This window comes from Mytilus californianus, unplaced genomic scaffold, assembly GCF_021869535.1.
Source record: "Mytilus californianus isolate M0D057914Y unplaced genomic scaffold, xbMytCali1.0.p SCAF_1, whole genome shotgun sequence".
Taxonomy (NCBI): Eukaryota; Metazoa; Mollusca; class Bivalvia; order Mytilida; family Mytilidae; genus Mytilus; species Mytilus californianus.
In genome coordinates, this window is record NW_026262581.1 from 22,803,154 (window position 1) to 22,947,332 (window position 144,179).

Sequence of the window (144,179 nt, forward strand, 5' to 3'; positions counted from 1 at the left end):
CTCAAAGCTGCAAAGACAACACTTGGACTTAACCATCTTAAGTCTTGGAAAGACAATGAACCTATATCTGGAAGCATCAATATAAACCAGAAAAAGAATGCCATAATAACTTTCCTATATAGACCACCAAATAGGCTTGATCAACTAACAGCAAACAACGCAATACAGGACATCCCTGATATACGCAGAAAAAACAAAAGAAGTATTTTCATCCTTGGTGGAGATTTCAACTTACCAGACATTGACTGGAAAGTTATACAACACAGGGTACTCAAACATCAGGAGACATTAATAACGCATTTCTCCAAATGGCAGCCAACATTAACATAAAACAGATGGTAGATAAACCAACCAGGGGGAACAACACCTTAGATGTGCTGTTAAACATGAGCAACACGATGGGTGCCACATGTGGAGCAGGATCTGCTTACCCTTCCGGAGCACCTGAGATCACCCCCAGTTTTTGGTGGGGTTCGTGTTGTTCAGTCTTTAGTTTTCTATGTTGTGTTTTGTGTACTAATGTTTGTCTGTTGGTCTTTTCTTTTTTAGCCATGGCGTTGTCAGTTTATTTTCGACTTATGAGTTTGAATGTCCCTTTGGTATCTTTCGTCTCTCTTTTACATCTCATCTAGGACAACTCAATAGATGTAAAACAATACCACCTCTTGGGAACAGTGACCATGATATAGTTCTTCTTGACTTTTCACACGGCTTACAAAAACCCAACCAGCAAAAAAGAAAAAAAAATATCTATGGAAAAAAGCTAACATCGCCATGATAGATTAACACCTTAAAGAAAAACACAACATCTATAAGAACACAGATTTTGACGATGTTAACAGCCTTTGGACCAACATAAAAAGCTTGATTTTAGATGCCATCAACCAACATGCACACCCTGCAAACAACTTATACCTTGCACGGACACCAACTAGAAGTAGTTGATAGCAGAAAATACCTTTAAGTTACAATTAGTCAAGACCTACAGTGGAATAAACACATTAACGACACCACCGGAAAAGCAACCAGGACCCTTGGTTTTCTCCGCAGGAACCTTGGCCGTTGCAAGCCATCTGTCAAAAACACAGTCTATTGTGCACTGATCACACCGTCGATCGAGTACGCTGCAACAGTGACGGACCCCATCAAACCAACTTGAACAAAGACCTCGAAAGGGTACAGAGCAAAGCGGCACGTTTTATATACAACCAGTACACCGACACTCCCTTAGGATGTGTCACTGGACTATAAGACCAACTACAGTGGGATACCCAAAGACGAATAAGCCAGCGACTCGTCCTAAGCTATAAGATCCAAAATCAACTAATGGAGATACAAACCAGCTATCTACTACACACCTGGGCACAGCAGAACAAGGGGTGGCCATATAATTTGACAGATCAGAGCAACAAAGGAAGTTTACTCGCGCTCTATACACTACAAACCAGTAAAAGTCTGAAATGGCCTCCATTTTTAGTCGACTGAACTGATTTTACTCGACCAGTCTGAATTGGTCTGATCAAATTTCTGGTTGGATTTTAAAAAAAATATCATGTAATAAATTATGTTTGTTAAATGAATTTTTATATACAAGAATACATGATATCATGTTCACATTGGTTTATACACATCAAAAATACTAGAACTTTCAACCATTATTCAAATATCTTAAATGTTATTCAAATTTTTTTTTTTATCAAAATATATATAAAATGGTATATAAAGCAACTTAATAAATGTTAAAATTGACACCTTTGTATTGTAAAACCAAAAATTTAATATAATAATAATAATAAAACTTTCATAGCAATCCTTGATAACCTTTTAAAAAAGGAAATGTATTTCAAAGTTGCAGTAGAAATTTATTTTAATTAAATTTAAATACGTTTTGTGAAAATTAAAGACATGGCATACAAGAAGCACTTTAATAAGGTTTAATGGTTTAATTACCTCAGAACAGGTGTGTTTTACAGGTAAAAAGAAAACCATATTTTTCTTAAACTCGTGTATTACTTATCTAGTGAATTCAAAAGGCCTTGTTATTTAAGTTTTACAGGATGTTTTAATTTTCAATGGATGTTATTTAAAATTTGTTACTCTCTGACCAGGTGTGAACTTTTTAATCAGTGTGCCCCAAGCAGGATGTATTACTTTATAGTTTACCCCTAATCAGAAGAAAAAAAATATTCATTTCTTTAATTTTTTATCTCTTTTTAAAATATATATATATCCCAAATTATAAATAGGAATAGATATATTTGTGATATAAGGTTAAACACTGTCAGTGATTTTTTCGGCTGTTGTTACCTCATTTAAAAGATAGTTATATAACTATTGTATGTAACCATGAAACCTAAGTACAGAAAGTCACAGGACAAAAAGTCACAGGACAGAAAGTCACAAATTTGATAGAACAAAAAGTCACAAATAATTTGTATACAATTGTTTGAATATTTATGAGAAAGATCTTGAAATTTTTACTTTTTATTACACATATTCATTTTACAGTTTAGGAAATTGTTCATAAGACTTGATAAATAAAGATTTATAAAATTTTAATCATGCAAAGGATATATTTCTTAGCAGCATGAAGCCATTTAAGTACCAAGACACTGCAACATTCTTTTTCTTAACAATTATTTGATCATTATTGATATTGTTTCAAGAAAAATACAAAAATGATTTTTAAAAATAAGTGTTTTATTGTTCAAAGAAAAATAATCTCAAAACTGAATTGTGACTTTTGTCCTGTGACTTTCTGTCCTACATTCGTTTTTATTTAGGAATTTAGGAAAATCAAGTTTAAAAAAAAAAAAAAAACGCATGCCAAACAAAAAGCACCTTATTTTTAATAAGGTTTTATTACCCTCGGTATAGGTGTGGTTTTCAGGTAAAAAAAGTCTTTTATTTAACAAGACTCAGAGTTTAAAATTAGATAATTAAACTATATCGATTTGACAAATCTAAGAGAATCATGTATTATTAAAGGATTTAAAAATCTGTTATATCTTTATTTAATTGTGGCTGTTGTCATGTCAGTTATAAAGAAAGTTATTTTAACAATCAAAATTATAAAGAAGATGTTATTTGGTCAAGTATGGTTCAGATTGGTCGAGTATTGTTCAGACCTTTGGTCGAGTATGGTTCAGACTGAAAAAAAAAGTTGAGAGCTGGTCAAGTATTGGTCGAGTACAGGTCGAGACTAGGTTAAGACTGTTTCAGACTGGTCGAGTAATAGTTGAGACTATTTTCAATAACAAAGATAAGGGTCAAGTACAAATCAGTACAGTCGAGTATGGTTAAGAATGGGTCGAGTAATATTAAGTAAAATTCAGACCAATTCAGACTGGTCGAGTAAAAATCAGTACAGTCGAGTACAGATATAGGCCATTTCAGACTTTTACTTGGTTGTAGTGATAAGAGACTGGAACCTACTGCCAGACACAGTAAGCAGCTGCACCAACACTTAAAGAGTTCAGGGAAAGATATCATTCAAGCTTAGAAATGTATGGACCAGAAAAAGAAATTCCAAAAAAACACGCCTTTCAGGGAAAACAGAAGGAAAAAGATAAAATCACTTGCATTGATTTACATAAAATGAATTATTTGGACAACATTGACATTACGATCATTACCTTAACATATAAATGATTTTATTTTACAATATATAGAGTACATTATTATTCTGTGTTTCAATACATCAAGCTGCTATGTTATCATTATAATTATTATAAAAATCATTACATTTATATTTGGTAAAGGCAACAGGCTTCAATATTATATTCAATACCAAAAATGAGAATACAATTTTCTTCGTTGTTACCAATTCAAAAAACATTTTATTACAGATTTATTATATCGATATATACAAATTGAAAAATGTACAATCTTAATTTGTATATACATGTAGCTACACCTTATTTTCTTAATGAAAAATTCAAACATTCGCCATTTCCGATTTTACTTATTTTATAACGAATATTTTATTCGTAATACAGAAATTCATTTGTTAGTCCTAAATGGGATTCCGTATACTTTGAATACACTTTGCGATATATTTATCACAATATTTTATATTTTCCGTTGTTCTATTAATGAAACATCGGTTTTCAGCATTTTACGGTGAACAAAATTATAATTTGATAAGATGGGCTGTCATGACCAATATCGATATCATCGCGGGTACTTGCAATTGGGACAAGCATCAGGCTTCAAACTTATATCTAATTCTACAAAGGAGAATACAATTCAACAAGTTTCACGAATACAAGTTTAAGTTTACTTATTTGTATTATAGATATTATTGCACAATTAAAAAATCTCAATTTGCTTAAAAATTATACTCAATAAAATTTAGAATGGTGATTTTAGCAATCAAAGTCCAGTTGTGATTTATTTCAACACATATTTTAGGTTTCATAACTGTCTATATTACTAAGCAACCTACTTTTTGGAAGACAAAAAAATCGCATGCATGTATTTGAATGAAATGTTTTTTTAATTTCTGATTTAAAAAAAAACAACAATAAATATAATGCATGCTGTTCTATGATTTTGTTTTTAACTAATTTTCATTTTACTAAAGTATTTTTATTATTCATTTACATCGGTATGATATTTTAAGTTGTTTTCAATGTCAAAATGCCCTTCAGAAGTGCCAACAATGGAAGTTGCAATATGACGGTGAGCGTTGCTATGGTGTAAATGCCGCACATTGTCCGTATGTCCTTCTGATGCCGCCTCAAATACAGGAGTTCTATTTACTGCAGTAGCTTGTTTTTGATCTGAACTATGGTCTATTAGTAATTTAACAATGTTAGTATACCCTTTACGATAGGCAACAGTAAGTTGACTTTTATGGTCTCCTGTTGGAATATTAAAGTCGGCGTTGTTTTGGAGTAAATACCTTACAACATCTCTATAAACCTCTGATGCCGCCACGAATACTAGTATAGGAGTTATGTTATCCTTAATATCTTGTTTTGGATCTGCTCCATGGTCTTCCATTAGTTTAACAATTTCAATAAGACCTTCACGAGTGGCAACAAAGAGTGGAGTATCATTTTCTATTGTATCAATATTAAAGTTGGCGTTGTTTTTTAGTAAATACCACACATTGTTCGTATGTCGTTCTGATACCGCCTCAAATATAGGAATTATGTTTGCGACAGTAGATTGTTTTTGGTCTGCTCCATGGTCTATTAGTAATCTAATAATTTCAAAATGCTGTTGACGAGAGACAACAACGAATTTAATTTTATGATCTAATGATGCATTATTGAAGTTGGTGTTTTTAAGATGTAGAAGCGGAACAATATTAGTTTGTTCTTTTAATGCCGACTCAAAAATAAGATTCATAGTTGCTACAGTAGCTTCACTTGGATCTTCTCCATTGTCTATAAGTAATTTAACAATGTCAGTATGCCCTTCACGAGAGGCAAAAAAGTAGTGGAGTTTCACGATCTACTGTTGCAATATTAACGTTGGCGTTTTTATTGAGTAAATAGTGTACAATGTTCGTATGTCCTTTAGAAGCCGCCACAAATATAGATCTGTTTGCCACAGTAGCTTGATTTATATCTGCTCCGTTGTCTATAAGTAATTTAACAATGTCAGTATGCCCTTCACGAGAGGCAACAAGTAGTGGAGTTTCACGATCTGCTGTTGCAATATTAACGTTGGCGTTCTTAAGGAGTAAATGCCTTACAATGTCGGTTTGTCCTTCTAATGTTGCAATAAATAAAGGAGTTCTGTTTACTACAGTTGCTTGATTTGGATCTGCTTTATGGTCTAACAGTAATTTAACAATGTATAAATGACCTTCACGAGATGCTACATAAAGTGGTGATCTGTTGTTTATATCTGAGAGCGATATATTTGCATGTTTATTTAACAAAATTTCCACTATTTCAGAATGACCTTTGATACAAGCTACATATAATGGACTTAATTTTTCGGATGTACAAATATTTGGATCAGCGTTGTTTCTTAAGAGTAGTTCCACAATTTTTGTATATCCCTTGAGCGATGAAACATAAATTGGTGTAAAACCACCATACATATACAAATTGGCATTTGCTTTTTTCTGAAGCAAGTATTTAGCAATTTCAAAATGACCCATCTCTAATGCTACATAAAGAGGGGACTTTTCAAGTAACGCACAACTGTCTGGATCAGCGCCAGAGTCTAACAATAGTTTTACTATTTCATAAAATCCTTCTCTTGCCGCAAAATATAAAGGATACATATATTCATAATTAACGTTTACAATACTTCGACTAGCCTTTAACAACATATCAACAACCACAACATGTCCCTTTGAAACTGCTAGATACAACGGCGATTCTCCATCTTGATTTGGTTTTTTAAGATCAGATTCATGATTTATAAGAAACTCAACTATAACTGTGTTACCTTTAGCTACAGCAGTGTGTAAAGGTGTGTTCATTTTCGTGTTAGGAATATTAGGATTAGCACCATTATCTAACAAATATTTTACTAAATTTTTGTCATCTTTTGTGGACGATATATGCAGTGCTGTCATTTGCATCACATTAAGTTGATCTATGTCGACATGATTTTCTATTAATAATTGAACAAATCGTAAATTACTTTTAAATGCGGCAATATGTAGTGGTGTTTCTCCTTCATGATATTTATCCTTTCGAGATATATTTAAATCACATTTTCCATTCAATAGCACTGTACCAGTGTGTATGTCGTTGAATTCTGCTGCTATATACAAAGCTGTACGACCTACTTTGTCAGTTATATTTACTATGCTAGTACCCGAGATCTTTAACAATGCGTAAACCACGTCAGAAAAACCTTGAAATGTACTTATAAGAAATGGGGAAATGTCATTTGCCAAGATTAATTTTGGTAAATACAAATTTTCAAGAACGATCAAGATGAATTTTTTTCTGTAAGATTTGAATTTGAGCTGCCTATTTTGGAAAGATAGATATGTTTTAAAACCACTGTATAAACGTTCAAAATATAACCCTTCCTTGTCGAATGGTATTTTGATACATCCATAATCAGGCCCAAGGCCAATAGATTCAAAGTGACTTCTTTCGCAAAGAAGATCTGCACATGCAAATTTCAGAATTTCGTTAAGGCGGCGTTGACTGACAGATGAAACCAGGACGTCAAATACCATGTCATGACATACAAAAAAGTTTGCATATTTTTTTTTAACAAACAAAAGATTATGTTGAATGGCATTGATAATTTCTTCCACAGAAATGTTGCTTTCTCCAATTTCGGCAATTATCCATTTGTTATCCTGCACGAATTTTTCGCTTAGATTATTGTTAGAAATAACGAAAAAGAAAAACATAGTGCTGCATGTTGGATTATTTGCAATGAAATCTATTTTATCCTTAAGTATTTTTTTGGCATTTGAGAAGAAATGCACGACGTCAGTTTCTTCATTTCTAAATATAGAATATAAATTACAAAGTAACGGAATACTTTTGTTTGTTTTAAAATCATCAGTGGTTTTCAACCTGTCTACATCATTTTCAGTCAAGAAATATTTTGCTATTTGGTTGTTGTCTTCACTTGTCATAGAAAATTCTGATGACTGCATATCACATGTATTCTCGGCAAGTATACTTACTGCTTGGTACATTTGTTCTTTCGAGATATTAGATCTACAGGAAAATATAAGCTTTGTCTTATTTTCTTTTAAAAGTTCTCGTATTCTAGCTGATAGCAAATTCCAACTGTCAGCAAGTGTTGGATCAAAGGTAAACTTCCCACATACATCATCGAATACAAACAACTGTTTTCGGTAGTCATTATTTTTTTCAAGAACTTCCGACGGTTTATTTGCAGTAACAATTTGATATCCTTCTTTGTTATACATTTCGTCAGCTATTTGATAAAGAATTACTGATTTTCCACTGCCTGATACACCAATAACACAAAAATAATCTTTTTCGACAATATGTTTTTTCAGAAGCTTCAAGGGTCGAGTTTCTACCAGTGTAGACACAGTTTTGTGTTTTCCAGACTTACTGAAAACATCTGAAATAAGAAAAAAGTGAAATCATTCTTATTGCATACAGGTACTTGAAAGCATACATGTGCATGCGTGCTAATGTATTTAATTTCAGAGAAACAGTTACTGACATGCTGAAATCAAGAGAAGAATGCTACATCTTCTTATTTTGTTTTATCTAATTAAGTTAACAACGGACATTTACAGCGTACAATCATTCTATTCACTGAATATTATTCACATATAATTGAAAGTAAGAAACGGACCAAAACACTAAAAAAGCTATGACTAAAGGATCCTGAAAATGAGATCAAGACAATACGAACCATGTCAGATTGACATCCTAAATGCATTCAATATACCGAATATTGTTGACCTATTTCTAATAGTATCACTATCTGATAAATGATCTCAATCATTCATAACAAATGAGTCACTAATGAACAAAGAACAATGAACAAAGAAATGAGGTAATGGTGAGACGAACCTAGTCAGATAGATATAGAATTGAGAATGGAAACAGGGAATGTGTCAAAGAGACAACAACCCGACCAACAAAGCTATGGCTTGCATGAATTATTTCTTAATTTTTATCAAAATACGAACACGGATGTTAAACGTAAAACAAGTCAATGCCAACTCATCAAAGATACTAGGCTTATATTTCATTATGACATATGCGTGTTTCTTCTAAACAAGACTGATCCGTGACACTCGAATGAAAATAGTTTTAATACGCAATCAATTAGGAAGTTAAAGAACATTGAAAACATTGAAAACCAAAACTACCAAAAATTGCTCCAAATCCGGATAAGTACATTTATGTTTTAGTATAGACAGCAAATTACGGAAGTACTGACAACTGGGCTGGTGACATCCTGGAGCCGAAAAGTTCATTAGTAGTGGCATTGTTCAATTGGTTGTAAAAAGCCTTCAAAGATACTAGTCTTTTAATTGTGTACGATAAACGCGTGATTCGTCAACAAAAGACTTATCTGTGGTGCTTGAATCGAAATAATTTGAAGGCCAAATCAATTATGGGTAACGGTGATCTAATGTTGCCTAGATGCTGACTTACAACATAGAACTGACATTAACACAAGTTTAAAAATTCAAATAATTACATCTACCGAGATATTAACTCAGATGTAAAACTTAAGCCAATTCACCGAAGAGTGAAATGTAGGTCATAATAACCAACTTTTGGCTGAAAACTACCCTACTCCCTAAACGGCTTCAATTTAGAGGATAATTTAACTAATATCTACATTTTTACACATCTAGAGATATAACGTAATTAACATCGACATTATCATCCTCATTGGTTTTAAATCCTAACCAAAGTCATTTAACCATTAGTAGTTGGACTTCTTTGAATGGTAAGGAGATCTGTCTACTGGTAACTGAGGTCTTGATGGGAATACAGACCCTTACGAAAATGCGAACTAGAACCTGTTTAATATGTAAAATAAAATTCTCCTTTTAAATTAGCTTTGATAAACGTACACTATCAATTTCCCGGAAAAAAACTGTTCGCCATTAAAATTCAATCAAATTAAAATACCAATTCTGTGTTCACGATTTGCTTACAAGGATCTGCCAACACTCCGTTCTACTTGAATTATTACATCACCCAATAAAATTTCTGCCTTCAAATTTTTGAAGGTTTGTATCATTACGACAAAACCAGAAGCCCGACAGGTCTTAAAACAGAAAGTAGAACAGTCCAGGAGCTTATTTATATCCTTGTCAGCGAAGTGTGGACACATGATCTGTATTCTTATCAGATTGAATGCTGATATAAATAAATTTTAAAAAAACCTGCAGACTTTGAAAATGGATAATGAGTATTTTAAGAATTTTACTCCAAATTCTGTATGTTAATCACGAGAAAACTTCTGTCCAAGTTTCAAAACATTACATGAAGGATTGACAAAGTTATATATCTTATCTGTAACCTCAGTCTGTATCTAAAAGTTTACTCCAAAATAATATATCCATTCATCAGTAAAATACCAAAAAATAAAAAGGAAATGTGTTCAATTATTTTCTCTTGACGCTGTCTCATAATCATGGGGAGGTTTTTGCCCAAGTTTCGTTAAAAATTCATGACGGTTTCAGAAAGTTATTCATGTCAAATAAACTTTTTTAACCATAAGTAAACCTAAACAAAACCATTCTTACGACGACGACGAAATGTTTGAATGTTATATCTCGCCATCAATTTTACAGGTACGAAATGTAAACTTTTGAAGCGTTTGGTTTTAAATTCATACATTAAATAACCGAAATGTTTTTAATGTCGGTGATCATCTCGTTTAATCCAAAATTTACAATTATGTCATAAAGACATCATTGTATAAACTTCAGGGGAAAATTTTAAATTATTGTATATCTTCTAAATATCCATTTCCTTTTTATTGTTTGGCGATTATCTGATAATTTAGTCCTTAACAAGACACATAGAAATCCCCTAGTTATGGCCTAAATATCGATTCTATTGATTAATGTATTCACTTCACATTTCTTTGAAAGTAAACACATGTAAGACAATTACTATTATTAATTGGCAAAGTGTTAGAAAGTAAAAAAGTTTCTAACATACGTAAGTTATGGTGGTAACAATTTTTAAAACGGTATTCTTGTGTTATTGAATCATACAAACTAGCGATTCTACTTGACGTTATCAGGATATGCTGTCTAAGTCAAATCTTAATCGGAAGTTGTGATAATATTAAAAAAACTGGCACAAATAACAAAAAAAAAGTTAATAAACAATGTCAAAATGTTCTGGCTTGAATTACATTGATTGATTGATTGTTGGTTGCTAAACGTCCAGTAACAAATATTCGAAGCATCCATTTAAAACCAAACGCTTTAAAAGCTTACAGTTTGTACCTGTAAAATCGAAGGCGAGATAGTTTCGTTTATGGTTAAAGTTTATTTTTCATGAATAAATTTTTATTCGGGTAAGTTGATGCAACCATAAGATTGGTATTGTTTCTTAGACAGCAAAAGGCAATAATATTTAAAAGAATATATTAAAGTAATGTGTTAACACGTTAATTATGAGCTATGAACAACAAGTAGTTCGTACATTTTTCTGAGTAGGTTTAAACAAATTTCAAACTCATATACTTTACTGTGGGTTAACAATCGTTAGCATTCATCATTCAATGGTTAAACGACTGTTGGTTATACTGATAATTTTGAATCTTCATAGCAGCTGGAGCTTGAATGCAGTATTAATCAGTTTTTTTATGTGCCAATTGAATGCAAGAGTGATATCCATTTATATTATTTTACAATTCAAACAAGTCCTGCAAATCGACGATTTAATTCTCTCCCTTGAATAGGTTCATTATTTCACTTTTACATATAGTTATTTGATTGCTTTCTAAATCATTACACAATTGATAAAATTTAAAAGATTTTAGTATCTATGATTTATGAAAGATCATTATTTATATTTATAAATTTTTTTATTTGTTTTCAAACGTTTACTAACCAGCAATATAAAGAACCATTAACAATTTAATAAATTTTATTAATCTTAATATTAATTTAAATTGTATGATGAGACAACCTACTCAAATCTTAAGAATTTTATCCGTTATTACGAATTAAAAACTAACAATATAAAAAACTGTTATAACTTATTTCATAAATTCGTGACAACGAATTTAGTTTGTGATAACGACTTTTACATTTCGTGATAACGATTTAAATTTGTGATATCGAATCTAAATTCAATTTCTGGGAAGTCCTAAACATGCTAAATGGGTTTCCGTAGTAACGTACCATGGAGAATTTGTTTTTATAGTTTTAATCCGTTCGTTATAACTTACTTAAATCGTAATAACGACTAATTATAAAAAAGAAGATGTGGTATGATTGCAAATGAAACAACTCTCCACACTAGACCAAATGACACAGAAATTAACAACTAAGCTTACTCGTTAAAACGCCTTAATAAATAGTTATAACGACTTTGATTACTCGTTATAACGACTTAATAAATAGTTATAACGACTTTGATTACTCGTTATAACGACTTAATAAATAGTTATAACGACTTTGACTACTCGGTATAACGACTTTGATTACTCGTTATAACGACTTAGTAACTCGTTTTAACGACTGACTAAGTAACTCTTTATAACGACTTAAATATCCCGCTAATATATTGGCCTTGATAGACAAACCGGTTAGTGTCAAGGGGAATGAGTTAATTCGTTAAAACGAGAAATTTAACTCGTTATAACGAGTTGGCTAAGTTGGTATAGCGAGTTATTAAATCGTTATAACAAGTTAACTAAGACATCAAAACTTGTTAGCTAAGTCGTTATAACGAGTTAAAATAAATTAAATAAAAGCAATTTCCTTTAACACTAACCGGCTTCCGTATAATGCCGTAGTTTTGTAGCGAATTAAATATTGTGTCATGTAGTGTTTTCATTTAATTTTATGCATATTAATAAGAGGTATTACATTTGTGATATTTTCCAATCTGTAGTCATGCTATTGGTTAGGAATAACATGTTCTAAGTTGTTGTCCGAATCCGCAAATCTCCAGCAGTATTGATCCTGCTACTTGTAAAAGTATCAGAATTCAAATGAAGCAAACATATTGTCTTGCTTCCATAAAGACATGTGCATGAATGCGTTTTAACCCCAACACACAAACACCGTGATATAAAAAGTATCACAGGCACAACTTTCTTCCAAATATTTGTACTGATTAAGTGAGAAATTATGAATGAAACCTACATTAAGTATTTTAACTTTAATATATATATATAAAATATATAAAATGTTTGAATAATAGCCAACGATCAATCTTACGGGCGATGGATCATATGATTATACAGTACACTACAAAATATAATATATAATAAGCAAATCTAAAAGGGTATAACATCACAAAAAAAAATAAAATCATGAACAAATGTTAAATATTTCGGATAACTAATATCTTTCATCAGTAAGATGTCAAATGGTTCTTATCTTGAGATGTGGTAGTCACACTGTAATAGTAATCTTGATCGTTATACAAATTATCACGAATCAATACGTTGGTAAATTTTTTCAATATTAAATATTCAGTCAAGATCACAGAGTAAAGCGGATTTGAGGAGGCTGTCACTAAACGGTTACAGGAACTTCGCGGATTTTTGACCAAACGAGGTTATAAGAAAAGGGACAAAGATAAGGGGTTTGCGCGTGCTAACAATAACGGCCGCAATGACCTATTACAATACAAACAGAAAAGGCGAAGCGAAAAAGTTCCGTTTGTTTTAGCATACAATCCTGCCTTTACTAACCTTTCCCGTTTGATCCGTGCCAATTGGCAGATTATTGTCAAGCATCCAAAATTATCCAAGATCTTTCCCAAACCTCCTATCTTAGCTTTTCGGAAACCAGCAAGTCTGAAAAAATTATTTGTGAGAGCTGATGTCTCCTCTAATAAAAGCTCTTCAACTGCAGGATGGTGCAAGTCGTGTGGTAACAGAAGATGTCTGACTTGCCAACAAATACTGAACACTCAAACATTTACTTGCCACTCCACTGGGTCTGTATACACTATATATTGCAATGTAACTTGCAAAACCCAGAAGGTTGTATACCTTCTTCTGTGTCGATGTAGCATGCAGTATGTTGGCGAGACAGAACAGCAATTCAACAAACGCATGAATGGTCATCGAAGAGACTACACCTGCAAGCCCGACCTCCCCGTAAGTCGTCATTTGAGATCACCTGGGCACACCCAAACCGGATCTCAAAAACCTTACGATCACTATCATAGACCACAACGAGGGTTGGTCAAGGGCCGACAGACTTGCTCGGGAAAATTTTTGGATAAGGAAGTTAAGGACAGTTTCCTCAGAGGGCATTAATGAAAAAAACATAGAATGAGTCCCTATCATCACTTATTTCCAGTAACTCAGGCTTCAATACAGGACTCTTACAGTTTTAAGGAATTTATTCCTCCTTAGTCATCCGAAATATTAAACATTTGTTCATGATTTTATTTTTCTTTGTGATGTACCATTTTAGACTTGCTTATTATATATGATAAGCCAAATTTTATTACCTCCCTATAGAGATAAAATGTTGATAAATGAACTAAGAGTTATCTTACATTAATCACAGAGAGCGTCTAGCACATAAGTTTTGAAGCGAAATTAACTTAAAAACAATTTTCCATTCAAAATGAATGTTACTTTATTTAATTTTAAGGTCTAAGTTACTAATTTTATTGAATATTGTGAATTTTTATGACAATAGATAAAAATGCTACGCGAACTGTTAAAATAACTTTTCTATTTCAGGAAAGGAGACCTAGTATCACCAAACCATATAAGTAAGAGGAGACAATGAATAATACGGAACTAGTGAACCAAACAACACACAATTCTTATTAACTACCTTTTGCGAGAGATAAGTGTTTTTTCATATTTTCTAAATTATTTTCAGTTTCTGAAATACTATTCTGTAATGTTGATTGTATCAACTCTTTCCCACTTTCTGCCAGTTCCTCTGAAATGAAATTCATTACATGTTAATTTGGTTACCGCAAGGGAATTATGTCTTGCTTGACAATATTAAAGTTCGTATCAAAAATAAAATTAGACAGGTGATTTTGATTTGTTTTCCCTCTCTTTTTGCATAAGTTTGCTTTAAGGGCATACGATACAGGTTGGATCCCTCGGTAATTTGTTTACGAAAATATTCATACAAGCTACTTTCCACTAAGTCAGTTCAAAGTTGTAATAAAAATATACCTTCCTGTGCTAAATCAAAAGATTATTGGTGGCTGAAATTTTAGACATTTACTTAAAATTTCAGTTTCTTGGACATTTTTATCCTTTGCACAGACATATGTTTTAAAAGATAAACGCATACGGATTTTTGTAAAAAGATAAGGAATATCTTCTTTACAGAAGTATGCTCCTAATTTGTGTGACAATTCTTTGTAAATAATTCATTTTTATTCAATTTTAATGATTTTAGAAAAACAAGGCGTTTTTGCTGCATATTTATCAAATTTTAAAAAAGATTCATCGATGATTTTTTCATGAAAATTGGAACACATAATCTTCATAAAATATCAGGTCAAATGTCATTTTAAAAGGAGGGGTCCGATTACTCGTTTTCAAGCTAATGAATAAAATCACTCGAAAAATGCATCTTTTCCCGATAAGTCGTTGTTTGACGTTGCCAAAAAATATATATATGACATTTTACGTTAGCAACGTTATTACCTCCCCTAAAAAGTAAAATCACAAAAATACCGAACTCCAAAGAACATTTAGAACTTTCAAATGGCAAAATCAAAAGCTCAAACACATCAAACGAAAGTAAAACAACGGTTATATTCCTGACTTGGTACAGGCATTTATTTATGTAGAAAATTCATAGTTTTCATCTCGGTTTAATTGGACATCCATTAAATCAACCTGTCCTTTACTGTTGAACTCTTTAGATAAAATGAGTTTCACTACTACTCCCTTCCCTACATACTTTTTCTTCTTGCAAAGATTCAAGAAATTTGTCTTCAGTTGACATGTCACTTAAATGCTAATAATATAGATTATGGATGTGTCTAAATGTTTAACCGTAATGTTTTACATATCCAATAAAATCAATTGGAAGATGATGTTAGAAAAAAATCATATCTACATTTGTCTTCTTTTGACCGGACCAAAACCTGCTTGACCAGTGAAGTGCGAATTTTCTTCAAATAATTCTAATTTTCAGATAGAATCATTAATCCCCCTCCCTTAGATACGATCATTTGTTTGAAACATATTAATTTTTGTAATACCACAAGTTAATCCTGTTTGAATATAAAAAAATCCTAAAATTTGAAGAACTGTTTATTTAATGTATATTAATATTTGGAATATAATATGAACAATAATAACATCAAGAATATTTCACCGAATGTACATTTACATGGAAGATAAAGCAAAAATCCCAAAATCAACTTATTGCCTGAAATGATGTTTGGCAATATGTTGAATATTCAATATCAGATTTCAGGAGATAAGCTTAATGCCTGAAAATTTCAGGCAATAACTTAATGCCTAGGCGTTAACTTATTGCGTACGTAGGATTTAAGCTTAATGCCTAATTTTACTTATTGCCGCTAACATATCTATAAGATCACAAAAACCCCGTTTGAGAGATTCCTTAAAACATAATTGCACTTATGATAATTAGATGAAGCTGGAATTATTCAAATGTAGGTTTTCGTTTACATGCAATGACATAATGTGAATAGAAGTAATCATGGTAATAGTATTTATGTAAACTTTACATTAATGTATATAGACAAATGATTAATCAACGGTACAATGACATAACATATCAAAACCAAACTTATCATCACCAGAGAAATAGATCTTATAAATTTAAATGAACACATATAATGTTAAATTTTCAAATCAAAAAGTCATTAATGTTTAATGCTTACCTTTTTTTAATGATGTTGAACCCTTTGAAATTTCACTATTTTCTGTATAGGTATCATGTTTTGTAGATAGCATTTCACTTTTTAACATTATTTCTGAAATGACATAATATGCAAAAATGAATATTGACATCAATATTTTTGGTCTACCTACTGACATGACAAATTATATGGACTTAAATCGTAGTTACTATGACCTGGCATGAATCAGATAAAGACATTTTATAATTGTAGACCACATTTCAACAGAAAAATATATATTAAAAGAGAGAGATTACGAAGGGGAAATCGAAAGTTTTGTGTCCAAATAATATAGACAATACAAGATAACTATCGATTGAGCAACACAAACCCCATTAAAACTAGGTGTGTCTGATGGATAAGCAGTTACTGCTCAACATGTGACATTCGTCGTGTTGCTCGTGCAAAAAAAAGAAACCTAACTTATAATTCAAATTTGAAAAACATCTTAATTTCAGGTTTTCTGTATATGTGCATTTTTTAGATCCAATTTCCGATTTTTTGGTGATTTTTTAGATAACATTATCTAAGAGCATATGAAATAATGACATTCAAATTCGTAGCACTTATTGGAAACTTTTCTTTTTTTTATTACATGTACAGGAGATAAAGTAGCATTTTGAAAATATGATTGATTTTCCAATATTGTTCGTGGTACATGTACTACTGTTGTTTTCTATCTGTAGTAAGTATTTCAGAATGTTGGCATTGGACTACGTAAGCTTTATATTGCGTTAGTTGTTACATACAGTCTTAACAATGTGTCAAGTTCTAATTCGTTCCGATACTATACAAATTGTTAATAAAAGAGAAGCGAAAAATACCAAAGGGACATCCAAACTCATAAGTCAAAAATAAACCGACAACGCAATGGCAAAAAAAAGAGAAAAAGACCAAAAGACAGACAACAGTTCGGAAAACATAACATAGAAAACTAAAGACTGCGCAATTCAGACCCCACCAAAAACTAGTGGTGATCTCAGGTACTTCGATAGGATAAAGTTAAGAAAATTAAGGTCAAGGAACAGTAAGTAAAGAGGCTATGTCACAGATTTTGGTAAAAATTTGCATAAAACTTAGGCTCATTGAACTATAACTGAAAATCGAAAATGATGCATGTATCTCTTTCTTTTTCTGAAAGACTATTGATTGAATTCTTTCAAAATTAGTGGAGATTTGTATAGAAAGCACATAGAATCGGCAAAAAACTTTCTTAAGGTAGCACAATACAAAGATTTTTTCACTCTAAATCAGACAACTTTAAACTGATGTAATTTCTTTCATCTAGCTTTAAAATTCATAAATGAGGAACCAAAAGAAAGACAAAAGATTAATCTTTCAAATGGTCATAATTTCATTATTACAAAATTATTACATAATTGCTTATTATGTCATTAGTTACTAGATTCGAATGTCCACATTTGAATGAAGTAAGCTTCTTTGTTAGACAAAAATGTATGTGTCACAACTGAGTAAATAAAGATTTTCCTATTTGAACCTCATTAACTTCCAATATCATTCACACATGTACCATGGGGATACTTCAGGATTGGCCTTTAATCATAAATCAAGGTTTTGACCAATAAGAAAGCATTCCATTTCAGCAATTCTAAATATATAAAGAAAATGCACACCCTATGCATAAAAATCCAGATCTGGCCGGAGAAGTTATATCATTATTGACCTTGCTGTAAGTCAGTTGCTACGGATATGGTAAAAACTCCGCCCACCTGGATAAACATCAACCATTAATGATCTCAGAAGTTTAATTACACATTGCATTTGCTTTTTTCAATATGGATTTTTTATGCAATTACTACATGAAACAATATATTTTGTTTTTAACACTTTCCCCCAAAGTTATGCATGTCTACATAAAATCATCAGTTGGTCATTCTAGAGGATTCTTATGGGGGATTTCTAGAATTATAATTGTATACAATGAAAATATGGTGTTTTACACAAAGTAGAATTTTCTTATTTTTGTGAAAAATATATTTAATTTGTGTTTTCTTTAAAAAGAATTCATATTTACACATTATCATCAAGAAAATCTGATATAACCATCAGCATTAACATCAGCAACATTAAATGTTGTACGATTATATTTATTTAATATCTGTACATTTATGTTTGATTCCCCCTATAGCTCTAAATTATTTTTTTTTTGTTTTTTCTCCTGGCAGCTCCAATATAGAAATGTACTTTTATTTGGATTTCATTATCTTCTTTTTTCTATAAACCCCTAATTCATCCTTTTTTCTATGACTTATTTTTATAGCTGGTCAGTAGTCATCAAACTATCAAGTGATTCTATTGAATAACCACAAAGTACTGCCCACGTGTTCTTATTTGTATCAGTCAGACGCGTGCATTTGTTTATAAAACTAATTATCATCAAAACTCATTAACAGTGCAAGATGTGGAAACTTATTTTTCTTCAGTGGTTTTGTAATATCAAGAAGTAACAATAAAATTGAGAATGGAAATGGGGAATATGTCAAAGAGACAACAACCCGACCAAAGAGCAGATAACAGCCGAAGGCCACCAATGGGTCTTCAACGCAGTGACAAAATCCCGCACCCGGAGGTGGTCCTCAGCTGGCCCCTAAATAAAATTTTGAACTGGTTCAGTGAAAATGGACGTCACACTACATTTAAACTCCAAAACATACAAAGGAACTAAAATTAAAAAAACATACAGAACTAACAAAGGCCAGAGGCTCCTGATTTGGACAGGCGCAAAAATGCGGCGGGGCTAAACCCTCCCCTAATACCTCTAGCCAATGTAGAATAAAGAAACACATAGCAATACGCAGAGTAAAAATCAGTTTAAAAGAATTCCGAGTCCGATGTCAGAATAGGTAACGAAAGAAACTAAGCAAAATGACAATGATACATAAATTAACAAAGGACTACTAGCAGTTATTGACATGTCTTCATCATATGAAAATCAGGTACAATCCCTCCCGTTAGGGGTTTAGTATCTTACCATCATAAAATATATGAGAAGAACATAGCCCGTATCATGCCAACAACTGGTTTTAGAATAAATGTGTTTATTTTCGATGAAATGACCCTATGAGTGAATCATTATTAATACCAAAATATGCAAATCCTTAATGACCTGACAACAGTATCGTAACTATATCCCTTCCGAATAAGTCTGTTTAAAGGTTTGGTTAGCTTTTGAGGTGAATGCCGACATTTTTGTGCTTTGTAAAGAATATTACCATAAAATATTGGATGTGAAATACCTGAACGTATTAGATGTCTGCATGTTGATTTATGTTTACGAATGATGTCCTTGTACTAATGATAAAATTTAGTAAATGTTTTGACTAGTTTGTGATATCGAAAACCCTGGTGTAATAATTTTTCAGTAATACAGAGATTTCTTTCGTTCAAATCAAATACGTTGTGACATACACGAGCGAACCGAACAAGTTGAGATATATAAACACCATAAGATGGTGACAAGGGAACGTCACCATCTAAAAATGGATAATTAACAATAGGAAATGAAAAATTATATTTTTATCATAAATTTTGGTATTACGATTCCCGTTAAAGATATAGATATCAAGATCCAGGAAAGGGCAGTGTTCATTGTTAGTATTAGCTTTATTTCAAGTCAGTTCGGCAGGATTAATCTCTTTAGTGTACATACTGAAGTCGTCATTAATGAAAGCCAATATATCATCTAAATATCTAAACGTGTTATTAAATTTTTGAATCAGATGTTGTTTCGGTGGGTCTTTGCTGATTTTAGTCATAAATTGTAACTCATAACAATACAGAAACAGGTCCGCCATAAGTGGTGCACAGTTAGTTCCCATGGGAATTCCGATAACCTGACGATATACGGAATCTCCATAGCGAACAACAAAGTTATCTAGTAAAAATTCAAGGGCAGTTAAAGTATCAAAGCAGTTCCAATTGACATAGTTCTTTTGTTTGTTGTTACTAAAAAATGACCTAAAAGAGTTCGAACATATATATTCGCATTCCGACTTTTTAAATCCCCATTTAATCAGGTGTGTGAATTTTTTCTTAATAAGATTATGAGCCAAAGTGGTATATAGCGTAGAAAAATCAAAACTTTGAACAGATTCAAAATTACCAATATAAGCATGCAATTTATCAAGTACTTCCAACGAATTTTTGACACTCCACTATTTTCAAAGGCCTTATTTGAACAATTCATTACCGGGTTTTTGATTGTACCAAGTGTACTAGTAAGTAGAATAGATAGTTTAGTAGTGGAACAATGGCTTGAAGACGAAATAAATCTATATTTGTAAGGAGTTTTGTGCAGCTTCGGAAGCCAGTACATAGTTGGAATTTTCATTGTATTTGGTTCTGCTTGTAAAGAGGTAGCTAAAAGTTTATGTTTGTTACAGATGTCATTTAACGAAAATGGAGTCAGTTAGAATGTTGATGAATTCGTGATTTCCTTTTTTAGAACCTCAATGTTTAATTTACGTGAAACAATAATGACATTGTTAGCAGCCTTATCAGCCGGGACAAAAACAAATTCCTTGGCGAGTTCTTTTAGCTTATGTTTGATACGAGAAATTGGGCTATTATGGTTCTTGTTAGGAGTAAAGTTTCTTTAAAATGTTGAATACGTATATCAACTATGTTCATTATCGAATTAAAAAAGAATCTAATGATTTCTTGTCAGCTCTTTCTCGTTTTATCCATTTAGAGCAGTAAGTACGGAGCGAGTCGTGGATGATGTTACGACACTCATTCCAATTGATAATTGACGGGGGACGATATTTAGGTCCTTTACTGAGAAATGATTTCAACTCTCGGTCACGAACGATGTTAAGGTCTCCTGTTATAACATGGGAACTGGGGCCATAAATGTATTCGGAATTACTGCAATTTCATGACGTAGGTGTATTGTCACTGATATTAACATCTTTACACAATTCGCTGTAATTAAACACATATTTTCGGGTAGAAGTTTGGTAAACATAACAAATAAGAGGGAGTTCAGTATTATCAAAATAGCCAGGAATTTGTTCCTTTACAGAATGATCATTACAAATACCGGCAATATTTACAAAATCAAAACCTTTATTGACATATTTAATTTTTTAATAAAATGTTTTTGTGATCTTCAGGGCGATCAATTTTTTGAAACAATTTAGAATAACAATATGCAATTATAATTTGGACGATTTTATACTTAGGACTGCAATATGGAATTGTGTTGCATTCCTCCAAAATTTGATGTAATATATTAACAGGTAAAGAACAGAGCTTGGTTAATAGATAATGTCTACCGTTGTTTTTGAAATAGAAATTAGGTCCGAAATATTTGTATTGTTATTACGAAATTTTCTTTGATTCCGATTTATTCTACGCCCATGAGAACGGTTTTTACGAACTGTTTTAGAAACTATATCCAAAATGTTAACAGAATTTGTTCTAGATATATTACCAATTCCCATGATATTGTCATTAAGACCGAGAGGATAGACTGTCTGTAATTTTTTAATCCAATTTAATTCAATTATTTTTCGTGATCGTACAAATTTTGATTGAGATTCCCCAGGCTGCTTATTAACTACTTCTAAAGGTTGAACTGTTAAATATCTAAAAGGATGATTGTGCTTCTTAAGGTGTTGATAAATGATACTTTTGAATGTATAGGGTCTTTTAAAACGATAAAAGTGTTCTTGCGTGCGTTTAGATAAATATCGTCCAGTTTCACCTACGTACTGAATACCGCATCCCGGTTTGTTTTATGTGATTAAATATATAATACTATTGTAAAAACAGCTGACAATGAAATTTTGATAAAACGTAGTTGCTTTTGTATTGTGCTACCTTAAATTTGTCTTAAAACCATGAAATCTTTAATTTTGAATCAATAATTATTTCTTAAAAAAATACATGTTGTTGATACATAAATTTCTGTTTTAATGATATAAAATAATAGTATGGTCACCGACTTCGTTTTCTGTGTTTTAACCAATTTGTTACCTAATTGGTAGAGAAATACGTAAAAAAAATCGGCGTTTAACGGCCTACAACGCGATGACGTTACAATATTATTTCGACGCTTTGCGGTATTTTTTCAAACAGTAGCATTTTTTTAATCGATCTAAATTTGAATCGATCTAAATAAAACGAGCGTTCATATTATCTTTAATCATAATGATCTCTTTCGGTCTAATCTGAACTACTGCCTTCACACTACAAGTAAAAATGCATTGTGTATAAATAGAAATAATTAATCAAATTAATGTGTTGATACATTGAAACACACACTTGAAACAAAAAATGGATGAAGTTATTGTTTCTCTTGAATCACAAGTAAAAATTTTCATACTGGTGTTCTTGCAGTTTTTATTAATTTTGAAACAAAAAATTGTAGCAAGGACGTTAAGAAATGCTGCGGTTACTGAAAAGAAAAAAATCAACAGAAGAAAAGAAGACACAGATTTCGCAAATTTATGCTACGGCGAAGACAATTTTTTCCGTTTGTATTTACTTGTATGTACACAAAGGTCTGTTAACAGAGGAATGTGGATTCAACAACGAACCACCGATATATAAAGGGATGTTATGTTATTACACGTGTAGTTTTGCCGCTAAACATGCGCATAAATTATTTTCGATTCAATCGTACTAGTTTAAACCGATATTTGCGTTCACATTTAAAGTTAGATCGGTTCACTTTAGATCGATTGAAACTAAACTACCTCTTTTGGTGTTTTAGTTTAGACCGATTAAAGATCGATTCAAAGCGTTCACTTAAATCGATCTAAATTGAACCGATATAGGTTAAATCGATCCTAATGTCCTAGTGTGAACGGGATCTTAGAACATCATTGTGAATGTTGTATATTTTGAAAACGAGGCCGGTGACCCTATTATTATTTTACATCATTAAAACGAAAATATATTTTTTTTTGAGAAAAATTATGGGATTTGAAATTGGAGATTTGAAGATTTATAACAAATTTAAATAACGTTTGCGCCGATTGTATGTGCTTTTTATACAAATCTTCACCTATATTTTTAAGAATTCAATAAGTTATATTTCAGAAAATAAAAGCGATAAAAGCATTATGTTTTCGATTTTTAATTATAGCTCAACGAGCCAAGGTTGTATGCGAAATTTTACCAAAACATGTGAAAAAAACAAATCAATACCGAACTTCAAGGAAAATTCAAAACGGAAAGTCCATTATCAAATGGCAAAATTAAAATTTCAAACACATCAAACGAATGGAAAACAATTGTCACATTCCTGGCTTGGTACAAGGATTTTCTTATGTAGAAAATGGTGGATAAAACCTGGGTTTAAAGCTAGCTAAACCTCTCACTTGTATGACAGTCGCATAGAATTCCATTATATTGACAACAATGTGTGAGCAAAACAAACAGACATAATATGTAAAAATGTCAAAAATTGGGGTACAGCACTCAACATTGTATTATAATCTTAATCACTGTAAAAACAAACAACTATGTCAACAAAGGAAAACAAAATGGCATATAAAAACTCTATTTACAAAGAACATAAACAGAAATAAAAGACAAAAATATAACCATAGCACACTATAACACAATAAAGCGATGTGTAAATACCGAGCCACGCAAAAAGGATTACACCAAAAATGGACTAAACAGTAAAGATTAAATATATAGAAAGACAAATAAAAAGAACGCTATAACACGTAATTAAGATGATAAACAACGTCAGTACCTAGAATCTATACTTCAAGGCCATCATATATTATTTGTGAAGTTGATACGGAATATTTATCAACATAGTCTTGGTATTTTTTTTAGAAAAAGGACTAGACGTTCTTTGACATAGCCTTGGTTCTTCAACTTTCTGCTCAGAAATGTAGGCTTTTTTAAAGTCGGAGTAGCAGCTGCAAGCTCTTGAATGCCGAATGAGTATGGAAATGTATATCCCATATACAGGTGAAGTTTGTATAATGCTGCTAATATAAATAAGAAGATGTGGTATGAGTGCCAATGAGACAACTCTCCATCCAAGTCATAATGTGTAAAAAGTAAACAATTATAGGTCAAAGTACAGCCTTCAACACGGAGCCTTGGCTCACACTGAACAGCAAGCTGTAAAGGACCTCAAAAAGACTAGTGTAAAACAATTCAAACAGGAAAACCAAAGGTCTAATCTATAAACTGGAGGCTCTAAAGAGCCTGTGTCGCTCACCTTGGTTTATGTGCATATCAAACAAAGGACACTCTCCAACATTGTAGACGAGAATAGACCATGAAGAAAATCTCCATTTTATTGATCTTGTACTACTTATCTTTTAGTCTGTTTAGTTTCTCTCTATCTTCTTTAGTTTTTGCTCAAAACACAAAAGAGGGTAAAAAAAATCCTCAATTAAGGGCAATCACTCATTTAAATCATATAAAGCATAACGGAAAAAAAAATTCTCTTAAAATATCACAGTTTTCATGATAATAGGCAAAAATGATAAAAAAAATGGTAAAATTTGTCATTTATGGGCAATAACTCCTAAAAGAATTTGTCTTACAGTTTAACTATATGGGCAATTGGTAGAGCTCATTATGCTGAACATTTTTGCTCCATTCAGATTTTCTCTATCTATAACGGTTCAAAAAATAATAGACAAAACTTGCATTTTACCCCTATGTTCGATTTTTAGCCATGACCGCCATGTTGGTCTCGGACACATTTTTAAAATTAAATAGCCTAATGATGATTGTGGTCAAGTTTAGTTAAATCAGTCTCAGTAGTTTCAGAGGAGAAATTTTTGTAAAAGATAACAAAAATTTACAAAAAATTGTTAAAAATTGACTATAAAGGGCAATAACTCCTTAAAGGGTCAATTGATCATTATTGTCATGTTTGACTTATTTATAGATCTTACTTTGCTGAACATTCTTGCTGTTTACGTTTTATCTCTATCTATAATGATATTCATGATAATAACAAAAAAAACGCAAAATTTCCTTAAAATTACCAATTCTGGGGTAGCAACCAAACTACGGCTTGTCTTATTTGTCTGAAAATTTCAGGGCAGATTGATCTTAACCTGATGAACATTTTTATCTTGTTAAATTTGCTCTAAATGCTTTAGCTTCGGAGATATAATCCAAAATCCAGGTCATCGGACACATTCTTTAAACTAGATACCCTAAGTTTGGTTAAATTTGGCCCAGTAGTTTCAGAGGAGAAGATTTTTGTAAAAATTAAAGGACGACGACGACGACGGACGACGACGACGACGGACGACGGACGCCAAGTGATGAGAAAAGCTCACTTGGCCCATTGGTTTGATCTATGACATAATATTAATACAATATTAATAAAAAAAAAAGACGTAGAACAATGTAAAAAGACAACTTTAACCTAGGAAAAAATGGCGTTAAATAAGGTAACGTACACAGGTAAATTTAAATATGATAATTTTGTTGTTTGGAGTACACAAAAGTTTTTTTTTTTACAAAATAAATAGATTTGTTGTTCACAGTACTAGTACAGAAGTGAAAATTATTAAGCCTATTTACTGTAACTTGACCTTTATCAAAGATTTTCGATCAAAAACACTATTTTTCAATAAAAATAAACAAACTAAAAACGAAAAACAAATATTAGATATGACAAACGAAAATCTGAACGTCTAATCTAAAACCCGTTTTAAAAAAAATTTAATTGCATTTTTGAGTGGTTTTTGGGGTAGATTTACACAACTATGGTAGTGTCTATTATATTTGTGAATTCAATTTCAATGATATATTTATCTGATAAGCTACAGTTTGGAAACAATCTTATTTCATTTATTGGCTCCTACAATGCTGTATTATTTACATAATAGCTTCGTAAACATGAATATTGTTCCAACTTAAGACTCTTGAATACAAAGACGGGGATCAAGATAAAGTAAATCACACGTGCATGTAGCATATGGAATATTTTAGTAATCATATCTTATAGAGATTCATTTCTAATGCTTTATTTATGAAATGATATTGATAATTTAAAATAAATAACACTTTCTGTTCAATTATAATTTTCCATTTACGACAAATGATCTTAAATGGAATATTTCAATATAATAATGATAAAGATCATGAAAACATCAACCAAACAAATACAATAGCTCTCTTTTGAATATAATCAATATGATAAGTCTGCACATTGTAATTCAAAATAATTTGTGAGCTTCCGTTTGAGCTGAAATATACGTTTGATGGTGAGTATTTTGCCATTTATCCATTCAATAGAAAATAAAATATATAATGTTATTGTCCAGAGTGAGACTGTAAAAAAATAAAAACAGGACTATCAAAATGACAGCAAACCGTGTTTTTCCTACATTTAATGGTACCATTGTTATAACGATCAAATACATCAATTCCTAAATAAGACCAACTGAAAACTAAAATTAATTAGTAGATTTTCATCCAACAAAAAATTGGGTTGGTGGGAGGATTTTATTTTTTAATTTTTATTTCCTCTGAAACCCTATTGAAATGTGTTCTTCATATGCAAGTGTAACAGTAAGCTTATATCATATATATATATAACAAACTATGCATACTTTTTCAAATTCTAAAATAAATATTTCTGATTGGCAACCTCTGTTCTAAATGCTTTCGTAACCTATTTTCAGTAAATAGCAAAAATGTGGAGAGATGCTCTCTTTTAGACCACCAACATCAAATGTCTTTCACTGTCCAAGTTATGGTCAAGCTATGGTTTATAGTGCCCATAAAATGAAGTGAATTGGTATGAAACACAAGTATTATGAGTACAGAGAAAAGCAAAAGCTCAAACTGTGTTTAAATGATCAGTAAAGACACGTCATTGTTACATTTAGTTGACACATTCAACAATACCTACCGTTATCTTGATAGTATTTTTTCATTAAATAATCCAGAATTCTCTAAGTATACTACCGAAATTTACCCAAAGGAACTTACTTTAAATAAATCTAACATACACAGCAGTAGTTGTCCTTTTCTAGATTTAGACATTTCAATTTCTAAAGAGAAACTCCATACAAAGGTTTACGACGATTTTTCATTCCCTATTGTTAATTATCCCTTTTTAGACGGCGATGTTCCTTTGGCTCCATCCTACGGTGTTTATACATCCCAACTCGTTCGTTATGTCCGTGTGTGTAGTGATGTCATAGATTGTAAGCAATGTATTACTGGTAAATTATTAAGTCAAGGATTTCGTTACCATAAATTACTTAAAACATTTACTAAATTCTTTTATAGATACAAAGATTTGATTAGTAAATTTGGCTGTACCTGTAGAAAATTTATTAAAAATGGTATTTCACATCCTTAATTTTACGGTAATATTGTACTAAAAGCGCTGAAATCACTATTTGATCCGTGTAAACTTATCGAACCTTTAAGCAAACTTATTAGTAAAGGTTATCTTATTAATGTTGTTATAAGATCTTTTTATGTTGTAATGTTATACCACTGTTTCAGGTTAGGGTGAAGGTTGGCGCCTGTTAAAACGTTTAAACCCGATGCCTTTTTTATGCACCTGTCCTAAGTCAAGAGCCTGTTGTTCAGTGGTTGTCGTTTGTTGGTGTGGTTCATAAGTGTTTCTCGTTTCTCGTTTTTTATAGAGATTAGACCGTTGGTTTTCATGTTTGAATTGTTTTACACTAGTCTTTTCGGGGCCCTTTATAGCTTGCTGTTCGGAGTGAGCCAAAGCTCCAGGTTGAAGGCCGTGCTTTGACCTATAACTGTTTACTTTTTACACATTGTGACTTGGATGGATAGTTGTCTCATTAGCACTCATACCACATCTTCTTATTTATATTGATGGTATGTAATTTTATTAATGTAGAACATGAACTTAACCAAACGAAAAAGTTGTTTAATTACTTTATAAACTGGATTGAGACAAAGGGTGTTTTATGTTTTTCAAAAAAGGACAGTGTTTGGTAAATCTTGCTATACGTTGGCCGACTTTTTGTATTCAATATTCGAGCATTGAGGCCAAAAATTTCGAAATATTTTGCCAAATAGAGCAACGGTATCCTTTATTGTAATACCGATTGCTGCAATTCACAAAACATTTCAAACAGCAAGGGTTTTTAACAGTAAAGTATGGAACGCCACAGCTGTCTTATGTGGTACTCTGATATTACGTTATGTTGTATAATTATTACTTGATGATATTTTGTCTTTACATAATATGGTTTTGACATTACGTAAGGATGTTTTGATATTACTCAATATAGAATAGTCATTACTTAATGATATTTCGATATAACATTATATGGTTTCGTATGGACTTGATATAGTTTTGTCATTACATAATATGGACTCGATGTGGTTTCATCATTATTTAATGTGGTTGTGTTATTAGGCAATGTGGTTTTAACATTACTTGATGTGTATGTGGCTTAACGTAGTGTAGTTGTTTCATTACATGATGTGGTTTTGTTATTTCGTAATGATGAATTGCCTATTCCTTATATGGCTTTAAAATTTTACACTACATGATGTGTTCGTTCCAGTATTTGATGTGGTCCTGTCATTCTTTGATGTGGTTATCACATTACATGATGAGGTAAAACCACGTGACTATTTGGGAAAAACTAGTTCTATTTTTAAAACCGATTTCCATGTTTTATTTGCCTCGGATGAGTTTGGCAATCCATCGAGTAAGACTTCAAATTAAAGTTCGGGTTACTGTTCGAATTAATCTTCGAGTTAGTCTTCGATTTAAAATTTGAGTAATTTTCGATTTCGAGTTAGAATTCAAGTCATAATTATAATTAAAGTTCGAGTTAGCATTGAGTTTCGAGTTGAACTTCGAGTTTGAGTTACCTTTTGAGGTAGAATTCGAGCTAGACTTCGAATTTGAGTCTCATTTAGATTAAGATTTCGAGTTGAAATTGGAGTTATCTAATATGAGTTCATATTTAAATTTTCTATCGCGAATCAAGGGCTTTTGCTAGGGCTTCCGAAAAAAGGGTTACTGGGTATGCGTACAAAAGACAAACAATGTTACAGTATACAAAACACCACATAGAAATCGAAATAAAGTTAGGTGTGTTTTGATTGCCAATGAGACAACTATCCACCAGAATTTAAATACAGTTGATGTTAGCAATTATAGGCACCCGTAACTAATACCTAAACAACTAACGAAAAACAAATATGACACACATGAAATAACGGCAACCATTGAATTACAGGCTCCTGACTTGGGACAAGCACATAAAGAATGTGCACGTGGCGGAGTTAAACATGTCTGTGGGTGCTAAACCCTAACCCTACCATGGGTGAATAGTGTAACAGCACAACACAAGAATAAACTGTAATAAACAGCTGCGCCATGAGCGCATGATACGCCCGTCTCTTTTTCAATAACTTCTCAATGTTCTATCATAAATTTATGAAAAACAAAAGGGAGGTCATCTTAATAGATATAAACCAGTCACCAAAGCACTTTGAAAATATTGTCTGATAACTGAAAAATCCCTCATTGTTTTATAAATAATATCCCATAACTCGGAAATGTAAAATCTAAAATTTATAAAAATTGAAAGGGAGCTTGTGTTAATAGATATAAACAATTCCACCAAAGTTTCATAAAAACTGCTGAAAGCATTTTTGAGTTATTGTCCGAAAACTGGAAAATCCCCTTTTTTTAATGAATAAAAACCCATAACTCGGAAACATAAAATCTAAAATTTATAAAAATTAAAAGAGAGCTCACGTCAATAGATATAAACAATTCGCCAAAATTTCTTGCAAATTGGTGAAAGTGTTTTTGAGTTATTGTGCGAAAACTGGAAAATCCCCCTTTTTTAATGAATAAAACCCCATAACTCGGAAACGTAGCATCTAAAATTTATAAAAAACGAAAGGGAGCTCATGTCAATAGATATAAACACTTCATCAAAGTTTCATGCAAATTGTTTAAAGCGTTTTTGAGTTATTGTCCGACATGTTGACGACGGACAGACAGACGGACAAACGGACAAACAGACGGACGGACGACGATATACCATAATACGTCCCGTAAACGGGCGTATAAAAGTCAGATGCAATTGGCTTAACTCTATAGATCGGTATGACTGGGCAATATAAATCCATCAAAATCCTAGGGTGATCTCGGGTGCTCCGGAAGAGTAAGCAGATCCTGCTGAACGTGTGGCGCCCGTCGTGTTATTCATGAAAGTACAAACCCAGTGATTTGGTCTAATTCGGTAGGTCACATTCGAGGAAAAGAGGACGGGATCGTGGTTACGACAACTGGAACATATCCGTCGTCACCTGTGAAACAGATATTCCAAAAAGTTTAGTTTTTTTTTCAATTTAGTGCGAGGTATATCAGAGAATGGAATTTATAAAAATATATATTAAAAGATTGATATTCGTATATGTTCAAATGATAATACACGCTTAAAAAATTCGGTCCTCCGAATTCTTATTTTATAGAATTGATGCTTTGTCGCTTAGTCCGATTCCCCCATTTCCCTGTAACTTTAGTGTGAGTTGATTTAAAGTGTCTCATTTGTTGACAATAAAGTACAAGTCATTTGATGTGTGTCCAGCCTGCGATATTAATGTCGCGGAAGTGAGACACAACAAACCTGTATTCCGTCGTCGGCGTCTTCATCATTTAGATCGTTAGGTTACTCGTTTGAATTGTTTTTACATTTGTCATTTCTGGACCTGTTATAGCTTATAATGCGTTATCGGTTTTGCTCATTGTTGAAGACCATACAGTGACATATAGTTGTTAACTGCTACGTTATTTGGTATGTGGTGGAGAGTTGCCTCATTGACAATCATACTTCTTATTTTTATATAAGTTTTATTTTCATTAAATATTACCAAATTAAACTATTTTGTCCTGATAATTTTTTAAACCTCCATGAATTGTTATAAAACTTGTACTATATCGAGATAAAACATGTACAGAAAAATATTTTTTTTTTTTTTTTTTACCGATAAATGTACGTTTTACAGTAAACATTGCACTTTTACAATGACAGAAGCAATCTCAGGCGAGACAACAGGGTTCCGTGGAATTCTTCACGAATTTATTTTGATAATAAGGGAAAAAACCGACAGGACCAAGTGGTTTGGGGATATCCCCCTTATGTCCGAAATATTGATATTTTTTTTGCACTTTTTTTCTTATTTTTCCTGCCGTTCCCCTTTTTCATACCAAATAGCTCTGAACAACAACTCTAACTTTTATTTGAACTTTCACTCAATGGATAGCGACACTCATCCGAAGCACATTAAACATACGACATATGGAAATCGGGCTAAAAATAAAACTATTTTTTTCCAAAATGGTCACGTGGCTTTACCTCATAAGCAATGTGATAACCACATTAAAGAATGACAGGACCACATCAAATACAGGAACAAACACATCATGTTGTGTAAAATCGTCAAATTTTGAACCATCATTATGTAATGTTAAAGCCATATGAAGAATTGCAAATCATCATTACGAAATAACAAAACCACATCATGTAATGAAACAAATACATAACGTTAAGCCACATACTCATCAAGTAATGTTAAAACCACATTGCCTAATGACACAACCACATTAAATAATGATGAAATCAAATCGAATTATGACAAAACCATATTAAGTAATGAAAAAACAATATGAAGTCAATACGAAACCATATCACGTAAAATCGAAATATCATTAAGTAAATTAATGACTATTCCATATTGAGTTATATCAAAACATCATTACGTAATGTCAAAACCATATTATGTTAAGACAAAATATCATCAAATAATAATAAAACAACATAACGTAATATCAGAGTACCACATAAGACAGTGTGGCTTTCCATAGTAAAGGAACCATGGTCTTTTATAATGCCAAAACAAATCTGTACACAATTTTAATGCAGAAAAAATTAATAAGTTTTCGATTTGACAAATTGTTCCGATATAAATACCAGACGCATTAATAGACAAACAGAATAGTTATACATTATCAATAAGTCAACTAAACTGACAAACAAAACAAGATATACATTATTATACAAACAAAGCAATCTGTAAGGCACTTGTAAATTAATCTTAATCTTCTACGGTCATGTTTATCTTTACTGCACCTGAAAAGTCTGAACATAAAAAGGTTTTGTCTTATCAAGAGTTTACGTTACTTTTCATATATTTTCTTGCTGTAAATTCGGTTTTGTACAGATATTTCGTATGCCTTCAATCCAGTATGGTCAGTAGCTTTTCAGACGATTCCGTATGTAGCTGATTTGAACAGATCAATAACAAGTACTGAACAGTCTGAACATACACTGAACGGATCTTAATTGACTGCAAGCGAACTCTCTAAACAGTACTTAATTTACCGCAGTGGATAAGTATAAACATTCACTTAAAGACTTTAAATGACTTTTAAGAGCTGTTCAGATCAAATAGGCAGTTTCAATTTAAAGTCGGTTAGCAAGTGAGGGTTTAAATTTTCATAAATTTTGACATCAGGAAAAATTTCAGGATTTATTCTAAGCAAAATTAATATCATGTTTCGTTAAAATTGGAACGTACTATGATCTGTTTTATTTCTTTTGGCAGTCATTTGAAAAATTATTGCAGACAGCTATTTTTTGTCTCTCCTTGACGGAGTCAAAAAGTGAGACATAGGTATGCTGTTTCCGGCGTCGGCGGCGGCAGCGTCAACAATGTATTAGTTTATAGTGAACCACTAGTGGCAGGTCAATGATATTTGGTATGCAGTTATATTAGCATTGGCACATCTCATTACCATGGAGATTATTTGGCCCCACCCCCTCAGTCATGGTCGATTGACTTTGAAACTTTGCTTTGTTTACATGTATTAGTTTGTGATTATGTCAATTTATGGGGAACCATTAGTGGTAGGTCAAAGACATTTGGTATGCAAATGTATTGGCATGTGCAAGTTTCATTTCCATGGAGATTATATTAGGCCTATCTCCTCATCATGGTATTGGATATGAATTTGAACTGTAGTGTTAGCAGGGTTTGCTGAGGAAACCGTGAAAAGAATTGACAAATAAATACAACAGGAGCGGTACAATAATTTAATATGGTAACGTTTCAATAAATTGTAATAAAGAGGTGTTGCAATTGCCAATACCAGAGGGGTACGCCCCAAATAAAGCAATGCGAAAGCTTTGTAAAGGAAAACCCTAACAATGATTCGGATCAACAACAAAAAGTAGTAGGTGCACAAAAGCATAAGATTGTTAAGATCGAGAAAAAGTTTCGATAAAATGTTATAAGGGGTTTAGTAGGTTGCGGATACAAAATATGTACCCCAATATAAAGGCATGGCAAAGTCCATGCTTTGGTTAGAGAAACCCCAGAACTGATTCAGATAAAAAAAACATAAGATGGACGATCGATTAATTGTGATAATGGGTTAACGTGACCTATAGTTGTAAACTTCTATGTCATTTGGTCTCTGATGGAGAGTTTTCTCATTGGCAATCATACCACATCTTCTTATTTTTATAATTAAGGGGAGTTGCAGATACAAAATAGTTACTCCCCAAATGTGTATTATAGTGCGCACATATGACTAAATCCATGCATCCCAAATATCATTTTAATGAATAAATCAAATTAAATGCAAAAGTATATTATAAGAATAATTGACGGAATTAAAAAGAAAATATGTTATGAATACTTTTGTATTCTGCATACTAGGATGTTTTGTAAGTTTTCCGTGGTGTATTATTGTTATCTTTACTTGCGCTGTTGAAAAAAAGTACGTTTCCGAATATTTGAATCAAAGTGCTTACGTATTATCACTCTACATCGAACAAAATTTTTAAAACTGCTTAGAATAACTTTAAATATATATAGTTAAAACAAATAATTTACAAAAATGACATTTCTGATCCATTCTAGTCTGCGTTTCGATCTTTTTATTTAAATTCAAGTTTTTTCTCTGAACTACTTTACTTACTTTCATTGGCAATTTCTTGTAATTTCCTGTATTTCTTATGAAAGATCAAAATTCCTAAAAGACACAATATGATTAATCAATTGTATAATTCGTGTTGCTCAGTCTTCATTTTTTTTATGTTGAGTTCTGTGTTCTATTGTTTGTCTATTTGTCTTTTTTCTTTTTTAGCCATGGCGTTGTCAGTTTATTTTCGACTTATGAGTTTGAATGTCCCTTTGGTATCTTTCGCCTATCTTGTCTAAGTATAACTACAATGTATGCTGAATTAAAAAATCATTAATAATGGTTCGTGAAACTGTAACTGTCCATCACCTTAGTTATAACATCAACAAGAAAAGTAACGAATGTTAATTTAGGTAACTATTACAGTTTTATTGTCGATTGTCCAATATGCATATTAACAGTCTTTTATGGTAATATTCTTTACAAAGCACAAAAATGTCAGTATTCACCTCAAAAGCTAACAAAACCTTTAAACAGACTTATTAAGTCTTTGTTAGTCTTGTATCATTTTTAATGTTAGTTTCTTGTGTATAATTGGAGTTTAGTATGACGTCCATTATCACTGAACTAGTATACATATTTGTTTAGGGGCCAGCTGAAGGACGCCTCCGGGTGCGGGAGTTTCTCGTTGCATTGAAGACCCATTGGTGGCCTTCGGCTGTTGTCTGCTCTACGGTCGGGTTGTTGTCTCTTTGACACATTCCCCATTCCCATTCTCAATTTTATCATCAAGGGGCGATACGAGAAAAATATTTTCCACCGCTTATCTTGTGATTTTCCACCATTAAATCTACTTTTGAAATTGGAAAAGTTATTATTGCAATAAAACTTTGAAAATCAAAACTTAAATACAAGAAAAAAAAACTGTTACTTTCCCATTACAATTTGAATTTTTGACGGCACTTTTCTCTCTTTCCGCATCATATGGCTTGTACATTTCACAACTAACGGTTTTCTATAATATCGTCAGATGAAGCTAACTTAAATATACGAAAGTTTGCATAAACACAAAAGCTGGGTTTATAGAGTCACGGATAGTACACAATCTTTATTACTTAGAGAAATCAGAACATGTACAGTCGATATCAGAATCTTCTTTGTTAATATAATGTTGGCCTGAAAACTAAATATTAGACAGTTCTTATTATCTCACTTCTTATTGTAATGTCGTTGATAGAACGATAAAACTGGAATATTATATAATCAAACTCGGGAAGTGTTTTTTCTTAATCTATTCAACAGTAAGGGACATAGGCGTGATAGACTCGCTAGTTCAATAAAAAAAAATCGAAATTCTGTCGATTTGAAAAATTAGGGGTACCTCTCACAAATACTGACGATTTCAATAAAACAGTATATGTTCCTGTTCAGACTAACGGTCAGCTGTCGCTTGGCCTTCTTGGTTAATGATAGTACGGTTGGGTTGGATGTAAGTAATCGTTAAATATCTTGAAGAATGATATAAATAGCGAAAATAGAACATGAACATAAATGTTCAGATTTTACTTACTGTTCTTTTTAATAAAACCTGTCATACAACTTAAGTTATTGTCTGTAATTAACGATTTGCAACAGTTTTAGTGTTTTTGGATATTCTATTGAAAACTGTACTTCATGAAGAGAAAGTTTAAATAAATTGAAAAAATGACCAAAAAGAAAAGATCTACGAATAGGGCAAATGGCCGAATCGTAAGTCGACGTCTTATAAGAGTTATTTCCCTTAAATGGTGAATTTTACCAGTTTTGCTTTCATTGTTTTTTCATGTTGTTATCTTGAAATCTATACATGTCATAGATAACGGAAATACGATTAATGGTTCCATTTGTAATGCGACAGTTGCGTATTTCGACAGTTAATGTCTTTTTAGTTCTCCCTTCAGTTATGCTCGAGCCTGAAATATTTTAAACTCAAAACTTTATACAATCGTTGGAAGAGCTGATAAAATCAAAAAGAACCTTAACTGTTAGTTTATAAATTGTAAGAAATAATGGCCTTTAAAGAAAATATCTCAACTCTCCCAATCTTATCTACCCTTCTAAGCTAATAGAAGATGTGTTTATAATATTTAAGAAAAAACCTACCTTGAAGAGATAACAATGCAAATATCATGAGGAATATTGTTATCACTGCTCTCAGTCTCCAGTGATGTAAATCTGAAAGAATATAAATTAATAGCAATCACTCTATGTTAGGAAATTAATTTACGGATGTTACTGGCGTTCGTTGTTTTTTTTTTATTACTGTAATATGTGTATATTATAAACCAAATGTCTGCTTAAAAGAGAGGCGAAAGATACCAAAGGGATATTCAAACACTTTAAGTCAAAAATAAACTGACAACGCCATGGCTAAAAAAAAAGACCAGCAGACAAAAAGCAGTACACAAAACACAACATAGAAACTTAAAGACTGAGCAACACAAACCATACCAAAAACTGGGGGTAATCTCAGGTCCTCTGGAAGGATAAGCAGATCCTGCTCCACATGTGTCACCCGTTGTGTTGCTCATGTAAGTACAAACCCGGTGATAAGTCCAACCTGGTAGGTCACATTCGGAGAAAAGGGGACTGATATAGTTTTTTGAACGCCTCTGTAAGTTTAGAATAATTATAACCGCGTCATGTTAATTCTTAAATGTGTACAGCGCATTAAACTTTATCATTTTTGGCAAAGTTGACCTTAGATGGATTTGGCTATTTTCAGTTCCTTTTTGGTCATATAGCTCTTCAACTGTTTCGGTTCTTATACATCCTTGGCTTTCAAATATTTGCCTTTGAGCGTTCCTGGTGAAGGTTAAGCCAGAAAAGCGCTTCGGACGCATGAAATTTATAACGTCTTGTTTTCATTTTTTGACATTGGAACTTGGTTGTATCATCTTTTTAATCACATACAAACAGAAAAACACCTTCCTCTCTTATAATATTCTGTCATTTGGAACTTAATGCGCATCTTGTTTCAATTCTTGTCATGCTAGTGAGGTTAATCCGAATATCAGAAGAGTTATATGCTGCGCCATATAGTGGTAACAAATTAGTGGGTTTTTTTTAACAATTATTTTATACCAATATCCAAACATCAAACATTGCAGCGTTTCTTTTGTCCAAAAGTAAATATTGTATCTATTATTTTAATCTAATTAAAATTAAATGTCCGCACTCGCTCATATTTTCATGACTGGTTGCTGCGTTGGAGATCTAACAACATCCCATTAAAGTTCGCGTCAGAGGTCAAAATAGATTGTTCAATCAAAATCGAGCTCCCAAAATCTTTGCTGTGACGTAGACTGACGCAGTCAGTTGAAATTTTTATCGACTTCCCGCAAAGGGAGATCATTTATAACAACAACCTAAACAAAATGGTAGCCCCAGTTAAAATTTAACAAATGGCTTCGGGTGAATTTTCTACACTCAGACGACTATATTGTCGATGAAACGTCTGTTCTTTACGCAGCAACCAAGCATAAAAAAATGAGCGAGTGCGGAGATTTAACTTTAATTAGATTGCTGTTATTTTTAATATAATAAGCTCAAAAATTGTCATGTTAAGATACGGTAACCTTCAAGATCATATGTCCCTTAACAAAATGCAAAAGACCATGAGGTTTTCTCATATACTTGAAGCTATTACCCGTGAATCACAATTTCAAGCGAGCATTTATAATTCCTATAATCAATAACATCCCAAACCATCTTCTTTATTTCTTTCCTTGTAAGTCTCGAATAGTTTCAGTGCACTTTCGATATCATTCAAATAAAATATCAAAATCTATAACGTCAAATGAATATTTGATCTGAGTAATTTCAAGGTCAAAGGTCAAGGATATCAAATCAAACGACTCAATGTCTCTAATACTCAATAAGTAAATTCTATCAAACAGCTTATTCTAAATATTTAAGGGGTAGAAAACACCCATAAATAGTTACCAGACCACTTGGAACTAAATGTTGTTGCGTTATGTCATAATTTACAATTTGATAAAAACCTTAATTAAGTTGATTACTTTTACAATTTTCTGAGGAGAAGCAATCAAAGTTCAAAATGAAGAACAAGCCCTTAACTTCAGATATTGACCTGAATGTCCTGCTAATGGACCAAAAACCGAAAACAAAAGACTCTAGTCTCCATGACTTACGTTTAAGAGTTGGCCGATAGAAAATGTAACACTAAATTCAAACATATACTTAACAACAAAATTATTTTCATTTACCTGTGTATAATATGACGCAAGTTTCTTCAAAAGTGATGATTTTCTAAAAATTGTTTGACATTTGACAGTGATATCATACTTTAACTTTGTTTAAACCTGTTTATTTACTTTTGACTTTAATTATGTATCCCTTAAAGCGCTCGGACTGAGACGATATAACACACACTTTCTTATGGCATTCAAGTTTTCGTCCAATTTTCTGATTTTAAAACTGTTCAGTAAGAAAGCTCTGTTGGACAACCAGAACTTTTTTCCACCCTTGCAAAGAAAGGAATGCCTACGGCAAAGTTCATGATTGCCTGTGTAACATGCAAGTATGGCATCAACGGTGAAAGAGATTTTATTCTTCACTTTGACAAAGTCACCGCCATATTTTTCCATGGCCTGGGTAAACTCCGACTGACATCTCTCAGCTAAATCCAGAGCGAAATTGTTCAAAAGCTTTTCACGGTCTTTTTTAGTTCTGCCGGGCATTATTTCTCCCAATTCTTTATTATTCTTGATGTTTTTTCTGTGATTATTTAAAAAAATGCCTGGTATCTAGAACATGTTCTGGCTCTGTAGATGTTGTATTTTCAAGATACAAGTCATCTGCTGCTCTATGAGCAGAGCTATCTGGATCTGTTGTTAAATGTTTAGCTTCAATACCATCACTTGCAAGATCTTGCAGAGCTTCTTTTGCCCATGTGTACTCATCTCCTATGCTTTTCATGAATGTTAAATTTGAATACATGCAGAGGTGATTTGATTGGATGAACTGAACAAAGTTTATTTTTGCAAACAACTCCTATAATGCTTTTATCTTCTGTTTCAGCTTCTACAACAGAGTACACCACTTGTGTAGCAGGCTGGAATGGGGTTTTTCCAATGCCGGAATATATTGCATTGTTGTATGCACCGTCAGCCTGTAGACTTACAGATACAGGATCTTTTCTTCCTCTGAGTGTATTAATTGCAATCAGCTGCTTGCGTCGCGCTTTCATGTCTTTCTTATTTATATTTACTATTTCAGGTAGCACTTCATTTGCCCTCTTTTGTAGTCCTGAAGTGGATGGAGCTGGCATGTTACAGCCAAGTACTATTTTCCGCAAACCAGTATATCCAAGTGGTGTTTGACTTAATGCTGCTTGGGCGGATACATTTATCTTGGCTGCCTTCCTTCCTGGTTTTTTGGTTTGCACTTCTTCATAGAGTTTGAACTTTCTCGATCGATAAGTGCATTTGTCACACATTGCCTCTTCACGATTAACAAATCCAAACTTTTCTTCTCTTTCCATATTCCACTGTAAAAATCCATTACAATTGGGATGAAGTCTTTGGTGTTCTCTAAATACAGAGTTCCACATTATTGCATTCAGTCTCACGTTTACTGTTCTATTAGATGAATCTTCAGACCTAAAATTTAATAGAAAAGAATGCCATAAGAAAGTGTTTTTCTACCTGTAACAGTAGTTTCTAAATGTACTTCAAAATATTTGTGAATTACCTCCCTTTGATCACAATTTTATTTTTGGCACAAATATAAAATGGAATTTCTTGGTATTATGAAGCTAAGCAGGTTGAAGTATCAATATTTTCTTTTAAGTTAAGCATATATTTTATTAATTCAATAAGGTACAAACAACAACAAAATATTATTTCAAGGGAAATTTGTAGATTTAAAGAACTAATAGGCATTTTCAATCCGCTTTTAGAAAAATTATTTAAAATAGAGTTAAATAATACCTATGTTCATATTAACTGGTATTTTGATATTTTATGTTATTACTTTAATTATCATTTAACCTACCTTTGATTTTCTTTGCTGATTTCATTGTTTTTTTCAATTTTAGGAGCAGCATCCCTTGGTCGCAACAGAACAGCAGGTTTGGTGTCATTTATAGATTGAGTATCGGTATCCTTATATGGAATGTTTTGCACAAGAGTAGTCATTTTTCTGGTAAGTCTTTTATAAACTGTTTGTGTTGTGTCACTTTTACTTGGTTTTACAGTTTTTCTTTGTCTAATGTAAGGCACAGTTCCAGTTGGAAAACCTGAATTATTTCCCTTTCTGAACTTGGTCATTTTAATATGTAGAATTTATTTGTAATCCGTGAATGTAACTGTTAAAGGAAAAAGTTTGTGAAAGTTTGGGATTCTGTCTTTACTTTTATATTGGAAATTTGGTTAAAATTTGCATCTTTAATTTGAAAGAAAGGCACCAAACAGAACTCTCATACAAAATTATCATAAACAGAGAGAGATAGCAGTACAGATATAATTTTTTAATTCTTACAGCTGCAATGACAGATATGATAAGATAATTGATTCATCATCTCTGGTCAATGTCTTATCTGTTTGGTGTAAGGTTATGGTTTTTTAGTGCATTAAGTTGTTTCAGATTAAACTTTTAATACTTCAAAATTAAGAAAATTGTAATTTTTTCCTGTAGTTTTCAATTCTTGGGTAGAATCTACCCCAATTATCTGACAGCTGATGTTAGTGTTTTATGTGAAAGTCATATCCACTAGTCTATTGATAAAACACACAGACTTATTGCTTTTGTATATTTAATAAGAAAATGAATAAGTTTTATTTGGCAAAAAAGTCAACTCCCAGCTTCACATTTCCTCTGCCGTCATTTGGGGTACATGTCGAACTTTTCTTTTTTCTTCGCTTGTAAGTGATCGACATCTTTTGCCTACAACTTTTCCATTACTAGATATAACAAATATTCATTTGGCCAAAAATTTGCTAGATTCTGGGCCCTTTTTTTGATTCTATAGGTTACAATCTACCATTAGCTCTTATATGAGATTGGGGAATTGGGGCAGTAGGATTTTGGATATTAATATTCTGGCCTTGTTAATAACTTAGGAAAAGACGGGGAGAAAATCAATATTTTGTCCAACGAAATGCAGGACAATGCAGGAAATAATTGTGAATGAAAATAATTCGTACTAGCAAAAAATTCTAAACGAATATTCAATCCGAAAAAAATCTCCTCCCCCTCCTCCAGAAGATCAAATGGTCACCCCTATGCAAATTATACAACATGCGCTTGGTTAGGCACTCATCAATAACCAGTTAGGCGGAGACCCAGTCTGGTTAAAACAGTTCATGTCCTGAAATCGTTTCGATTTGTGTATGTCTCTGACGATTCAAGAATCGTCCAGAGACAGGAACGGAACATGATGTAAAATATATTAAACTTAATAATAGAACAAAGTCGTAGATGCATTGATAAAAATTTGTGCTAATCTGTTAACCTTAACAGTTGTCCACAAATAGCAGGAATACATGTATGATAATATCATGCCGATAAGATAACAATTAAATATGTAAGATGTTCACCGGTAATTTGATCCTTCCGGAGTCCGTTCGTCAATTTATAAGGCATACGAAATTACCAAAATTGAGCTACTTGTTCAGCCTTCATTTGAACAGCTTCAAAACCCACTAACTTTTTTGCCGGCTTACAAGTAACTTGGCATACAATATTCTTAATGTGATGAAATTAAAGCAATCTCTATCAAATTTCTCCTTTTTTGTTATACATATACATGTATCTAGAAGATACCTTTGAATTGGTGTCTATAATGTCATATACATGTATCTAGAAGATACCTTTGAATTGGTGTCTATAATGTCATATACATGTATCTAGAAGATACCTTTGAATTGGTGTCTATAATGTCATATTCATTTCCGCCATCTATCTACTAGTAAGTCTTCTATCATTCGCACAGACTAAACGATTTTTTTTTCAAATCTGCAGTGTTAATAGTTTACCCGAATAAATTGACAAAAAGTAAGTTCCCGATAAGGTATAATATAAAAATAAGGAGATGTGGCATGATTGCCAATGAGACAACTATACACCAAATGAAGTGGATGTAAGCAATTATAGGTAACCGTACGGCCTTCGACAATGAGAAAAACCCATATCATATCATATAGTCGGCTATAAAAAGCTCCGACATGAAAAATATGAAACAATTCAATTGAGAAAACTAACGCCCTAATTTACAACAAAAAAAAAACAATTTACAAAAAACAAATATGACAGACATGAACCAAAGACAATCACTGAACTACAGGCTCCTGACTTGGGACAGGCACAAAAAGAATATGGCGGGGTTAAACATGTTTTTGAGCTTTCAACCATCCCCCTAGGTATTTTTCAAAATTTTCAGCTGTTGTATGAGTTATAATACTAGTATACAAATACATATGAAGCGTTATCCACACTCAAAAATAGTTTCATTTGTTTTTTCATTTGTTTTTTAACAACACCATTCCGATTCAAGTTTAGGCAACTGTGAACAAACTGTATTGCCGTTTCATTGATCCTAAAAGAGAGGTTTGTGGGACGAAACTTCGGTCACACCTGTTTAAAACTAGACTGCGATTTATACAGGAAATTGTTGAGAATTCCGGCATCGAAAGAGAGCAACCATGACGACGAAGACGATCTAGTGTATACGGTCCGTAGCTATCTTGAAAGTGTATGTTCTAAACTCGGACTCGGTGAAACATGCCAATGAGTAGAACAATATGTACTCTTTGCGACAAAGGCCTTCAGAAGGGGTGCATTTATTTGCATGAACACTAGATTATTTTCATTATTCCCTTCGAACGTGTCCCCATTCAATTTTTTTTCATAAATAAATTTGACCAGATAATGTATATTTCTTTAAGGCAAATAATTCGTAATTGGACTATATTTCGTATTTGTTTTTTTTTTTGTATTAAAGGAAACATTCAGCACTCTTGTTTATTTCGTGGTGGACAGATATTAATACAGGAAGCCACAGTACCCGCAGAAAAACCACCGACTTCGACACAAAAAATGGCTATCAAAGTCAGTTAATATAAGTTCGGAATCTAAAGATTTTGAAGAAATTTTGTACGCATTTGTACACTTCGTTAGAATCATCTGAATATCAAAATCTAAATATGACGATTTTATACTTCCAAAGATTATATATGTCGATATCGTGAAAAGGGTCTTTGAATGTAAAGAATTTAAGAAAAACGCGGCAGAGAATATGCTATTTCCCACTTTGAAAGCGATTCAAATCTTAATTTATAGAAGATAAAGTACTGCTAAATTTATTGCAATCGATTTTTCTTAACATGATTTAATGATTAATAATTGTTCGATTCCTTTCGATAAGTTTTACGCAAAATAGAATTTCAGATAAAAAAAAAAAGCTTTGTACTAATGCAAGTTATTAGATATGTTAAAGAATGGAAGTGTATACAAGAAGCTGTAACAATGTGAATATTGACCACATCAACTCAATTCTTTGACAATTGAGTTGAAAAGGTCATGTTCTGTTAATTCACTGCTTGTAAAATGTTGAATGTTGAAACACTTAGTTTTTTCTATGCCAGGCATAGATGGTCGTAGTCTTATTTGTCCCAACTTTTGGTATTTTTGGGCTGTAGATTTTCTTCAAATACAACTTTGAAATTCAACATCATATTTGATTTAGTCTTCCAACTGCTATAACATGTTTAATACGAACATCACTGTTGAATATAATGCGACGAAAAGCGCGACTTGCGTAACAAATGATAAGCCGTGTATCTTTGATGAGTTTCAACACTCAAATCAGAAGTTACCATACACATGAAATTGAATGACGTTATTTTAGATTAAAAATGACATGAATCTAACATTTTAGACGCGAGGTTAGGTTTTTATGGATAATGTGGTAAAACAAACGCAAGTTGAATATTCAGGTGTTTTTTTGGTTTAAGACACAAAATACATTTATTGAAAATCACTTGAATATAATTTACCTTATATAACACAGGGAAGTATACACAAGGGGCCATGTGTTTACAATGTTGATTTGTTTGTTGGTCAAGGTAATCCGAAAGTTCCACGTATGGTGTTTGAATACTAGCTTCTGGACGTACATGTTAGGCGTTTATCATAGGATTAAACGCCTTTTTAAAAGAATTTATTGGTGTATAAACTCGACGAATTCACTCACAAACAAATGAAAGTCCGAAGGACTTTTATGATATGTTTGTGAGTGACTTGGTCCAGTTTATACACCAATAAATTAATTTAAAAAGGCGTTTAATCCTTATAATTCTTTAAATTGGAGACAAGGAATTTATTTTTCCACACTCATAACCTCTTTCACACGTAAATTGTATAATTATGTCAATGAATTAGCCTGGCGCATGAGTATATTTATTTGTTAAAGCAAAAGTATGTACTCCATGAAATTTGCTATCTGATAAAAAATAAACTACAAAAATCATAATATCATTCAAATGAATGTTTTGTGTTTATTATTTAATTTAACGATTAACGCGAAGTGAAAATAAATATTTTAAACGTCGAGCCGGATTGTGTTATTATCGTCGCCATCTTGTTTACCTTGGTTACAAAAAGAAGTTCGGTCAACGTCGTCTATCGAAAAATAAACAACGTCAAGAACAACTACCGGAAGTCCTCTCGGCCAATCATATCAACGTATTCCCTAATATGCAAATCATATAAGAATTATTTAATTATAACATACAATGTATAATAGTGAACACTTTAAATTTTTGAAACTCTCATTTGCCTATCCGCCGCCGCCTTTTCTTTAAGTATGCAAGCTTTCTGTCAAAAAGTCTCTGGACATGGTTGTGTTTCGGACGGACAAAGACTATAACAACATAAAAACTGTCTATAGTATACAGGCAGTTGAAAGTAGTGTGTACTGGTTGTTTTCGGTCTCCCCCTCTAGATACCGAGTTATGTAACAAGAGGTAATGAGGTCATAAAAAAAGTTCACCTACTAAAAATACCTTCACATGCACCTTAATTGTAGTAGGTTTCAAGTCCTGGAGAGATTTTTCAGTCCTATAGATTTAAGGATCGATATAAAACTGATATGGAGGATATATAATCATTAAATCATGTTAGTATCAGATGCTTTATACGCGCGTCCGGTCGATTCTGTTAAAGAATTTGATTGATTGATTTTTTTAAGTCCAGTGATAACTTTTACCATGTTTTTTTTATCCAATTTCATAGCATGTGTTGTAAGTCCTGTGGCAATTATTACAATACTCAGTATATCTCACGCTTAAATCCCGATCTTGATATATTTTATTACTATCAATCTGTTTGAACTTGAGAGATCGATACTTTATTTGTTTAATTTGAATTATTCTATTTACATTATTTAATCCTTATCTGGATGGATAGGTTACTTTTACACACACAGGGTAATTAATACTTTTCCAATCTTCATAGGTAAAATAAGGTTATAAAAATCATTATCTGTTCGATTTGTAGATATAACACATAAAGGGTAACACAAGTGTAATCATAAAGTAAATAATATCTTTACAAATTGAATCTTCATAGGTAAAATTAAGTAATAATCTTTTGTTTATCTCCCATTTCGATATTTGTTAATTTTAACTTATCACTCGTATTTTTTCAAGCAGTCATAGGTGCATTGTAGTTCATTGGTGTTCATGAATTATGAACTCCGTTTTTGTGTGTGTGTTTTTTTGGGGGGAGGGGGGGTCCCCTTCACCCCTCCTCCCTCCTCCTCAGTTTCGGTTATTGCGTCAGTCTTTTTTTTATGACCTCATTACCTTTTGTTACATAACTCGGTACCTAGAGGGCCGGAGAACGAAAACAACCAGTACACACTAAATTAAATGTTGAACAGAACGAGTTCCAGTTTTTGAATACTATATACCACATATTGGTGTCAGAAAATAAATAAATAAAGCAAAATCTTTCAAGAACACAAAAATTGAGACACAATCTATATAATCATCGAAATAAATTTTATATATATTTATCAAGTTAATAAAACATTTTTCATGAATAGCCATCTTCTTTTTTTGGACCAACTGCTTTGGTAAAATTACTATTGTCTATGCTTGCTTTATCGTGTCACACATTTCTTGATCTGCTTAAATATCTGCACTTTACTACAGTCTAAAATCATTTTAGAAGTCAATGTATTATATTTGTGGATCTGGTGTTATTGAGTTAAATAATTATGATCAAAGGAGTTTTTGTAATCTAACTTTTATACGAAAATGCAATTGTCGTGTTATTGTATGTATACAGATTAAACGGCATAACTTATGAAAGACAATTTTGGGAAAACTAAGAAGGAGTATTTGAGTTTCGTTGAAGTGTAAAATACGAAATACGAAATTCAATACCAGGATTTACAATTTTAAAATATTTGACGAAATAAAATATCTGTTTTGATACTCGATATTTAAATCTATATACGAAAAAGAAAAGTAAGAGTCAAAATATGATTTGTTCGTTAGACTTTTCTTCATCAATATGAAGTCATCAGCTTTCAACATGGTAATAGGCGTTTTAATCAAAATCAAATGAAAAAAATATTTTGATTTATTCCAATATTTTAAAAATGCGTTTTACCCCCAGATATTGGTCGAAACAATGTACTGTAAATGTATCTGTTAGTATTTTGCTATAATGCAGAGCAAAAACGTGTATATAAACCCAATGTTATCTTAATATTCTTAACACATTTCATAAGAACCTAATACATTTTTTCAAGACTCGCTTTTTGTTGCTCTTTTATTCAAAAAGCAGTGATTTCGTTACAAAATACATTAAACGAAGGTCGGTGACATTTTCGTTTAGGTTTATTTTTATAAAATATCACGAATGATAAGCCCACATTTCGACAAGTATTATTCTATTTTTTTTACTTTTTACTCCCATATTTCCTTGAATAATGAAACTATTACAACCGATGAAACGTTTCGTCTCATGTATATGACACAGGGAAGTATACACAAGGGGCCCTGTGTTTACAATGTTCCGTCGTCCAAGGATAAATGGTGGAGTCTGATATAAAAAAAAAAATCTATTTTTAGTGCATAAGTTACTTTCTTATTCATTGCATAGACATAAAATGCGGCCAAACAGTATAACATTCTAAATTAGATAAAATACATCAAAGGACAAACTACAATTTTTTACACTTTACCTTTACTTATAATTGACATTTAAAGTAATTTTAACACCTGGATTACATTGTAATGTGAAGATCCGTGATTTTAATAAGTCACATGCTCGACGTTGTTCATTCATTAATTAGGTCTTTCCACTATTTTGTGGAAAGACCTATTGTATTTGTTCTGATTATTTTTTTTTTTCTTCCGCCAAATTTCAAAACTTGTTTTGTGGTTTCGCAAGATGTCGCTTAGATTTTTTGCATATGATATCGAACAGTTATTGCGCTTTTGAGACTGTTTAGTAGAAGACTTTTTATTGTAAGAGTTATCTCCCCAAACACTGTTTTCTTTGTGGTGAGATCTCCTCCGTAACCCTAAAAGAAAGCGACACATTTATTTTACTAAATTGCTCGTTATATCCTCAGGATGATTTGTCAAATTTTAATCGAATCAATTCGTAGACTCCGTATGACAGTTATTTCCCCTTTTGAATTTGACATAAGTGATATGTCAATGTATCACATGAATGGTAAGTAATACAGACCTAAGGTACGTGTATTTGAGGTCATGGGTTCATAAAAATAAATTTGAGGTCAAGGTCAAAGGTCAAGGTCATGTTCTAAATTTTGACTTTTCATTGTTCCGATATCTCCTCCGTAACCGTAAAAGAAAGCGAAAAATTTATTGTACTAAATTGCTAGTTATATCCTAAAGATGATTTATCGAATTTAACCGAATCATTTCGTAGACTCTATATGAGAGTTATTTCCCCTTTTGAATTTGACATAAGTGATATGTCAATATATCACATGAATGATAAGTGATACAGACCTAAGGTACGTGTATTTGAGGCCCTGAGTTCATAAAAATGAATTTGAGGTAAAGGTCAAAGGTCAAGGTCATGTTCTAAATTTTGACTTTTCATTGTTCTGACATCTCCTCCGCAACCGTAAAAGAAAGCGACAAATTTATTTTACCAAATTGCTCCTTACATCTTCAGGATTAGGACGACCGTTTGGACCGAAGCTATCCGGAGACTCCATATGAGAGTTATTTCCCCTTATACATTTGGTATAAGTGATATGTATTTCTGGTGAACCATAAGTGATAGAGACCTAGGGTCTTTTGATTTGAGGTCCTTGGTCCAAAAAAAAACAAAACAAAATAAGGTCAAGGTCAAAGGTCAAGGTCATATTCTAAATTTTGATTTTGGCCTATTTTCACTTCTTTTCAAAAACCATATAAGATATGGACAACATATTTTTACTAGATTGTTAGTTGCGACATGTCGTAACACATACATTTTGGTTTAAAGGGTACGCTGACATTAAATGGGAGTTTTCTCCCCTATTATATTTAAAATTACGCGTATGATGATATAATATATATAATATATAATAAAGACCTAGTGTCTTTTGATTTGAGGTCCTTGGTTAACGACCTTGAAATTGAGGTCAAGATCATAGGTAAATTTGACGTTCTAGATTTTGACCTTTGCGTTAAAGTCATATTTATGCATCATAAAGCCATAGGACTTTGTGCATTAGGTTACAAGCCATAGGACTTTGAAAAAGCAAACATAAGTGACCTTGTGTAAACCGGAAGTGGCTATTTTTTGTACTTATTTCATGTAAAAGTATATAGAACAATATATTTTTGAAAGCAGTTTCAAAAAAACTATCAAATAATACTGGAAATGACATTTTTCAGACCGGAAGTATCAAATTAGCTCCGTTATTTCAAACAAAATTGTATAGAAACCATATATTTTTGGAATCAGCAAACAATAAGCTATCATTTGACACTGGTAATAACATTTTAAACCGAATTTTAATATTTTCATATCAAAATAAATCTTTAGAAGTGGAAAGACCTTCAATTGTTCTCTGAACAATTGGTTTTTAATTATATTATATATTTCTCCTGGTGGATGTATTATGTTCCAAATAGGAGAAGCATGTTAGTACAAAATGATAAGTAATTTGTTTAAGATATAAGGTTTACACTAAGTTTTATTTCAGTTGAATATTTTGATGTTTCTTTTTGTGAAGATAAAGATATATCCATAGATTCAATTAAACTTTCGAGTTCCCGTTTTGTTGGAAATCTAGTGACAAAATATTACCTCCACTGAAAACACAAAAATCTTGATCTTTTCAGTGTTTGTCACGTTTTAGCAAGGACGCTATTGATTATAAATTCACAAGAAAACGTTCTGGTATATAGTTACAATAAAATGTAATTAAAATAAAAACAAAATTTCCATATAATGTAATAATTTCTCTCCTAGCAACCGTCGATTACATCAGGCTATAGAAGCTTTGTGTAAAATTGGTTTAAAATGTTGCTATGCGAATAAATTTCAGGAGTACCAACTTTAAATTATTTTTTTACTGGCTGTATACCTTTCTGGAACATGCCAATTATTCGTATATTTTTGCTAAAAAGTTTTCACAATTATATTTGATATCATATTTCTGTAACCACCATTTAGCTATAATATAAGGCAGAGCAAAAACGTGTATATTAACCCAATTCTGTCTTATTCTTAACACATTTCAAAAGAACCTAATACATTTTTTCAAGACTCGCTTTTTTTGTTGCTCTTTTAGTCAAAAAGCAGTGATTTCGTTACAAAATACAATATCGACAAATTTCGACACATTAAATGAGCATGACCTGGTTGTTTAAAGACATCCAACATGTTGATTATATCAAGTCCGTTAAAAATGCACATCCGTTTAGTAGAAACTATAAGCATAAAAAGACCTGTTTTCATCTATTACACAAATATTTCATACAATAAGTCTATCAAGTGATGCTAGGCCGTAAAAATAAAAAAATGTAGAATTTTCCAGGTTTTGAGTCATATCTCTGTAACAATTGGTCAATTGATTTCAGAAATGCAGATATTGATGAGACAAATTTTTCATTATATTATTGTTTGCCTCAATATGTGTCAGTTTTCGATTTAAAGCAATATAACCTTGTCATATCAGATACACCATATGTCACCTAAAATGACTGAGGATAGCCTTAAGGATCTATGACGATTTTCGAGTTATTTTGTCATTTCGGAGCCTTTATTAGCTAACGATAATGTATGGGTTTTGCTCATCGTTGAAGGTCGGAAGGTGACATATAATGACTTAAATCCTCGTCATTTTGGAATGTTGTCTAATTGTCAACCTACCCTTAATTTCTATGTGTCATCGACTCATTGGAAATAACTCTAACAATAGTCATCTGAAAACTTTGGGCCAGATTTAACAAAGGTAGATCTCGATTAACTGAATTATTGGTCTGCTTCTATACCAAACTGTTTTCAACAAAGTGTAAATACATGGTTCAATGTTATGGGTCCAAGTAATTCGTAACCTTTAACCTAGGTACAAAAACGTTCTGTATTTGTTTTCATGATGACTGGTGAGGTATTATTATGTGACCCCATTTTGTGGTTTGGTTTGTTTCACAGTAAATATATGCGATATGACCACTACATGTATATTTGGTGTATGGAATGATTGTAAGGTGTACATGTCTGTCTGGCATGGTTCATCTGACCATGACTCCATTTTCATGGATCGTTAATAATGTTAAGTTTATGTGATACTTGGAAGTAAAGTTTTCATAGTACAGACTTTCAACATAAATTCAATCATAAGTAAAGCTGGCGAGACATTTCAGCTTGTGCAATATTGTGTTTCTGTCATTACACACTTTTATCAAAACTTGTTTCCCTTTGCCAATTGAAAACTGTTTTTAAAGCGTTTTATCTAAAAAAAACAAAAATATGAAAAAACAACTATTGATATCAAAAGGTATTAGATTAACAGAAGACTTAATGTAATTAAAAGATTTGAAAACTAAGAAATTACGCACCGATAAATTTTCTCGTTTAGCTTGCCCTTCTTTGTCAATAAATATATGTATGTCCCTCCTAAAAAAATAAAAACCTTGTAGACATGATCTCCAATTAGTAATGTTGCCAACGGTTAACCGATTAACCGGTTAATCGTCGGAAGGACCGAATATCGAATACCAAAATCGTTAACCGTTTAATCGGACCTTTTTTTTTCACTTTTAATAGTTTTGATATAAATGTATATTGAAATCATAAAAAAAATAACAATAATCATCATGGTACTTAATGAGATCAATTATCCAGTACATTTTTGGTTATACAGTACAGGAAATAGGGAATCTGCTGAAATACCTTTGCAATTATTTACGGTGCATCGCCATGAAATATCCATGGGCTTAGGTGTTCTGTCGATACGGAAAACATATCCACCGTACACTAATGATTTTTTTTCTTCCGACTTGTTTCTGACAAACAAAACTCCATGTTTGTGCCTTGACGCAACTTAACAAACTGACTTAAATAATACTATTAGGTAAAATTAGGAAATAGAACTCTGAAATATTTGCAGTTAAGTTACATAGAAATAAGAAGATGTGGTATGAGTGCCAATGAGACAACTCTACATCCAAGTGTAAAACAATTCAAACAGGAAAACCAACGGTCTAATCTATATAAAAAAACGAGAAACGGGAAACACTTAAGAACCACATCACCAAACGACAACCATTGAACAACAGGTTCCTGACTTAGGACAGGTGCAAACAAATGAGGCAGGTTTAAACGTTTTAACAGGCGCCAACCTTCACCCTAACCTGAAACAGTAGTGTAACATTACAACATAGAAAGACACACTATAAAATATCAATTGAAATGGCTTAACTCAATCAAAAAGACATATTAACATAAACAAGTAAAATAACACTGAACGAATAAATTTGATCTATAGATATAAGAAGATGTGGTATGAGTGCCAATGAGACAACTCTCTATCCAAGTCACAATTAGTAAAAGTAAACAATTAAAGGTCAAAATACGGCCATCAACACGGAGCCTTGGCTCACACCGAACAGCAAGCTATAAAGGGCTCCAAAAATTACTAGTGTAAAACCATTCAAACAGGAAAACCAACGGTCTAATCTACATAAAAAACGAGAAACGAGAAACACTTATGAACCACATCAACAAACGATAACCACTGAACATCAGGTTCCTGACTGAGGACAGGTGCAAACAAATGCAGCGGTTTTAACAGGTGCCAACCTTCGACCTAACCTGAAACAGTAGTGTTACATTACAACATAAAAAGACACACTATAAAATATCAATTGAAATGGCTTAACTCGATCATAAAGACATATAAACAAAAATAAGTAAACATACACTGAACGAATAAATTTGATCTATGACACAATGTAAATATAATATTAATAAAAAAGATGTAAAACAATGTCAAAAAGACAACTCTAACCTAGGACAAAATGGCGTTGAATAAAACAACGTACACAGGTAAATGTAAATATAATAATTTTGTTGTTATGAGTACGGAAATCTTTTTTTACAAAATAAATTTGTTGTTCACAGTACGAGTACAGAAGTGGAAATGTAATGCGCCCTTTGTGACTTAATTAACAGTGAGTACATTCCAATGGTACCTAAATTAATTAGCCTAGTTCATGCGTTACCCATCTATAGCTAAGGGGTTAAATTAAAGGTCACATGAATATGGATTCAATGAGGTTGAATTATTCACTTTTGACAAAATTGAACCAAACTGGCTGCTTAAAGCAAATTATTATTTCATTATTTCACTTTCATTAATGATTAAACAAACACAAAAATCATATCTTTATATTTTTTTTTTATATCTCGTAGCTAATGCCCCTTTAAGTAAACATAATTTGTCTAGGTGTGTAAACACATAGATTATTACATTGAACAGTTTTAAGCTGATCAAATTTTACGATTTAGTTGTTTATTTCATTTTAACTTAATATTGTTTAAATGTAAAAATGCAAATCATCCCCACCCAAGGCTTGATCATATTTTAAACGAAATGCTGATTAAAAAGAACTTCCGGTAATAGCTGCGATCATGCCACAGTAAATTGCAGGCACTTATAATGTCAAATGGCTGACTGGAAGCAATGCCCGTGTAAAATTATCGTCTGTCTTATATTACATAAACACCATCCTAGACAATGTAAATAGCTACGTTTGACTTATTAAACATACATAATGGCGACAAGTTCTCCCGTGACAAAAATTTCACGATGTAAGGGACATAACTCTTGATTTAGACAGGATGACACAAGAAATAGAATTCTCACCTGCAATTTATGAAAAACCAGATGGTAACGATAAATTAGAAAATGACATAAATGACTCATTAATGACTCATTAATAGAATATCTTGAGGAATCATTTTCAGAAGATACACCTAGTTAAACTGTCAATAAAGAAAAAGAACAAGCTACATGTAAAACAAGCAAAAAGAAAGAAACTTACTCTACAAAACAACAGGGTAACTCTAAAGAGTGTGAAAACCAACAAAACATAAACTATGAAAAACAATTAGAAGACATTTTACAAAAAATGAAAGCTATGAAACAGACCATGCATAGTATAGAAATAAAACTTATAGAAAAAATGACATTATTAATGAAACAAAACAATTATGCGAGTCATTAGCAGAAACATGAGAAAGTATACCTAAAATACAGAAAGAAATGAGAGAGATTTTAGCTAAATTAAATAAAGACGAAAACTCTAAGGAAATCCTTCAAAAGAATAAAATGTTATAAAACAAAATTAAAGAGAATAATAATCATATAAAACAGTGCAACTATGTGTCAAAGGATGTAAAAATTCATTTAAGCAAAATTAAAGATGAAATTTCCAAGATCAAAGTAGGAGAAAGTATCTCAAAAGAGGCAAAACTTGACCGTCCGAAAATGACAAAAGAAACTTTTAAGGTAAACAAAGACAAACCCAAAGAGGACTTAAATAATAATCAAAACAATTTTGATTTAGAAAATCCAAAGGAGGCTAATATATGGATTGTAGGATCTTCTGTTGTAAAAGACTTTGATGGCCGCAGAATGTATTTGAACAAAAATACAAGGATTACAGCTTTACACGATAAAACAATCCGAGGGGCTGCTGAGTACATTTTATCAAGAAAGATAAGTAGCGATACTAATAGTGTTGCAAATAGGCCCGAATGATCTTGAGAGGACAGAAATAGAAGTAGACGAAATATTTTATCAGTACGAACAATTGGTAGACATAACTAGAAAAGAGAACCCGTCATCTGTAAAAGCAGATGGAGAATTATTGCTACGTTATTATATATTCAACATCTGACTCAATAGTATGATACTAGAAGAAAGTTTAATTTATTGATACAAGATTTGTGTAATGATAAAAATTTAGAACATAAAATATGCAAATATGCACCCAGCTCATTTCTATGATGGAATTCATCTCAACGTGGAGGGGATTAAAAACTCTGTTAGTAACACGAAAGAAATTACAAACCCCCTTGTGAATGTTATATCACCATCACAACATAGTAAACATCAATCTCAAGGAAACCAGAAGTAAGGCTTTCATGAGTAATTCAAGCAGTCATTCCTACAACTATAACTCAAATCCATACCACTATAGAAATAAATCAAATGTCTATAAATAGAGACAATAGTTCCAGAAATTTTGATCAAAACCAACATAGAAATGCCGGATACCCCAATAAGCCACGATACGAAAGGCAATCTTTTTACGGAGAACATAGAAGGAGCCAAGATAACATTTATGATTTACTTAACCTCATTTTGCACGAAAAAAGGATATTAATTCACCGAAATAAAAGTTTTAATAGTTGAAATTTAGTCTATAATTGGTATTTCTATATAAAAGGTTTTATAATGTCATTATATCATGTAAACACTGAACGTTATCATGATTGTGAACTGTAGAAAGTGCTTGTAGTTTTTTTTTTTTTTTTTGCTTTACATGTAGTACTGTAATACTAATTGTATATAAACACTGAACATAATTTACTGAGAAAAAGAGTTAAAAAGATTAACTTTTATTTTGGCGTTACCCATTAATTCAAAAAAATATACAATGTAATTTATCAATTAAAAGTTTACTCTTATTTCAATTATAAATTTGATGCTAAATGGGAGGCACTTTTCCTGACGTATGTGAGATATACACAAGTCCCATAGTATATATGAGATAAAAATGTACCAGTATAGGAGAAATTTATGAAATATATAGCCTTTTTTTTCCTTTCATTTTTTTTCTTCCTTTTTTTTTTTTACTGTTGTTCTAAACAAAACATTATGATAATTGAATGTTGCATTATCTTTTTATCTGAAATATTTTAAAATAGTTCCGACCATTTCAATATTGCATTTAAATTTCATTTTCTAAATTTCAATAATAGAACTTGGATTTCAATTCATTTAATGATCATTTATAATTGATTAGAAAAAATATAGTGTCTTTAGTGATACCCCTTTACTTTTTTTCCTTGTATTAGAATTTTTAAAACAAAGCTGACAAAGAAAAGCAAAACAATTTTCCGATTGACAGCAAAGCGGATTTTCCTGTATGAAAATGATATTTGCAAATCTGGACCCCAAAACAGGATCGATTAAAAAAAAAAGTTTTTGTAGGGTTAAGAAATGGAAAGGCCAAAATCAATCAAGTATCACTTTTCGCTACTTAAATGATTAATGAAAGCTTAAATCGTGAAAATCGAACTTGACCTTCATTTAGTCACAGGAAACAAAATATATATAATTTGAAAAAATTTCGTCAAAGCGTTCTCAAGTTATTGCATGGACACTGTTTGGCAGCCGTCCGGCCACCCGCCGTACATCACCAAATTTATAACTGATATTTTCCTTCGGAAACCCGGTTAAAAATCATCACGAAAGAGCAAATCCATTAAGTTGACTGACGATTTTTGCTATGTTGAATTATTTGTAGATCTAGTCTTGCTCATCATGTTTGCTATCTTAATTGGCTATCTATCTTTAATAGTTTTCAAATTAAAAGGCTGAACACTAAAAATGGGTAAAAATCGTCATTCAAGAGCAATATCTCCAATAAAGAGTGAACTTCAATTTGGGCCATAAGACTTATTTGCATATTTTGTCTTGCTGATTATTTTTGCTAATTTAAGTTTCTATCTATTATAATTTTTCAGATATTAGACAAAAACGTTAAAAAAAATGGTAAAAATCATCATTAAAAGGTTACATCTCCAATAAGGGGTGGTCAGACGATTTCACCCATGTTGACCTATTTGTAGATCCTGTCTTGCTAATATTTTTTGCTAATTTAAGTTTCTATCTATCTATTATAGTTTTTTTTAGATATTAGGCAAAAACGCAAAAATTTAGTAAAATTCATCATTAAAAGGGTAACAACTCCAATAACATCTTCGCTAGCCAAAGGTTACGATCCACTTCCCTCCTCTCCACCCTTGGCAGATTAAGCCAACATTTGTGATAACAATGTTGTGCCATCTATCGGTAGATTAAAGTCACACCCATTCCGAATACATTATTCTTGACCAATAGTAGCACTTGAACTCTTCAATTTGGAGGTAAAAACACGATAGCGTCTAGATTCTACACACTTGGTAAAGCAGGAAACGAAAATATACGTTGACATTCATGCATTTGTGCAAGAAACATACAAAGGAACTTCTATCAGTTGATTAAAAACATTCAAATTGTCACTAAATATAGTCGTATGTTTAGGGATGTAAAGACTTGTTGCACAATAAGCACGTAGCAATTGTTTACATACACTTTCTACATTTACACGTGATCATGTTATAGGCACTTTTTGATTGGATGCAGCGAGTTTCGACTGCAACCAATGAAAATCATTACCTTGTGTCTCCGAAATTCTATCTCAATCCGCCAAGGGTAGAGAGGAGGGAAGTGGATCGTAACCCTTGGCTAGCGAAGATGCTCCAATAAGGGGTAGTCAGACAATTTCCACCATGTTGACCTATTTGTAGATCTTGTCTTGCTGATCATTTTTGCTTATTTAAGTTTCTCTCTATCTTCTACATGTAGTATTATAGTGCTTCAGATATTAGGCAAAAAAGCCAAAAATGGTAAAAATTGTCATTAAAGGACAATTATCTCCAATAAAGGGTCGTCAGACAATTTCAACAATTAAACTTATTTGTAAATCATGTCTTGCTGACCATTTTTGCTAAATATTTAAGTTTTCATCTATCTATTATAGTTTTTGAGAAATTAAACAAAAACGCAAAAAATTATAAAAATCGTCATTAAAGGACAAGAACTCCAATAAGGGGTCGTCAGACGATTAAGACCATGTTTACATTTTTGTCTTGTCGATCATTTTTGCTTTCTAAAGTTTCTCTCTATCTATTATTATTTTCAAGATAATAGGCAAAAATTTTAAAAAATGGTAAAATTCGTCGATTAAGTGCAATGACTCCTATAAAAAGTCGTCTGACAGTTTTGATTTAATAGGATAATAGGTAGATCTCATCTGCCCATGTCAGATTTTCTCTATTTATAGCTGTTTTCAAGATAAAACAAATATAAACTTGCATTTTACCCCTTTGTTTTATCTTTAGCCATGTCGGCCATGTTGGTTGACAGGCGGGATCATCGGACACATTTTTTAGCTCACCTGGCCCAAAGGGCCAAGTGAGCTTTTTTCATCACTTGGCGTCCGTCGTCCTGCGTCCGTCGTCCGTAAACTTTTACAAAAATCTTCTCCTCTGAAACTACTAAGCCAAATTTGACCAAACGTGGCCACAATCATCATTGGGGTATCTAGTTTAAAAAATGTCTCCAGTGACCCGGCCAACCAACCAAGACGGCCGCCATGGCTAAAAATAGAACATAGGGGTAACATGTAGATTTTGGCTTATATCTCTGAAACCAAAGCATTTAGAGCAAATTTGACATGAGTAAAATTGTTTATCAGGTCAAGATCTATCTGCCCTATAATTTTCAGATGAATCTGACAACCCGTTGTTGGGTTGCTGCCACTGAATTGGTAATTTTAAGGAAATTTTGCCGTTTTTGGTTATTATCTTGAATATTATTATAGATAGAGATAAACTGTAAACAGCAATAATGTTCAACAAAGTAAGATCTACAAATAAGTCAACTTGACCAAAATGGTCAGTTGACCCCTTAAGGAGTTATTGCCCTTTATAGTAAATTTTTTACATTTTTCATTAATTTTTTTAATTTTTGTAAATTTTTACAAAATGTTTTCCACTGTAACTACTGGGCCAAGTTCATTATAGATAGAGATATTTGTAAGCAGCAAGAATGTTCAGTAAAGTAAGATCTACAAACACATCACCATCACCAAAACACAATTTTGTCATGAATCCATCTGTGTCTTTTGTTTAATATGCACATAGACCAAGGTGAGCGACACAGGCTCTTTAGAGCCTCTAGTTAAACCAAGGTGAGGGTTTGGCGCCATCTAACCAGTTTAACCCCGCCACACTCTGTATGTGCCTGTCCCAAGTCAGGATCCTGTAATTCAGTGGTTGTCGTTTGTTGCTTTAAGGATTATGTACCCTTGTGTTGCTTCAATGCTAAACATATGGAAATTTTATAGAAAATCCACGGCCTTTCCCCTTGTACTCTCATATTTGGCAATTCGGTACTTGATAGATAGAGGATAGGATTACATGCAGTGCTAGCAATGATTTCCTTAAAACAAGTTTATAAATTTAGATATTGGTTAAAATAAATAAAAATATGGACCAATTCAAGTACACCTTCTAGGGTGCGCTCGACTTTAGTGACTCAGCCCGAGGTGTTTTGGAATTTAAAGGTTGTTTAGGACTTTTTGTAAACAATAAACGCTAGCTGATCATAGAAAAACAAGTGAGTAAACTATGTTTCAAATTTTATAACAAAAATCTCTGTATTAAAGTCTTTGGATTTTCTACAAAATTCTTGATTTTATTTTCACCAAATTCTCCTTTTCTATTAAATGCAATGAAACTATAAATAATTATGCTTTGCACGAAGTTTCCCCTCGGTATATGTACAAAATGAACCATCTTTATTATTCATTATATTTGCTGTTTTGATGCTATTGCAATTTGAAAAGTTCATAATTCACAGGCCACAGAAGGGGTCAAAAACCTTAATATATCATACTTGTTTTTCGTTCATTATTTTGTACATAAATCAGGCAGTTAGTTTTCTCGTTTTATATGTTCTACATTTGTCATTTAGCTGACTATGCGGTTTTGCTCATTGTTGAAGACTGTACGGTGACCTATAGTTGTTAATTTCTATGTCATTTGTTCTTTTGTTGAGAGATGTCTCATTGGCAATCATACCACATCTTCTTATTTTTATAAATACCCTAAAGATGATTGTGGCCAAGTTTGGTTAAATATGGTAAGTTTCAAAGGAGAAGATTTTTGTAAAAGTTAGGCACGACGGACGACGACAGACGACGACGGATGACGGACGCCAGGTGATGAGAAAAGCTCACATGGCCCAAAGGCTTATAATGCAATATGGTCAAAATTTCACTTAAAGTCATATGAAACGAGTTTCTTTAAATTTTAATGTTATTGAATTATTGAACCAAAGCATGCATATATACTAAGTCATGTATGCACGTTTTTTTTATAATTATTAAGAATCTATAACGTATTATCGACAGATAATATTTCATTCAGTGACTGTTGATATCAAGCAAATTAATTTTCGAGTTAGTTGCCGAAGTTTATCGGATCGTGACATTTATAAACAATCAACACAAAGCACGTGGAGCTCGTGACAAATAAGTGAAGTGAAAGAGCCATGATATTTGGGTTTTTTTTACATTTTCCATGCGTTTCCAATTTTTTACTTAAATTTTCCTAAACAGTTGTTAAATGGTTTGTTGTATTAGATTTGTTCTTTCATAGTCAGTTATTCCTATTTACCTTCCAGTAGACGTTTGTTTACATTCTTTCATCACGTTTTCCCCTCGCACTTGGACTGGGCGGTGGCCGAAGTTCTAACGAGAGGTCATGAAGTTAAGGTCACAGCATACGGGAAAATATCGGCGAATTAGTATACAGAAAGACAATAATTCAATATCAGTACATTTATGAAAAATAAGATGATATAAAGGACTTTTTTTTACAAGAAAGTTAACGTACACTTGTTATATAGTAACACTTAGCCATTCAAGTATATAAAACATATTCAACTTTTTTTTTAAATTTGAAGTTTCATATGATTTTAAGTGAGAAATTATAATGGTCATATCATATTTGAACAATAATTTTTGAAAGATCAATGTTTATGTATAAGAAAATTATTCTTTGACTTAAATATTTTGGAACATCAAAAACAACATTTTTGAACCTTTAAACATTAAACATAAAAAGTTTTAAAATGCCAATTGTCATTCAAAATCATAAGTCGAAGAAGACCATAGCCATGTTCATTGTCGAAAGACAAAAGATAATGAAATACAAAAAAAAACCTCTTCAAGATACAATACATGGAAAACTGAGATTGAGAAAGATAAACCTATAAAAAGAACAGGGCCCGTATGCATAAAACATCTTAACTTAAGTGTTCCTTAAACTTAGATTTCACTAAGAATTCCCTTAGTTAAGTAAAATTCTTAAGTCGTATGCAGAAACTTACTTAAGTCTTCACTTAACTAAGGAATACTTAAATCGGAACCTTTCTCTAATTACCGTATGATATATATTAGCTCATCGTATGTACTCATCCGTGTAAAAGTTTGTTTTGGTTATTTACATTGATTGATCAATACATACTTTTATTAAGAGCTGGGGTTAAATTGGTGTTGGTATGTAAAACAATTCAATAATACGTAACATAGTACAATGTTGAAACATAAAATGACAGATGAAAAATTGGCGCATAAGAGAAAACTTTAAGGTTGACGTTTCGATGGATGAGCATGGGAAGAAAAAAATATTTGCAATCCAAAACTTCCCCTACTTAATCTTTAATTCATCTTTCATGGATGTTATATTTTCTGGAGACAACAATATGTTTTAAACTCTAACACAACATGATAAAGGTTCAATGGCGTAGCACCAGGGTAGCATAATTTGTAAGCATGTACTATAATCGTTCAGCTTCTTATGGGCTGCCGACCCCCTTCCAGACCCCTGGTTTTAAAAAATCTATTTCGATTTGAAATAAACATTTTTATCACTTCCCACTAACAACAAAAAAAGGGATAGGATCAATTTCCACGAATTTTGCTGAATTTGTGTTTCCATTTGAATTGAAATAATTGAATGTGAATATAAGAAGATAATGATGAAGTTAAACTACCTTTATTAAAAATATGTATTGGTGTGTACATTCTTGCACAAGTCAGTTGAAATCAATGTTGGATAGTTGTGAATAGAAATGTGTATATATATACAGCTACTATTTGAATATACATTTTAAAGATCGACTATTTCACTTGCAAAAATTGTAGTTCTAGGTACTTTTACATGACATAAGTGGACAAAACACATTATTAGATTCATATGTTTACAGTAAGGTATTACATGTATCAACATCTTATCGTTCCTAGCAATATTTTCGTTTACAGCAATATATCACTGAATATATAAGGAAATATGAAAAAATAATTTAATACGGTTTAGGTATCATAAATACGTTATATAAACTTCTAATTCCATGGGTAGCAGTGGCGGATCCAGAAATTTTTATAAGGGGAGGGGCCGACTGGCTGCCATAAGAGGGGGCCTGCTCCAGTGGTTCCCTAAATAATCAACCAACTTGTTCCCACAAAAGGGAGGTCCCTGCAGATTTTTTCCCTGTAAGTGAAACAAATTCAGGAGAAATTTGCCCTACATCTTTAGAATATAACTAAATAGTTGACCCCCACCCCCCCCCCCCCCCTCTCACACACACACACACACACACACACATGCACACAGAAAACAGGGTTTTGCATGCCTGAAGTTCCTCATCTCTTCCTCCCTTCATACTGTTTTTTTTTTTACTAACGGTTACAATTGATACCACGCGGTGTATTTTAACAATTCAGCGTTCGAAGTTATTTGTGTAAACATGCACGTACAGAGTTAACAAAAGAACAATAATAGCATGAATTCCATGCGTGTGAAAACTGAGTACTGTTCGGAAACACAACAACGAGATTCGAAAAGAAGGGTAGAATGAAGTTTATAACTACCCTCTGTTATCTCTTGATTTGTTTGATTATGCGTGATTTTAAGAAAATTACGATGATATATATTAAGCAATTAACAAACGAATTATTAGTATTTTATTACTGATATACAGTAACTTATCAATCAATTAAATTGAAGCTAATCTATGAATGTTCTGCAAATAACGCATACTTTTGACTGATTTTTAACTATTTTTGAAAATTTAAGGTAGCTCTATAGGTACCTTAGACTTAAGTGAAATCTTAGGCGTTTTCTTAGTATAAGGGGTTTTATGCATACCACTTAAGTTTTGTGGGCGTGATTTAAAACAACTAAGATTTTACTAAGGAAATACTAAGTTTAAGATTTTTTATGCATACCACTAAGATAAAAAGGGCGGAGTTTCCTTAACTTAAGTGTTTACTAAGGAAAATCTTAACTTAAGTAGCTTTATGCATACGGGCCCAGGCTTTTAAACCAACAAACATTCGTTTGATTAGCTATAGGGTTATTTTCCTGATATCCCGTTTCTGAAATTATTTCTGTCTATTACTGTAAAATATGACCTTGACATTGGATACTAGGATTTCGATAAGAATAAACTTTTTTTTAAGATCTTTACCTCAATACATGACATTAATTACACTTTGTATACGTATCCTGGATTTTAATTTGTTGAAAGCTGATGTAACTGTTCTGCATTTTCTTTTATGAATACTGCTAATATCTCATTCTTGTCTGGCGTGGTTTTTGCTCAAACGTATATGCCTTTTTACCCTTCACGTGATTTTCTGTGCTCTATCAAATGTGGTTGTGTTTGCCAAAGTCTTGAGCGAAAGAGTAACGGAACTATATATCTAGAGTTAAACGTAATCAGCTGTATTGGTATCCGGTGTAATTAGACAGATATAGCATGTTTAGGAGGTATATTTTCGAAAAAATACCAGATTTGAAAAGAAATTTCATTCGCCTAGCTGCTCAGAAAATTTTAACTTCTCTCGATTGGAATTTTTACAAATACCCCGCCTAAACAAAATTTATCAGTCTATAAAAGCAAGGAATACAATGAAAGATCTACAGTATCTTTTAAATATGTTATTTAAGGAATGACTGTAATATTTGTATGTCTATGAAGAAATAACATCAAAAATGTGGAGCACACTGAATAACCCGCGTAGCACCACATTATTTAGGTTATTTCGAAAAGACAGAAACAATATTACAGTCATTCCTTATAATTTAATTCTAAATTCCATTTTAAGGAGTAAATCATGAAAAAAACGTTGATGACAAAATTATGTCTATGAGCTGATAGACAAAAAAAAATTCAGTCAATCAGAAGACGTGTTACATCCAAAATTAAATAATTACTTAGTAATCAACATTTATCGTTGGAAATGTTTCTCTGACACAATGTTCATTATCGCTGTCATACAAACGAAAAGGAAACACACGTTTTTGTGTTCAAAATTTTAAGATCTGTTAACTTCGAAAATGTTAAGAAACTTACTGTGCTCGATATGCTCCTTAATTCCACCCATCCCCGTGTAGACGAGGGATTAGATAAAATGCTGGATAACGGACGATATGAATAAGTATAAAAATAACCTGCATGGTAAAAATATAAATACAATATTCTATTTTGGCGCAAATGCATTATTTTTTGGGGCACAAATTAAATAGCAAAGCTCCGCTCCAAAGACGAAGTCGATGACCTATACCTTCCGGTAATGTTTGATAATACATGTAACAACGTGAATACAGCTGGTTGATATACCTTTTGAGTCGATAAAATATTGGACAATGCCTGTTTTGAAATGATATAATAATGAACGATCACGAGCATACATACCTTGTATTGATTTCGGTGTAAAAATTGTTTTTGTCGGTGCGACACTTTTTGGTTTCCTGTAAAGATAACAATAATAATTCTAAAAAACAATAGTTCATAGAACAATTTAAGGTCTCTCCACCCGAATCAAATTCACTTACGATAAGAAAACTAGGATGAAAAGTTGTTACTCTTGTGTCAAAGGATAGCTTATTTTTTCAAAGGACACCAACTTTTTTTCATAAAAAAATAAAGGAGATAATAAGCAAATTCCCGTAAAATCAATGTCACTTCCGGTGTCATATAAAAGCTTTCTTTACACTGATTCAAAAATATAAGATTTCTAAATATTCTAAATTGAAATAATGGAGATAATCCACTATTTCCGGTCTATCAACTTCGCCGGATTCATATGATACGTTACATCACTCTAATTCCAAACAAGTTGCTTTCTTTAAAAAAGAGAAAAGCAATACGTGAACCTAAGACCGCTGACTGGTCACCAAAAGATTGTTGCTGAATTTGTGTTTCCATTTGAATTGAAATAATTGAATGTGAATATAAGAAGATAATGATGAAGTTAAACTACCTTTATTAAAAATAACTAAACCTGATGTTAAAGACCATATGACTTGATAATGTATAAATATGAATTAATAGCAAAGGTCTAGAACGACAAATTCAACTATAACCTTGACCTCAATTTCGATATCATAAAGCAAGGACCTCAAACCAAAAGACACTAGGTCTCTACTATAAATGGTTATATATATATATATATCTTATTTTAAGCATATGAGAGGAGAAAGCTCCCTTCAAATGTCAACGTACCCTTTCCACAAAAATTTATATCATACGACATGTTGAAATTAATAATGTAGTAAACAAATCATATCGATATCTTTTACAGTTTTTAGTTGTGATAATTAGCAAAAATTAAAAAAAATGGAACATAACCTTGGCCCCTAACTTTGATCTAATTTTTTTTTGTGGACCAATGACTTTAAATCAAAGAACCCTTGGTCTCTATCACATATGACTAACAAGTTACAAATACATATCACTTATATCAAATACATAAGGGAAAATAACTCTCATATGGGGTCTCCAGACTGCTTAGATCAAAATTATTCTTGACATTCTGAGGATATTACGAGCAATTTGGGAAAATAATTTTGTTGTAATCTTTTATGATTGCGAATGAGAGGCGAACACAAGAACACAGTGTTCGGGGAGATAAATCTTACAAAGGAAATTGTGCGGTTAAACGGAGTCAGGAATATGACAGTTGTTTTGCACTCGTTCTGTTGGTTGATAACGTTTAATGTTGTCAGTTTCTATGGAAGTCACCTTGGAGGTCAGTATTTTTGTCATACTTTTTTTCAGTTCCAAAAGCGTACATGTAAATACTGTTCGATATCATGTGTCAAAAAATCTAAACGGCATATTGCGAAACAAAAAAAGCCAGGCAAGAAATAAAAGTGGCGGAAGAAAAAAAATAATAATCAGAAGAAAACGCTCGAAGCCGAATATTTGAAAACCATGGATGTGTAAGAACCGAAACAGTTGAAGAGCTATAAGACCAAAAAAGGACAAAAAATAATAGCCAAATTCACCCAAGCCTGATGGTGTTGAAACCTTAGTTTCTTAATAATTTTCAATTTATAAACGGACAATTTGAGGAAGGTATGTTACTAATCATGTTAGTTCCGAAGTACTGACTACTGAGCTGCATGATGATACGCTCGGGAACTGATTGTCCACCAGCATAGGTATTTGTAATATCTATTTCATACGAGGTCCATGTCCTTTAAGAACTCCAATTCAGTGTTTCTGTTGTTCCGTTGTTTTCCTGTAATAGTTGATATGTTCCCCTCGGTTTTAGTTTGTTACCCGTATTTGCTTTTGCTTTATCGAACTATGACTAATGAACAGCGGTATACTACTGTTGCCTTTATTTATCATCGAAAAATTGGTTGACTTTTTTTGTCATTGTTTAAGATATGTATTAGGAAGACATTCTTAATCGAAAGCAAAATTCTGATGGAAGCAATATCGTATATTTTATTCCAATAATAATAAGAAATTTTGGTTAAACATGGCCTTTGATAAAATAAAAAAAATGAAAATATGTTAAAAAATAGTTCTCTAAAATAAGATATGATGCATTTTTTTCAAATTATAACCAATAATATAATAACAACAACCAGTGATTTCTAAGTTCTCTAAAATTAGATATGATTTAACACTCAAACATTGCTAGAACCAGCATATCAAAGAACCAAAGAATTCAATGTTTGATGAAATTAATCAAAAGTGTAATTTAGGACCCTTTAGACCTCAATGTGGTATTATCTTATTAATAATGAAAAGAAATACAGGTTTAGATTAAGCATTTCAAAGAACCCTATATATATTCAATTTATGTTGAAATCAAACACAGTTTAATGTTGGACCTCAATTTGGACCAACTTGAAAACTGGGCCCAAAATCAGAAATCTAAATATATGTTTATTAATAGACAATATAAGCTTAGTTTTTAAAGGAGTTTACTTCATCAAAAGAAAAAATATATATAGCATTCAGAAAATTAGTTTTTACAGAATAACAAACAAACTTGCCACACAATTCTACAAACAATTTACCAAAGAAAAGAAGAAAAAAATCCTAAATTTTATTTATCATTAATACAATGTCATTTCAAAATCTATAAAACTTATCAGTAACAAGAAATAATTGTAACAGAATGCTGTTACGAAGTCTCCCAAACAAAGCTCCAATAATTCGTCATTCCCATTATCGCTTGACTTGGGCAATGTCCAGTACAAATTGGTTTATGATATGCATTAGTGACGCCTATGGATTGACCCAGTATGTCATTCAAATCTTCTTGAAATTACGAACAGGAATTTATATGGTTTAGGGGTGGAGATCTCTACCGTTTACAAGGTCTCAAAAAGGGGGGGAGGGGGGTGTGAACCCCAGGGGACTCTCCCTTTATTTCATATGATTTGTTTTTTTTTTTGTCCTGTACAAGAATATATATGGTTTAGGGGTAGGGATCCTGACTGTTTACAAGTTCTTAAACAGGAGGCGGTGGGGGTGACCCCAGGGGACTCGCCTTATATTTCATTTGATTTGTTTTATGGTCCCATACAAGAATATATATGGTTTCCGCATGGGGATCTTGACCGTTTACAAGTTTTCAAAAAGAAGGGGGATGGGGTTACCCCAGGTGTTTTTCCCTTAATTTCATTTGATTTGTTTTATTGTCCCATTCAATAATATATATGGTTTAGGGGTGGGGATCTAGACCGTTTACAAGTTATCAAAAAGAAGGGGGTGGGAGTGACCCCCATGGACTTCCCCTATATTTCATTTGATTTGTTTTATTGCATACAAGAATATATATGGTTTAGGGATGGGGATCTTGACCGTTTACAAGTTCTCAAACAGGAGGGGGTGACCCCAGGGGACTCGCCTTTTATTTTTTATTTGATTTGTTTTATTGTCCCATACAAGAATATATATAGTTTCAGGGTGTGGATCTTGACCGTTTACAAGTTTTCAAAAAGAAAGGGGAAGGGGGTGACCCCCATGGACTTCCCCTATATTTCATTTGATTTGTGATATTGTCCCATACAAGAATATACATGGTTTAGGGGTGGGGATCTCGACCGTTTACAAGTTCCTAAACAGGAGGGGATGGGGTTGACCCCAGGGGACTCTCCTTGTTTTTCATTTAATTTGTTTGATTGTCCCATACAAGAATATATATGGTTTCGGGCTGGAGATTTTGACCGTTTACAAATTTTCCAAAAAAAAGGGGGTGGGTGACCCCAGGGGACTCCCCCTCAATTTCATTTGATTTGTTTTATTGTCCCATTCAAGAATATATATGGTTTAGGGGTTGGGATCTCGACTGTTTACAAGTTATCAAAAAGAAGGGGGGTGGGGGTGACCCCCATGGACTCACCCTATATATTATTTGATTTCTTTTATTGTCCCATTCAAGAATATATATGGTTTAGGGATGGGGATCCCGACGGTTTACAAGTTCTTAAACAGAATGGGTTGGGTGACCCCAGGGGACTCGCCTTTTATTTCATCAGATTTGTTTTATTGTCCCATACAACAATATATATGGTTTTGGGGTGGGGATCTTGACCGTTTACAAGTTTTCAAAAAGTAGGGGGGTGGGGGTGACCTCCATGGACTTCCCCTATATTTCATTTGATTTGTGTTATTGTCCCGTACAAGAATATATATGGTTTAGGGGTGGGGATCTCGACTTTTTACAAGTTCACAAACAGGAGGGGGTGGGGTGACCCCAGGGGACTCGCCATTCATTTCATTTGATTTGTTTTGTTGTCCCATACAAGAATATATATGGTTTAGGGTCGGGGATCTCAACCGTTTATCAGATAAAAGCACATTCTCAAATTGAAAGGGGGTGGGGGTAAGAATATATATGGTTTAGGGAGACTTAATTATCTACAAAATGTCTAATAATGAACAGTTTTCAAATTTCATTTATACAGTCCTAGTAGTAAATTTCAAACTTTATATATACAGTCCTACAGATCTTATCAGGAAACAGAAAATTTTCAAATAAATCTGTCACTCCAATGATATTATATGCTAAGATATAACCCAGATTTAATTAATAATTAATAATGTAATTAACCTCAAAATGTCTAATAATATAGCTTATAATCATTACCACTTAGGAAATAGATAATTTTCAAATAAATCTGTCACTCCAATTTTTATTGTGAGATAAGACATTATGCTTAGTCATAAAAAAGATAACAAGAGTAAAATATTTTAAAATTCCACTTTTGGACATTAAAAATGGCGATAACTCACAAAGGAGATATACTAATATCTTGAAAATTGAACTAGACCTTCATTAAATCCCAGGAAACAACATATTTAAATTTGAAAAAAAAATTGTTAAATCGTTTTCATGTTATTGTGCTGACACTGTTTGGCAGCCGCCAGTAGATCCGCCCAGCCGCCCGCCGTACATCACCATTTTAATAACCAGTATTTCCTTCAAAAATCCGGTTAAAAATTGCAATATAGCGTATTAGAGAAGTAGTGGATTCGTAAATTATAATAAATGAGCGACATTAGTTGCGAGTTGATTATCGTTTCCGAACCCATTACTTCTTATAAATTTTCTAGCTCAAACCATTTCTGGTACAACGACTATCTGTATTACGTTTTCACATAGATCTATGGTTTTCACAATAAATCAACGGATTTCGTATTTTATCTATTTTATTCTGTAATAGTTGTAAATGGTTATATCCACACGGTCCTCATCTATATTTAGGCATTAGACATGTTAACATACTACTTAAATAACGAGGTCTACATAATTAATATTACCAATAATTAACAAGTTCCGGGTCGAATTTGATACCGATACCAATATTATATGTCACATGTAGATTCCGGTTATAGTAAAAAACCAGCCGGATGGGTTCAAACAGAAAGATTTTGAAAGCAGAGAAAACTGTGCACCTTTATATAATTATGAACTGTGCACCTCATAATCAGCGTGACTTTTTCAGATGACAATACGAATACTAAAAATCCAGGCTAAAAATAAGGCGTAGGTACTTTAATTCAATTTAATTTAATTAGTTTTGTCTATGATTATTTAAAAAGTAGTTTTTTTTTTTTAATTATATTTGACATAGTGTAGAGATAAAGTGCACATAATTAAATGACCCTTTACCAGCCGATCTGTACCGACAGAGTTATCGACCCTTATTGTGACTTGTTAAGAATATGATTTAGATCATGATTTATGCCACCACTCGTGGTCTAGAGGTATCATGCATAGACTGAAGACTGTAATTACTTGTTATGAAAATACGCGCAAGTTTGAACACTTCATCTGACACTCGCTTTTGAGAGGATAAAAGAACTAGTGTCAAGCTATCCAGCAATTCTCATCCTGCAATTCTCTTTATAAAAATCTATCCTGCAATTCGTCATCCTGCAATTGCGTTTGGAAAACTACTTGAGCGACAATTTTATTTTTCTTCAAAATCATAGTTTTTGACCTTTTCTGTTTGAAAACAAGATTTATATAGAACATCAAAGATTTTTATATCCCATTCACAAAATTTTAAATTTAGTTTGCAAATTTCTAACTCATATTTACGGTTTTGTAATTAGCATTTACAATAATATCATGATGACAATTCAAACAAAGTATTATCTGTTAATCAGTCCAGAATGTGATTCGTGTAAACCCATGTTTAACCCACATTTGCGATTTTCGAAACTCATATTAACGACTAAAAATAAAGAATTTTGATGTAAAATAAATTTTTTCATGGTATACCTACAACACAACTTCTATTTGAAACTGGGTCACCCACTTCTTCAAACCCATTTCCCCGGCAGTTCTTTATGGCTAGGCATTATAGACGATGCCCTAAGGAATAGCTATTGGACAGTACTACAACGTGAGGGTAAAGAATTTCTGGGGTAAGCATTCTTAAAGGCCGAAAATTTCGTCCGTAACACGGAAAAATAGTCGTATTTGATAAAATATGCACTGGGGTCACCCACTTGTTCAAACCCATTGCCCCGGCAGTTCTGTATGGCTAGGGATTATAGACTCTGCTCTAATAAATAGCTACTGGGTAGTACTACAACCAGGGGACAAATAATTTCTGGGGTAAGCATTACTAGAGGACGAAAATTGCGTCCGAAACATAGAAATAAAGCCAAATTCGATAAAATACGCATTGGGGGCATCCACTTTCCGACCCACTGTCTCGGTAGTTCTTTATGGCTAGGCATTATAGACGATGCCCTAAGGAATAGCTATTGGACAGTACTACAACGTGAGGGTAAAGAATTTCTGGGGTAAGCATTCTTAAAGGCCGAAAATTTCGTCCGTAACACGGAAAAATAGTCGTATTTGATAAAATATGCACTGGGGTCACCCACTTGTTCAAACCCATTGCCCCGGCAGTTCTGTATGGCTAGGGATTATAGACTCTGCTCAAATAAATAGCTACTGGATAGTACTACATTCAGGGGACAAAGAATTTCTGGGGTAAGCATTACTAGAGGACGAAAATTGCGTCCGAAACATAGAAATAAAGCCAAATTCGATAAAATACGCATTGGGGGCACCAACTTTCCGACCCACTATCTCGGTACTTCTTTATGGCTAGGCATTATAGACGATGCCCTAAAGTATAGCTATTGGACAGTACTACAACGTGAGGGTAAAGAATTTCTGGGATAAGCATTCTTAAAGGCCGGAAATTTCGTCCGTAACACGGAAAAATAGTCGTATTTGATAAAATATGCACTGGGGTCACCCACTTGTTCAAACCCATTGCCACGGCAGTTCTGTATGGCTAGGGATTATAGACTCTGCTCTAATAAATAGCTACTGGGTAGTACTACAACCAGGGGACAAAGAATTTCTGGGGTAAGCATTACTAGAGGACGAAAATTGTGTCCGAAACATAGAAATAAAGCCAAATTCGATAAAATACGCATTGGGGGCACCCACTTTCCGACCCACTGTCTCGGTAGTTCTTTATGGCTAGGCATTATAGACGATGCCCTAAGGAATAGCTATTGGACAGTAATACAACGTGAGGGTAAAGAATTTCTGGGGTAAGCATTCTTAAAGGCCGAAAATTTCGTCCGTAACACGGAAAAAAAGTCGTATTTGATAAAATATGCACTGGGGTCACCCACTTGTTCAAACCCATTGCCCCGGCAGTTCTGTATGGCTAGGGATTATAGACTCTGCTCTAATAAATAGCTACTGGGTAGTACTACAACCAGGGGACAAAGAATTTCTGGGGTAAGCATTACTAGAGGACGAAAATTGCGTCCGAAACATAGAAATAAAGCCAAATTCGATAAAATACGCATTGGGGGCACCCACTTTCCGACCCACTGTCTCGGTAGTTCTTTATGGCCCTGCATTATAGACGATGCCCTAAGGAATAGCTATTGGACAGTACTACAACGTGAGGGTAAAGAATGTCTGGGGTAAGCATTCTGAAAGGCCGAAAATTTCGTCCGTAACACGGAAAAATAGTCGTATTTGATGAAATATGCAGTGGGGTCACCCACTTGTTCAAACCCATTGCCCCGGCAGTTCTGTATAGCTAGGGATTATAGACTCTGCTCTAATAAATAGCTACTGGGTAGTACTACAACCAGGGGACAAAGAATTTCTGGGGTAAGCATTACTAGAGGACGAAAATTGCGTCCGAAACATAGAAATAAAGCCAAATTCGATAAAATACGCATTGGGGGCACCCACTTTCCGACCCACTGTCTCGGTAGTTCTTTATGGCTAGGCATTATAGACGATGCCCTAAGGAATAGCTATTGGACAGTACTACAACGTGAGGGTAAATAATTTCTGGGGTAAGCATTTTTAAAGGCCGAAAATTTCGTCCGTAACACGGAAAAATAGTCGTATTTGATAAAATATGCAGTGGGGTCACCCACTTGTTCAAACCCATTGCCCCGGCAGTTCTGTATGGCTAGGGATTATAGACTCTGCTCTAATAAATAGCTACTGGGTAGTACTACAACCAGGGGACAAAGAATTTCTGGGGTAAGCATTACTAGAGGACGAAAATTGCGTCCGAAACATAGAAATAAAGCCAAATTCGATAAAATACGCATTGGGGGCACCCACTTTTCGACCCACTGTCTCGGTAGTTCTTTATGGCTAGGCATTATAGACGATGCCCTAAGGAATAGCTATTGGACAGTACTAAAACGTGAGGGTAAAGAATTTCTGGGGTAAGCATTCTTAAAGGCCGAAAATTTCGTCCGTAACACGGAAAAATAGTCGTATTTGATAAAATATGCACTGGGGTCACCCACTTGTTCAAACCCTTTGCCCCGGCAGTTCTGTATGGCTAGGGATTATAGACTCTGCTCTAATAAATAGCTACTGGGTAGTACTACAACCAAAGGACAAAGAATTTCTGGGGTAAGCATTACTAGAGGACGAAAATTGCGTCCGAAACATAGAAATAAAGCCAAATTCGATAAAATACGCATTGGGGGCACCCACTTTCCGACCCACTGTCTCATTAGTTCTTTATGGCCCTGCATTATAGACGATGCCCTAAGGAATAGCTATTGGACAGTACTACAACGTGAGGGTAAAGATTGTCTGGGGTAAGCATTCTGAAAGGCCGAAAATTTCGTCCGTAACACGGAAAAATAGTCGTATTTGATGAAATATGCAGTGGGGTCACCCACTCGTTCAAACCCATTGCCCCGGCAGTTCTGTATGGCTAGGGATTATAGACTCTGCTCTAATAAATAGCTACTGGGTAGTACTACAACCAGAGGACAAAGAATTTCTGGGGTAAGCATTACTAGAGGACGAAAATTGCGTCCGAAACATAGAAATAAAGCCAAATTCGATAAAATACGCATTGGGGGCACCCACTTTCCGACCCACTGTCTCGGTAGTTCTTTATGGCTAGGCATTATAGACGATGCCCTAAGGAATAGCTATTGGACAGTACTACAACGTGAGGGTATAGAATTTCTGGGGTAAGCATTTTTAAAGGCCGAAAATTTCGTCCGTAACACGGAAAAATAGTCGTATTTGATAAAATTTGCACTGGGGTCACCCACTTGTTCAAACCCATTGCCCCGGCAGTTCTGTATGTCTAGGGATTATAGACTCTGCTCTAATAAATAGCTACTGGGTAGTACTACAACCAGGGGACAAAGAATTTCTGGGGTAAGCATTACTAGAGGACGAAAATTGCGTCCGAAACATAGAAATAAAGTCAAATTCGATAAAATACGCATTGGGGGCACCCACTTTCCGACCCACTGTCTCGGTAGTTCTTTATGGCTAGGCATTATAGACGATGCCCTAAGGAATAGCTATTGGACAGTACTACAACGTGAGGGTAAAGAATTTCTGGGGTAAGCATTCTTAAAGGCCGAAAATTTCGTCCGTAACACGGAAAAAAAGTCGTATTTGATAAAATATGCACTGGGGTCACCCACTTGTTCAAACCCATTGCCCCGGCAGTTCTGTATGGCTAGGGATTATAGACTCTGCTCTAATAAATAGCTACTGGGTAGTACTACAACCAGGGGACAAAGAATTTCTGGGGTAAGCATTACTAGGGGACGAAAATTGCGTCCGAAACATAAAAATAAAGCCAAATTCGATAAAATACGCATTGGGGGCACCCACTTTCCAACCCACTGTCTCAGTAGTTCTTTATGCCTAGGCATTATAGACGATGCCCTAAGGAATAGCTATTGGACAGTACTACAACGTGAGGGTAAAGAATTTCTGGGGTAAGCATTCTTAAAGGCCGAAAATTTCGTCCGTAACACGGAAAAATAGTCGTATTTGATAAAATATGCACTGGGGTCACCCACTTGTTCAAACCCATTGCCCCGGCAGTTCTGTATGGCTAGGGATTATAAACTCTGCTCTAATAAATAGCTACTGGGTAGTACTACAACCAGGGGACAAAGAATTTCTGGGGTAAGCATTACTAGAGGACGAAAATTGCGTCCGAAACATAGAAATAAAGCCAAATTCGATAAAATACGCATTGGGGGCACCCACTTTCCGACCCACTGTCTCGGTAGTTCTTTATGGCCCTGCATTATAGACGATGCCCTAAGGAATAGCTATTGGACAGTACTACAACGTGAGGGTAAAGAATGTCTGGGGTAAGCATTCTGAAAGGCCGAAAATTTCGTCCGTAACACGGAAAAATAGTCGTATTTGATAAAATAGTCAGTGGGGTCACCCACTTGTTCAAACCCATTGCCCCGGCAGTTCTGTATGGCTAGGGATTATAGACTCTGCTCTAATAAATAGCTACTGGGTAGTACTACAACCAGGGGACAAAGAATTTCTGGGGTAAGCATTACTAGAGGACGAAAATTGCGTCCGAAACATAAAAATAAAGCCAAATTCGATAAAATACGCATTGGGGGCACCCACTTTCCGACCCACTGTCTCGGTAGTTCTTTATGGCTAGGCATTATAGACGATGCCCTAAGGAATATCTATTGGACAGTACTATAACGTGAGGGTAAAGAATTTCTGGGGTAAGCATTCTTAAAGGCCGAAAATTTCGTCCGTAACACGGAAAAATAGTCGTATTTGATAAAATATGCACTGGGGTCACCCACTTGTTCAAACCCATTGCCCCGGCAGTTCTGTATGGCTAGGGATTATAGACTCTGCTCTAATAAATAGCTACTGGGTAGTACTACAACCAGGGGACAAAGAATTTCTGGGGTAAGCATTACTAGAGGACGAAAATTGCGTCCGAAACATAGAAATAAAGCCAAATTCGATAAAATACACATTGGGGGCACCCACTTTTCGACCCACTGTCTCGGTAGTTATTTATGGCTAGGCATTATAGACGATGCCCTAAGGAATAGCTATTGGATAGTACTACAACATGAGGGTAAAGAATTTCTGGGGTAAGCATTCTTAAAGGCCGAAAATTTCTTCCGTAACACGGAAAAATAGTCGTATTTGATAAAATATGCACTGGGGTCACCCACTTGTTCAAACCCATTGCCCCGGCAGTTCTGTATGGCTAGGGATTATAAACTCTGCTCTAATAAATAGCTACTGGGTAGTACTACAACCAGGGGACACTGAATTTCTGGGGTAAGCATTACTAGAGGACGAAAATTGCGTCCGAAACATAGAAATAAAGCCAAATTCGATAAAATACGCATTGGGGGCACCCACTTTCCGACCCACTGTCTCGGTAGTTCTTTATGGCTAGGCATTATAGACGATGCCCTAAGGAATAGCTATTGGACAGTACTACAACGTGAGGGTAAAGAATTTCTGGGGTAAGCATTCTTAAAGGCCGAAAATTTCGTCCGTAACACGGAAAAATAGTCGTATTTGATAAAATATGCACTGGGGTCACCCACTTGTTCAAACCCATTGCCCCGGCAGTTCTGTATGGCTAGGGATTATAGACTCTCTCTAATAAATAGCTACTGGGTAGTACTACAACCAGGGGACAAAGAATTTCTAGGGTAAGCATTACTAGAGGACGAAAATTGTGTCCGAAACATAGAAATAAAGCCAAATTCGATAAAATACGCATTGGGGGCACCCACTTTCCGACCCACTGTCTCGGTAGTTCTTTATGGCTAGGCATTATAGACGATGCCCTGAGGAATATCTATTGGACAGTACTACAACGTGAGGGTAAAGAATTTCTGGGGTAAGCATTCTTAAAGGCCGAAAATTTCGTCCGTAACACAGAAAAATAGTCGTATTTGATAAAATATGCACTGGGGTCACCCACTTGTTCAAACCCATTGCCCCGGCAGTTCTGTATGGCTAGAGATTATAGACTCTGCTCTAATAAATAGCTACTGGGTAGTACTACAACCAGGGGACAAAGAATTTCTGGGGTAAGCATTACTAGAGGACGAAAATTGCGTCCGAAACATAGAAATAAAGCCAAATTCGATGAAATACGCATTGGGGGCACCCACTTTCCGACCCACTGTCTCGGTAGTTCTTTATGGCTAGGCATTATAGACGATGCCCTAAGGAATAGCTATTGGACAGTACTACAACGTGAGGGTAAAGAATTTCTAGGGTAAGCATTCTTAAAGGCCGAAAATTTCGTCCGTAACACGGAAAAATAGTCGTATTTGATAAATTATGCACTGGGGTCACCCACTTGTTCAAACCCATTGCCCCGGCAGTTCTGTATGGCTAGGGATTATAGACTCTGCTCTAATAAATAGCTTCTGGGTAGTACTACAACCAGGGGAAAAAGAATTTCTGGGGTAAGCATTACTAGAGGACGAAAATTGCGTCCGAAACATAGAAATAAAGCCAAATTCGATAAAATACGCATTGGGGGCACCCACTTTCCGACCCACTGTCTCGGTAGTTCTTTATGGCTAGGCATAATAGACGATGCCCTAAGGAATAGCTATTGGACAGTACTACAACGTGAGGGTAAAGAATGTCTGGGGTAAGCATTCTGAAAGGCCGAAAATTTCGTCCGTAACACGGAAAAATAGTCGTATTTGATAAAATATGCACTGGGGTCACCCACTTGTTCAAACCCATTGCCCCGGCAGTTCTGTATGGCTAGGGATTATAGACTCTGCTCTAATAAATAGCTACTGGGTAGTACTACAACCAGGGGACAAAGAATTTCTGAGGTAAGCATTACTAGAGGACGAAAATTGCGTCCGAAACATAGAAATAAAGCCAAATTCGATAAAATACGCATTGGGGGCACCCACTTTCCGACCCACTGTCTCGGTACTTCTTTATGGCTAGGCATTATAGACGATGCCCTAAGGAATAGTTATTGGACAGTACTACAACGTGAGGGTAAAGAATTTCTGGGGTAAGCATTCTTAAAGGCCGAAAATTTCGTCCGTAACACGGAAAAATAGTCGTATTTGATAAAATATGCACTGGGGTCACCCACTTGTTCAAACCCATTGCCCCGGCAGTTCTGTATGGCTAGGGATTATAGACTCTGCTCTAATAAATAGCTACTGGGTAGTACTACAACCAGGGGACAAAGAATTTCTGGGGTAAGCATTACTAGAGGACGAAAATTGCGTCCGAAACATAGAAATAAAGCCAAATTCGATAAAATACGCATTGGGGGCACCCACTTTCCGACCCACTGTCTCGGTAGTTCTTTATGGCTAGGCATTATAGACGATGCCCTAAGGAATAGCTATTGGACAGTACTACAACGTGAGGGTAAATAATTTCTGGGGTAAGCATTCTTAAAGGCCGAAAATTTCGTCCGTAACACGGAAAAATAGTCGTATTTGATAAAATATGCACTGGGGTCACCCACTTGTTCAAACCCATTGCCCCGGCAGTTCTGTATGGCTAGGGATTATAGACTCTGCTCTAATAAATAGCTACTGGGTTGTACTACAACCAGGGGACAAAGAATTTCTGGGGTAAGCATTACTAGAGGACGAAAATTGCGTCCGAAACATAGAAATAAAGCCAAAGTCGATAAAATACGCATTGGGGGCACCCACTTTCCGACCCACTGTCTCGGTAGTTCTTTATGGCTAGGCATTATAGACGATGCCCTAAGGAATAGCTATTGGACAGTACTACAACGTGAGGGTAAAGAATTTCTGGGGTAAGCATTCTTAAAGGCCGAAAATTTCGTCCGTAACACGGAAAAATAGTCGTATTTGATAAAATATGCACTGGGGTCACCCACTTGTTCAAACCCATTGCCCCGGCAGTTCTGTATGGCTAGGGATTATAAACTCTGCTCTAATAAATAGCTACTGGGTAGTACTACAACCAGGGGACACAGAATTTCTGGGGTAAGCATTACTAGAGGACGAAAATTGCGTCCGAAACATAGAAATAAAGCCAAATTCGATAAAATACGCATTGGGGGCACCCACTTTCCGACCCACTGTCTCGGTAGTTCTTTATGGCTAGGCATTATAGACGATGCCCTAAGGAATAGCTATTGGACAGTACTACAACGTGATGGTAAAGAATTTCTGGGTTTAGCATTCTTAAAGGCCGAACATTTCGTCCGTAACACGGAAAATAGTCGTATTTGATAAAATATGCACTGGGGTCACCCACTTGTTCAAACCCATTGCCCCGGCAGTTCTGTATGGCTAGGGATTATAGACTCTGCTCTAATAAATAGCTACTGGGTAGTACTACAACCAGGGGACAAAGAATTTCTGGGGTAAGCATTACTAGAGGACGAAAATTGCGTCCGAAACATAGAAATAAAGCCAAATTCGATAAAATACGCATTGGTGGCACCCACTTTCCGACCCACTGTCTCGGTAGTTCTTTATGGCTAGGCATTATAGACGATGCCCTAAGGAATAGCTATTGGACAGTACTACAACGTGAGGGTAAAGAATTTCTGGGGTAAGCATTCTTAAAGGCTGAAAATTTCGTCCGTAACACGGAAAAAAAGTCGTATTTGATAAAATATGCACTGGGGTCACCCACTTGTTCAAACCCATTGCCCCGGCAGTTCTGTATGGCTAGGGATTATAGACTCTGCTCTAATAAATAGCTACTGGGTAGTACTACAACCAGGGGACAAAGAATTTCTGGGGTAAGCATTACTAGGGGACGAAAATTGCGTCCGAAACATAAAAATAAAGCCAAATTCGATAAAATACGCATTGGGGGCACCCACTTTCCAACCCACTGTCTCAGTAGTTCTTTATGGCTAGGCATTATAGACGATGCCCTAAGGAATAGCTATTGGACAGTACTACAACGTGAGGGTAAAGAATTTCTGGGGTAAGCATTCTTAAAGGCCGAAAATTTCGTCCGTAACACAGAAAAATAGTCGTATTTGATAAAATATGCACTGGGGTCACCCACTTGTTCAAACCCATTGCCCCGGCAGTTCTGTATGGCTAGGGATTATAGACTCTGCTCTAATAAATAGCTACTGGGTAGTACTACAACCAGGGGACAAAGAATTTCTGGGGTAAGCATTACTAGAGGACGAAAATTGCGTCCGAAACATAGAAATAAAGCCAAATTCGATAAAATACGCATTGGGGGCACCCACTTTCCGACCCACTGTCTCGGTAGTTCTTTATGGCTAGGCATTATAGACGATGCCCTAAGGAATAGCTATTGGACAGTACTACAACGTGAGGGTAAATAATTTCTGGGGTAAGCATTCTTAAAGGCCGAAAATTTCGTCCGTAACACGGAAAATAGTCGTATTTGATAAAATATGCACTGGGGTCACCCACTTGTTCAAACCCATTGCCCCGGCAGTTCTGTATGGCTAGGGATTATAGACTCTGCTCTAATAAATAGCTACTGGGTAGTACTACAACCAGGGGACAAAGAATTTCTGGGGTAAGCATTACTAGAGGACGAAAATTGCGTCCGAAACATAGAAATAAAGCCAAAGTCGATAAAATACGCATTGGGGGCACCCACTTTCCGACCCACTGTCTCGGTAGTTCTTTATGGCTAGGCATTATAGACGATGCCCTAAGGAATAGCTATTGGACAGTACTACAACGTGAGGGTAAAGAATTTCTGGGTTAAGCATTCTTAAAGGCCGAAAATTTCGTCCGTAACACGGAAAAATAGTCGTATTTGATAAAATATGCACTGGGGTCACCCACTTGTTCAAACCCATTGCCCCGGCAGTTCATTATGGCTAGGTATTATAAACTCTGCTCTAATAAATAGCTACTGGGTAGTACTACAACCAGGGGACACAGAATTTCTGGGGTAAGCATTACTAGAGGACGAAAATTGCGTCCGAAACATAGAAATAAAGCCAAATTCGATAAAATACGCATTGGGGGCACCCACTTTCCGACCCACTGTCTCGGTAGTTCTTTATGGCTAGGCATTATAGACGATGCCCTAAGGAATAGCTATTGGACAGTACTACAACGTGATGGTAAAGAATTTCTGGGTTTAGCATTCTTAAAGGCCGAAAATTTCGTCCGTAACACGGAAAATAGTCGTATTTGATAAAATATGCACTGGGGTCACCCACTTGTTCAAACCCATTGCCCCGGCAGTTCTGTATGGCTAGGGATTATAGACTCTGCTCTAATAAATAGCTACTGGGTAGTACTACAACCAGGGGACAAAGAATTTCTGGGGTAAGCATTACTAGAGGACGAAAATTGCGTCCGAAACATAGAAATAAAGCCAAATTCGATAAAATACGCATTGGTGGCACCCACTTTCCGACCCACTGTCTCGGTAGTTCTTTATGGCTAGGCATTATAGACGATGCCCTAAGGAATAGCTATTGGACAGTACTACAACGTGAGGGTAAAGAATTTCTGGGGTAAGCATTCTTAAAGGCTGAAAATTTCGTCCGTAACACGGAAAAAAAGTCGTATTTGATAAAATATGCACTGGGGTCACCCACTTGTTCAAACCCATTGCCCCGGCAGTTCTGTATGCCTAGGGATTATAGACTCTGCTCTAATAAATAGCTACTGGGTAGTACTACAACCAGGGGACAAAGAATTTCTGGGGTAAGCATTACTAGGGGACGAAAATTGCGTCCGAAACATAAAAATAAAGCCAAATTCGATAAAATACGCATTGGGGGCACCCACTTTCCAACCCACTGTCTCAGTAGTTTTTTATGGCTAGGCATTATAGACGATGCCCTAAGGAATAGCTATTGGACAGTACTACAACGTGAGGGTAAAGAATTTCTGGGGTAAGCATTCTTAAAGGCCGAAAATTTCGTCCGTAACACGGAAAAATAGTCGTATTTGATAAAATATGCACTGGGGTCACCCACTTGTTCAAACCCATTGCCCCGGCAGTTCTGTATGGCTAGGGATTATAAACTCTGCTCTAATAAATAGCTACTGGGTAGTACTACAACCAGGGGACAAAGAATTTCTGAGGTAAGCATTACTAGAGGACGAAAATTGCGTCCGAAACATAGAAATAAAGCCAAATTCGATAAAATACGCATTGGGGGCACCCACTTTCCGACCCACTGTCTCGGTAGTTCTTTATGGCTAGGCATTATAGACGATGCCCTAAGGAATAGCTATTGGACAGTACTACAACGTGAGGGTAAATAATTTCTGGGGTAAGCATTCTTAAAGGCCGAAAATTTCGTCCGTAACACGGAAAAATAGTCGTATTTGATAAAATATGCACTGGGGTCACCCACTTGTTCAAACCCATTGCCCCGGCAGTTCTGTATGGCTAGGGATTATAGACTCTGCTCTAATAAATAGCTACTGGGTAGTACTACAACCAGGGGACAAAGAATTTCTGGGGTAAGCATTACTAGAGGACGAAAATTGCGTCCGAAACATAAAAATAAAGCCAAATTCGATAAAATACGCATTGGGGGCACCCACTTTCCGACCCACTGTCTCGGTAGTTCTTTATGGCTAGGCATTATAGACGATGCCCTAAGGAATAGCTATTGGACAGTACTACAACGTGAGGGTAAAGAATATCTGGGGTAAGCATTCTTAAAGGCCGAAAATTTCGTCCGTAACACGGAAAAATAGTCGTATTTGATAAAATATGCACTGGGGTCACCCACTTGTTCAAACCCATTGCCCCGGCAGTTCTGTATGGCTAGGGATTATAAACTCTGCTCTAATAAATAGCTACTGGGTAGTACTACAACCAGGGGACACAGAATTTCTGGGGTAAGCATTACTAGAGGACGAAAATTGCGTCCGAAACATAGAAATAAAGCCAAATTCGATAAAATACGCATTGGGGGCACCCACTTTCCGACCCACTGTCTCGGTAGTTCTTTATGGCTAGGCATTATAGACGATGCCCTAAGGAATAGCTATTGGACAGTACTACAACGTGATGGTAAAGAATTTCTGGGTTTAGCATTCTTAAAGGCCGAAAATTTCGTCCGTAACACGGAAAATAGTCGTATTTGATAAAATATGCACTGGGGTCACCCACTTGTTCAAACCCATTGCCCCGGCAGTTCTGTATGGCTAGGGATTATAGACTCTGCTCTAATAAATAGCTACTGGGTAGTACTACAACCAGGGGACAAAGAATTTCTGGGGTAAGCATTACTAGAGGACGAAAATTGCGTCCGAAACATAGAAATAAAGCCAAATTCGATAAAATACGCATTGGTGGCACCCACTTTCCGACCCACTGTCTCGGTAGTTCTTTATGGCTAGGCATTATAGACGATGCCCTAAGGAATAGCTATTGGACAGTACTACAACGTGAGGGTAAAGAATTTCTGGGGTAAGCATTCTTAAAGGCCGAAAATTTCGTCCGTAACACGGAAAAAAAGTCGTATTTGATAAAATATGCACTGGGGTCACCCACTTGTTCAAACCCATTGCCCCGGCAGTTCTGTATGCCTAGGGATTATAGACTCTGCTCTAATAAATAGCTACTGGGTAGTACTACAACCAGGGGACAAAGAATTTCTGGGGTAAGCATTACTAGGGGACGAAAATTGCGTCCGAAACATAAAAATAAAGCCAAATTCGATAAAATACGCATTGGGGGCACCCACTTTCCAACCCACTGTCTCAGTAGTTTTTTATGGCTAGGCATTATAGACGATGCCCTAAGGAATAGCTATTGGACAGTACTACAACGTGAGGGTAAAGAATTTCTGGGGTAAGCATTCTTAAAGGCCGAAAATTTCGTCCGTAACACGGAAAAATAGTCGTATTTGATAAAATATGCACTGGGGTCACCCACTTGTTCAAACCCATTGCCCCGGCAGTTCTGTATGGCTAGGGATTATAAACTCTGCTCTAATAAATAGCTACTGGGTAGTACTACAACCAGGGGACACAGAATTTCTGGGGTAAGCATTACTAGAGGACGAAAATTGCGTCCGAAACATAGAAATAAAGCCAAATTCGATAAAATACGCATTGGGGGCACCCACTTTCCGACCCACTGTCTTGGTAGTTCTTTATGGCTAGGCATTATAGACGATGCCCTAAGGAATAGCTATTGGACAGTACTACAACGTGAGGGTAAAGAATTTCTGGGTTTAGCATTCTTAAAGGCCGAAAATTTCGTCCGTAACACGGAAAATAGTCGTATTTGATAAAATATGCACTGGGGTCACCCACTTGTTCAAACCCATTGCCCCGGCAGTTCTGTATGGCTAGGGATTATAGACTCTGCTCTAATAAATAGCTACTGGGTAGTACTACAACCAGGGGACAAAGAATTTCTGGGGTAAGCATTACTAGAGGACGAAAATTGCGTCCGAAACATAGAAATAAAGCCAAATTCGATAAAATACGCATTGGGGGCACCCACTTTCCGACCCACTGTCTCGGTAGTTCTTTATGGCTAGGCATTATAGACGATGCCCTAAGGAATAGCTATTGGACAGTACTACAACGTGAGGGTAAAGAATTTCTGGGGTAAGCATTCTTAAAGGCCGAAAATTTCGTCCGTAACACGGAAAAAAAGTCGTATTTGATAAAATATGCACTGGGGTCACCCACTTGTTCAAACCCATTGCCCCGGCAGTTCTGTATGGCTAGGGATTATAGACTCTGCTCTAATAAATAGCTACTGGGTAGTACTACAACCAGGGGACAAAGAATTTCTGGGGTAAGCATTACTAGGGGACGAAAATTGCGTCCGAAACATAAAAATAAAGCCAAATTCGATAAAATACGCATTGGGGGCACCCACTTTCCAACCCACTGTCTCAGTAGTTCTTTATGGCTAGGCATTATAAACGATGCCCTAAGGAATAGCTATTGGACAGTACTACAACGTGAGGGTAAAGAATTTCTGGGGTAAGTATTCTTAAAGGCCGAAAATTTCGTCCGTAACACGGAAAAATAGTCGTATTTGATAAAATATGCACTGGGGTCACCCACTTGTTCAAACCCATTGCCCCGGCAGTTCTGTATGGCTAGGGATTATAAACTCTGCCCTAATAAATAGCTACTGGGTAGTACTACAACCAGGGGACAAAGAATTTCTGGGGTAAGCATTACTAGAGGACGAAAATTGCGTCCGAAACATAGAAATAAAGCCAAATTCGATAAAATACGCATTGGGGGCACCCACTTTCCGACCCACTGTCTCGGTAGTTCTTTATAGCCCTGCATTATAGACGATCCCCTAAGGAATAGCTATTGGACAGTACTACAACGTGAGGGTAAAGAATGTCTGGGGTAAGCATTCTGAAAGGCCGAAGATTTCGTCCGTAACACGGAAAAATAGTCGTATTTGATAAAATATTCAGTGGGGTCACCCACTTGTTCAAACCCATTGCCCCGGCAGTTCTGTATGGCTAGGGATTATAGACTCTGCTCTAATAAATAGCTACTGGGTAGTACTACAACCAGGGGACAAAGAATTTCTGGGGTAAGCATTACTAGAGGACGAAAATTGCGTCCGAAACATAAAAATAAAGCCAAATTCGATAAAATACGCATTGGGGTCACCCACTTTCCGACCCACTGTCTCGGTAGTTCTTTATGGCTAGGCATTATAGACGATGCCCTAAGGAATAGCTATTGGACAGTACTATAACGTGAGGGTAAAGAATTTCTGGGGTAAGCATTCTTAAAGGCCGAAAATTTCGTCCGTAACACGGAAAAATAGTCGTATTTGATAAAATATGCACTGGGGTCACCCACTTGTTCAAACCCATTGCCCCGGCAGTTCTGTATGGCTAGGGATTATAAACTCTGCTCTAATAAATAGCTACTGGGTAGTACTACAACCAGGGGACACTGAATTTTTGGGGTAAGCATTACTAGAGGACGAAAATTGCGTCCGAAACATAGAAATAAAGCCAAATTCGATAAAATACGCATTGGGGGCACCCACTTTCCAACCCACTGTCTCGGTAGTTCTTTATGGCTAGGCATTATAGACGATGCCCTAAGGAATAGCTATTGGACAGTACTACAACGTGAGGGTAAAGAATTTCTGGGGTAAGCATTCTTAAAGGCCGAAAATTTCGTCCGTAACACGGAAAAATAGTCGTATTTGATAAAATATGCACTGGGGTCACCCACTTGTTCAAACCCATTGCCCCGGCAGTTCTGTATGGCTAGGGATTATAGACTCTGCTCTAATAAATAGCTACTGGGTAGTACTACAACCAGGGGACAAAGAATTTCTGGGGTAAGCATTACTAGAGGACGAAAATTGTGTCCGAAATATAGAAATAAAGCCAAATTCGATAAAATACGCATTGGGGGCACCCACTTTCCGACCCACTGTCTCGGTAGTTCTTTATGGCTAGGCATTATAGACGATGCCCTGAGGAATATCTATTGGATAGTACTACAACGTGAGGGTAAAGAATTTCTGGGGTAAGCATTCTTAAAGGCCGAAAATTTCGTCCGTAACACGGAAAAAAAGTCGTATTTGATAAAATATGCACTGGGGTCACCCACTTGTTCAAACCCATTGCCCCGGCAGTTCTGTATGGCTAGGGATTATAGACTCTGCTCTAATAAATAGCTACTGGGTAGTACTACAACCAGGGGACAAAGAATTTCTGGGGTAAGCATTACTAGAGGACGAAAATTGCGTCCGAAACATAAAAATAAAGCCAAATTCAATAAAATACGCATTGGGGGCACCCACTTTCCAACCCACTGTCTCGGTAGTTCTTTATGGCTAGGCATTATAGACGATGCCCTAAGGAATAGCTATTGGACAGTACTACAACGTGAGGGTAAAGAATTTGTGGGGTAAGCATTCTTAAAGGCCGAAAATTTCGTCCGTAACACGGAAAAATAGTCGTATTTGATAAAATATGCACTGGGGTCACCCACTTGTTCAAACCCATTGCCCCGGCAGTTCTGTATGGCTAGGGATTATAGACTCTGCTCTAATAAATAGCTTCTGGGTAGTACTACAACCAGGGGAAAAAGAATTTCTGGAGTAAGCATTACTAGAGGACGAAAATTGCGTCCGAAACATAGAAATAAAGCCAAATTCGATAAAATACGCATTGGGGGCACCCACTTTCCGACCCACTGTCTCGGTAGTTCTTTATGGCTAGGCATAATAGACGATGCCCTAAGTAATAGCTATTGGACAGTACTACAACGGGAGGGTAAAGAATTTCTGGGGTAAGCATTCTTAAAGGCCGAAAATTTCGTCCGTAACACGGAAAAATAGTCGTATTTGATAAAATATGCACTGGGGTCACCCACTTGTTCAAACCCATTGCCCCGGCAGTTCTGTATGGCTAGGGATTATAGACTCTGCTCTAATAAATAGCTACTGGGTAGTACTACAACCAGGGGACAAAGAATTTCTGAGGTAAGCATTACTAGAGGACGAAAATTGCGTCCGAAACATAGAAATAAAGCCAAATTCGATAAAATACGCATTGGGGGCACCCACTTTCCGACCCACTGTCTCGGTAGTTCTTTATGGCTAGGCATTATAGACGATGCCCTAAGGAATAGTTATTGGACAGTACTACAACGTGAGGGTAAAGAATTTATGGGGTAAGCATTCTTAAAGGCCGAAAATTTCGTCCGTAACACGGAAAAATAGTCGTATTTGATAAAATATGCACTGGGGTCACCCACTTGTTCAAACCCATTGCCCCGGCAGTTCTGTATGGCTAGGGATTATAGACTCTGCTCTAATAAATAGCTACTGGGTAGTACTACAACCAGGGGACAAAGAATTTCTGGGGTAAGCATTACTAGAGGACGAAAATTGCGTCCGAAACATAGAAATAAAGCCAAATTCGATAAAATACGCATTGGGGGCACCCACTTTCCGACCCACTGTCTCGGTAGTTCTTTATGGCTAGGCATTATAGACGATGCCCTAAGGAATAGCTATTGGACAGTACTACAACGTGAGGGTAAAGAATTTCTTATGTAAGCATTCTTAAAGGCCGAAAATTTCGTCCGTAACACGGAAAAATAGTCGTATTTGATAAAATATGCAGTGGGGTCACCCACTTGTTCAAACCCATTGCCCCGGCAGTTCTGTATGGCTAGGGATTATAGACTCTGCTCTAATAAATAGCTACTGGGTAGTACTACAACCAGGGGACAAAGAATTTCTGGGGTAAGCATTACTAGAGGACGAAAATTGCGTCCGAAACATAGAAATAAAGCCAAATTCGATAAAATACGCATTGGGGGCACCCACTTTCCGACCCACTGTCTCGGTAGTTCTTTATGGCTAGGCATTATAGACGATGCCCTAAGGAATAGCTATTGGACAGTACTACAACGTGAGGGTAAAGAATTTCTGGAGTAAGCATTCTTAAAGGCCGAAAATTTCGTCCGTAACACGGAAAAATAGTCGTATTTGATAAAATATGCACTGGGGTCACCCACTTGTTCAAACCCATTGCCCCGGCAGTTCTGTATGGCTAGGGATTATAGACTCTGCTCTAATAAATAGCTACTGGGTAGTACTACAACCAGGGGACAAAGAATTTCTGGGGTAAGCATTACTAGAGGACGAAAATTGCGTCCGAAACATAGAAATAAAGCCAAATTCGATAAAATACGCATTGGGGGCACCCACTTTCCGACCCACTGTCTCGGTAGTTCTTTATGGCTAGGCATTATAGACGATGCCCTAAGGAATAGCTATTGGACAGTACTACAACGTGAGGGTAAAGAATTTGTGGGGTAAGCATTCTTAAAGGTCGAAAATTTCGTCCGTAACACGGAAAAAAAGTCGTATTTGATAAAATATGCACTGGGGTCACCCACTTGTTCAAACCCATTGCCCCGGCAGTTCTGTATTGCTAGGGATTATAGACTCTGCTCTAATAAATAGCTACTGAGTAGTACTACAACCAGGGGACAAAGAATTTCTGGGGTAAGCATTACTAGAGGACGAAAATTGCGTCCGAAACATAGAAATAAAGCCAAATTCGATAAAATACGCATTGGGGGCACCCACTTTCCGACCCACTGTCTCGGTAGTTCTTTATGGCTAGGCAGTATAGACGATGCCCTAAGGAATAGCTATTGAACAGTACTACAACGTGAGGGTAAAGAATTTCTGGGGTAAGCATTCTTAAAGGCCGAAAATTTCGTCCGTAACACGGACAAATAGTCGTATTTGATAAAATATGCACTGGGGTCACCCACTTGTTCAAACCCATTGCCCCGGCAGTTCTGTATGGCTAGGGATTATAGACTCTGCTCTAATAAATAGCTACTGGGTAGTACTACAACCAGGGGACAAAGAATTTCTGGGGTAAGCATTACTAGAGGACGAAAATTGCGTCCGAAACATAGAAATAAAGCCAAATTCGATAAAATACGCATTGGGGGCACCCACTTTCCGACCCACTGTCTCGGTAGTTCTTTATGACTAGGCATTATAGACGATGCCCTAAGGAATAGCTATTGGACAGTACTACAACGTGAGGGTAAAGAATTTCTGGGGTAAGCATTCTTAAAGGCCGAAAATTTCGTCCGTAACACGGAAAAATAGTCGTATTTGATAAAATATGCACTGGGGTCACCCACTTGTTCAAACCCATTGCCCCGGCAGTTCTGTATGGCTAGGGATTATAGACTCTGCTCTAATAAATAGCTACTGGGTAGTACTACAACCAGGGGACAAAGAATTTCTGGGGTAAGCATTACTAGAGGACGAAAATTGCGTCCGAAACATAGAAATAAAGCCAAATTCGATAAAATACGCATTGGGGGCACCCACTTTCCGACCCACTGTCTCGGTAGTTCTTTATGGCTAGGCATTATAGACGATGCCCTAAGGAATAGCTATTGGACAGTACTACAACGTGAGAGTAAAGAATTTCTGGAGTAAGCATTCTTAAAGGCCGAAAATTTCGTCCGTAACACGGAAAAATAGTCGTATTTGATAAAATATGCACTGGGGTCACCCACTTGTTCAAACCCTTTGCCCCGGCAGTTCTGTATGGCTAGGGATTATAGACTCTGCTCTAATAAATAGCTACTGGGTAGTACTACAACCAGGGGACAAAGAATTTCTGGGGTAAGCATTACTAGAGGACGAAAATTGCGTCCGAAACATAGAAATAAAGCCAAATTCAATAAAATACGCATTGGGGGCACCCACTTTCCGACCCACTGTCTCGGTAGTTCTTTATGGCTAGGCATTATAGACGATGCCCTGAGGAATATCTATTGGACAGTACTACAACGTGAGGGTAAAGAATTTCTGGGGTAAGCATTCTTAAAGGCCGAAAATTTCGTCCGTAACACGGAAAAATAGTCGTATTTGATAAAATATGCACTGGGGTCACCAACTTGTTCAAACCCATTGCCCCGGCAGTTCTGTATGGCTAGAGATTATAGACTCTGCTCTAATAAATAGCTACTGGGTAGTACTACAACCAGGGGACAAAGAATTTCTGGGGTAAGCATTACTAGAGGACGAAAATTGCGTCCGAAACATAGAAATAAAGCCAAATTCGATGAAATACGCATTGGGGGCACCCACTTTCCGACCCACTGTCTCGGTAGTTCTTTATGGCTAGGCATTATAGACGATGCCCTAAGGAATAGCTATTGGACAGTACTACAACGTGAGGGTAAAGAATTTCTGGGGTAAGCATTGTTAAAGGCCGAAAATTTATTGATATTGTGTACGCAAAGAAATGTTAGTGGTTTCTTCATTGAATGTCTGTTTTTTTATCTAACAACAAATTAGAGTTGACAAGTAATGTCTTATCGTAATTAAGTGTAATCAACACAAACATCAATCAATATTTGTGCATTCTAATTTAATGTCAAGAAGGTTATATTACTCATGTGATACTATATTTCTGTTTATTTGAAATTAACAATTATTTCGATAAAGTGCATGGACGTATTGACAAAATTTAAATGTGTTGATTGGGTTAGTGACATCCACGGATACAATGATATGTATTTCATCACGGAATATGTGCGCTGGTAAACTTTGACGTCCTCTTTGATCTTTGAATGCCAGCATACTAAATTGTGTGTTGTTAGTCTATGATTTCAGCTTCCCAATTGTGAACTTTACATTTCTATATAGCAACATTCCAGCAGCGCCTGCATACAGAGTATATATCTCCAAATTGATACGATATTCCCGGGCTTGTATTTCCTATCATGATTTCCTTGATAGAGGAGTGCTGCTCACAAGGAAGCTATTAAACCAAGAGTTCCAAATGGTGAAGTTGAAATCATCCCTTCGTAAATTTTACGGACGCCATCACGAGTTGGTTGACCGTTATGGAATAACCGTTTCACAGATGATATCGGATATGTTCCTTATGTCGTAACTACAATACCCTTCTCTTTTCACGAATGTGACCTACCGAATAAGACTATTTACCGGATTTGTAATAACATAAGCAACACGACGGGTGCCACATGTGGAGCAGGATCTGCTTACCCTTCCGGAGCACCTGAGATCACACCCCCCTCCCAAAGTTTTTCGTGTTGCTTAGTCTTTAGTTTTCTATGTTCTGTCATCTGTACTATTATTTGTCTGTTTGTCTTTTTATTTTTGGCCATGGCGTTGTCCGTTTGTTTTCGATCTATGAGTTTGACTGTCCCTCTGGTATCTTTCGTCCCTCTTCTATGTGTTATTAGATACATGAATGCAGGTCACTTTTCAACATATAAACACTGCGTCCAACTTTTTCTTTTTACACCATTTGTACTGCTTACCATGTTGTGTCGAAATTGAACGTTTGCGTTATTGATGTATAATGATGAAATGCCGTTATGTTGATGTATATACAGTAATGAACACGATGAAAGATGCATCCTGCTTTTTTAAAATTTTATCTCAAGAATAAACGAGTATTCATTTGTTTGCTCTTATTTCAATTTCTATTACAAAAATCATTAGTCAATACAAAACATATTTTGACTGCTAAGATTTGCAACTATATTCCAAGCAATTATATTGCAAATTATAACATTTGTTTGAATCATTTTCTATTTGAATAAACATTTTGACACATAAATATGTCTCACCTGTATACAGTTTTGATAACAAAAATGTTGAAATAGAAAAAGCAACACTTTAAAATATAAATATGCAAAACATGAATCCTGAGTACTAAAAGAACAGGACTAACTAATTTATGTGGAAATAAAATATGTCAATGTTTTGTATCAAACTACATCTCAAATACAGTATTGGCTTATTTTAAGTGTTTTTTTTACATTGTGTCATACATCAAATTTATTCGTTCAGTGTATGTTCACTTGTGTTGATATGTCTTTTGATTGAGTTAAGCCATTTCAATTGATATTTGATAGTGTGTCTTCTATGTTGTGATGTTACACTATTGTTTCAGGTAAGGGTGCAGGTTGGTTCCTATTAAAATGTTTAAACCCGCTGCATTTGTTTGCACCTTTCCAAAGTCAGGAACCTGTTTGAATGGTTTTACACTTATCATTTTTGGTGCTCTTTATAGCTTGCTGTTCTGTGAGAGCCAAAGATCCGTGTTCACTGTTGAAGACCGTACTTTGACCTATAATGGTTTTTCTTTTACAAATTGTGACTGGGATGGAGAGTTGTCTCATTGTCTCTTCTTAAATATCTTATAACTGTCTTATCAATATACATCATTAAACACTTTTATATATAAACCATACTAACGTTTTAAAACACTGCAAAGACAATAGATTTGAAAGTTTCTTGACCCCAATGCGTATTTATAGAATTTGGCATTTTTCTAATGGGTAATTTGACTTTTTTCCCCGTGTTACGGACGAAGTTTTCGGCTTTAGGAATGCTTACCCCAGAAATTCTTTACCTTCCCAATTTAGTACTATCCAATAGCTGTTCTTAGGGCAGGGTCTCTAATCCCTAGCCATTAAGAACTACCCAGACAATTGGTTGGAAAGTGGGTGACCCTAGAGTGTATTTTATCGAATTTTGCTTTATTTCCATATTTCGGACGCAATTTTCGGCCTCTAGGAATGCTTACTCCAGAAATTCTTTACTCTCCCGATGTAGTACTATATAAAAGCTGTTCATTGAAGCAGAGTCTATAATCCCTAGCCATGAAGAACTACCCAGACAATTGGTTGGAAAGTGGGTGACCCTAGAGCGTTTTTTATCGAAGTTGACTATATTTCCATGTTTCGAACAAAATTTTGGGCCTTTAAGAAAGCTTACCCCAGAAATTCTTTACTATCCAAATGTAGCACTATATAATAGCTATTCATTGAAGCTGAGTCTATAATCCCTAGCCATAAAGAACGACCCAGATAATTGGTTGGAAAGTGGGTGACCCTAGAGCGTATTTTATCGAATTTGGCTTTATTTCCATGTTTCGGACGACATTTTCGGCCTTTAAGAATTCTTACAACAAAAATTCTTTACCCTCCCGTTGTAGTAATATCCAATAGCTATTTACTAGAGCAGAGGTTATAATACCTAGCTATAAAGAACTACCAAAACAAAGGGTCGGAAAGTGGGTACCCAAATGCGTATTATATCGAATTTGCCTTAATTTCCATATTTCGGACGACATTTTCGGCCTTTAAGAATGCTTACCCCAGACATTCTTTACCCTCCCGATGTAGTACTATATAAAAGCTATTCATTGAAGCAGAGTCTATAATCCCTAGTAATAAAGAACTACCAATACAATGGGTCGGAAAGTGGGTGACCCTAGAGCGTTTTTTATCGAAGTTGACTATATTTCCATGTTTCGAACAAAATTTTGGGCCTTTAAGAAAGCTTACCCCAGAAATTCTTTACTATCCCGATGTAGTACTATATAATAGGTATTCATTGAAGTAGAGTCTATAATCCCTAGCCATTAAGAACTACCCAGACAATGGTTTGAAAGTGGGTGACCCCAGAGCATATTTTATCGAATTTGGCTTTATTTCCGTGTTTCGAACGAAATTTTGGGCCTTTAAGAAAGCTTACCCCAGAAATTCTTTACTATCCAAATGTAGCACTATATAATAGCTATTCATTGAAGCAGAGTCTATAATCCCTAGCCATAAAGAACGACCCAGATAATTGGTTGGAAAGTGGGTGACCCTAGAGCGTATTTTATCGAATTTGGCTTTATTTCCATGTTTCGGACGACATTTTCGGCCTTTAAGAATTCTTACAACAAAAATTCTTTACCCTCCCGTTGTAGTAATATCTAATAGCTATTTACTAGAGCAGAGGTTATAATACCTAGCTATAAAGAACTACCAAAACGAAGGGTCGGAAAGTGGGTACCCAAATGCGTATTATATCGAATTTGCCTTAATTTCCATATTTCGGACGACATTTTCGGCCTTTAAGAATGCTTACCCCAGACATTCTTTACCCTCCCGATGTAGTACTATATAAAAGCTATTCATTGAAGCAGAGTCTATAATCCCTTGTAATAAAGAACTACCAATACAATGGGTCGGAAAGTGGGTACCCCAATGCGTCTTTTATCGAATTTGGCTTTATTTCCATATTTCGGACGCAATTTTCGGCCTCTAGGAATGCTTACCCCTGAAATTATTTACTCTCCCGATGTAGCACTATAAAAAAACTATTTATTGAAGAAGAGTCTATAATCACTAGCCATGAAGAATTACCCAGACAATTGGTTGGAAAGTGGGTGACCCTAGAGCGTATTTTATCGAATTTGGCTTTATTTCCATATTTCGGACGACATTTTCGGCCTTTAAGAATTCTAACCCCAGAAATTCATTACCCTCCCGTTGTAGTAATATGCAATAGCTATTTACTAGAGCAGAGGTTATAATCCCTAGCTATAAAGAACTACCAAAACAATGGGTCGGAAAGTGGGTACCCCAATGCGTCTTTTATCGAATTTGGCTTTATTTCCATATTTCGGACGCAATTTTCGGCCTCTAGGAATGCTTACCCCAGAAATTCTTTACTCTCCCGATGTAGCACTATATAAAAGCTATTCATTGAAGCAGAGTTTATAATCCCTAGCCATGAAGAACTATCCAGACAATTGGTTGGAAAGTGGGTGACCCAAGAGCGTATTTTATCGAAGTTGACTATATTTCCGTGTTTCGAACGTAATTTTCAGCCTTTAAGAAAGTTTACCCCAGAAATGTTTTACTATCCCGATGTAGTACTATGTAATAGCTATTCATTGAAGTAGAGTCTATAATCCCTAGCCATTAAGAACTACCCAGACTATGGTTTGAAAGTGAGTGACCACAGAGCATATTTTATCGAATTTGGCTTTATTTCCGTGTTTCGAACGAAATTTTGGGCCTTAAAGAAAGCTTACCCCAGAAATTCTTTACTATCCCAATGTAGCACTATATAATAGCTATTCATTGAAGTAGAGTCTATAATCCCCAGCCATTAAGAACTACACAGATAATTGGTTGGAAAGTGGGTGACCCTAGAGCGTATTTTATCGAATTTGGCTTTATTTCCATATTTTGGACATTTTCGGCCTTAAATGATGCTTACCCCAGAAATTCTTTACCCTCCCGTTGTAGTAATATCCAAAAGCTATTTATTAGAGCAGAGTTTATAATCCCTAGCTATAAAGAACTACCAAAACAATGGGCCGCAAAATGGGTACCCAAATGCGTATTATATCGAATTTGGCTTTACTTCCATATTTCGAACGAAATTTTAGGCCTTGAAGAAAGCTTACCCCAGAAATTCTTTACTATCCCGATGTAGTACTATATAATAGCTATTCATTGAAGTAGAGTCTATAATCCCTAGCCATTAAGAACTACCCAGACAATGGTTTGAAAGTGGGTGACCCCAAAGCATATTTTATCGAATTTGGCTTTATTTCCGTGTTCGAAATTTTGGGCCTTTAAGAAAGCTTACCCCAGAAATTCTCTACTATCCAAATGTAGCTCTATATAATACCTAGGTATTCATTGAAGTAGAGTCTATAATCCCCAGCCATTAAGAACTACCCAGACAATGGTTTGAAAGTGGGTGACCCCAGAGCATATTTTATCGAATTTGGCTTTATTTCCGTGTTTCGAACGAAATTTTGGGCCTTTAAGAAAGCTTACCCCAGAAATTCTTTACTATCCAAATGTAGCACTATATAATAGCTATTCATTGAAGCAGAGTCTATAATCCCCAGCCATTTAGAACAACCCAGATAATTGGTTGGAAAGTGGGTGACCCTAGAGCGTATTTTATCGAATTTGGCTATATTTCCATGTTTCGGACGACATTTTCGGCTTTTAAGAATTCTTACCCCAGAAATTATTTACCCTTCCGTTGTAGTAATATTCAATAGCTATTTCTTAGAGCAGAGTTTATTTTTCCTAGCTATAAAAAACTACCAAAAACAATGGGTCGGAAAGTGGGTACCCAAATGCGTATTATATCGAATTTGACTTTATTTCCATATTTCGGACGACATTTTCGGCCTTTAAGAATGCTTACCCCAGACATTCTTTACCCTCCCGATGTAGTACCATAAAATAACTATTCAATGAAGCAGAGTATTTAATCTCTAGCCATAAAGAACTACCAAGACAATGGGTCGGAAAGTGGGTACCCGAATGCGTCTTTTATCGAATTTGGCTTTATTTCCATATTTCGGACGCAATTTTCGGCCTCTAGGAATGCTTACCCCAGAAATTCTTTACCCTCCCGATGTAGTACTATATAAAATCTATTCATTGAAGCAGAGTCTATAATCCCTTGCCATGAAGAACTACCCAGACAATTGGTTGGAAAGTGGGTGACCCTAGAGCGTATTTTATCGAAGTTGACTATATTTCCGTGTTTCGAACGAAATTTTGGGCCTTTAAGAAAGCTTACCCCAGAAATTCTTTACTATCCCGATGTAGTACTATATAATAGCTATTCATTGAAGTAGAGTCTATAATCCCTAGCCATTAAGAACTACCCAGACAATGGTTTGAAAGTGGGTGACCCCAGAGCATATTTTATCGAATTTGGCATTATTTCCGTGTTCGAAATTTTGGGCCATTTTAAGAAAGCTTACCCCAGAAATTCTTTACTATCCAAATGTAGCACTATATAAAAGCTATTCATTGAAGCAGAGTCTATAATCCCCAGCCATTAAGAACTACCCAGATAATTGGTTGGAAAGTGGGTAACTTTGAACGTTGTTTTCAATTTAGACTTGTTTATATTTTTTCGTTTGGGCTTGTATTATATTTTGCCTTCGGGTTTATATGATCCATTCATCCTATTTCGACTCTTCAAAATTCAAGAGTCTATCCTAAATTGAGGTAAATTATATGGCCTTCTAAATACCGTTTCGATTCCTAACATCACTGAAGAGACAATAATTGTCGAAATCCTGATATGGTGTACTTATTTTTGCACCTTTTGTTTGGGGTATACCATATTTTCCTCAAGTCTATTGTTTCTGTTTGGTATTAAATTAATATTTAAGATCCATTTTGTTACATCTGGTGATCCGTTTATTTGGCAATCGCCAATGGCAGTCAGCAGGGTTTAAGAACATCCGTTGTTCGACCTGCTAGTCAAATGCGTTTTGTTAAAATATACTTTTTCACTTTTTTGGTCTTTTGGAAAATGTTGTTTGTGCTGTATTTAAACCACTCTACCAATAAATTTGTTTTGCATGCACACGTATAAAAGTTACGGTTTTTATCCAACGCAATCATAGGTTTGAACGTTGTTTTCAATTTAGACTTGTATATATATATATATATATATATATATATATATGGCATTATGGAAATTTAGTTTAATGCTTATTTTGAGTGCTGTTGATTCATAATTATTTGTTGGATACCAATTCTCATGGAATTCGTGGGTACAGGTGAACCACGAATTTTAATATTCAAAGAATTACAAATTTTATATAGGCTTGTATGCAAACTTTGTCAAAACCACTAAATCGAATATCCACGAAGATGTAAATTTTCTCAAGTCCAAGTAAATTGATTTCCACGAATATACAGAAATCCACAGAATCTTAAGTTTAACTTACTTTTCGTTTTGTATCTCTGGGCATTGAAAGATACCAGCCAAATTGCTAAAATGAACACACTGATAATCTGCAAATAAATTGATACATAATTGTTATCTATAAACTGTGATAAAAAATTTTAAAATCATATGTCCTCGTAAAATAGTTTGTTCATGCATTATCGGCATATCTATCGCTCCAGTGTGAAGTATCAAAGATAAACCTTTAGTGTTTTTGTGTCGTGTTTTGAAGGCTTGTTTTTTCTTTTTTTATTTTTTGTCATCGTGTTGTTATTTTCTCTTCCATTTATGAGTTTTGAATGTCCCCTTGGCATCTTTAACATCTTTTCCCACTTATCCTCTAACTATGTTGACACATGAACAATGATTTCAACAAAACGATGTCTCAATTTACTGAATGATGTGTTTGTGTGTGTGTATTTCTGCTGATTAAATATATATAGTTTACTTTTCCCACATCTCCCATTAAGGCATTTATCAATATGTTATCAGTATGTTAAATATATCGCATTTGTATGCATGTGAATAAGATGAAAACACTCACTAGATTTTATCACAAGTTTAGAATGTATGATGAAATCAGGATTTCACCTGCTAAATAAAGGCATTTCATACCCGGATTTTGTAATGTTGCATGAGTTTTAAATTTGATTAGCTGAGGATAATGAACATTACAGATTATCTCAGTCCGAAAGACAGGTACACCTTATAATCATTTTATATTCTAAAGATTATCATGATAAGTTGCCATGAGCCATTATAATACAGACGTAAGACGATCAGATTGATATTTACCCTCACAATATCTCTTTTACAAAAAGTAAATGCCGTACGCCGTCACTGCCCACGGATAACATTTTAATGCCTGGCATTCTGTTTAACATTAATCGCAGGGAAGACAAAATATGTTATTGTAAACACTAAGCAAATAGTTGTGTGTGTGTATGTGTGCGTGATGTATTAAGTACATCCATGTGATCATAAGTCATAAATAGTTGTTCCGTCATTCTCAGCATATGCATGTTATATATATATTAGGGCATCTTGATGGTGTTGTTAGATTGTTATCTTACTTACATTAACATTAAGTCTACCTTTGTACATCATATCATATAAATACAAAATATACTGCATTTAAGATTACCTTCCAATAGGATAGGCTTAAATTGTTCTGTATTTTGTTTATAATTTGCTTTTATAATTACCTGGTGTAAGATAGTGGTCTACAGGACAAGCCTTGTAATAACAACTACAATCTTCTTGAGAGGGTACACAGTAGCAGGTTGCTTTTGGCTTTGTAACAAAAACAAAATTGTTTAAGTAATTGCATCGACATGATCTGTCATGAGTAGTTGTTCCATTGCTGAAATCTACCTGTCCTTCTCCGTTACATTGCGATTTCAGCATAACACAGTTGCTACTAGTGTTAGAAGGCAATTTTAAAGGTTGAAACCTTTCTGCTCCACATTGCCGTATATCTAGCATGCCACTTATAACAAATTTATATCCTGAAACGAAACTATACTTTATAGTGTACCATATGGTGAACGGTAGCACAAACATAGCTCATAAAATCTTCTTATCAATAACTCAGTACAATGTGAGCTGAAAAAAATCGTTAAAAAGTAATAATAATTAACCTGAAATTATATTAAAAACTATAATGTTTTTTGTCTCTCTGTTCGTGTAAATGTTTCGAGCTTATACATTTTATAGAATATCAAGAACGCGTTATGAAGAAAGTAAAGGTATGCTAGTTATTTAAAAACTGGAAGTGTGACGAAATGATTGAAGCTGTAAATTTTCTCCTTTACATCAATTATGTACGTTTCGGCAATACAGTTTATTGACATTTTGTAAATATCCATATGAGCCCCTTTAATAGCAGATTTGTTCCTGTGTAGTTATGAATCACAGTTTATGACAAAACTAAGTAAAGGCCCGTCTAAATTCCATTTATTTGATGATTTAAACAACACTTCGCGTTATCTTCATTCTATTTTCGTTAAATGATCAAGAATTCTTAATATACTGCAGAAATTTACCCACAGGACTGACTTTAAATGAATCAAATATAAACAACAATAACTGTCCTTTCCTGTATTTAGATATTTGATATTTACACTAGAAACTCTACACAAAAAATTGCGATAAACGAAATTATATTTCCTTTCCTATTGTGAATTTTCCGTTTTTGGACGTTTTGCAGTCACCACCACGAATTGTTTGACCGATACGAATTGGCTGTGTTTTACAACTCACACACTGTTTACGCACTATTATATCTTTAGATACCAGAATAGTCGTCTAATCTCTAAATTTACATAGTGTGTCTTATTCCCGATTGTGATGAGTGATTATTCGCATAGCTTATGATTAGGACATAGCAGAAGACGATTATTCTGTCTATATCTAGACTATTTTAGTTCTTGCGATTCCCTCCTTTTTTTTTAAATTTTAATTTGTGTTTTGAAAGATTTATTAAGTTTGAACATTTGTAATTACTGTTGTCTCCAATTTAACACAAAGTATTTTTTGTTAAGTAAAATCAGAAAGAATCAGTATATGAAATCAAGTCATTAAAACTATAAGTACATATAAAGAAAAAGGGTAGGTTATTCGCCAACGAGACAGCATGTTAAACAAATTTGGGTTTTGTTTTAATGTTGAAAATTCCAACCACTTTGGTCCTCAATGCTCTTCAAATTTGTACTTTACCTGGCTATTTTAACTTTTTGATTCGAGCGTTTGACTATTTATATTTCAGATAATTCGCTTGCAGTCAATTTAGTACTGTTCAGTAGTTTTTCAGACAATTCAGTAAAAACAAGTAAATAACAACTACCGAACAATCTGATCATAGACTGAATAGATCTTTAAAGTGAAAATTGACAAAGACTGAAAATGACTTAATATTTTAATGTTCAGTCTTTTAAGAGGGACGAATGATACCAGAGGCAGAGTCAAACTCATAGATCGAAAGCAAACTGACAACGCCATGGCCAAAAATAAAAAGACAAACAGACAAATAATAGTACAGATGACACAACATAGAAAACTAAAGACTAGGCAACACGAACCCCACCAAAAACTGGGGGTGATCTCAGGTGCTCCGGAAGGGTAAGCAGATCCTGATCCACATCTGGCACCCGTCGTGTTGCTTATGTTATTACAAATCCGGTAAATAGTCTAATTCGGTAGGTCACATTCGTGAAAAGGGAAGATATTGTAGTTACGACATAAGGAACATATCCGATATCATCTGTGAAACGGTTATTCCATAACGGTCAACCAACTCGTGATGGCGTCCGTAAAATTTACGAAGGGATGATTTCAACTTCACCATTTGGAACTCTTGGTTTAAGAGCTGTTTGGAGCTGTTAAGAGCTGTTTGGATCACACTAAACATTTCAGATCAAAATGTTTGTATATGTATGTAGTTACCTGGTCCTAGAAAATGTAAACCAAATTCACAGTTTTCGTTGAACGTGTTTTCATTGGTGTCAAGTAAACATGTGTATTTCCGTGAATTGTTGCAATGTCCGTAACCACGGATTTTCCATTGTGGCAATTCAGGACAGTTCAGTTGATAGGATTGAATGAAGAAAGGGAATACTATCAGAGAGAGACCTGAAATGAAAAGAACAATGATCGTGAACCAATTTTTCAATTATTTGCATTAATTTTTAAATCGCTATCAAATTTGTCATACAAAAACTCAGTTTCCCACTAAGCTTTTGGGTTGTAAGATTAAGTAGAACAAAATTACAAACCTGTATGTTATCTTTGATGAGTTTTATTGTACATTAACGTATTACAAACCAAAAAAACAAATTTGCAGCTGCTTAAATCTCATCAATTGTTTAAGAAGACAAAAACAGACAAAACAATGGGACTCGCATGAACTCCAAAAAGAGCAAAACCGGCCGTGTTGACATTTAAGACATTCTTAAAACAAGATGATTCCTTGAGCAAGTATCACTCTCGTGGCTTTGGTATTGTGGCAAATGTGAGTTAATGACAAAATATTCTCACCTTCATTTCTACTATATTACAGTGTAAAAACTTTGATTAGTTGTCAGAATAGCATCATCATCAATTTAAAAAAGCTAAATCTTATCATGAAGAATAAAAAGTGGTGTTTGCTGTGTTTGCCAAGAATTGATTACATCAGACGAATTGTGTTTTTAATATCTTCATCAGAACCTACTCTCATTATACTGACTGTTCTTGGCAGGATACAAATGTGTGATGCTTAAGGGTTTAAGTGGGGTATTTAATATTGCGGAATACAATTTTGTCCATGAGTATACATCTTTAATTATAGCCAACTAGAGGAAACGAAACAAAGAATAGCGTGCTTCTTGGACACCTAACGATATACACCTTGGTGAATGTTCATATATAAAGCTGTTGAAAGTCTTTATCAAATTATATTCCTCAATGAAGAGGAACAGATGTCGGACAACAATAATTTTGTAAATCTAAACTCGTTGAAAATGTCACTGCAAGGTACTGCATTTTTTATTGTATTTTTAAACATTGGGTTTGCTATTTATAGCTTAAAATTTAAGGTGTTGTTCGTTCAAAACATATTGTCTAAAACGACTTCTATTTGGCATTAAAATAGCACCCAATATTTTATTAGTATAAATATATTCAACTCCTTAAAACAAAAGTGACAGCTGTCTTTTACTATTTAATTTTGGGGTACTTTTGGTCTTAAAACTTTTAACATTATTACGTACTTATCCCCAGTTTTTTGTTTATTACCTTGATTTGTCTCTTCATAATCGATTTTCGAGATTTGAACATCGATGATATAGTGTCGCCTAAATGTATACCGCATTAAATATTTAGGTTTGGACATTTTCGATAAATGTAATCCAGAAAAACGCCTCAGACGAAAGAAATGTTTCAGTGTTATTTTCATTTACTTTCACTGGGTCGAAACCACTGCGGGTGGACTGTTAGCCCCTTAGCAGTGGCATCAACTACTAGTCATGGCTTCGGCAACGCTCCTAACATTTCTACGTTTGTATGCATCTCTGGCTTTAAAAATTGTAAAAAGGTAATACATTACTAAAAGGCATTGTTACAAGACAGAGATGTAAAAAAACAGTCTTGTATGTAACCTTTTGTGGGAATCGATCGGCTAGTAGATGGCATATAGACAAAGCACATAAGCAAAAATGTATGACAAGAATACAAAAATGACCACAGCACAACAACACAATGGCGGGATGCATAAAAAACCGAGCCGGGCCAAAAGGATATTAACAAAAATGGACTAAACAGTTAAGGTTAATAGTTTAAAAAGACAAATAAAAGAACACTATAACACGCAATTAAGAGGATAAACAACGTCAGTAACTAGAATCCATACTTCAAGACCATCATGTATTATTTTTGAAGTTGATACGAAATATCTATCAACAAGGTCTTGGTATCTTCCGATGAACTTTCTTAGAAAAAGGACGAGATGTTCTTTCACATAACCCTGGTTCATCGACCTTCTGGTCAGACAATGGTGACGTTTTATAAAGTCTGATTAGCAGCTGCTGGCTCTTGAATACCGAATGAGTTGGGAAATGTATATCCCATATGGAGGTGAAGTTTGTATATTGCTACTAAAGTGGGGGAAATTGATAATTTCAAAATTAAAATCGTCTCGTTAGTCATAGATTCTTCCTATAAGAATGCCGACAATTTGTTGAAAAAGTCTACCTCCAAATTCAACAAATATGTTGTCAATAAGAAACTCCAGCATACTGATAACTTGTTCCTCTGTGTAGAATGTTTACTTTTTTGTTCACTATTAACAAAATATGCCATATGGTAACCCAAAGTAATAAATTTATAGCGTATGCTACCATTTCTATATTGAAAAAGCATTGTGGATTATTTCTTTTATACGATTTTTCAATGTCACATGGGGAATGTGAAATACAGGGTGGAAAAATTAATAATTTTGATAGAATTAATTTCAGAGAAAGATCGAGATTTAAAATTATCCAGAAGTTCTTTAGAGTTTTTTATAATCAACATATAATTAATACCACTACGCGAGTGAACAGTTTCACAGTATTTCTGAAGAACCTCTTTCACTGCGGACAGAATTTTTGTCAATCTAATGAACAATTCCTTTGTAGAACATGTAGATGAGCCGGCAATGTACCGTTGTTTGTATGGAATTTTGTGAAGCTTAGGTATCCAATACAAACAAGGTAAGTCCTCAGACTTGCTGTTCAATGTAATGTTCATTGAAGCCATGCAGGACTTATGATTCGCCAAAATCTCATCCTTGTCAAATGATATGTTTTTGTATGTAGGACTACTGAGTGCTGAAAATATACGGCTCCAACCATCTCATCATAGTTCCAGTAAGTATATGTAGCATATTTACTCGTTTCATTACAGAAGAAGGCTTTATATGAGTTTCGGAAAATAAATGTACCATCAGATCGATTTTTCAAAGGAACATTCAATTAAATAAGCAAACTTATGTTTGATGAGACTGTGTTGAAGTGTAGTGTAGAAAGTCGTATAGTCATAACTGTCAACCGAATTGAAAGTACCACCAAAAGCACGAACTTTATCTTAAATAGCTAGTGTTTTACACTGATATTTTCGTATGATTTATTACAAAAGCTGACGATAAGTACTCTAATTGTAGAAAGGGAAGTATTTGAAGGATAGAAAAAATTATTTGTAGACCACTTAGTTTAAGACGAAATGAAACGATATTGGACGGGGTTTTGTATAGTTAAGGTGATCAATATATAATTGGGACATCTAATGTGCCGAAAAGGCATTATGCTGAGATGCGATACTGATATGAATTTCTACTATTTGACTCTATAACGGTTAAGGCCTAAGGTGTAGAAGAATGTATGGTTTCGATCTAATGAACGTCCGTGTGGAAAATTTTAAAGTTGAAATAATCACATTTTCATGTCAAACTGTAGAAAAGAACCAATTCACCGGATGGCACGTCGCCCAGGATAAAAAGGTGCCAATCGGATGTTGTCAAGTACACATTTTCAAAATAAAATTGGTGTGTGTGTAGTCTTCAAATGCTCTTTACACTACAAAAATTCAAACAAGTTAAGTTGCATCGGGACCTGTTCTGTTCCCATTTCAGATATATTAGATTTCAGAGACAACTTGCATCATTGTTAAATGTGTCATAAAAACTGTAAACCAAGTAGTCATGAGAATCTGAATTGTACTGCTTCTAATAATTTGTACGGTATTGGATGTACTCTGTTGAATGATCTATGTCGGTGAAACACGGCAAAGACTTAACGAAAGAAGGAATGAACACCGGTCTAATATTAATGATCCAGAGAATAATATTTTTTCTAGAAACACTTTCAAAAGCCTGATCATTACATTGTTTCTATGAAAGTCAGGATTATAGAGCAAAATCTATCATTTATCAAGTGATCCCATATTGAATATACCATATCGCTTACAAAGAGAAGATTTCTGAATATCAGAATTGAGAATAAATATTCCTTACCGATGCAACGACAAAATTGATAAATCATTTAACTACTCTGTTCTGTGCAAAAGGAGTCAAGGTTATCGAACGTATACACTACTTGCAGTTCACATCGTGTCCATAAATGGTTTGTTATCTTCTGTTCATAAATCTTAGACACTTCACTATATTCTAACAAAACACTCCTTTTCATACCTTTGTCAAAGCCCAATAAATTATTTCAAGAGGCCAAAAACACCTCAATTATTGATTCATATCCTGCTGAGTACCGCTCGGTTGCAACTATTATGGACATTGCTAACTATAGGCTATTCAAACCGGTGACAACTAATTCAAACAATAATGAAAAACGTAGTTGATTCCATGTAGATTTGCTACATTTTGTAATAAAGGTTTGGATGCCATCAATATTAGCAATATTTCCCCCCACAAAAATCTATATAGAAAACAATACTTGATTATTTCAAAGATAATACTACAGTTGTCAATTTATATCCCTACACCAAACCTATTTAGACCACAAGAGGGTATTAGAGACTTTTAAACTTAGAGATGTAATATCCAACCCTCCCGATTGTTCTACATGTTCTAGTGCATCGGCCACATACAAATATAGTCTCGCTTGTCGTGTGATAACTGAAGACCTTGACATCGTAAACAATGAACCAGGTTACTGATCGATCCAGTTAAGGAAAATTGGTAAGGAGCGAGATATTCCGACCCTCTAAAAACTTTAGAATCCCACATATACCCCTACATCATCTACGAAAGAAAAGATTGCAGAAAATCACAAATCCGTTCTTCTCTCTTTTTGGTATTAATATAAAACAGGACGATGAAAATCCCCCATCTTTATACTCGATACCTAAAACCACATAAATCCTTATAAAGAATGATGTATAGCCGGTTCGTCAAGATGTTTGACTAAACGTATTTCTGAAGTTCTTACCACCATTCCTTGTACAGTAAAATATGGCTTTCATAAATATTGTGATGAGGTTTATTCAAAATTATAAGTATCTTCTTTTAAATCTGCAATAACTATCCTTACAATTTTGTAGTTATATCACACCCATTTTTTTTCCTACGCTTTGCAATACTATTCACCATGCTCAATTCAACATATTTTTTTTCTACAAAAATGGGAAACGTAGATACAAATTCCTTGTGTTATTTTATGAAAAATCGAAGATGATATCAAAATACTGGATTTTTTTTTTATCGACAATATATATTTGTTGAATAATGTGTTTTGATATTTAACGGACATTTTTGTGTATGTGTGTTTAGCATAGTGTGGTTGTTCACAATTAACATGGAATTTGTATCTACGTTTCTCATTTTTTAAGGAAGTTGTTCAGGGAAGTATAAAGCTTTAAACGGATGAGTAATTAAATATGATAGACAATTGTTTTTTAATCACTACCTTTGTGAATGTATTTCATTTTTCAAAATGGTTTTTGTTTTATCTTCAGGCTTTTCAAAGCGAGTCTATGTTCACAAAAAGATATATTGAAACGTGAACTCATAGACAGAACCGGAAAACAAAATTGTATAACACTCTTTAAAATATCATGCAATTTATCAAATGGTATTTGACCCAACTTTAAAATAATTAATTTCTGTAATTGTTTACAACTATTGATAAAATATGATCACGTGTAAGAGATGCTCGATGTTTAGTTCGTTGATTTTGATTGATACGTTTGCCATGCGACCTATGATTACGTTTTCCTTTATCAATAATATTCATGATAAAGGAAGTTTATAATATTTATAAGGGACTTCGGTGACCGAATTGACTTACTAGTTTCTCTACTGTATCACTAGCCTGTCGACACTGAGATTGTAAGTTCAAATTCCGCGTGTGGCAGGTGCGGTCGACTCCATTATTTATTGACTAGCAATGATTGCCTGTATTTTACGCCACCAATAAAAACTGACTGCCACTATAAAGCCAATAGCAAATAGTGCTGAAAGTGGCGTTAAACTCCAACAATCAATCAATGAATCAAAATATCTGTACCTGTCCCGTGTTATCATTTCGATCTACAGGATCAGCTATCTGTAGTCTTTTAATCAACAGAAGTTCGCAAATTTGATTGGAATCTTTAAAATGTTTATGTGATTGTAATGGTTGATTCTGGACAGTTGCGAGTGGCTGAAATTGTGTTTGTGTTTTCATCAACACTGTTAAATCAAAATTTTGAAATTCTTAAGTCGGCGGAATGCATGTCCTGCTGGTCCTACCTATTAAATACCATACAAAGGTTTGTTCATGCTATAATATATATGAAGCTTTGATTTTACGAAACAATGTCATAAACTGTCCGACAATTAAACGGGGGAAAACATTTTCATCGTATAACAAACACATAGAAAATACAGAAAATATTAGACTTCTTAGTTATACTAATTAAATCAAAACCACAACGATGACTGTCCCTGGTTTAGCTTGCATACACGTAACTTAGAAAGAACTTACCTTTAAATATAGAAATCGTAGAGTACATTGTACAACTATGAAGCAATTTACTTCGATAGAATCATCATTCCGTGTATCCCAGCTGATTATAAAAAAGTATCTGAAAAATACAATGAATAAATGAGAAATCTGAACATCAAAGGTCATCAATGTACGTCCTCGGGCAAACAAAAACGGTTGCACATTTGATTTCATGAATATGTTTTAAAATATTACACAAAGTAAGTGTAATGTATGTTAAAACTGTATTCTATTTATAACAGAATAGAATAGAATATTTTATTTTATTTTCCAATTAAAGTGCCCTATAAAGATCTTTTATCACATTAAATACAAATGCATAAGATTCGATATCAATTGAGAAACATAAAAGAAAGCAACACAGTTTTACAATAACTGTTATATAAGGCCAGGTCAGAACCAGATAATACAAATAACATTTATAAAATATACCAATCAAAATAAGTATACGTGTGGCTAATTTGCTTTTATTATCTTTGAACTTCTCTAGATTTTTAGATAAATACTTTCCCAAACATTTATACGCAACTTAATTTTATTGTGTAAATAGCCATGTTAACTTCTAAAGATTGTCTAAAGATTGAAAATTATTGCAGGTTAATGAAATTTCAGTAAAAAACTCAGTTTTATTATCAACAAAGAGAACTATATATATACATATTATGTTTTTATGTTTACATCCTCTCTTCTATATAGATAATTTCGTAAGTGTATGGCGTAGAAATATCAGGAATGTTGAGGCACTCGACGGGGACTATCGGATTTATCCAATCTCGATACTTAAAATATCGAAGTTCGGACTCTATATTTAACCATCTCGATTGGTTGCATCAGATAATCTAATAGTATCAATGTTAGACTATATATATAAATATATTATTAAGTCTAAATTGAAAACAACGTTCAAACCTATGATTGCGTTGGATAAAAACCGCAATTTTTATACGTGTGCATGCAAAACAAATTTCTTGGTAGAGGGGTCTAAATACAGCACAAACAACATTTTCCAAAAAACCAAAAAAGTGAAAAGTATGTTTAAACAAAACGCATTTGACTAACAGGTCGAACAGCGGATGTTCTTAAACCCTGCTGACTGCCATTGGCGATTGCCAAATAAACGGATCACAGGATGTCACTAAATGGATCTTTATTATTAATTTAATACCAAACAGAAAAAGATTGAAAATTATTGCAGGTTAATGAAATTTCAGTAAAAAACTCAGTTTTATTATCAACATAGAGAACTATATATATACATATTATGTTTACATGTTTACATCCTCTCTTCTATATAGATAATTTCGTAAGTGTATGGCGTAGAAATATCAGGAATGTCGAGGCACTAGACGGGGACTATCGGATTTATCAAATCTCGATACTTAAATTATCGAAGTTCGGACTCTATATTTAACTAACTCGATTGGTTGCATCAGATAATCTTATAGTATCAATGTTAGACTATATATATGAATATCTTATTAAGTCTAAATTGAAAACAACGTTCAAACCTATGATTGCGTTGGATAAAAACCGCAATTTTTATACGTGTGGATGCAAAACAAATTTCTTGGTAGAGGGGTCTAAATACAGCACAAACAACATTTTCCAAAAGAACAAACAGGTGAAAAAAAGGATATTTCAACAAAACGCATTTGACTAACAGGTCGAACAACGGATGTTCTTTACCCCTGCTGACTGCCATTGGCGATTGCCAAATAAACGGATCACAAAATGTAACAAAATGGATCTTTATTATTAATCTAATACCAAACAGAAAACAATGAACTTGCGGAAAAGATGGTATACCGCAAATATGAGGTGCACAAATTTGTACACCATATCCGGATTTCGACAATTAATGTCTCTTCAGTGATGGTAAGAATCGAAACGGTATTTGGAAAGCCATATAATTTACCTCAATTTAGGATATACTCTTGAATTATGAAGAGTCGAAATAGGATGAAAGGATCATATAAACCCGAAGGCAAATATAATACAAGCCCAAACGAAAAATATAAATAAGTTTAAATTGAAAACAACGTTCAAACCTATGATTGCGTTGGATAAAAACCGCAATTTTGATACGTGTGCAATCAAAACAAATTTCTTGGTAGAGGGGTCTAAATACAGCACAAACAACATTTTCCAAAAAACCAAAAAAGTGAAAAGTATATTTAAACAAAACGCATTTGACTAACAGGTCGAACAGCGGATGTTCTTAAACCCTGCTGACTGCCATTGGCGATTGCCAAATAAACGGATCACAAGATGTCACTAAATGGATCTTTATTATTAATTTAATACCAAACAGAAAACAATAAACTTGCGGAAAAGATATTATACCGCAAACATGAGGTGCAAAAATTTGTACCCAATATCCGGATTTCGACAATTAATGTCTCTTCAGTGATGTTAGGAATCAAAACGGTATTTGGAAGGCCATATAATTTACCTCAATTTAGGGTATACTCTTGAATTTTGAAGAGTCGAAATAGGATGAACGGATCATATAAGCCCAAGCGAAAAATATAAATAAGTCTAAATTGAAAACAACGTTCAAGCCTATGATTACGTTGGATAAAAACCGCAATTTTTATACGTGTGCAATCAAAACAAATTTCTTGGTAGAGGGGTCTAAATACAGCACAAACAACATTTTCCAAAAAACCAAAAAAGTGAAAAAGTATATTTAAACAAAACGCATTTGACTAACAGGTCGAACAGCGGATGTTCTTAAACCCTGCTGACTGCCATTGGCGATTGCCAAATAAACGGATCACAAGATGTCACTAAATGGATCTTTATTATTAATTTAATACCAAACAGAAAACAATAAACTTGCGGAAAAGATATTATACCGCAAACATGAGGTGCAAAAATTTGTACCCAATATCCGGATTTCGACAATTAATGTCTCTTCAGTGATGTTAGGAATCAAAACGGTATTTGGAAGGCCATATAATTTACCTCAATTTAGGATATACTCTTGAATTTTGAAGAGTCGAAATAGGATGAACGGATCATATAAGCCCAAGCGAAAAATATAAATAAGTCTAAATTGAAAACAACGTTCAAGCCTATGATTACGTTGGATAAAAACCGCAATTTTTATACGTGTGCATGCAAAACAAATTCCTTGGTAGAGGGGTCTAAATACAGCACAAACAACATTTTCCAAAAGACCAAAAAAAATGAAAAAGTATATTTAAACAAAGCGCATTTGACTAACAGGTCGAACAACGGATGTTCTTAAACTCTGCTGACTGCCATTGGCGATTGCCAAATAAACGGATCACAAGATGTCACAAAATGGATCTTTATTATTAATTTAATTCCAAAGAGAAAACAATGAACTTGCGGAAAAGATGGTATACCGCAAATATGAGGTGCACAAATTTGTACACCATATCCGGATTTCGACAATTAATGTCTCTTCAGTGATGGTAAGAATCGAAACGGTATTTGGAAGGCCACATAATTTACCTCAATTTAGGATATACTCTTGAATTATGAAGAGTCGAAATAGGATGAAAGGATCATATAAACCCGAAGGCAAATATAATACAAGCCCAAACGAAAAATATAAATAAGTCTAAATTGAAAACAACGTTCAAACCTATGATTGCGTTGGATAAAAACCGCAATTTTGATACGTGTGCAATCAAAACAAATTTCTTGGTAGAGGGGTCTAAATACAGCACAAACAACATTTTCCAAAAAACCAAAAAAGTGAAAAGTATATTTAAACAAAACGTATTTGACTAACAGGTCGAACAGCGGATGTTCTTAAACCCTGCTGACTGCCATTGGCGATTGCCAAATAAACGGATCACAAGATGTCACTAAATGGATCTTTGTTATTAATTTAATACCAAACAGAAAACAATAAACTTGCTGAAAAGATATTATACCGCAAACATGAGGTGCAAAAGTTTGTATCCAATATCCGGATTTCGACAATTAATGTCTCTTCAGTGATGTTAGGAATCAAAACGGTATTTGGAAGGCCATATAATTTACCTCAATTTAGGATATACTCTTGAATTTTGAAGAGTCGAAATAGGATGAACGGATCATATAAACCTGAAGGCAAATATAATACAAGCCCAAACGAAAAATATAAATAAGTCTAAATTGAAAGCAACGTTCAAACCTATGATTGCGTTGGATAAAAACCGCAATTTTTATACGTGTGCATGCAAAACAAATTTCTTGGTAGAGGGGTCTAAATACAGCACAAACAACATCTTCAAAAAGACCAAAAAAAGTGAAAAAGTATATTTAAACAAAACGCATTTGACTAACAGGTCGAACAACGGATGCTCTTTACCCCTGCTGACTGCCATTGGCGATTGCCAAATAAACGGATCACAAGATGTCACAAAATGGATCTTTATTATTAATTTAATACCAAACAGAAAACAATCAACTTGCGGAAAATTTGTACACCATATCCGCATTTCGATAATTAATGTCACTTCAGTGATGTTAGGAATCGAAACAGTATTTGGAAGGCCATATAATTTACCTCAATTTAGGATAGACTCTTGAATTTTGAAGAGTCGAAATAGGATGAACGGATCATATAAATCCGAAGGCAAATATAATACAAGCCCAAACGAAAAAATATAAATAAGTCTAAATTGAAAACAACGTTCAAACCTATGATTGCGTTGGATAAAAACCGCAATTTTTATACGTGTGCATTCAAAACAAATTTCTTGGTAGAGGGGTCTAAATACGGCACAAACAAAATTTTCCAAAAGATCAAAAAAGTGTAAAAGTATATTTAAACAAAACGCATTTGACTAACAGGTCGAACAACGGTTATGCAGATTATGTTTGAAGGCCCGTTAAAGTCCAAAAACGAAGAAGTAAAATGCAATCAATTAATGATTTGGGTTGAAAGTAAAGGCTGTGATATATATTCAACATGGAATTTTTAAACTGCCGAGGCTTACGTGGTAACAACTATTACGACCGGTTTGATTCATGTTTTATGTAAAGCCAAAATCGAACAAATTGTATGCATGGTGCAAATGCAAAAAAAAAAAAAAAAAAAAAAATCAGACGGACACAGAAATCTTTAAACAATTTGTTACGAACCTTAGATTACTAATCAGTAATTGTTATTATCAGATAAAAGGGATTAAATGTTTCGAGACCAGACCGTTAAATCTCAGAACATCCGTGAAAAACTAATAAATGAAGGAAGTGACTAAACTCTTGAAAAAGCAGTCAACATTTCTAGAACATATGAAATGTCCATACAACAACTGCAATCCATTAATTAATAGGACACATCAATTCATTATCTAAATAGGAAAACGATGGGAGAATTATTTCAAAAGATAAAACAACACAAAGTACTAAAGAAGGAGAATGTGCACGATGGACAAGAAATTACAGTTTACAAAGGATAAGGAAATCTGGAAAACGTGGACGCGATCATGAAAGGAATGGGTAATTTCTGAAGAGAACAACTTTTCCGCTAATGGCAAATCAAAACCAAAATATTCACATGATATCCGATTCAAAAAGAATGAACACACTATCAGTGAATAGCTAATTTTATGTAGGAACTATAGACACTCCTAAACACATTTAAGATAACACTTAGTATGCAACCTTTCACATAGAGAATCAGATAATCAGATATCAACTTGACAGTGGAACAAAATGAAACGTCGTATGTACAAAAACATTCTCGCAACTAAATCGCGGTGTAATTAAAACAAGTACTGCCATCTCATTAAAATCGTAATCAGGTCATAGGATCAAACCTCCATACACATTTTTCCGTCACTTACACAGACGTGTAATGTCAAATTCTACATTGTTGATAAAGAATCCAAATCAGTACTTTGGGGAAAAGCATGTGCAGATTTTGTATTAATTAAAAAACTCTACATAATTCAAATCATTGACAGCGATTAGGCAATTAAAAAAACAGAAGATATCCAAAAGAATTATGCAGACGTGTTTACAGGTATGCTAGGTTGTATACTAGGATAACACTCATTTCAAATTAACAGCACTATATATAAACAGTGGTACATGCACCTAAAAATATACCATTAGCAATAAAAGAAAAGATTAAAGAAGAACTCCAGAGAGTGGAACAAAATGAAATAATTGAAGAAAAAAAACCTGAACCTACGACTTGGTTTAATTAAATGATCACGGTGATAAAACCAAACAACAAATAGATATAAGAAGATGTTGTATGAGTGCCAATGAGACAACTCTCCATCACAAGTCACAATTTGTAAAAGTAAACCATTATAGGTCAAAGTACGGCCTTCAACACGGAGCCTTGGCTCACACCGAACAGCAAGCTATAAAGGGCCCCAAAAATGACTAGTGTAAAACCATTCAAACAGGAAAACCAACGGTCTATAGATATAAGAAGATGTGGTATGAGTGCCAATGAGACAACTCTCCATCCAAGTAAAAATTTATAAAAGTAAACCATTATCTATATAAAAAACGAGATAAGAGAAACACTTATGAACCACATCAACCAAAGTTCGAATATATTTACACCCAATAGACCTCAACAAGGAATTCGGTGACCCCATTATCCGCTAAAGACTATTAAGGAGGTAATAGCTAATATGCCTGTGGCAAAAGTTCTGAGTAAAATTAGTTTTTGCAGGTCAAGCTGACAGAATCAAGCTGACAAAAAAGGCGATTTACGAAATGTTCGACGATATAGAGTGCGCAGTATCTAAACTGATGACAAACTTATATGGAGCTAAGACCTTCAAGAACAGGACGAAACACTACAAAATTTGTTATATATAGTAAAGGAAAACAATTTAAAAATGAATCCTAAAAATGTGAATTTAGATGAATTCAAATATCGTATGATCATGATGGACATGTGCTATCACCTGAAGGAGTAACCGCTTATAAAAAAGTGAGAGCTGTATAAGCTATTAATCCACCGGAAGACAAAAGCGAGCTGCTTACATGTTTGGCTTCATACATTCTCTTAAAAAATGCATACCGAATATGTCAGAAGTTAGTGCAATCCTTGAAAACAGCAACAAACAAGCTTTCAAAAGTTATAACATATGCGTTAGAAATTCGCAAGTATTCAGATACTTCGAAAGTTCCTGTTGACGCTATCAGTTGATCAAAATCTAAAGGAATTTGGTGCAGTGATTCTTTAAGAAGGAAAACTGGCTGAGTATGCGTCGAGAGCTATGACAGTTGGTCGACAAAGATATGCACAAATAGAAAAGGACACATAAGCAGCAGTATATTGGTGTGATAAGTTTCACCAGTATATGTTTGCACGCAAAGTAACTGTTAAAAACAGACCATAAACCTTTTCAAGAAAAATTTAGAAAGCCGCTTTAACAAACACGTCCACAATTACAACGTCTTATTTCAACATTATAAAAGGACGATCTAATACTTAAAAAATCAGCAGCAGAAGATAATGAACTACAATTAGTAACAAAACAAATCACTTGCTTGATGGCCGTCTGCCATTTCAGAACTAGAAAATAGTATGACTTCCTACTTGACATTCCGAGACAAGATTTCATGTTTAGATGGACTACTTTTTAAGTCACAAATTTATTGTACCGAAATGTATGCAGCGTGAAATATTAACTAAAATCCACAAATTGTATATGGGAATCAACAAATGTAAAGCCCGAGCACGGAATGTATTGTTTTATAATAGAATAGCAACACGCATAGAAGATTTTATCAGCAAATATGCATGTCAAGAGAATCAAATGGAACACATAAAATAACTTATGATTGAATTAGAGCTACCGGAGAGAAATTATTCTACATATTTGTTTCATTCAGTGAAATTAATTATTTTTGTAAATAACACATTTACTTTCAGCTTTATTAGTAAATTTCATTATCTGATAAAGGGAGATGTGATTATTTTTATAAGTCATATATTGGTGAAAAATAAAATAGATGGTCTATTTATACAGAACAGTGTTTTAAGGAAAAAATGATAAAAACTGATCCCTACACATCTTTACATTTCAGTACTTTTATTTTGTAAACAGTATTCATCAATAAACCTCAATAATAGGTACATATATATGTAACTGAAATGAGATTCGTCGTATACATTTGATATACATTTGAAAGAGCAACCTGACGACGCAAATAACAGTACATGTATCTGGAAACAAACATATTGTCTCACGACACAAACATCCGAAATATATCTGGAGGTCAACATACAGTCTTACGACACAAACATCCACAAACTATGAGGAGGCCAATATATAGTCTTCAACAAGTCGCGACAGGCACATACATATGTGGTAAAGTGGATAAAGGTTTTTGAGACCCCAATCCTCATGTCCTCATTCTCTAACATTGATGGTTGTACATGATAGACGAATGCATACAGCAAAATTGTGTACAGTACAGAAAAACACCAGGATGTACCAAATCGATAACCAACTGTATAGTATTGTAATGTGCAGGGTGTACCCCCCTGACATTTTTTTGAATTATTGGAAATCCACATTTCCTTTTATTTTTCATGTTTTGCCAAGTTCTTGTTGATAATGTTTGGCTAAGGCCCTTTGTTATGTTAATATATATGGTAATTTTGCTTGTTGCAAGCCAGGAAATAGTTTCAATGGAAATATTTCATTATTTATTAACTTGTTCATGACATAAGTTCAAAGTTAATTATGTTTGTTATTTTCTTTTCATAAATTTCACAGGGTTTTAAAACATATAAAAGTAAAGACCATAAACTTCCACGATTAACTGCTGCTTTATATTTTTGTAAATAATCATTGCATGTTTAAGATAAGAAGTAAACAGAATTTTATTGATTCTCAGCTGATCGTAATCGATCACCATGTTAACAAAGTCACATGACGTCTAGACGTCTAGGAATTCGTCTGCTATGTTATTTCTTTGAGATTTTAGTATTTTTTGCAAGATCAGTAAACGTGGAAACATAAATTTCAATTAACAATTTCCTATTATAATTATGTATCTAAATGATATGAATGTGCCGCCCTTTGGGTTATTTCTGCACTAAGTCTGTTTACAATGTGATTACGCCATTTTTGTATCAAAGCGCTTTACCCAAAACCATGTCTTGCTTGCCCGATTAAAATTTACATAATGTACGACGTTCTAACCTAAAGTCCCGCTTTCCTTAGAGTCATAGCTAATAAAGCGCCACACCCGGGCAAGCTGTTAACTCTTAAGTAACTCCAAATTCGTGAAAGTTCAGGCAATTGCCCGGCTCAACTTGTCCCACCGTTTTTGTTTTCATTGTTACGGTTGGCCAATACATGTCACGTGACATATAAATTTTATTATATAAGGAGTGCCGCTTTCATAATATGGCGAATAGCTGCCGTGGCGGGTAACTTCAAAATCCAAGCATACTAGAGTTATAATTATTCGCAAGAAAATAACAACACAGTAGAGGTATGAATATTTATTATAATTTGTATACCATTTTTAACTCAGCACATGAACGTACAGAATTTAAATGGGAAATAAGGACAAAAACCGGCTGTCAGTTCCTACCTTGTCCAGTTGCCCCAGAGTGTTAACAATGTTATCATGCAGTTATTCCCCATCACATCGACCTTTTCAACCACAGATAATTAACAAGGGACCATTAATTAGGATTTCACTAAAGATAAACTGTTATTTCCTGCCTGACATTATTAGTTATATGGATGTGCCAATTGTTTGGTATTTGGATGTTCCAGTCCCAATTTGGATGTGCCATCACAATCTTAAATATAGATTTTTCGTACCTTAAATTAAACATGCTTCATCACCAGGCTTAGTCATGGGTGACATAGAAACAATATAAGAAGAATATATTTCATTCCTGTATTTTACCATATTATAATATTTATGTGCTAATAAATATTTAGTCCTGTGGATTATGCATTATAGTTAGTGAAATATGAATGTCAAGTAAATGATAAATCAACTTACAACTTCCAAATGAGCAACGACTGTTTTCCTGACTAGAAACGGATCCTTCTGTTTACTAATCATCTTAGTGCTGGTGCACTAAAACTTCATTAGATTAGGATTATACGTTTTGGGCAGTTGTCCTGTGGCTGGGCAGATATTTCTCTGTTACAGGCAGGCACAATTGGTCCATTATGGCTGACCATCCAGAGACATATATATATATATACAATTGGTTATTGCTGCAACCTTCACAGAGACTTACCCAAATGATATAATTATATTGAAGCCTACCCCAGGTCCCTTGCAATGATGTAAGATGTGGGATTGCTTTTTATTTTCCCAAGCAATCCAGAGATACGAATCTAGATGTTACATAGCTCGATGTGATGGTTACCGCCCGCCACAACTTTTAAAAATGTGTAAATATGTTAGTGTTGATTCTTTTCGTGTTTTTTGTTTTTTTAAATCGTATTTTTGTAAAGATATGGCTGACAGTTCCGACCCAGAAATCCAGTTTCATGCACCCCCACCTGAATTTGGCTAAGGAGATGACCAAAACGACCATGAATATAAAGAAGAAAGAAGATATAGCAGAGATTTTGGAAATGGTGATGCAATTGGTAGTCCCAAAGGAAATAATCGGAGTTTTTATATCAAACCAGATTTATATAGTGGTAGCAGTGATTGGGATGAGTACTATTCTCATTTTGAAGACTGTGTGGAGTTAGGAGGATTATCTGACAAGGACAAATGTTTAACTTTGGCAGCTAGTTTACGTGGTCCAGCACGTACTTTTTACATAAGCCTGACTATTGAAGAGAGAAGAAATTATGATATACTTGTATCAAAATTGCGGCAACGATTTGGATGTACCAGACAACAGAGTAGATGGCTCTCAAGGTTTGAATCCAGAAAACGTTTGCCATGTGAATCAATTGCCATGCTAGGAGATGAATTGAGACAACTTTCCCAAAAAGCTTATACCAACCTTGACCCCCGTGCCCAAGAAGCTCTTGCCCTAAACCAACTGTACAAATCAGTGTCACTTGAAATGAAATGTAGATGTATTGACAAAGAATGTGCTACCATATCTGATGCAGTCCAAGTAGTAGAAAGATATGAGGCTATTTTAGGAGAACCACCAGTTACAGAGAAGAAGAAAACAGCTGTAAGACAAATTTCTACAGATGATGACCAAGACTACAGTTTTGACCAGCTGAATGCCAGAGTAGCAAAGCTTGAACAGACAAGTTATAATACCCCGACAGCTACCACCCAGACCATGTATAAAGCAAATGTACCATCCGAAGGGAAGTTTGAACGTAAATGTTTTATATGTGAATCACCCAGGCGTATAATCAAAGACTGTCCAATGCTGAAGAAAGTGATGAGCTATGCAACCAACCAATCAAGACCATACTATGGATCCAATAACACTGGAAAGCAGCAGGAAAACTACAAACCGTCAATGTAGAGGGCCCCTATTTGACGGATGACTCATCTAATGGGCCTAGAAAAGAAAATTATGGATTTAGTGATAATTGTAATAAAAGAATTGGGCAATCGGGGAAAACTTGTGGGAAATTTGATAACGGATTTTATGCCGTTGGGGAGATTTGTGGACTTCATGTTGAATTTTTAGTAGCTCTACTACTACACTGTTAGCTTGTAAAATGTTTGACCAAATTTTAGAAAGAAACAAGCCCAATTTAGAACCTTCAAGATTAAATATAAAGGATGTAAATGGAAATACAATTACAGCTTATGGTCAGAGCATAATGAACCTCAATTTTAATGGTAAACTATTTCCCCAAACTATCATAGTGTGTGATATCAGTCCAGATGCTATTATTGGACAAGACTTCCTGTTACATTATGTCAACAAAATTGATTATCAGCGTATGGTGTTACAGACCAGTTTGACATGTTGGGTTGCTGGAGAAACTCAGATGGTGTGCCGTGTAGAAGTCAAAGAAGAAATTACCATACCTGCAAATTCAAGAATGTTTATACCTGTGGATATCCCTTCTGTGAAAAATTGAGTAAGAGCTGTATGATTGAACCATCTGTACGACTGTTTGACGAGAAAAATATAGCCATTTTGCCTGCCATACTACAAAATTCTGATGAAAACAAAGTTGTTAGTCTGCATAATTTTAATGATACTGATATATAGATATATCCAAAAAATGAAGTTAGGAGATTGTGAATCATATTATGAGAAGAACAGTATTGCTGTTTGTTGTACAAAGTTTTTTTTTAGATGAAAATCCAGAAGAATCTAATTTACCAGAATATTTGAAAGAGTTATGGGAAAGAAGTTGCATTCATTTGAATAAAAACGAAAGTATAGATTTCGCCAATCTACTTAAAAGATACAAAAATGTATTCTCAAAGTCTTCAGACGACATAGGAAGGACCTATTTAATCCAACATGAAATAAATACTGGAAATGCAGTACCAATTAGACAGCCACCAAAAAGATGAGATCCAGAGAATGTTGAAGTTAGGAGTAATAGAACCCTCTACCAGTAGCTGGTCTTCACCTGTTGTTTTAATTGCCAAGAAAGGAGGCCAAGGCGGGACTCGTTTTTGTGTTGATTTTCGTGGCGTAAACGGACTAATGACGGAAAAAATAGCCAACCCAATTCCAAGAATAGATGACTACCTTTATGCTCTTTTTACAGCCAGTTTCTACGGATGTATGGACTTAAATAGTGGATTATGGTAGCTGGAGATGAAAGAATCTGAAAAAGAAAAGACAGCCTTTGCAACTAGCCAAGGATTATACTAATTTATGATAATGCCATTTGGGTTAGCCAATGCCCCCAACAGTTTTCAGAGATTAATGGAGAGTGTATTACGTGGGTTACAGTTGGAGGAATGTTTATTATATCTAGATGATATTATTGTCCCTGCCTCTACAGTACAAGAATCAATCGAAAGACTTGAGCATGTGTTCTAAAGATTATTAGACTCAGGATTGAAATTGGGACCCTCAAAATGTATATTTTTTCAGAAAAAAGTCAAATTTTTAGGTCACATTGTCTCTGAAAACGGTATTCAAACAGATCCAGAGAAAACAGAAGCTGTAAAAAAATGGCCCAAGCCCAAGAACCAGAAACAGATGCGCAGTTTCCTAGGACTATGTTCCTACTACAGAAGATTTGTCCCCAAATTTGCTGAAATAGGCAGACCCTTACATAAACTTTGTGAAAAATATGCTGCTTTCAACTGGACAGATAACTGTGAAGAACCTTACACTAGGCTTAAAGAAGTTTTAACTTCACCCCCAATCCTAGGATATCATATAATTGGATCTAAATTTATCCTTGATACTGATGCTAGTGATAAAGCATTGGGAGCAGTACTTTTCCAAGAGCAAGACGGACAAGAAAGAGTTATTGCGTACATGAGCAAAGCCATGATCAAACCTGAGCAGAGCTACTGTGTGACTCGCAAAGAATTATTGGCTATTGTTTGTGCTCTTCGCCACTTCCATTCCTATCTCTATGGACAACCCATTTTAATAAGGACTGATAATTCTGCTGTCAGCTGGATGTGGAACTTAAAGGCACCAACTGACCAAGTTGCAAGGTGGCTACAAGAACTTGGAACTTATGATCTTACAGTTGTACACCGGCCTGGACTAAAAAATAGGAATGCAGATGCACTTTCCAGAAATCTTTGTGCTTCATGTTCCAGACAAGAGAATGTTAACAACGCCCACGACAGTTGTGATGAAGACTCTGAAGAAAAAGAACATTTATCAGTTAGAACACGTAGTAAAAAAAATATCAGTCCAACAAGGAACCAGTTTGTACTTTTAGGGTGGGATGTCAATACTTTAAGACATCAGCAGTTACAAGACAAAATTATTGGTGATGTTATTCATAAAATTTGAAGACAAAGAGACAAAACCGGAATGGAATTCATTATCTGAGGAATCAACATACTTAAAAACCTTATGGAACATGTGGGACAGATTTGAAATTTACAATGGAGTATTATATATAAATTTGATTGATAATTTGGAACAAACTCACTTGAGACTTATAGTACCTGAGTCTTACAAAGATACTGTTTTAAAATATAACCATGATATATCCTCTGCTGGACACCTAGGTGAAGAGAAAACCGTGGAGAATTTTAAACAGCACTTTTACTGGCCCAGAATGAAAGTCTGCATTCAAGATTATATCAGAAAGTGTGATAGTTGTGCCTCAAGAAAACCAGTGTTGAAACAAAGTTCTAAAGCTCCACTAGGAAATTATAATGTTGGTGCCCCAATGGAAAGAATTGCAATTGACATCTTGGGACCCTTGCCAAAGACACGACTAGGTAACATATTTTGTCTGGTTTTGACAGACAGTTTCTCTAAATGGACAGATGCTTACGGAATTCCAGACCAAGAAGCAGCGACAGTGGCTAAGATATTTGTTAATGAATTTGTTTGTAAATTTGGTAACCCCTTGCAGATCCATATAGACCAAGGAGCAAATTTTAAATCCAAAATTTTCAAGGAAATGTGTGATTTGTTATGTATTGACAAAACCAGATCAACTTCTTTTCATCCACAGTCTAATGGCTGTGTTGAAAGGTTTAACCGTACTTTAACGAATATGTAAAGTATGTTCTATGCAAAAGACCAAGCTGTTTGGGATGAATATTTGCCTCAAGTTTTACTTGCCTACAGATCATCAGTTCATTCAAGCACTGGATTTACACCAAATTTCCTAACCTTTGGAAGGGAAGTAACTCTTCCATTACAAGCTGTAATTTCAATGCCTTCCCCAGCCCAAGATTAAACTACATGTAAAGAAGACTTTGTTATAGACCTGCAAAATAGATTACAAACAGTTCATGAATTAGCCCGCAAGAATTTGAAAAATAAGTCCAGTATCAAAAGAAGTATTATGATGTAAAATCAAGAAAAGGATGCTTACAGTGGGACAACGAGTGTGGCTGAATGACCTAACCCGGAAAATTGGTGTATGTTCTAAACTAAGTGCTAAGTTGAAAGGACCATACATTAATATTAGATGTATGGATGACACTACCTATATTGTAAAAAAGACTGCTAAGCAGATGACAAAGGCCTACCATGTAAATAGACTAATGCCATATGAGGGACAAAAGCTGCCTGTGTGGATGAAGAAAATACAACAGATCAAATGAGTTAGTGAATTATTTTTATGAAATGAAGATGTATATTGTGAATATTTGACTTATGTGATATGATAAATAAATTGTTGAATTTATTTTATTGTTACTCATAAGTTGGTGCCTTGTAAATTATATGCCTATGATGAGGTGTAAAAAGGAAGTTAGACCAACCAGGTGTGGACGTATTTCAGTTTTTATTTTGGTTCATCAATGGACGCATTGATGTTTTGATATATAACATGTGTGTTATTTTAACAATCTTGGTAATGAACGCATTGTCGAGAGGCGGATACGTCAACTGGAAAGGGCTACAAGGGACTGGACTGGCCATCCATGAAATTGGTAGTCGCTCTGTGGTTTCACAGTGGTGAGCCACGTCCTTTGCGGGCAAAGGACTTGTACTGATACGTCAACTGGATTTGGTATTGGAAATTATAAAATGTGTCAAGGCTGTTATAACCATGTATAAAATAATTCACTTGCATGTTAAGAACTAAGATGATGTGGTTAGTGTCCTGTCAAGACTGGGGATTCCAACTATTTACCAAATAATTCAATATATTAGTGTTCATGTGCTGAGTACTATCATAATATAATATAAAGATGTTACATAATATATATATTTACTGTAATAAAAAACACAACAAAGAAAACCAAGTCAAGATGTTTTACTTCAACAAAGACATTCATTTGATTAGATAAAATTAGTTAATGTGCATATATCGTCCATACGCAAACTGTCCATGTACTATATATTATGGTCACCTGTCCAGAGTAACAAGTTTTCTGTGCATCTCTAAAGTGTTTCAAGGATACGAGACTGGAGTAACCTGACCTTTCAGCTACAGCACCATTCAAATAATCTTCATACCTACAAAACAAATTAAAAGAACAATGTTGAATATAATTCTAATAATTATCTATATACAAGTTATACAATATATATATATATCAAATGTGACCGCACACTTACAGAGATGTTCTATTTCCAGATGGGAAAAGAATGCTGGATATGTCCGGAAAAGTTTGACACCACCAAACAGCTGAAATCACATTTAGCAAGTAGCATACATTATAAGATGGAAGTGGTGTGTCCCTTTTGTCTGGACAGGCCAACTAAGTATAAAAGAGTCTGGGAGTTGAAGGACCATTGTAATCGGTTCCACAAAGAATCCATGCAAGACATGAGACCGGACGTTCTTTCGGAAGGGAATGCTTACTACCTTACTTTGCATCCGGCATGTTACAGGAAGGTAGTTAGTCCTACTGCCTTTTACTCACCATCAGCAAGAGACCTAAAAAAAGCCATGCAGGCATGGCTGAAGAAGTCAAAAGACACTTACAGGACGCCAGAAGAGTGGGAGCAGGGATGGAAGGAAGGAACAAAATTTTATGGGCCTCCCGGTGAGGAACTTTTCCAACCAGTATATTCAGGGGATGAGACACGGGCGGCCTCATCCTCTTCCATGGATATGGACATAACAAAACCTGATGCTTGGCGCATAACTTATGTGGCACTGGTGCCACAGAGTATCATGGTAGAAGCCGTTTTTGGAAGAGAAACCTATCGATTTGCCATTGCAGATACATTGCTGACAGATGTCAAATATGTATCTGCATTGACAAGGAGAATGCTAACCATACCGCAGGGAGGTTAAAAATCCGCTGGAAGGAAACACAAGTTGCTTGGGAAAACATACAGTGACTGAGTAACGCTGGCCGTGAAATAACTAGGACTTCCAGAAAAATACATTACCAACATTTATCGTTTAAAGAGTGATTTTTATACTTTACCATTAACAGAACTTTTTGCTCCTCCCACTAAAATTCAGAAATACCCAAAAAGAAAAGCAGTTTGAAACCAACTATTTCGGCCAAGACGTCTTCAAAAATTTCATTAACAGTCAGTAAGAAACCAGAAAAACCAATCATCAAATCATCTTCCAGCAACACACCATCCTCTGCACCAGTGATATTTGTACCATCAAGTCCAAAGACCTCTTCACCTAAACCATCAACAACACCTACAACGCCAGCCGTTACCTCAAGTTCCTTAGCACTATCTCCAATTTCTACCAGATGATTCTCACCAGCTATGCTCCCTGTATCTCCCCAGCAAAGAAGCCAAAGATTTCGACAAAGACCATACCATACACCCCCCAAAAACCCACTCAACCGGGACCGACGCATATATACCAACACCAAAACAGTGGCTGGCGACGATAACTGCAGAAGATGTACCTAGTGTAGAGCTCCGGACGCCTGCTGAGCGGGCAACCTTGCTGCTACGTCTTGGTGGAATGCCATTGTTCCCTCCAACACGGCGGGACTGGACTGGGGAGGTCCAGGTGAAACTTCCGGAAGATGTTCTCACCAAGGACTGGCCTCCTCAGGGCTGAAAGGACATGACCCCAGACACCAGGAAGTTAAACTGGGAATTTATTGCTTTCCAATATGAGCAGGTCTCCAATAATACAACTCTACCTAGTCGAGCAGGACTCCTAGACAAATATAATATGTTTTCCTTACCGGGAACGTCACCACATAATAAAACCATAGATCTTAGCAGAACCATTATGAAGAACAGATACTACATGTACGAGAATTTAAGATTAATTGCCACTGAAGGGATTAAGCCGGATCTTTCCACTACTTTCATGCTGGACATGCTGGAGAAAGCAAGCGCTAGTCGCGATAAAACCACAGACCATATTTGCGTTGGATAAGGCTGGCATTCCTTTAGGATTATACGCTTAAATTTGATTCATAAAATATTGCTGGACATTATATGAAAACACTATATCAATTATTTTAGCTTTAAACAAAAACAAATACCGTCCGTTACTGCAGATACAGAAGATGACAGATTATGAACACTTGCGTATATGAAATTATTAATGTGACAATGAGGGTGGATTTTACTTGATATTGAAATTTATTATGATATGATATGCATTTATGATATATATATATATATGTATAAGGATTTCTTGTACATCACAAATCAGGCATGCAGTAGCCTAGCATATGTGATACGAGTAAGATGATATCAGCTGGGTCTGATATCTTAAGTGAACTCAGGGCTTGGAGTAGGTATTCTTGCTATACATGTAACAATTTCAAGTCGAATGGACAGACAACACAAATGCCAATATCTTTCTTTATATAACAATGGCTGATTGTACTGTATGCATTGAGTTGTGTTGTACAAGAAATGAGTGTAATATTTATTGAATTCAGGAGAATTCCACCACTTTAAGATGGGGAGGGTGTAATGTGCACGGTGTACCCCCTGACATTTTTTTTAAATTATTGGAAATCCACATTTCCTTTTATTTTTCATGTTTTGCCAATTTAAAAGTTCTTGTTGATAATGTTTGGCTAAGGCCCTTTGTTATGTTAAGATATATGGTAATTTTGCTTGTTGCAAGCCAGGAAATAGTTTCAATGGAAATATTTCATTATTTGTTAACTTGTTCATGACATAAGTTCAAAGTTAATCATGTTTGTTGTTTTCTTTTCATAAATTTCACAGGGCTTTAAATCATATAAAAGTAAAGACCATAGAACTTCCACGTTTAACTGCTGCTTTATATTTTTGTAAATAATCATTACATGTTTAAAAAAAGAAGTACACAGAATTTTATTGATTCTCAGCTGATCGTAATCGATCACCAGTAAACAAAGTCACATGACCGTCTAGACGTCTAGGAATTCGTCTGCTATGTATTTTCTTTGAGATTTTAGTATTTTCTGCAAGATCAGTAAACGTGGAAACATAAATTTCAATTAACAATTTCCTATGTATTATGTATCTAAATGATATGAATGTGCCGCCCTTTGGGTTATTTCTCCACTAAGCCTGTTTACAATGTGATTACCCCAAACCATGTTTTGCTTGCCCGATTAAGATTTACATAATGTACGACGTTCTAACCTATAGTCCCGCTTTCCTTAAAGTCATAGCTAATAAAGCGCCATACTCGGGCTGTTAACTCTTAAGTAACTTATAATTCATGAAAGTTCAGGCAATTGCCCGGTTCAACTTGTCCCACCATTTTTGTTTTCATTGTTACGGTTGGCCAATACATGTCACGTGACATATAAATTTTATTATATAAGGAGCGCCGCTTTCATAATATGGCGAAATGCTGCCGTGGCGGGTAACTTCAAAATCCAAGCATACTAGAGATATAATTATTCGCAAGAAAATAGCAACACAGTAGAGGAATGAATATTTATTATAATTTGTATACCATTTTTAACTCAGCACATGAACGTACAGAATTTAAATGGGAAATAAGAATAAAAACCGGCTGTCAATTCCTACCTTGTTCAGTTGCCCCAGAGTGTTAACAATGTAATCATGCAGTTATTCCCCATCACATCGACCTTTTTAACCACAGATAATAAACAAGGGACCATTAATTAGGATTTCACTAAAGATAAACTGTTATTTCCGGCCTGACATAATTAGTTATATGGATGTGCCAATTGTTTGGTATTTGGATGTTCCAGTCCAAATTTAGATGTTCCATCACAATCTTAAATATAGATTTTTCCTACCCTAAATTATACATGCTTCATCACAAGGCTTAGTCAAGGGTGACATAGTTATAGAAACAATATAAGAAAAATATATTTCATTCCTGTATTTTACCATATTATTATATTTATGTGCTAATAAATATTTAGTCCTGTGGATTATGCATTATAGTTAGTGAAATATGAATGTCAAGTAAATGATAAATCAACTTACAACTTTCAAATGAGCAAAGACTGTTTTCCTGACTAGAAACGGATCCTTCTGTTTACTAATCATCTTAGTGCTGGTGCTCTAAAACTTCATTAGATTAGGATTATACGTTTTGGGCAGTTGTCCTGTGACTGGGCAGATATTTCTCTGTTACAGGCAGGCACAATTGGTCCATAATGGCTGACCATCCAGAGACATATATATATATATATATATACACGTTTAAAATTGGTTATTGCTGCAACCTTTACAGAGACTTACCCAAATGATATAATTATATTGAAGCCTACCCTAGGTCCCTTACAGTATTTCTAAGGAAAAAATCAAAATACAGTCTTGGTTCAACTATATAAAAAAAGCTTATCTTTGTCTATCTTAACAAAAGACAAAAAAAAAGCAACAACAAATGAAAGCAGTGATCTAATTCTATTCAAATGGAAAGATCAGTAAGGCATCACTCTCACTGTGTAATAGGTGGTCTCCGGTAGAATAGTGCAATATATTTTGAATATCGAAGCCGATATGAAAATCTATTCTAATAATATGAACGGTTCAAAGTTTACTGCACCGGATGTGCCTTTCGACAACTAATGTCTCTTTATTGATGATCGAGGCCAAAATATTTGAAAGTCCAAAACTTTATACAAACATGACAAACGCTGAAGACTTTCAATTCTAAGTTCCATTGTAGTGCAGTGCTGTATATCTTCAGATCTTTTTTTGAGGTGCAAATTTATACTGCTCTCTTAGGGCGTCCTTGATTGACAATAAAATATTGTATTGTATTGTATTGTATAATATCATAGAGTTAAGGTTCAAAAACGTTATATCTGTTTGATTTATATCAAATATCCCATTACATGATACGAAACAAAAACCAATGCAACCTTAGCATGGTGGACAATTTTCGTATCTCCCAACAATGTAATTGTTTTATTTTACCGAACTAATATTGGCATTCACTGGCGGTGAATACTGGGGACGGTACAATTTGCCGAGGTTATTCACCAGCACCTGCCGATTTAGACGAAAATATCAGAATTAAATCACAATGCGTGATCTTTTTTTCGGCCAATAGATTTATTCAATTATAATGTGAAGTAAGAAATATAATATTTACCGAAATGTAAAGAGACGGTAATATTTCAGTTTCAGAGTTATCTTATGATTGTAAATAGTATTTTGCGGCATCTTATGATTCACCGGATGATAAACATATATTATACTAATCGGATGTAAAAAGCGGATGAAGTCTAAATAATTATCATTATTCGATTTTGTATGTATCAATTATAACATATGAGTAAAAAAATACTATTTTAGGGCAACATTAACACAGACGGTAAACTGGAGTCTAAAAGTATAGGCAGATGGACTCCTATACGTTAATCCTAATGTGATTGGAGACTATTTGGCCGTGTGGGATGTAAAAATACGAAATCAAGTCCTGTCTGATTGGGGATGCAAAATTTATACTATTTGGTGTTAGGAAAGTGCATGCTTGTAATCGTTGCTTTGTGTTAGGAAAGTTCCTGCTCAAATCAAAAGTGTCGTGAAGGAAAAGTGTCTTCAAATAAAATTATACCGACTCCAATATACAACTTTTCATGTGCACTTTAAACTCATTGCTCTTCAACCCAGACGACCAACTTAGCATAACTATTTGATTTATTGCTAAGTTGTTCTTTCGCAGAATATACAAGAAATATGTACCCATAGACTTTGAGCGCACAACAATCAATCAACTGTAGTTCAAAATTCGAGCCAATTTGTAGTCCTTTTTTTGAATATGTTGAGAGCGTTTATGTGACTTCAATTTTTTGTATCGACAGAAACATTGTATAGGCCTTGCATCCTCAGATATACATCTTGGTTTTGTTTAATTTTGAACATTTTTCAAAGGAATAATTGTAGCAACATCCGTTTATCGAGTATCAATGACCGACTGATACATTGTTCTTTGATCAGTGTATGCACGATTTGTTGAATCATTTGTGTAAATCCATAGCTCAGACATTGACCTACTGTAAATAGTTATCAAAGGTACCAGGATTATAATTTAATACGCCAGACGCGCATTTCGTCTACATAAGACTCATCAGTGACGCTCAAATCAAAATAGTTATAAAGCCAAATATGTCAAAGTTGAAGAGCATAGAGGACCCAAAATTCCAAAAAATTGTGCCAAATACGGCTAAGGTAATCTATGTCTGGGATAAGAAAATCCCTAGTTTTTCGAGAAAAAAAAATCAAAGTTTTGTACACAGGAAATTTATAAAAATGACCATATAATTGAAATTCATGTCAACACGTAAATTTTGGGTCCTCAATATTGCTCTTCAACTTCGTTCTTGTTGGTTTTTTTTTCTTTTTTTATTCGAGCTGATGAGTTCTTTTGCAGAGGGAACAAGCGTATGGCGTACAGATTTTTAAGCCTAGTATTTATGATGAGTTTATATATCATGTAACATCTGTTGTTGTTAACGAATGAACATTCAATTTTGAATAAGAGCAAGAAAATCTTAATATTCCATTTAAATATGTCTAAACTCAAATATTAGCAATGAACAATGAAATACCAATTTGTTGAAATAGAAAACAGAAAGTAAAGTGATTTTAAACTTCAAACGTTGTAATCGTAATCCAAAGCTGCATTGCACACATAATTAATCATAGAGGGTAAATAAACGAAAAATTAGATAAATCACTTAAGGTAGATAGGGTGTCTTCCTCCATCTTGGATTTTCAAATACCAGAAAACAATCGGTCTAGATCTTTAATAAAAGGTGCAAATTTTGAGAGTAGTAGGTAATTCATGTGTAAGAATTTTCATTTCAATATAGAAAATGACATATTTTATCATATTTATGGTTGTATTTTACCAAAAAACAGAATACTTTTGTTTGATTCTATTTTTTCCAACTTTGCCACATAAGGGGAGGCAACTCAAATGTAAGGGCAGATAATTCAGATAAAGTTACTTTTACAATAGAATGTGTTAGGAATTTACCTATTTTATTATGTAGCAAGAAAACGGGTCCCGTGAACCCATTTTTTCTTTTTCTTATCTGAAAGCATACTATTAGAGATATCTTCTCTTATATTATCTCAAAATTCTATGATGTAGTTTTCGTTTTATGGCAGACAATTGGGTTTTCCATGCATAATCTATACAAAATCTGTCAATTTTGCACAACCTGTAGCGTGAAATAAGCCCCGTGACCCATTCTTTTTATTATTATTTTTTTAAAAGCATGATATAAACTACATTTTGGCAAATTATTAAAAAATTCTATGGATTATAATTTAGACACCCCATCTACCTTAAATTCAGATCTGACTTGTATATTTTACCCTTTACAAGCCTCTAGATGAATTTACCTTGGAGTTCGGTATTTATGTTTAACCTTTATTAGCAGGTTGTGTAAATATTGATTTGTATACGCTTAAGTAGTATTCCTGTACATAATGACTATACAAGTTTTCAATCAGATACCGATGAAATTTAAAGTATAAGATTACATATACATTGTGCATTGATCGTTTCACATAAAGTAGTACGTAAAATTTAATTGTCGACTACACCAATCTTTTACCTAAAGTAATATTGAACTCAACTTACCTGTAAAAGGAGATTCCTTTATTTCAAGTACACATCCAGGTAAAGGATATTACAAAATCCTACTTGTTATTTGTACCAAATGACATCAACGGCAACAATGGGGTAACAACATATGCGTATTTCAACATTTAATGTGTCTTTAGTGATGCACAGGAATAAAGAATAGTTGACCAATCCAAAACCTAATCTCTTTAGAGTTTAAGATTCGCAAATATGTTTTTATATGTAACACTTCTAAACAGTTCATGGCAAACCAAAAATGAAACAGGAAGATCGATTGAGTAAATCGACCACATTTATTCTTCCACAATTCATACTCATTACAGCTTTTACTTTATGAATGTTAAAACAACAAAGAGCATGAGTTATAATTAATTTTTTACAATCAGCATCAGAAAAACAAAACAATGCATGTCAATTATTTATAAACAGATACGAAATGAAAGCGGATATATACATTGCAACTGGGGCTTCATTTTATATGACTAATCATTTTGTATAGAGAAAATGACAAGGAGATAAAAATAGTTTACTATGGTGTATTTGCAATTCTCCATATTAGCATAAGAATAAGTGCAAGCAGATTTCTCTTTTTTTATTTGATAACTACTCGAGGAGTTATATAATAATATGGTTCTCTGATGATTATTAAATAATTTTTCATATTTGATAAACGAAAATCCCCTTCGAGTGCCTTTAAAATTCCTGATTTCTACGTCATACAAATATAAAGTTGCCAATTTCTCTTACACCTGTTAGCATATTTCGATCCAGAGGGCTGGTAAAGGTTTTGAATTTTAAATAAGCCAATCATCTATTGAGATCATGGGCAACCACGTGTTGATAAACAAAAAGGGTTGACTTGCCAAAGGATTACAGAATGTGTTCTATCAACATTTATTTGAATAAAAAAAATATATGTGATAAATATACATTTATATCAAAGGTCAAATCAGCATCTCAATATTTCCTGAAATGTCAAATATCGCAATAATTAGCAAAATATATTCCGTTATCCATTTTTAATTCAGCTTCACCTTAACTAAATGAAATTGATATTCCAAACGAGCCTTCACAGATTTTGTTACTTATACTATTATATTTCCAAAATGTATAACTCAAAATATTTTTGATAGTTTCTACACTTTCCACGCAGAATTTACTGATATCGGCAGAATCACTTTAATGTCTTGTTATCTAAAATGCAAGTACACTGGTAAGTTGATGTAGTGAAACGTTCATGTAACATAAGAAGCACAAATCGCTAATGTAAACCCATCATCTTTATTTTAAGAAAATGAATAAATAGTGGCAATAGTCTTGTAATTTTGACAAAGTGTAATAATCTATTGATAGGGACATGAGGGTGATTGATACGGAAAACCGATTTTGTTTGAAACAAGAAGTACATTTTTGTGAGTACTAATTGTGATTTGGACAATATTTTTCAGTCGAAAACAAAACCAGGGGCCAGTATGTCAATGAAGGTCTTTGCTTTCCAGTCGAAAACAGGTTTACTTATAAAGCACCTCGCTACATTGTTTTATTCTTTAACGAATGTTCTATAACATATTTTCTGAACGTTGACGAAACAACCAAATTTTTCAGGTATGATTGATCAAATTTTACTTCGCCACATAAATAGCAATTTTACTGTGCGTATTGCTGTGTGTTTGTTTATTCTACTTTAGCTAGAGGTATAGGGGGAGGGTTTAGATCTCACAAAACATCATGTTTGCGCCTGTCCCAAGTCAGGAGGCTCTGGCCTTGATTAGTCTTGTATGTTTTGTTTTTCATTTTGGTTCATTTATATGTTTCGGAGTTTAGTGTGACGTCCATATTCACTGAACTAGTACACATTTTTGTTTAGGGGCCAACTTTAATTCATTTTTCTACTCGCTGTAATCCTCTCTGAAACTTGCTAATTATCTGTATATGTGTTCATATGCAGCAAAGATTAAAACTTTTGAAATTGAGTTACTGAGCAAATTGAAACAGACCTTATCCCTATGTAAATATCGAATGCGAATACATCGAGGAGACTGCAAATGCATGTACAAAAATCGAGACGACCTATTTTTTAATTTGTAAAAAAAAATTAAAAATCTTTTAACGGATAACCTACTTGCCTTTTTCTGTAACGATAAAGGAAAGTATGCTAGATACACTTACTGGAAATGTAAAGATATGATTGAAGCTTTAAATTTTCCCCTGGACAACATATATGTACGTTTCGGCGATAAGGTGTATCGACAGGTAGTATGTACTCCTATGGGCACTAACTTCGCCCCTTTAATAGCAGATTTATTCCTGTATTGCTATGAATCTCAGTTTATGACCAAACTCAGTAAAGACACGTCATTGTTACATTTGGTTGATACATACAAGAATACCTACCGTTATCTTGATGATATTTTTTCGTTAAATAATCTAGAGTTCTCAAAATATACTACCGAAATTTACCCAAAGGAACTTTCTTTAAATGAATCTTACATAAACAGCAGTAGTTTTCCTTTTCTAGATTTAGTCATTTCAATTTCTTAAGGGAAACTCCATACTAAAATTTACGACAAAAGAGACGATTTTTCATTCCCTATTGTTAATTTTCTTTTTTTAGACGGCGATGTTCCTTTGGCTTCATCATACGGTGTTTATATATCCCAACTCGTTCGTTATGCCCGTGTGTGTAGTGATGTCATAGATATATTAACGAACGTAATAAATGCATCACTGGTAAATTATTAAGTCAGGGATTTCGTTACCATAAATTACATAAAATCTTTTACTAAATTTTTTCATAGATTCAAAGATTTGATTAGTAAATTTGGCTGTACTTAAAAACGGTATTTCACATCCTAAATTTTACGGTAATAATGTTCTAAAAGCGCGGAAATCACTATGTGATCCGTGAAAACTCATCGAACCTTTCAAAAACATATATGTAAAGGTTATCTTACCAATGTTGTAATTAGATCTTTGAATATAGTTTACATTGGCACAAATGTCGATTTTATCATCAGCAAATTAAAACTTAACTAAATTTTTATTCTTTTCAAACGGGTTTTGGGATGTATAAATACACATTCACGATCATTTTCTATATAGAGATTACTTTATCTATATATAACATTATACATATTTATTAAAATCTTAACTCCTAACTATCCTGCTGCCTGTCGATAATTTTATTTTGGCATTGCATAAGTCATGTTTTCTTTGACTGTCCATGACGTTAAACACTAAATCCCTGGGATGTGTTTAAGTTGATTTTAGTCTTTGATGCATGATTTTTTTATTATTAATTGTTTTTGGCTTTTAACTAGCTTTCAGTAATTGCTAGTACTCTCAAATCGTACTCTCATGTTAATTTGACCTGTTGATACAATTTGTAATGCATTTTTGTTATTTTACTTATTTAGTGTTATATCTCGTCTCACTATTTTTAATATATACCTCATTTGATAAGTGTTTGGTAGGACGATAAATTTTCACTTCTGTTCTCGTATTATGAACAACAAAGTTATTTATTTTGTAAAAAATATTTCCGTACTCCATGTATACCTTACAACAAAATTGTTTTTATTTACCTGTGTACGTTATTTTATTTGGCGGCATTTTGTCCAAGGTTATGGTTGTCTTTCTGATATTGTTTTACATCTCCCTCTACCTTTTTTGTTTTTATTAATTTTGTATTTGCATTGTGTCATAGATCAATTTTATTCGTTCAGTGTATGTTTACTTGTTTTTGTTAATATGTCTTTTGATTGAGTTTAGCCATTTCAAGTGATATTTTATAGTTTGTCTATATATGTTGTAATATTACACTATTGTTTCAGGTTAGGGTGAAGGTTGGCGCCTGTTTAAATGTTTACACCCGCTGCATTTGTTTGCACCTGTTCTAAGTCAGGAACCTGTTGTTCATTTGTTGTCGTTTGTTGATGTGGTTCATAAGTGTTTCTGGTTTCTTGTTTTTTATATAGATTAGACAGTTGGTTTTCCTGTTTGAATGGTTTTACACTAGTCATTTTTGGGGCCCTTTATAGCTTGCTGTTCGGTGTGAGCCAAGGCTCAGTGTTGAAGACCGTACTTTGACCAGTTTACTGTTACAAATTGTGACTTGGATGGAGAGTTGTCTCATTGACACTCATACCACATCTTCTTATATCTATTTGTAAAAATATTTAGCTTTAATATTTTTAACCTGACAGACACGACTTTCAGATTGTTATATTCATGAAATATGTATGTCTTATGTAATTTTGTAATCTATTGGGGTCCCAGTAATCACATAATCACCATTTTTTGGCCACTTTAATAACATAATAATTAAATGTTAGCTTTGGTAATCGAAAATTGATTTTCTTTAGTAATCAAATAACCATAAACTAAAAGCTAAGTAATCATTAAATAATAATATCAATGTATAATATATAATAACAAAAAAGCTTCAACAGCTGGAAATTAAACTGGGTCTTCTCTGGCATGTCTTGCTCGTTTACTTCTTCTATGATTTTTTAGGAAGCTCTTCCTCTACCTCTCTTCGGGTAAAACAGTATCACCTGCATATCTTTTGCTGGCGGAAGAAAAGTTGTGTACAAACTACCTCCTCAATATCTTCTATCTGTACTGTTTCTAAGGGAGCAACCATTTCACTCTTGGGTGGGGCAGGGATTTGTACCCCAAGTCGATTTTTTTGTTTACCCAGAACAAAAAACTTTTTTTTTTCATGGCCAATTACAAACACAATATTTTTGTTCAGTATATTTTTTTGTACACTTTTATATTTTTATGTTGTTTTAAAATATAATTTTAACTTGAATTTATACGTGGTAACTTTATTTGATACATGTACATGTATTAACTAAAACAAAGCTAGTTTATATCTTGGTTCTTGTCCGACTATTCAAAAGGCCAGAGAGCTTTGGCCTTGATTTGTCGTCTTTGATAGATCAGGTTGACCAGCTGTCTGTATAAAGTAATCACCAAATCACCCAAATGCAATGCACAAAAGACATCCATAGCTTACCTCATGGTCTTAAAGTGGGATGTCAGTTTCGCTGTGCGAGATATACAAGTACGCAGCCACAGAGACATTTGAATTTAAATGATTAATAATTCAATGTACAGTAAAGGTATTTTCTGTATTATTTTGATACTGTAAACAAGGAAATTTTCGCACCGTCTTAATTGCGTGATTTATTAACACAATCTATTATATGTCTCTGCTAGTGGTAAAACAATCCGTGCCAACTGTGTGATTTTTTTACTTTAAAGACTTTTGCTTTTGATAGAGGGTAGGGAGCTACCATTTGATTTTTATGTGGGGGGGGGGGGATGGGGGGGGGGGCTGGGGATGGGGGAGGAGGGGCTAGGATGAAAAATTTTGTCCTGCATTTTTATTTAGTTGTAATCTCTGTCCTGCCTTTTTTTATTAGTTTATCCTGACTTTTTTACATAAATTGTCATCCTGCCTTTTATTTGCCAAGTTGCTCATCCTGACTTTTATTTACTCAAAACTCCTGTCCTTAGATATAAGAAGATGTGGTATGAGTTCCAATGAGACCAAGTCATAGTTTGTAAAAGTATACCATTATAGGTCAAAGTACGGTCTGCAACACGGAGCCTTGGCTCACACCGAACAGCAAGCTATAAAGGGCCCCAAAAATGACAAGTGTAAAACCTGCCTTTTTTCAAATTTTATCCTAGCCCCCACCCACATAAAAATCAAATGGTAGCTCCCTTATAATTATACTTTTTTTTAATTCACCATTAAAATGATTGCATTTGTTATATTTTTAAATAAACATTTATTTGCTTATCTATAGATTTATTGGTCTACTAAACAAGCGAAAGATATTAAGGGACATCGCTATGGCAAAATATGACAAATAAGTGACAAAACAAACAAGTTCACAAAACACTCGTAGCATAACTCAAAACTGAGCAAATTGGACTCAAAAATACTGGGGCTGTTTTCAAGTGTTCCGGAAGGATTGACAGATCTTTCCCGACTAGTGGCAACTGACATATTGTAAGGGACCTGGGGTAGGCTTCAATATAATTATATCATTTGGGTAAGTTTCTGTAAAGGTTGCAGCAATAACCAATTTTAAACGTGTATATATATATATATATATATATATATATATATGTCTCTGGATGGTCAGCCATTATGGACCAATTGTGCCTGCCTGTAACAGAGAAATATCTGCCCAGCCACAGGATAACTGCCAAAAAAAGTATAATCCTAATTTAATGAAGTTTTAGTGCACCAGCACTAAGATGATTAGTGAACAGAGGGATCCTTTTCTAGTCAGGAAAACAGTCTTTGCTCATTTGGAAGTTGTAAGATGATTTATCATTTACTTGACATTCATATTTCACTAACTATAATGCATAATCCACAGGACTAAATATTTATAAGTTCATAAATATAATAATATGGTAAAATACAGGAATGAAATATATTCTTTTTATATTGTTTCTATAACTATGTCACCCTTGACTAAACCTGGTGATGAAGCATGTATAATTTAGGGAAGGAAAAATCTATATTTAAGATTGTGATGGCACATCCAAATTGGGACTGGAACATCCTAATACCAAACAATTGGCACATCCATATAACTAATTATGTCAGGCCGGAAATAAAAGTTTATCTTCAGTGAAATCATAATCAATGGTCCCTTGTTAATTATCTGTGGTTAAAAAGGCCAATGTGATGGGGAATAACTGCATGATTACATTATTAACACTCTGGGGCAACTGGACAAGGTAGGAACTGACAGCCGTTTCTTATCCTTATTTCCCATTTAAATTCTGTACGTTCAAGTGCTGAGTAAAAATTGGTATAAAAATTATAATAAATATTCATACCTCTACTGTATTGCTATTTTCTTGCGAATAGTTATAACTCTAGTATGTTTGGATTTTTTAAATTACCCGCCACGGCAGCTATTTGCCATATTATGAAAGCGGCGCTCCTTATTTAATAAAATGTATATGTCACGTGACATGTATTGGCCAACCGTAACAATGAAAACACAAATGGTTGGACAAGTTGAGCCGGGCAATTGCCTAAACTTTTTTGAGTTTGGAGTTACTTAAGAGTTAACAGCTTGCCCAGGTGTGGCGCTTTATTAGCTATGACTTCAAGGAAAGCGGGACTATAGGTTAGAACGTCGCACATTATGAAAATTTGTAAAATAAAATAAAAATTCGGTGGATTATTCCACAATATGGTTTCAACAGAAGTGTGCAGATAAAAAACTTTTAATGACAAAATCGAATGGAAAACAAGATGTTGAAATCTAGAGTAGCCAACAACAACAAAAGAAAACAGTGTTCCAACCCATTCTTTCTTTTCTCATATTTTTCATATTGTGTGAATAAATCAAAAATAACTTATAAAACGCTTCAAATATGTGTTGCTTGACGTTGTATATTCAAACTAAGAAGTATTTTTCATTTTGTATGACTATTGTTTCCTGAAAACAAGATAAGTCATGTTCCTCTATGTTGATCTCCGCTCCCAAAGTTTATGCGGATTGATTTCTACAACGAAACAATTAGCAATAAATATCGCCTTAACGTCCATAAATACAAAAACGGAATAAGGACATCAAAAATAAAGAGTTTTAAAAAGTACCAATACATCGTACTTACGTTTGCTTTGACATTTTTATCTTAACATAAATACATTTGTAAGATTACGAGCGAAAGAAACCTCAGTCGTATGAAGAAAACATTAATCGTTGCAATGCTAGTTGTAAAAAAAATAGACATTGTAATCAAGTCCTTGTTTTGAATTTGCAGAATTAAGTTTCTAGTATGTCTTTGGATCTTAGGTTCTATAAATTCTATGTTTTGTCCTGATGTTTCAGATCATTTGCATGAATCATAAAATAGATAAAGAAACCTTTTCAACATTCATATACCATTTTACAGGTTCATGATGTTAAATATTACATGTATTTTATTTTTTTTTTTATGCCGTATCTCTTTTCAAAAGAAGTAGGTGAATATTTGTTTTCAATTTTTGTGCATACCTTTTAATGACTGTCGACAGAAAAGAAAGAAATGAAATCAATGTTCATTTATTTAAGTGACAAGACATTATTATAAGTGTTAATTTATTGATAACATATTTGTAACAAAGACATAATCAGAATTTTCTTGGCATTCTTTTTAAATGAAAAATAGTACAATAATAATACAGAACAAACACAACGTTTCAACGACAATAGAAAAAAAACTTGTTTCACGTAAACACGTTTTATTGCCCAAATTCACCGACGGCATGGAATTAAGGTTCGCAATGTTTTAATAAGTGCTTGTTGCATGCTTCTGTTTAAACAGTACAACAGCTGTGATGTTGATAATATGACAGACAGGTTTGTAATTATAGAAAGGGTGACCATAATGTCTTGAAATACAAATAATGAAATTAATTCTGTCGTACTGAGCAAGTTCACTACTGGAATTAAGTCTAATACGAACATTGGTGAGCTTGTAATGATAAAGACAATAGAACTGAGGTAAATTGCCTTTGCTAAGTTATCAAGACTTGTATTAGAATATTGGTTGTTTGATAACTGCTGTCGTTAAACATTTCTCTTCTTAATTTGATACGATAGAACAGCTACAAATCCTATATATGTTGCCACTGGTAGGGAATCTTTTACAAAAAATTTAATTAAATTTCTTTATTCACCATTTATTTGATAAGGTATAATCTTGCAATAAAATTCTATATCACCTGTTTTAGAATTTCTTTCATAATCTTTAAGAAATTTAAAGTCGATTTGTGTAACAATTATCAAAGTAATTAATAAGCCCAACACTGTAGCAATACATAAAACAATCTTTGTCTTGGAAAACACGGTAGCGGCTCTTACTGAAAAATAAAAGATGGCAAATTGTTGTATTGTCATGAACACCGTCATCCATTGTGATATTATGTATAATGATTGTGAAATGAAAACTGTAAAAATGCGGAAAACTTCACAGTATTTGAATTGTATATAATCATTCTGTTCAGAGCTAATAAATACCACCCAAAATGAAATAAACCGAACCATTATACCAATAAGCTCAAATAGAGCTTGGTATATTAAAAATATACATTCACATCTTCTTATATCTATTGATTGAAAGTCTTCTCTCTTTTGACAATTAACATCATATTACTTATAAAGAACGCAAACGACACAACAACAAGTATGGGAAGTATATAAAGAACGTATGTCAGTTCTGTTTGTGTCATTTGTTGCTTTGGAGCGTACCACACATTCTTGAGTAGATTTTGTGTGTTTGCAACTGTTCTAAAAGCTTCTTCATTTCTTTTGACACCAGATCAGTGGCACTATCAACTGATCCCATTTTCAATCTAAAATGATAATTATCAAAATACAAAGATATAGTATATTTGCCAATGAGACAACTCTCCACCGAGACCAATAACATAGACGTTAACTGTGACGAAACAGAAAAGTTCCTTCAAAAGATCAGTACCAAATGTAATCAATATTATGTAATATTATTTTCACTTGAACACAGATTACAGTATTTGTTCCTAACGGAGTGAAAGGTATAGAACATGTGTTCCAACAGTATTGTATATTATGACATTACAAAATGTCTAGGGGATCTCAAGGTCGTTAGGCGGAACAAATAAACGTTGACAGTAAGACTTTCAATAATGAACAAAAGTATAATCACAAAAATACTGAACTCCGAGGAAAATTCAAAACGGAAAGTCCCTTATGAAATGGCAAAATCAAAAGCTCAAACAAAACCAATACAAATTAAAACAAGAAAACTAATTGCATAATTTATGTAAAAAAAAAAACAATGAACGAAATACAAATATGATATATAGCAACACATGACATATTATAGACAAATGAATAAAATCTATTCTTTGTCCGTTTAAATCTAAATATTTAATGAAAAATGATGTTTTCACATGTTACGAAAATATACATCTACGATGTAAAGTACTTCCATCATATTCTATGTCGCTTCCTCTGAATGTATTTTATTCATCCTGAAATGCAGTGATAAGGATTTTTGTAACACCACGCACATACAGATGAGATAATTTTCAACTTATAAAGCTAGCAAAATATCCTAATATAAAAAGGTAACAGCAGTATACCGCTGTTCAAAAGTCTAAAATCGATAAAACAACAGTACTATACCGCTGTTCAATAGTAATAAATCGATTAAGCAACAGTATTATACCGCTGTTCAATAGTCACAAATCAATTAAGCGAAAACAAATATGGGTCACAAACCAAAACCGCGTGAAACACATCAACTGTAAGAGGAAAACAACAGAACAAAAGATCACCGAACTGCAAGAAAAACAAACGCCAACATGCATAGAAACGGACTATTAGATAACAACTGCCATATTCCTGACTTTGTACAGGATATTTTAGGAAAAACATGGTGGGTATATATGCGTGGACGTCATTAGGATAGGACTAGCTCATCACTATGTGTCAAGAATAAGAAAGAGTAGGTAGAAAAGTATTAAAATGCACAGAAATAGCAAAGTTCAGCCGTTGCTCAATAAAACAACTGGGAGGAAATTTAACCGCGAAGATTTTTAAATACGGTAGCAATATCATCTACTGAAAAAGAGGATAAAAAACCTATAGAATATCGGAAAGAAAACAACATAATTTGTAAAATACCAAAAATATCGTCCAATACTTATTATATTTTAAATGACATTGAGAATATCTCAATTCGTTCTTAAATATCAACCGGTATACACATACTGCAAACAATTGTAAACGTACTAAATAGACATTCAACACTTATCAAATTTAAATGACATTGAGAATATCGCAATTCGTACTTTAATAGCAACCGGTATATACATACTGCAAAAAAAGAACAAAAAAAACAGAATTTTTAAAACAAAGAGCGAGCATGTAAATGCTGAAAATAAACTCATCTTAGATACCAAGGAAACTCATCATAAATACCAGGATTGATATTTTGTATATGGTATAAAGACGAAAAAACTAATGACAATGTCATGAACACCTTCATCCAATGTCTTGTAAAGCATTATCACCAATAACAGAACCTTTGATTAATACAATATAACATGAGGGGAGCCACGTTTAGGCGACAGTTGAATTTGATTGAAAAAATAAGTTAGTCTATTACATTATATTCCAATTCATATTCTTTGTATTGGCCATTCAATTACAATTAATAGTAGTTTAAGAACCATTTGTATACAGTTACAATTTAAACTCCAATGTTTGTTTGTATATATTGATTTTTATCTGATAAAAGCAAAAAAAAAGGAATTTTAAATTGGCGTGAATTTAAAAATAAGATCTACTATTCTGCCAATGTGATTACTCTCAAAAACGGAGAAAAATGACGTACGTCATCGTTCGGCCTTCAACTATGTGCAAAAACCGTACCGCTGTGTGTAATGTTTCAATTTGATTAAAATCAAAATTTTCACTTTGCTTCATTCACATGTGTCAGATCCGAAAACATCCCATACGCGGTCAGATTCAGTTTTATCAACACATAAAATTCGTTGTGATCTCATTCTCTGCGGAAAGGTACCCAGCTCATACTGTACTAATTAAACCTCTTGATATATTTTAACAATAATAATTTCAAATACCTTTTTATTACAAAAAAAATTAAAAGGTGGTCACTGTAAAACGTTATTTGAACTTGCCTTAATTATGTGTTTGTAACTCTCCTTTCGTTTGGTTCCTGTTATGGATTCGCGTGAAGCAGGATCTGCTTATCCTTCCAGAGCACCTGAAATCACTCCTAGTTTCTGGTGGAATTCGTGTGGTTCAGTCTCAAGTTTTCAATGTTATGTTTTGTATAATATTGTTATAAAAAAAAAGAAATGTGGTATGATTGCCAATGAGGCAATTATCCACCAAAGTTCAAATGAAGTGGATGTAATCAATTATAGGCAACAGAGAAATGAGAATCAACAATGAGATAAACCCATACCGTATAGTCAGCTATAAAAGTCCCCGACATGAAAAATATGAAACAATTGATAAATTAATCAATTGATAAAACTAACGACAGAAATTATAACAAAACAGCTTACGAAAAATAAATATGTCTGAAATGAACCACTCTATTTTATACATTTTTACTTGATCTGTTATTTCATTTATTTTTAGTGGATATTTTGTAAACTTACCTGTAGAACATTCACCAGAGAAATGAACTCAAAACGATATTTCAAGATTATGAGCTCGAGAAATACAATACCTGTCGTGCACCTCTTAAAACAACCGTCAATCAGTTTCAAAATACGTAAATAGTATACACGAACTCTTATTGGTATTTGTCTCTTTGATTAATAAGGATTTTGACCTTGTTTAAGATAGATCATAGGTATATGTTTCCCGAGATAGAATTTTCTTATACTTTGCCAAATTGAAGATTTTATTATGCTCTTTTCAAAAATATAATAAAAAGGATGAGTCACCGTGCTATTTTTCAAGCTATGAGTCGTTGAAAATTGCCTAAATTTGCTTAGAATGATCATGAAAAAACACATTTTTGTGCATAAAAAGAAATCTATGAGATAGAATATTGAAATAAATTGTGAGAAGATAGGTTTTATAATATGTTTTAAGAAAATAAAAAGAAAAAATGGTGTCACCGAACTTGTTTTC

At 34.2% G+C, this 144,179-nt stretch overlaps 1 protein-coding gene and 1 long non-coding RNA gene across 2 annotated transcripts; both read right to left on the reverse strand.

The window, feature by feature from the left end:
• Nucleotides 1-3,636: 3,636 nt before the first annotated feature.
• LOC127716727 (uncharacterized) lies at nucleotides 3,637-101,597 on the reverse strand. The gene is made up of 9 exons (XM_052222978.1): nucleotides 101,424-101,597; nucleotides 99,185-99,487; nucleotides 97,981-98,047; nucleotides 64,571-64,626; nucleotides 36,559-36,630; nucleotides 34,474-34,527; nucleotides 16,488-16,580; nucleotides 14,438-14,548; nucleotides 3,637-8,034 (listed from the first exon to the last, which is right to left on the reverse strand). The coding sequence occupies exons 2-9, from the start codon at nucleotides 99,462-99,464 to the stop codon at nucleotides 5,429-5,431; spliced, it is 3,339 nt and encodes a 1,112-aa protein (XP_052078938.1). The 5' UTR covers nucleotides 99,465-99,487; nucleotides 101,424-101,597; the 3' UTR covers nucleotides 3,637-5,428.
• Nucleotides 101,598-123,762: 22,165 nt separating this feature from the next.
• On the reverse strand, nucleotides 123,763-127,251 carry LOC127717405 (uncharacterized). Its single transcript, XR_007989168.1, has 2 exons — nucleotides 127,047-127,251; nucleotides 123,763-123,980 (listed from the first exon to the last, which is right to left on the reverse strand). It is a non-coding gene; the product is annotated as an uncharacterized LOC127717405 (long non-coding RNA).
• Between the last annotated feature and the right edge of the window lie 16,928 nt (nucleotides 127,252-144,179).

Excerpts from the sequence above, each read along its gene's own strand:
- LOC127716727 (XM_052222978.1), bottom strand. The coding sequence starts at position 99,464 with ATGCTAGATATACGGCAATGTGGAGCAGAAAGGTTTCAACCTTTAAAA. Across the intron at positions 64,627-97,980 it reads CCAGAGATACAAAACGAAAA|GAAACCAAAAAGTGTCGCAC; the intron begins GTAAGTTAAACT and ends TTATCTTTACAG. Across the intron at positions 8,035-14,437 it reads ACACTTATCTCTCGCAAAAG|ATGTTTTCAGTAAGTCTGGA; the intron begins GTAGTTAATAAG and ends TTCTTATTTCAG.